We start from the raw sequence: 129,910 nt of genomic DNA on the forward strand, positions 1-129,910 counted from the left end.
TGCTGGCAGGGTTGCAAGGAGAAAGCCACTGCTCTCCAAAAAAAACATTGCTGCTCGTCTGCAGTTTGCTAAAGATCACGTGGACAAACCAGAAGGCTATTGGAAGATTTTGTGGACGGATGAGACCAAAATAAAACTTTATGGTTTAAATGAAAAGTGTTATGTTTGGAGAAAGGAAAACACTGCATTCCAGCATAAGAACCTCATCCTATCTGTGAAACATGGTGGTGGTGGTATCATGGTTTGGGCCTGTTTTGCTGCATCTGGGCCAGGATGGCTTGCCTTCATTGATGGAACAATGAATTCTGAATTATATCAGAGAATTCTAAAGGAAAATGTCAGGACATCAGTCCATGAACTGAATCTCAAGAGAAGGTGGGTCATGTAGTAAGACAACGACCCTAAGCACACAAGTCGTTCTACCTAAGAATGGTTAAAGAAGAATAAAGTTTATGTTTTGGAATGGCCAAGTCAAAGTCCTGACCTTAATCCAATAGACATGTTGTGGAAGGACCTGAAGTGAGCAGTTCATGTGAGGAAACCCACCAACATCCCAGAGATGAAGCTGTTCTGTACGGAGGAATGGGCTCAAATTCTCAAAATCAAAAGTTCTATGAGTTTGCTAAAAGACACCTGAAGGACTCTGAGATGGTGAGAAATAAGATTCTCTGGTCTGATGAGACCAAGATAGAACTTTTTGGCCTTAATTCTAAGCGGTATGTGTGGAGACAACCAGGCACTGCTCATCACTTGTCCAATACAGTCCCCACAGTGAAGCATGGCGGTGGCAGCATCATGCCGTGGGGGTGTTTTTCAGCTGCAGGGACAGGACGACTGGTTGCAATCGAGGGAAAGATGAATGCGGCCAAGTACAGGGATATCCTGGACCAAAACCTTCTCCAGAGTGCTAAGGACCTCAGACTGGGCCGAAGGTTTACCTTCCAACAAGACAAGGACCCTAAGCACACAGCTAAAATAACGAAGGAGTGGCTTCACAACAACTCTGTGACTGTTCTTGAATGGCCCAGCCAGAGCCCCGACTTAAACCCAATTGAGCATCTCTGGAGAGACCTAAAAACGGCTGTCCACCAACGTTTACCATCCAACCTGACAGAACTGGAGAGGATCTGCAAGGAGGAATGGCAGAGGATCCCCAAATCCAGGTGTGAAAAACTTGTTGCATCTTTCCCAAGAAAACTCCTGGCTGTATTAGCTCAAAAGGGGGCTTCTACTAAATACTGAGCAAAGGGTCTGAATACTTAGGACCAGGTGAGATTTCAGTTTTTCTTTTTTAATAAATCTGCAACAATTTCAAAACTTCTGTTTTTTGTCTTTCAATATGGGGTGCTGTGTGTACATTAATGAGGGAAAAAATTAATTTAAATGATTTTAGCAAATGGCTGCAATATAACAAAGAGTGAAAAATTGAAGGGGGTCTGAATACTTTCCGTACCCACTGTATATAGTGCATTTCGTCCATCTCTATCAATTATATAGCGCCCTTCACATATCTATCTATCTATCTATCAGCTATATAGTGCCTTTCGTCAGTCTATCAGTTATACAGCGCCCTCCACATATCTATCAGTTATATAGTGCCTTTCATCTATCTATCCATCTATCTAACACAAGAGGGTTCTAGAGGGGTTTTTTCGTGCTGGTATAAGAGTTGTTTGGTAGTAGTCAGCAAAGGCTCAATTAGAAGTAGCTCGTGTTTCTTTTAAATAAGTGATGAGAGAAGCGCCGTTAATGATTCAGTGACTTTATTAAACGGACGACTTTCTATTTGTCTTGTGAAATCCGACCTCCTTTGAAACTTGATGGCACAGAGAACTGAGATAGGAGGACAGCTTTATCCTCTCTGCTCTTTTTAGCAATTTATAACTCCACATAAAAAAGGATGCCGCCATTTAAATAGTGAGGAATCGAAGAAAAACATATTAAAACAAAAATGTTTAACCATAGGAACGTTTATGAGATATAATGTACTGTTTCCTACAGGAAGCGAAATTTAAAGGGTACGCTTGTCGCGGTGCATTTCGGGAGTTGTAGTGCGGAGATTGACGCACCAGGCAGTGACAAGGGGGCGGGCTCGCCGTCCGTCGCGGGAACGAGCCAGTCTGCAAAGTGAAACACACAAATAAAAACGCTTCATGGCATCGGCCGGTTTACCTCGGGATCACGAGCGGCCCCAGAAAAGGCCTTTTCTGATCGGAGTGAGCGGCGGAACCGCTAGCGGCAAGGTGAGTCGGTGACAGGGCAGCTGACCGGCCTGTAATCGTCGGGGGTGACGTCACGTTCGTTGGAGGCAAACAAACCGACTGGCGAGGCAACGAGCGCAGCCAGTGACGGGGTGAAGAAACGCGTCCAAATCGCGAGTCCGAAGTGCACACACCTATCCGAGGAAGAGGCCGATTCCGGACCGGGTCACGGAGGGGGGGCTGCCGTATACTTGGATTCAGGTTTAGGGTTTGTTTGGTCACAGGACAGGCCTGGAACGGTCGGGCAGAAGATAAGATAAATGTGTGTGAGGACATGGATGCATCTGAAGTGGGAAGAGCAGTGCGACGAGGGATGTATGAGTGTGGCGTAGTGGGACTGGCTGTGGGTTCAAACCCCACTACTGACCCTGAGCAAGTCACCTCACCTGCCTGTGGTCCAATTCGAAAATCAAAAGAAATGAAACTAGTTGCATGTCAAATGTTGTAGTGCTAATAATAATGATAACAATGTGTGTGCACCAGGAGGTGGATCTTAATGGTCCTGTAGCCTTATTGACATGAATAAGCAAAGCTATACAGAAGCACAGCATAACAGTCTCAAATTAGCTTCAGCTGATTTAGGGGCACCGCACACAGGGTGGGTACCAAAACTAGATATGGTGCCAGTTTCATCGCAGGGCCACTCACACACTCTCCCACACACACGGGTCCACCTCAGAAGCACCAGTTCATCAAACTCAAGGGAGAACATGCAAACCAACACAGACATCAACCAGATATGGAATTAGAGCCCAGAACGCTGGATCTGCAGGATGTCACGCCACCTGCACCTCACAGCAGGTGGATGGGAGACCATCTAGGAAACACTTGTGTTATACCTGGAAGAGGTGTTGGCGACCCCAGATGGCGGCGCTTACCCTGTGGTCTTTGTTCATCTTCCACTGGCTGGTTGGCTTACAGATCCATACTCTCCTGCCACTAACAGGCTTGTTGATTTAATAACAGAAATGCGGAGCAATTGCCAGGGACTCTAGGCTGAAAAAATGGTGTCGTCCTTTGCATGAGACGTAAAGCCAACTCCTGTAGTCATAATATATCATTGGGCATCTTCATGAAGAGAGTAGAGTGTACCCTGATGTTCTGGCTAAATTGCCAACCCTGCCCCTGTCCATTCCGTCTCCCTAATCATCCCCTAACTGCCACTGTCACACCTTCACCACCTAATAGCGAATGTGTGGTGAGCGTACTGGCACAAGAATGGCTGCCATCACATCACCCAGGTGGGTGCTGGTTGAATGGCTCTCCACTGTCTGTGTAAAGCGCTTTTCGGCAGTTAGGTCAGGTCATGGAGCCTGCACTGCTCCAGCACGTTGACACACAAACCACACGATGAAACAGGTGAGGATCCTGGTTGGCAACCCCCCGAGGCAGACATGCGGTCCAGTCCCACCCTCCGGAAATTACCCTCTATGTGACATAGCCAGGTCTTACGTGGGTGTCCCCTTGGTCTGGTCCAGCCACTCGAGTCCTCAACAACGAGGGTCTTGTGAGCCGGATCGCTCTCTGGGAATCGCACCACATGGCCGTAGTGTCATAACTGACACTCCCTCACAATGCAGGTCATGTGCCTCATTCGGGACTCCGTGAGCAACACAAAATCAAACCAGCGGCACCTAAGGATTCTCTGGAGAGACACCAAAGGAGTCCAGTCTTCATCTCAGGTCACTGGATAGCGTCCATGTCTCACAAACAAGGAGCACCAGCACTCTAAAGACTTGGACCTTCGTCCTTTTGCAGATATCAGGAGCGCCACACACCCCTTTCTAGCGACCTCATGACCCCCCAATGCTCTCCCACCAGAGTCATGAACGTCACTGCCGAGGTAAGTAAACTTCTCGACGAGGTCGACACTCTCTCCACAGACAGACACACTGCTGATGGCCGTGCCCAAGAGGTCATTAAAGGCCTGGCTCTTGGTTTTTATCAGGACCCTCGCAAGCCCAGACACTCAGACTCCAGAGAGCCCCCATTGACTCTGCGAAGATCACAGCATCGTCATCGTCTTGTAGTTAGAACAGCACTAAATAAATGAATGAATAAATTAATAAATGAATTAGCCACCGTGACATTGTGCACTCTAAAATACAGTGCAGGCACAGAACATGTGGGTGTCATTTTGTCCCGACACGAAGTGTGAATCGTGGGACCCTCTATACACAGGTTATACGTGGGCTTTCCAAACAAACATCAGCTCGATGTGCCACAGGTGGACTCCAGTCACGTTCTAGAAACATCTCAAGGACAATTAAAGCCAACAGGAGGTGCCTGAATACTTCTAGGAAGGATAGATTGCAGTTCTGGATTTTCAATACACATTTGCAAGCCTTTCAGAGCCCACATCTTTACTTTGTCATTATGGGTTACTGAGTGTGGACTGACGGGCAAAACCTTCACATTTATCCATTTAAAGTGATGTCTACAACACAATAAAGCATGCAGAAAGTGAGGGGGTCTGAAGCCTTTCAAATGCGCCATCGTATTTATACAATAAAACCAAATCCTGACAATGTATGTTGTTATGTGAGGCTTGGCCGATGGGCAGGGTGTGTGTGTGTGTGTTTACAGTCGTGCACGTTCATGTCCTTTAGTATGAAATGTGTGCCTGTGTGCCGAACTACACACGGGTGTAAAAGTACGTTCGGGACTCGCTTTTTTGTATGGACTCCAGTAAATCGAAACTCTTGTCAAACAGGCAAACACACTTCATTCATGGAGAACGTCAGCAATTTCAATTTTGGAAAAAGTATTAGATAGATAGATAGATAGATAGATACTTTATTAATCCCAAGGGGAAATTCACATAATTAAAAAAAAAAGTAGAGAGAAGGCCAGAAGGAGTTGCATTGTGTCTTTGTGGACTTGACGAAAGCACATGACAGGGGGTCTTGAGAGGAGTTGTTGTATCGTATGAGGAAGTCGGGAGTGGCAGAGAAGAATGTAAGAGTTGTACAGGATATGTAGGAGGGAAGTGTGACCGTGGTGAGGTCTGCGGTAGGAGTGACGGAGGTGGGATTACATCAGGGATCAACTCTGAGACCAATCTTATTTGTAATGGTGATGGACAGGCTGACAGATGAGATTAGACAGGAGACCCCGTGGACTGTGATGTTTGCTGATGACATTGTGATCTGTAGTGAGAGTAGGGAGGAGGTTGAGGAGACCCTGGAGAGGTGGAGAGAAATGAAGGTCAGTAGGACCACCAAGACAGAATACATGTGTGTGTGAATGAGAGGGAGGTCAGTGGAATGGTGAGGATGAGGGGAGTAGAGTTGGCGAAGGTGGAGGAGTTTAAATACTTGGGAGTAATGGGGAGTGTGGAAAAGAATTGAAGAAGAAAGTGCAGGCAGGGTGGAGAAGCGTGTCAGGAGTGATGTGTGACAGACGGGTACCAGCAAGAGTGAAAGGGAAGGTCTACAGGAATTTGTTTTTGAAATTCTTAAAAGTGCGGAAACTTTTTGAACATCCCTCGTTGATAGATCTTCTTATATAATACGCTACCGTGGCTGTCCGTATGTCTATCCAGGATATTAAATCACCTGTAGCTCGCAAACTGTTTGATGTATTGACCTGAAATTTGCTACCCATATACTATGTGACGTCTACTATCCGCTGTCGGGGTGTTGACTGACCTCCAAGGTTATTCCTCTTTTTATTTTATTGTAGAATCAACTCTCAGCCGCGGCCAGCAGGGCGTCCATGCGGCGCATGCGTACGGGCGCCGTTCTCATTCCCCACCACCTTCGCCGTCACTTCCCCTACCTCTTCATATCTTAAATCATTCTTGATTGAAGACTTAAGTGGCAGCTTAAGTGAAAAATGAAAGAAAACGTATAAAGTAATTGCAACACAAACACTTCATCAGTTTTAACACAAAAAGATGTAGACGAAAGAAGAGAAGAAGCGGGCCGCTAGGGTGGAGTAAAGAAGAGCTGCTCAGGAAGCGCATCAACCTCTGAGAAAACGAATGGTAAACGTACAGAGAAAGAAAGAGGATGAAGACTAGGAATACTCAAGTCAAGTGTATACCATGCAGTCTGCTGTTACTGGTGATATATAATCAAGAAAAGTGGAGCCCTTCAATAGAGATTTGGTTAGAAGACCAGCTAGATTTCTGAGATAATTACAAGATAGATCACTAATTACAGAAACAGAATCCTTAAATATAGAATTGATTTTTTGAAATCTCTACATGATTCCTGCCACCTTCTTCTATTTATTTGGGCCCTTTGACTGCTCCAGTGGGTTACTGATTAGCAGCCGGTGGGAAACCAAACATAGGAGATGAAGTCGAATCAGTAATGGTGAGAGTGCAGCAGGCCTCGGAGGATCAGTGGCATACGTGTTTCTCTTTTGTTAAATCGACATGGGTGTTAGCAGCGTGCGACTATGGGTCTCTGAGCTAACAGGGGCCATGTGAAGGAGTGGATTACATTTTTATCCGATTTTGCTGCTGTATATTTGAATTGGTTTTTTTTTTATCTATACTAATAAAAGGCAAAGCCCTCACTCACTCATCACTAATTCTCCAACTTCCCGTGTAGGTAGAAGGCTGAAATTTGGCAGGCTCATTCCTTACAGCTTACTTACATAAGTTAAGCAGGTTTTATTTCGAAATTCTATGCGTAACGGTCATAACGGTCGACAACGTCCACCATGTTGAACTTTCTTATTCATGGCCCCATCTTCACGAAATTTGGTAGGCGGCTTCCCTGCGCTAACCGAAACCAATGTACGTACTTATTTCGATGGTATGATGCCACTGTCGGCCGCCATATTTAACTTTTCCAACGTCACTAATTTTCCAACTTCCCGTGTAGGTAGAAGGCTGACCCCATCTTCACGAAATTTGGTAGGTGGCTTCCCTGTGCTAACCGAAACCGATGTACGTACTTATTTCGGTAGTATGATGCCACTGTCGGCCGCCATATTGAACTTTTCAACTGTCTTTGTTACTTATGGGCCCATCTTCAAGAAATTTGGTACGCGGGTTCCCAACGCTAACTGAATCCTACTTACGTACATATATCGCCCATAGCCTGCAGCTCAGTCACCGGTGAGGTGGCCTTGGGTCCCCCATCCCAATGCCTCCCACGTTGTTGGCTGCCTGCCTATATAAGACCGTCCGTCGCTCCAGTCTCTACATTCCCTTCCTTGCTTCGCCACGGGATTCACGTCTCCCTGCTGATAACTACAGCCTTTTTATTTAATCCACGGCTTCTCCACTGTTTTATTGTCTGTTTATTACGATTATAGTTATTGTGTAGGTATTTTAGACTTACTTTACATTGTTCAGGTACCCATTTCCTTTATCATTCCAACCGCATTCCCCATTAACATGTCTATCGAGGTGATCACCATCGATCAAAGAACTGTCACTTACCAAGTGGTTTCCATGCCCAGAGATGGCACCTGCCTTTTCCATTCTCTGTGTTACATATTGCACGGCCATATCAGGCTCACTCTTGATATCCATTGTGTCTTATGTATTGAATGACTGGGACAGGTTCAAGGTGTGGACTGATGACGGTACAGGAGATAATTAGACTACACAGGAGCACTAGAAGAGTGAAATGCTTAAGCCCTTCACCTCTGGGTCTGCATGTGAGTTGATGGCTGCCACTGAATTGTTCGGTTGTCTCTTTCAAGTGTACCGAAATGGCCAAATATTTTACACCTTTCGACAACCGCCAATGCCTCTTAAACATCTTAGACTGACAGGTGACGATTTCAGTAGTGGACACTTTGATGTTTATGAATGTTTAAACTCTCAAAAGCTGGATGTGAAGTTATCGATGAACCCGGTTGTATACTTACAACGCTTGACAGATGCCGAATGTCACTTCAACACAAGTCCTGCAAATACTGTCGTCATTGAAACAAACCATGAAACTCAAACCGATTATGACAGCAGCAATCCAAGCTGTGAGATTTGAAACAAGATTGCTGTTCACATGGCCAACTGTACGTTGCATGCTCAAGAGTAAGCTCAGCGCACAGCTTGGTCATGTTACAACCGGAGGGCCGAACTGACAATGTGGTATACAAAGAGATCCTTAACAAATAATTATTGGTATATTTTCCCTCAGTTTAAAAAGGTTTAATTTTCTTCGTAATAAAAATTTAAAGGCAGTACTTCACCGCTGCCAAGCGCGGGTATTTTGTTACTTCCAAATAAAAACAAAATTAAGTAATGGGAGAGATTTCACTGTTGTGCCCTGTGCTCTCAGTTTCTGGGTTTAGTCTATTATGGCCGTTTCTTGCCTCTTTGGGACCCTAAGTGGTGTAACACTTTAGAGCACAATCACTACAATGCTGACCCCCTTCATGGATTTGGTGCCCCCACCGCCACAGTTGCTTAGCTCACTTAAATCAGCCTGTCAGTATAGGAGAAGATAAGACCACCGGGGCATTTGCAGAAGCAGTGATAAATAAGTCAGGCAGACGCCAGCAGGGAGAGGCTCTCATGCAGCCCTGGAATTCATGACAAAGGTTAACAACGGAGAGAAAAATAAAATGGAAAGGCTTGCAAGTTTGGGGCATAGCAGTACTGAAACAAAGAAGAAAATGGAAGCTCCTGCTTAAAGTCTTTGACCCCTTCTGACAAGTAGTCTGTAGTACGAGGGTGTTGTACCGCGTTAGCCATTATGGATGTAGTGAGAAGTCAAGCAAAATGACACCTTTTATTGGCTAACTGAAAAGATTACAATATGCAGGCTTTCGAGGAAACTCCGGCCCCTTGGCATAATCGTCAGGATCAAAGCCAACATGCTGGGCCATTTATTTAGGAAATTAATACAAGAAGCTGATTGTTCGCCTGAAGAAGGGGCCCGAGTTGCCTCGAAAGCCTGCACATTGTAATCTTTTTAGTTAGCCAATAAAAGGTGTCATTTTGCTTGACTTCTCATGACACGTAGTCTGAAATAAAAATTAAATTATGCATCTTGTTTCTGTCATTTACTTTTTAACAAGACAACCAAATGATTTTTCATTTTCTTCTTTCTTGGCCCGAGTTACCTAAAAGTGACCAAAAGCAGACCACAGGAACAGGAAGCTGTGGCCAGTGATCTTATTTCTCGCTTTTTCCAAATTTCACAAAGAAATCGCACAGCGATAACAGCAGAACCTTCCTGGCACCACTTCATCCATTTAAGGGTCACGTGGGGTCTAAGCTGGCAGCGAGAGGAGCATGGCACAAAGCAGCCCTGATCAGAGTCCACCGCAGGGCCTACTCACACACACACACACACCCAACATTCACGCGGAGTCGCGGTTTAACTTAACCTGCGTGTCTTTAGGATGTGGGAAGGAAATTCTGTGTAGACATGGGAACAACATGCAAACTCCACGCAGACCGTGACCGAGTGTGAAATTCAGACCGGGGACCCTGAACCCACAAGGCAGCAAAAGTGTTGGATCTGAACTAAAATTCTGACTTTGGGATTGATATCAGCTGTTCAGACCTCAGTACCAAAGCAGCACCAACACAAATACCCACCTTGGAATCTCTATTATCTATATATATATATAAAAAATTGTTTTCGCGTTTGAAACGTAAATTACGTATGACCACAGAACATATTATAATACATGAACTAATCACTTTGTTTGTGGACGCCATTTTTATATCGTCTTTATGAATTGTTATTATTTGTGCGACAGTTATTTTACTGATATTGAAAAGAAGTAAACACAAACACGCCAATCTATCCCATAGAAGTGCGCTCCGCGTCGCCCTCTCCCAGCCCTCCTATCTGGACTCCAGTGCTGAGCCGTCTGCCACCCGGCGCGTTCTGACAGAGAAGTTTTATTTATTCGTAGAATAATCGCAGAACCTGCCACACTGTAACTTTGTTTTAATTGCCAGTACTTGATAGTAGAAGAGGTGAGGAAAACAGCTTTGCATCTTTCTACTTTTTAACTGCGCCGAGCTGTAGACAATATGAAGACGACACCGCCGCCTTCAGTGGCGGCGGATCGTGAGAACAAAGTGGATGCTGAAAAGCGTGGAAGGTCGGGTTCCTCCACCGGGTCAAGAGCTTTGCAGTTTCGGTGGCGTCCTCTGTTCTCGCACTGTTTGTGACACTTCGAGAGCCCCGTCGGCTCCTGGGAGAGAGGAAATCATTGCGAATGAGTGTAATCGGCGCCATCGAAGCGTGACTGTCTTTGTAAACTGTGCTGCACGGCTACTTACTGTCCCTTAAGGAGAGTTCAGGTCACTAAAACCCCGCAACATTCAAGGTTGCTTTTGTGATGAATTCTTTTAAGAAGATGTACCGACCTCTTCATGTAAAGTTTTGGACTTGGGAATTGTTTGGACCTTCTGCCCGTTAAGCACGGAACGGCAGCGTCCACATTTCTCAGAATAATTTTTCTCTTAAATCACAGGCACGTAGTGTAACGTTGTCAGGCAGAAATTTGGAGGATCGCATAGAAAATGTCATTTCTATACCACAGCGGTCATGTAGCGCCTTTCTCAAGGGATCTCCTACCGAGAGATGATCCAAATACATTTAAGCTGCTGTTAGTACTACTTACCTTTTTGTGTTATAGCGTCTTTAAAATGTACTTTACTCTAAAGCACTCCAGTAGTGCTCAATGTATCTTTACTTCTTAAATGTTAATGTTTTACTGTTTAATAATTTATATACTACATTTTATTTTTTTCCCTTGCACTCAGTGAGCGAAGCCACTAGGTAATCAGCTAGCGTTTATATAAAAATGTGCATTCAAATTGGACGTGTCACCCTAGGGATTTAAATCAGATGGCAAAGGTGGGCGAGCTGGAGTCATTGGGGGCGGATGATAGGTTGTTTCTCTCAATTGGAGTTTTAGTCACGATAATAAACGACTTGTCGAGTTAAAGTTACTCGAAAACATCCATTTACTTCCAGTACGAAATGCCAAAAGAACGACATGGATAGAATTTAAGGGTTTTCTGCTCATCCTAAATAACCTGTAGTTATAACCAGAGCTTAGGAGCACACGCTGATACAGCGCATTGCTGCACCCACCACATGACAAACCAACTCAGGATCCCAGATTAGGTCCAGAGTGCCAGCCATGCAACGGGTGACACCTCAGCACCACACCAGTTCAGGTGGAATGGAAACAGTGGGAGGTTTTTTTATGGTGGCTGGAGTGCCAATTCTGTTTTTCCCTGCAGGTCTGAGGGCCTACTTGCAAGGCGGGATGCAGTTTATTGTCATACCTGGGACGGAGCCATTGTAGGTTAGGGGCTTTGCTCAGGGACCCTTCCGATTGCCAGTGCAAATCCCTAACCTCAGAGCCACCACTTCGCCCAGGAGTTATACCCAGGCTTGTTGAAAATGTAACTATTTTTGCAAACAAAGAAGCCGTCCATTTTCTGTGACTTGTCAGGGTCGTGTGGTGGTAAGCAGTCTTACAAAGATGCCCTGATGTCCGTTTTCGCCACAACCTCCTTCAGATCCGCCAGGAGTGCACGGAGGAGCTCCCAGGCCAGCTGGGATATATACACTCTCAAGTGGGTCCTGGCTCTGCCCTGATTGGATGGGCCTGAAACCCGCCTTAATCAGAGGCCCAAACCTCGTCAACGGGCTCCTTTCCTTTCCTTTTTTTTTTTTTTTTTTTTTATTAATTTTATTGCAATCCGTACAAAGCAATAAAGATTTTACAAAAAGAAAAATTGAGTTAAGAACAGATCGATCCCCACCCCTGAGAGAGAGAGCAAGCCAAATAACGTTGAATTTAAGGCTTGTAAACATACCTAATTTAAAAAAAAATTCTCTGTGCTTTATGAACTTATTTTAAAATATTACTGATTAGATCCTGCCATGTTTTGTAAAAGGTCTGTACAGATCCTCTAACTGAGTATTTGATTTTTTCCAATTTCAAAATAATATAACACATCAGTTTCCCACTGACTTAAAAGAGGAGAGTTTGGGTTCTTCCAGTTTATCAGAATCAGTCTGGGTGCCAACAGTGTAGTGAATGCAATCACAGTTTGTTTGTCCTTCTCCACTTTAAGCCCCTCTGGAAGAAAACCAAACACAGCTGTTAATGGGTTAGGAGGGATTGTGAGTCCAAGGCTGTCTGACAGGTAATTAAAAATTTTTGTCCAGAATAATGTTAATTTGGTGCAGGCCCAGAACATGTTAGCCAGTGAGGCTGGGACTTGGTTGCAACGTTCGCAGGTTGGATCATGCCCTGGAAACATTTTGGAGAGTTTTAGTCGAGGCAGATGAGCTCGATATATAATTTTGAGTTGTATAATTGTATGCTTTGCGCATATGGAGCTCGAGTGAATTCTCTGCATTGCTACTTTCCACTCCTTTTCTGATATATTAATTGAGAGGTCTTTTTCCCAGTGTCCTCTTGGATCTTTGAAAGGGAGGGATTGTAAAATGATTTTATATATTGTAGAGATGGAGTCTAACTCCTTGAAATTGAGCAATAATTTTTCCAGCATGGTTGAGGGTGCAAGATGAGGAAAATCTGGAAGGTTCTGTTTAACAAAGTTCCTGATTTGAAGATAGTGAAAGAAATGTGTAGCTGGAATGTTAAATTTGGAATGTAATTGTTCATAGGATGCAAAGACGTTGTCTATATAAAGATCTCTAAGCAAGTTAATTCCAAATTTTTTCCAGATATTAAAAACTGCATATGTTTGTGAGGGTTGAAAGAGGTGGGTCTCTTGCAGAGGTGCCACAGATAGAAGCTTCTCCGTCTTAAAATGCTTTCTACATTGGTTCCAGATTCTAAGTGAGTGGAGCACAATTGGGTTATTAGTGTATTGCCGATAACGTGTGTTTATTGGAGCGCAGAGCAGGGAATACAAAGAAGTACTGCAGGATTTTACTTCAATTGCGGTCCAAGCCTGTATATGTTCTTCTATTTGTGTCCAGGTTCTTATCGACTGTATATTTGCTGCCCAGTAATAAAACTGGAAGTTAGGTAGAGCCATGCCACCTTCTGCCTTTTGTCTTTGTAGGGTCGCTCTTTTGATGCGTGGATGTTTTGAATTCCAAATAAATGAGGTTATTGTTGAATCTAACGGGCTCCTTTCAATGTGGAGGAGCAGCGGCTCAACTTCGAGCTTCCACCAAATGTCTGGACTCCTCACACTGTCTCTGAGGCCGAACCCAGACACCCTCTGAAGGAAACTCTTTTCTGACGCTTGTATCGACAGACTGTTCTTTTAGTCACAATCCACAGCTTGTGGTTATAGGTGAGGGTAGGAACGTAGATTGACCTATAAATTGAGCGCTTTGCCTTTCATCTCGGTATTCTTTTCACCACAGCTGACTAGTACAACGTCCACCTGAGGCTGCTCTGATCTTCTGCTCCCTTCTTCCATGTCGTGTGAACAAGACCTCAGGATGCTTAAAACTCCTGCGCTTGAGGAGCCTCTCACCCTGAACTTTAAGTCACTGCATAGGTGATAATCTTAAGTATTCCTCCTCTTTTACAGAGTTCCTAATCTTAAACTGGAGTTATTATAACCCTAATTTTGGAATTTTAAAACCCTAATATACAGTTGCATTTTAAAGGTTTCTCTAATAACCCTAAAATTTTATTTAGAATTTTGGGACTTTTTAAGACTTTAAGATTTTATCTGTCTATGATTGCTTTTAATACCTCACTATTAATTATTGTATAACTTATTATTAATCGTCTTATCTTTGCACTTTTTTATGATTTTATGGAGGCAACTTTTGTACAGATTTTAAAGGGTATTTTATATAAATGTATTTTTTTTTTTAGCATCATGTGGAGATATTTAGAGGTTTTAAAGGCTCCCACTTAATAGTGATAAGTTTTTAGGCAGGATACTCCTTTCATAGGTAGTGTGCCCGTGCGTTGCTCGTCCTCTAGGGGGCGAGCATCTCCACAAACCCTAACCTAATTTCAGCAGAGAAGGGGAAGGAACCCGAGCTCGCCTGGGAGGTGGAGGTCTAGATACAGAATGAACAAACCAGGCTGACTAAGTGCAGTAAATCCCATTGGTCTGGGCCTCTAAACCAAAGCAGGACTTCACACATTCACATTCAAACTTCCTCTCACGTGTTACTCTGTATAAACGACACTTCAGTCAAAATACAACCACTTTTATTTCATAATCCTTTTTTTTTTTCTCCCCTTACCCCTCCGGACCCTGACAAGATTATAAGCAAGTGTAGTGATGGACAGCCAGGGCCCTTTCCCGGCTGGGATGCTGCTCTAATGAAAGAACCAGGGGAGCAGACATATATAGGGCACTACCTCCCCCGTAGCACTAGATGGCAGTGCCATGGTTTCCTACAGGACATCATGGAAGTTGGAGTTCTGTAACTCAGCCCAGTTGGGTGCCATGGAGGCTGCCTGGGGTTTTAGCAGAGCCCTACCTTGTGACGGGCCACCTGCTTTTCATTTAGGGAGTCGGCAGGGAGAGGCCGATACTAGCCAGAGGAGGAGTGAAGGTGGAAGACGACAGAGAGAGAAAGGAATAGAAGAAATGTTGTGATTGGTGTTTGGTGGGAAACGGTTTGAGAAGCGTTTCCCACTGAATAAAAGCCTTTGCGTTGCAGAGACTTGTGCCTGGTATCTGTTTGTGTCGGATTTGGGGAGCTGGTGCGCTCCCTGGTGGCCTCAAATGATTAAAGCTGTTATTGCATTGTTGTTAACATTTTTCCCACTTTGTTAATTTATTTATTTATTTGTTTTTTTAAACAGTCAACAGTATGTGCAAAGATCATGGAACTTCTTGGCCAGAATGAAGTGGATAGTCACCAGCGCAAGGTGGTCATTTTGAGCCAGGACTGCTTCTATAGGGTGCTAACTCCAGACCAGAGAGCCAAGGCACTGAAGGGTCAATACAATTTTGATCACCCAGGTTGGTATTCATGTTATTCAGCATTTATTTATATAAAAAAAAAAAAAAAAAACAACATTAATGAAGAGCCCAGCCACACGTGGGCAGTCATGGGCACAGTAACCAGTCATTATGTCTGTGCTTAACTTACTGTATTTGACTCGGCAAGTTCAGAGTATGACTTTTAGCAAATGTGTACAGCTGGAGCCCTGGCAGGAGGTCAGGTGACGCGCTCAGTGCAGTCTTCACATCACCTTTAGAAGAAAACACCAACATTGTTTTATATAAGAGGCGTCAGGGTAGGATCCGGGCCTAGCATTTATTTTGCATGAGACTTCTACATATCAGCTCCAACTTACGTGAGTAAGCTGATTTATAAAGAAAAAAAAATCGGGAGTGGTCTCCCCTCGACTTTCTCGTATACTCAGATATGGGGATGGATATTTGAGGAGTAAACCACAAGATAATGATTATATTTTTATATTATGTACATTAAAGAACCATCAACAACAAATCAAATCAAATAAATAATATATTGAACAATTATTATAAAAGTTGAATAAATCAGACTCTGGAGCTGCATGAATAAAAGGTAAAGTACCACTTCCAGTTAGCGGAAATAGCCCAAAAGTTAATAGAAATCTATGTTTTGTACCTAATACTTGTATGCAACATTTGGTTGACCAAAGTGAAGGTGTACTCAAGTTATCATGTTTACACACACACAATTCTAAAAATAGTATTTACGGACTCAGGGAGGTCTAAAATGTCGGGATTAATCAAATTCTCGAAATGAAATTATTGGACGATTACAATACTTTCCCTGTACTTTGTATATAAGAAAGTCAGTCAGGTCTAACACGTCGAGATTCATCAAAGTCTTGACATCGAATTTTTGTAGGCTTGCAATACTATACTTATACTTCATATACGAAAACGTAGAAGTCCTAGCATTTTAGGCCTGGCCGATTTCTCAGTTTAAGAAGCGTTGAAGGCTTTTGTTCGATGAATTTGTGTAATTGATAATGGCTTTGATTGGTTCTTGCAACCAAGCCAGTGGAAAGCCTACGTCACATTAGATGACTTTTCCGATAATTTTCGGTCGTAAGCCTTCATTTACATAATTTTAGCCAGTTGGCAGTACGCTCCCGTGATGGCGATCAACTAAAATGACATATCTAATGACAGCGACTGGCTAGGAGTAAATCAAGTAGGTTTTGAAGTGCGAGACAACACCAATGAGTGTTGAGCCACAACTACGAGAATGTAGTGACGAGGAGGCCGAACGTACCATAGCTATTATGCCTTCACAAAGCACTGGTATTGTGCTGGCTCTGTCAAGCCAAATGGGGGCTGTGGACCACACAAACATAAGAGAAACTTGTCTGTTTGACGTCTCGTATTTTATGTACCATAACAGAATGGAAAAAGATAATAAAGGGCAGAGATCGCTACTGAACCCACGGCTGCCGTCAACGCTTTGTCGGGCAGCGTGATATTGGCTCTCAGGAAAAAGGGGACTAAGCGTGACTATGCTGGAAGATGGGTGTTCGAATAGTAAATGTGACCTTGGCTGCAATTTTCAGGTGTGTAATTTGACATGGTGCAGCAAATCGGCGACAAAAAGTTGTATAACGTGACCATCGGCTTAAAGCTCATGTCACATTAGGGGACTTCATCAGTGGTTTTCAGTGATACCCTTCATTTACATAATCTCAGCCAGTCAGAGGCAGTTGGCGGTGCACTCTCATGATGACAGTCACCTAATGTGACATCCCCAATGACTGAGACCAACTCGTCTGTGACTGGCTGAGGTAAATCAAAACAGGTTTGATATTCTCATTAGTAAGAGAGGAGAGTTCTTTTCATGTACGAGTTGGGAACCAATGAGCGTTCAGCTGATACTACAAAGCGTAAAATGTAGAGACGAGGAATAAGGAGCACACGTGTGTTTTGAACCTCACAAACAGAAGAGCAGCTTGTCTGTCTGATGTGTTGTGTCTTATGTACTAAGACAGAATGGGGCACGAGACAGCGGACGAGTGCGCCGCAGCTGTTAAACCATTGTGTGGCACTGACGACTCCTTCAGCCAGCAAGAACAAGGAGTGAGTACGACTGAGGTGGAAGATTGGTGCTTGGCCGCTAAAACTGAAGTGGGCTGCAACTTTCAGTTGTGGAATTGTGACATGGTGACCCAACAAGATTAGCAACTGCGGTCGTCAAATGTGACACAACCCACGATAAAAAGGTCACGAAATGTGACATCGGCTTAACCCGCTTGCTTTTTGTTCTGAGCTCTTGACTTGTGTCCCTTAACACTCATTCCCAAACAGTCCGCCAGACTGACGTTTACTTGATTATTTTAACTTTGGATAAAAGCGGCTGCTAAGCACATACATATAAATGGAAGGGATTGACACCAGCACTGCTGGTACCACATTTCGGGGTACCTCGGAGTAGGACGTGTAATCCCCGAAAAGCTCACGTGTGACGACAGAACTTGCTTCATTTGTACGTCCTGCATAAGATCAAAGTGACCAGCCTAGCTCCTCCTGTTAGAGAAGTACATCTTGAAGTTGTGTTTTCGTAAGATGCCATCGTTCTTCATGGCATAGATGCAACTAGGTGATGGAGACATTCCTCAGGGATTTTTGTCCATATTGACAGCATGGGAACAGTGCTATATAAATAAAGTGTAGTATTATTATTATTATAATAGGATCACGCAGTTGCTACAGATTTGTCAGCTGCACATCCATGATGCGAATCTCCCGTTCCACCACATTCCAAAGTTGCTCTACTGGATTGAGATCTGGGGACTGTGGAGGCCATCTGAGTCCGGTGAACAGGGCAGCTGTCAGTGACATCGCCGACTGGTTTGGATACAAAACTTTCAGTTTACCCTCTGTGGGGTTGCATCCGTTTCCTTTATTTGTACCAAAACATCCTTCGAGAGCAACTTCTCCCAGCCATCCAAGAACAGTTTGGTGACCAACAATGAACAATCCAGCATGATGGAGCACCTGGCCATAAGGCAAAAGTGAGGACTAAGTGGCTCTGGGAACAAAACATCAAAATTTGGGGTCCTTGGCCAGGAAACTACCCAGATCTTAATCCCATAGAGAACTTGGTGGTCAAGAGGCAGGTGGACAAAAACCCACCAATTCGGATAAACTCCAAGCATTGGTTATGCAAGAATGGGCTGCCATCAGTCAGGATTGGCCCAGAAGTTGATTAATAGCCTGTCAGGGCGAATTGCAGAGTTTTGAAAAAGAAAGAAGGGCCAACACTGCAAATATTGACTCTTTGCATCAACGTAATGTAATTAACAATAAAAGCCTTTGAAACTTATTAACTGCTTGTATTTCTGCTTCGGTCTATCATAGAAACATCTGACAAAAAGAACTAAAAACACTGAAGCTGCAAACTTTGTGAAAACCAATACTTGGGTTATTCTCAAAACTTTTGGCCACGACTGCACATTAATACGGGTGACGTATCTGCTTTACCGTGGTGAGCCAGAATTACTCTCCCGACGTTGTTTTGCTGCCATCTACTGGATAGAATAACATGATCCTGCCAAAAAAATAAAAATCATTCATATTTCTGTGTGTTCTGCCACATTATGGCAACTCATCAATATTCATGAGTGGGGTAGAGCTTTCCACCAAAACAAAACGGCATGAAAATGAGAAAGCGTAAAGCCAGTTTTAGAATAAATGAAAGTGAACCATTGCTTTGGCCACGACTGTAGCGTCCAGAGCCCAAGTCATGTACAGGGTTAATGCCTTTTTTTGCTGCTAATTAACTTTTTTTGCCTCAGTTTTAATTAACATAACTCAGACCTCTTAGTTGTTCCTTTTCCCTTAACTAGCAGCCAAACAATGTCGCACAATGAGCTGCCACATGACCAGCTAACCACAGTATCTGAAATAAAGTAAGGTGAAGGTCTCAGTAAGTTAAATCTGCTCAGGTCACAAAAACATTTTAAAGGTGTTCTTAGAAAAAACAGAAAATTAATTTCTGAAATGTCTGCTGTGGCAAATTGAGAGCAGCAACAAGCCATGGCATTAAATAATGGGTTTAACGAACAGCAAGAATTGGCTTCTCATTAAGAAACTGCTTGGAATGAAATAGGTTGGAGTTTGAAGCCCCAATTTAGCTGGTCATCTGTTGGCTCGTTTTATGTCTCATTTCTATTTGGCTGCCATTTAATGAAGAAAAGAATCAATTCAGAGGATTGAATCCTTAAAAACTGGGCTATATTAATAAAGTATCTATCTGTCTGTTAAAATTAAGGGAAAAGAAGTTAATTAGCAGTGAAAACTGGTCACTGATTAGGAAGAGGGGGAGAATGAAAACCTGCAGCCTACCAGGACCGGAGTTGAACACCTCTGCCTTAGAGAATGGTATTTCAATTTCATTTTGATTCTTTTATAGACCCTCTCAGCTGACAGCACTGTAGAGACATTCAAATTAAAAAAATTGGTTATTTTATGTTTAACTTTTAATGTTGTTTCCATTCCAGAATTTATCTGAAACTTCAGATTTGTTTTCCTCTAGATGCCTTTGATAATGAACTGATGTACAAAACTCTGAAGGACATCGTAGAGGGTAAAACTGTGGAAGTTCCCACCTACGATTTTGTGACCCATTCCAGGTGTGTCTTCACAGTTTGTAAAGTGAAATGTTTAGATTTTATTAAGCTGATGTCACTTTTCCATTTGCCAGCACGAGCCCTCCCAGGCAATTTTTGATATTTGACATCATGTCCAGGAAAGACTACGATGGAGATGCCACATCCACAATGATGATCTGGGCACCCATCTGTGCTTTAAACTCCATTTTATTTTGTGTGTTTTGCACTTGGCCGGGAGGTGACTTGCAGGTTGTTTGTCACTCTCATGGTGCCACCAAGACCTGGCTGCCAAAGCCAAGGGTAGCACAGTGGTTAGCCCTACTGCCTCAAACCTTCTGGAGGCATTCTTTGAATTTTCACTCTATGTAGATTTTCACATCGGCCCCCCGTGTCTGTGTGGCAAGTGAAATTAGGGTGGGTGCGTGTACATGAGAGGGGCACCACAACAAAGGTGGGTTTCTTGGGTCTCCCACACCTAGATGGTGGGTGAATGAATGCCATAGGCAGCGTTATTTAATTTCAGTGCAGCACTCCAGCCTGAATATTTGTGAACTTGCATTTTTTTTTTTTGTAGGTTGCAAGAAATGACCACAGTGTACCCTGGGGACGTAGTCCTCTTTGAAGGCATTCTGGTTTTTTATGGTCAAGAAATCAGAGACATGTTTCACCTGAAACTTTTTGTGGACACGGACTCAGATGTGAGGCTGTCACGCAGAGGTAAGAATACGTAATACATGGATAGTGAGAAAGTCACTGCTGTGTGGATTCAGCCATATAGGGATTGGGATACAAATACAATATCTAAAAAGTAAATGACAATTTTAAAAAAGAAAACTAGAGGTTTGTCTCTTAACTCCTTTAAGCAGGTTTAGTGGACACCTTATGTGAGAGCTACATACATCTTGCAGTTTTTAACTTTACATGACGATATGAGGGGGACCCAAAACTTTGCATAATGGGTCAACAGCGCAGGAGTAGGGTGTGTGTGTGTGCTAGGCATCTGTGGTTAACCAGTTTGGTGAAAGGCATTGTGACGAGCTGATTGAGCGCATTCTTCAAACGTTTATTGTGACTTGGCACATTTTCAAGACACAATGAGGGTCATGTTTTTTTGACATTGAACAGTGTGTTCATAAGTTTATTCCCTGCGGGCAGACTGTTCATCAGCAACATTATATTGAACTGGTGAAGTGTCTATGGGGGAAAAAAATCTGGGGAAGCAGTGTACCCAGAAATGCATTTTGCACTATGATAGTCCACCTACATTCATGACATGCCTTGTCAGTCCAAGAGCTTTTGATGGAAAAACAATATGGTTGTTGCTTTACACCCCCACCCCGGTATTTAGCAGATCCCCAAAATTAAAACTGACAGATGATATAAATGGACTTCTGTTAAAGTACATCTAGTGTGGCAGACAGCCGGGACACCCTGTGATGGAAGGACTGGGGGAAAGGGCATATTCAGGGTAATACTCCAACACTAGAGGGCAATCTCTCTGGGCTCACAGCAGGGCCATGGGTATGGAAAACAGAAGCTCACCCTGCTGGGGCCTGCGACGACTGGACAGTTGCTGAGCCCTGGGGGTTGCGGCACTGCTGGGTGCCCTATAAAAGGGGACACCTCACAGAGTCGGGAGGAGGTGGACAAAGCATGCTGGGATAGGAGTGGAGGGGGCAGACGTAAAGAGAAGAAAGGATTGCGACTGTACTATTGCTTGTGTACTGTGCTCTGTATTGGGGAGCAAAAGAAAAGTGCTGCCCCACTTGAAATAAAGGTGTGCACTGGACAGTATTTGTGTCGCCTGTCTGTGTTGGGGTTAAGGGGGCTGTGCACGCCCTGGGTTCCACACTGCACACAGTCAATATTAATGCCAAGAGTAAACAGGGCCTAAGTGCTTGGCTTGTGAGGTCCTCCCTTCTAGGCACATTGGAGCACTAGGGGGTTGAAATCAATGCTCATCATCACATAATGATTCTCACTGCCACCGACCCCCCCAAACAAACGACCGTCTAAAATGTACAGGTATGTCAGGTCATCAGACAGTACCATGAGCTCAATAACTAGGTTCTCCACATGCTGTGGTTTTCAGTCACAAGATGTGAAGTTTACCACCATATGAGAGATTCTCAAACTGAACGGTTTACCTTAATCAAGAAGGTGGCAGAGGTTGATTGACTTTCTCATGGCAGGATGGTACTGTGTCAGTCCTGCAAAACTCCAGATGTCACAACAGACAATAGCTGTTCTTGTGGCACACAGTGTGTTGGTGCCCCATAAAGCAAATTCATGATGGCGTTACTGGTACTGAGCCATACCCATTTTTGTTAAATAATGTTGTTCAAGAGGAGACTGGAAGTTGTCTATTTTTCAACCAACTCAGGGTCATAAGCACTGACATCTTAATGTTCACCATATTACAAGTGGTATTAATGGCATTACTTCAGTTATTTCAACTGAAATTTTTCAAAATGGTGGGCTTTACAATATGGTATGGAAAAGAAACACCTGTACAATTTTTAAGACTGCAAATCATCTTCATATCTCTATATCTCTACAGTATCTCTCTCTCTATATATATATATATATATATATATATATATATATATATATATATATATATATATATATATATTTTATTCCAATGTCTGTCTGTCTGCTTTTCACAAGAGAACTACTTAATGGATATTATATATATATATATATATATATATATATATATATATATTATATTAGGTATTTTTTCTAGAATTTGCTTAAACATTCCGGTTGATTTTACAACTTCCTTCACCGTGCTAAGTATCATAGTTCGCTTGCGGCCCCGATTTATTCACGCGAATACGAGACACAGGCTGCGGTCCAAGGGGAGGGGAGAAGGGAGCCGGGTGGGGCCGCCCTCACTCACGTGCCAGCCTCTGTTCGAGTTGGTCGACCTCTCGTCACATGTTGGAGCGCAGCTTCCCTCCACTTAGCTAGCAATACCTGTTTGTTCAGCAGACATTGTCATCTACAGATTATTAAGGAGTAACGGTTGACATTTTTCAGAGAGAGATCACAACTACATGTGTTTTAGAGGGTACCTGCTCTTTGGCAGAGAAATCACAGCCAAGTGCTCTTCTCCCCACGCGGGAAATGCTCTCCTGTCAATGCTGAACATGATCAGATGCAGTGCCAATGTTTGACATTATAGCATACCCACCTTCTACTTGGCCAGAGATACCTTTGTAACTTTTTACATTTTTGGCAAGGAGATCACAGCCATATTCTTGCCCCGATAGCAAAATCAAAAATATTATATATCAAGAGGCCCTCAGATATAAAAGCTATCAATATATAAATTAGATTTTTCTACAATTTTTTTTTATTGATTTTTAAAGTTTGTCCTGTTTTACTACTATGCGGGCGGAGCCGCACGAGACAGCTAGCGGAGTATAATGCCACTCTTTGGCAAAAATCTTTTGCTTAAAATAGCAGCTGGAGTAAATTTTGTAAAGCATGGAAGACCACGCTCAGGTGCAATTCTGCAGAGAGCCTGCCCACAAATGTCTCCCAAGTCTGTGATTTTCTAAAACCTGACTGTATCCCTACCCAAGGCTGAACACGTTTATTTGCTCCTTTCTTTTTCAGTTCTCCGAGACATGCAGAGAGGAAGAGAACTGGAACAGATTCTCTGTCAGTACACCACATTTGTGAAGCCTGCATTTGAAGAATTCTGCTTGCCGGTAACAGCACGCCATCAGTAGATGACTGTAGGGCAAATACCTTAAGATATGCCATGTTCAGGTGCTATGGGAGATATGAGCTTCCCACTGGGGACATTTCACACAAGTGTGCTTCCAATTGGTAGCTACCAGTGTGAGAATTCAGACATCCAAATGTTATTTGAATTCAACAACCGGTGACGTCACGCTGACCGCTCAACTTGTTTCAGTAGACGCTATACAAACAGGCTCGGCCTGAAGTGGCATTCGACCAAGTATGTTGGATTTGGAGCAAAGTGCTATTTGTATAATGTACTTCCTTTGCTCTATTTTTATGGAAAAAAAATTAGAACATTGCAGTTATCTCTTGTGATTCATGGGGACTAGGGAAGCAGGACACCTGCAAATGTAAAACTCCACGACTACATTTTGGGCCTCCAGCCTCACCTCCTAATGCCGTACTGTTAACAACAAACCTAACCAATAACATATAGTTGATCATTTAAGAAATTCTAGAGCGGGGGTGTTCACCTCCGGTCGTGGTGGACCGCAGTAATGGCTGCAGGTTTTCATTCTACCCCTTTTCCTAATCAGTGAGCAGTTTTCACTGCTAACGTACTTCTTTTCCCTTCATTTTAGTAGCCCTGTTTTTAAGAATTCTGTCCTCCAAATTGATTTGTTTCTTCATTAAATTGCAGCCAAACAGAAAGGAGATATGAAAGAGACATGACAGAGACCTTCACCTTTCTTTATTTTCAGGTTAGCTGGTCATGTGGAGGCTCGTTTTAGATCTCATTATTTTTTGGATGCTCATTAAGGAAAAAGAAACAAGTAAGGGGTTGAGTCACGTCAATAAAAACTAAGGTAAAACAAGTGAATCAGCAGCAAAAACGGCTCACTAATTAAAAAGATGGTTAGAATGAAAACCTGCAGCCACTGCAGCCCACCTGGACTGGAGCTGGCCACCCCTGTTCTAGAGCATACAATACAACTTATATATAATAACAAAAAACAGTAAAATGATATGCAATTACTGTACTGTATATTGTGCCATACTGCAGCAGTAACACACAGAGTCTTCACACAACTGTTCTCTTTTCTGATTGTCATCTTCTTAAAGGAATACTCCACCTAAATGCGATAACACACAGTACTGTGAGAATGACATCTTTCCGGTTAACTACTCACAAAACAGTTTCCATTTAATTACTGATGACAAACCCACGAATAGGAGGATCCGTGAAACGTTACATTTACTTTTGTGCGGATTATTTTTAGCTATTCAGCGACTTTGTGTCTCTTAGATCTCCAACTAGAGATGCATATAAATATAATAAGTGGGACATGAGACATCATAAATGGTGGCACCAAAAATTTGCATAACATGTGGATACAACATTATTTATATACTTAACCATACACTCGATAATTCCAGATGTAACTTCAGAGTGTACAGTATTTTAAAAACCTAATTAACTGCTGTTTTCACTGACATTCTTAATGTGTTACTGAGAGCAGAAATAATTAAAGATCTGGGGGGGAAAAGGGAACAAGAACTAAAAAGACTATACAAGAAAATCTATAAAGGTAGGAGAAGGGCCAGATATCTTGAGAGAAGGTGTGTTAATACAAATACCGAAAAAGACTGCTTCAAATATTTAGGAATTATGTTGTCAAGAGAAGGAAGAAGTGAAAGAGAAATAAAAATACATATAGCAATCTAAAAATCAGGGCTTCAATGCGAAATAAACATTGCTAATAAACAGAATGGACAAAACACTGAAGGAAAATCTAATAACAGTAATCTCGAGTGTTACATTATGTGATGCAGAGATATGGACAATGAGGAAAGGCAATATAAATAGACTGGAAGCATATGACGTGAGGTTATGGAGAAGGATAGAAAATATAATTTGGATGGATAAACTGGGTTAGAAAGGACTGGTGAAGAAAGGAGCTTGATGGAAACAAGTGAGAAGGTTAACAAACTGGGTGGAACATGTACTAAAAGGGAAGGGGTTACTGAAAATTGTGCTGGAGGGAAAGAAATCAAGAGGAAGGCCAAGGCAGGACATGTATTATCAGAAAGATGGAAAAAATCATACCAAGAAATGAAAAGACAAGCAGAAGAAAGAATAAAATGGAGGAACTGGTGATCAGAAGACCTGTCCTATGGCAGACAACTATAGATGAAAGACGACAGAGAGAGGTGTGTGAACCTTCTTCAACAAGATGACTAACATTCAAGTGAAAAAGAAGACTAAAGTAGACTAGTCAGTAATTACAGAGCAGTAATTCAATGCTCTGAGATTGGCAGCATTAAACCCTCCATTGTGTAGTGTGCGGAGCCCCCTGCTGTGACACAGCTCCAGCTCCATGATTAAATCTGATGACACCACCATCATCACAGACCTTATGGAACAGCCTACAGATAAAAGATCTTCCTTTTGATACAGTGGTAGGTAGAGGGAACAATCTCACCCTTAATGTTAGCAAAACCAACAAAGGCAGAGATTTCAGGAAATAGGAGGCAGATCACACTCTACTGATCAGCTTAGCAGCTTTAAGTGTCTTGGAGTCACCGTTACTGATGATCACAAATGACTACAGTGCTATTGTCAAGGAAGCTAACCAGTGATTTAAGTTTCTCAAATGTCTGCGGAAATGCTGTACGTGTCCATCTGTGCTCACAAATCTGTGTACTGTAGGCAAACAAAGGAATCCATGCTCAGTGTCTGCATTACGTCCTGGTATGGCACCTACTCACTGGTACAGAGAATGGTACAAGCAAAGCAAAACTATCTTCTGTTCATGACACACACACACGCAAAACACAAACTGCCCTTGACCAACATTATTAATAAAGGCCTCGGCCATGCCAGTCATTTTTCATTGCCACTAGCAATACTAAAGGTTGAGAGACAGTTTTACACTTAGTTCCTAAGACTACTTAAAACAGCGACTCACACCAACATCCGCTTGAGCATAACTGATGTATGTTCCTTATCTACTCTGTGTCCAGTCCCTCTGAGTAATAGGATTAGTCAGTTTGCCTTTGGCGACGCAACAAAAGAGGAACAGCAAAGTGTGATACACACAAGGAGGAATAAAGGCATGCTGTGAGAGTAGATGGCAAGTATAATACCAGACAGCAGGTGAGAAAATGCCTAGAAAATAATAAATAATAGTCTGTGAAGCACACTTTACGAGATCACACTCCAGAGAGAAGGGGGGAGTGACCGTTAAGGTGGCACATTCACACACGCAAATACTGAGGGAAAGGCGCTGAAGGTACACGCGGAACAGGAGATGGCACATATTTTTTTTAATTATTCTATTACCTTTCTTTGATAGGTACCGTGACTAGTGTTTAGTATTATTTAATTTCAGGTGATGAATTGTTTTTCTGCTTCTTGTCAGTCACTGATGCTGTATTATTGCCTTAGTCTTCTTAGAAGTAAGAATTTCAGTGTACTGCTTATATAACAACTAACTTTGGAAGCCTGTGCTGGCAAAACCCAGGGTCCTAGAAACTATTGAAATCATCTGGGGGAAAAAAAAAAACCTGAAATGTAGAGATGTCAGGTAATTGAAAGATGCCCAGAATAGTTCCTCTTGCCTAGGAGGATTTGTGTTGCCGACGTGCTTGCTTCGCCTGTGTATTAGCGGCGGGAGGAAAAGTAAAAGGGATACCATTTTGCCAATGTTAGCGGCTAAGCTACTTTGTCTTTCTTCGGAGGTTTAGTTTTGCTGATGTGCTGGCCTCGCTTGTGTTATTAGCGGCTAAGTGAGTTTTCTGTTTCTTCTGATGTGGAGCCCTTACCTCGACCCCACCTCTCACTTCCGGGCCGGACAGACACACACACTTTCACTCGTGGATGTTTATATATAAGATGAATTAGTACTCAACAACCATCAGCCTCACTAAGAAGCTGGTTACCAATTTTTTTTGTACTTTATCACAGGCCTGAGTTGAAAAGAACAAAACTGTACAACTACACTAGTATAGGAACATGCACAATGTAAAAGAGGTAAACGGGCCTGATGAAAATGGAAAAGCAGCACTGAAATGAGTTGTGTAGATGACATAGCATAGATAGCGTCTAACATTGTTAATGACTAAACAAACTCAAAAAATCCACATAAACCTAATGAGTACTGCAAGTGTAACTAACATCCTCATGTACCACTGCTTGAACTGGGTAACATTTTGCCAAACAAATACAGTGGCTTCTGTAATTCAGCTTCTCTTTTTTTGTTTATCTCAGACCAAGAAATATGCTGATGTGATTATACCCCGGGGTGTGGATAACATGGGTAAGTGCAAATTACAGTGACTGAGATAAACGTTAATGGCTGCATGGATCCATCCAGTCTGACTTAAGTGTAATATATATGCACAGTGACAGTGCCTAATCTGCTAAAATGATTGGCTGAGGATCTTATGATTAACTGTGATTCTTTGCAGAACTCTACTAAAGTCTAAGCCACATCTCAATTTATGCAATTTTTTTCCACAGTTGCCATCAACCTAATAGTCCAGCACATTCAGGATATCCTCAATGGAGATATTTGCAGGTGGCAACGTGGAATCACCAATGGACACAGTCGAGGCAACAAGAGGACACTGTCAGAGCAAGGGGATGTGGCCAGCGGTAACCTAAACCCAATAGGGAAACGGGTGCTCTTGGAGCCTTCAAGCCGGCCCCACTAGGACAGCCACATGCGTCAATCTTTTCAGTTACAGCATCTTGTGAAACAGCCATAATTAATTACAAGGCAGCAACACAAAGACCCACTTTGGTAGGACAATGTCATAACTAATGTGGGGAAAATTTGCTAAAATTATTTAGGGGAAAAAATGTGGAAGGATCCTGTAGGGGCTTCAATGCAAAGGGTTTTCATGCTGTGGGGTACCAAATACAAAGCCATGGAGCAGAGATCTTTTTATTTACTTCTTGAAGTGAAAAGTTCTAAGGAGGTTCTAATGGTTCAAAGGTTTTCATACCATTTTGAGATGCCAGACGTGTCTGTGTGAAGTGCGGCTTTTAAGCATCTTGCTGTGTCTAAATCCCTCTCCGGCTATATTTCATTTACAGTACGTCAAGTGCCAGGATGGTAGTGTTGGCGTTTACTCCGACAGAACACTTTGCAGTGCTGCTGCTCACGTCTCCAAATGTGAATTTTACTCTCATATACATGCTGATGCAAAATGGATAGTACTTGTTTAGTTAATAACTAGAATAATAAGCTGTCATGATAATCTGTACACCATAATACAGTGTTCACATAAAGTATTAATTTTAAGGAAAATAATTACTTGTAAGCATTTTTGTAATAAATATACCTAATTATTTCATGTCTTTTTATTTGGAGTGATGACTTTATTATAGCGTTCAGACCCAAATGGTAGAGTAGACAGATGACCAAGGGTTGGGGGGACTGGGGGGCAGTTTTGTACAAGATGTATGAACACATAGTACTTAAAAACAAAGTTAGGCATAAACATAGTTTTTGTTGTAAAACTTTTTTTTCTCAACAATGTAAAACAAAATTTGGTTTAATTTTCCATTATTTACAAGTATCAAGAGACTAGAAATGATCAAACTTTTTAAACCTCTCTGGATTTTGGGCCCAAGCTAATTCTGAATGATTCATTTGATTGTGAACCTAACTGCAATCATGTGTATGGACTTGACAGAAGTGACATCCAGCCAACCGTCATGTTTTGACAGCAAACATTGTGGCCTTCAGACTGAGCACCCAGCTCTCCTCTTACATCCTGTCAGGGCACCTTGTGAAAACATTGCTTTAAAGGCACTTCATGCCCTTAGCTTTTTCGAATAAGAATATCCCAGCTGTCCTTCCAACGTAATGCTCCAAGTTCTGCTGCAGATAGGGATGGCTGTCCATATGTTAGAGGACTGAATGTGACATACACCATATAGACTGACGAGAACCAAGCCAGGACAAGGGCACCAAATCCATGTCTGTATGCTGGAAGGCTAAAACAAGAAACACACTCTTTAGTGGGCAGAACGTCTATAATAAAGAACTCCTACCTATTCAATGTGGGGTAAAGAGAGGTTTGTCACAGAATATTAAGCTGTCAGGACAGTAAAAATAATTATGTTTATATAGTGCTTTTCATGCTACTCAAAATGCTTTACATAGACAGAAGGGAACCACTTCAACCACCAACAATATATAGCACCCAGCTGTATGATGCAACAGTAGCCATTATGGCGCCAGTACACTCGCCACACATTAGTTATTAGGCGGTGAAAGGGTGAGAAAGATAGCCATGGGGATGATTAGGGGGCCAGAATGGACAAGCCCATGATAAGCAATTTCGCCAGCACACCGGCAATGCAGTAAACCTGGATTTATCCATCAGACTGCCAGACAGTGTAGCATGATTCATCACTCCTGAGAGCACATGTTCATTGCTGCAATGTCCAATGTTGGCCAGCTTTACCAATGATTGGCACTGCACACTGGGATCCTAGGCTCAGTAATGAAAGCTTATTTCATGAAGCACCTGACATACAGTTCTCGTTGCTTGTAGAGGCAGTTTGAAACTCAGTTGCGAGTGATGTCACAGAGGAGAGGCGATTTTTCCGCATTTCAGCACTTGTCAGCAAGGCTCAGAAAGTCTGTGTGGTCTTCCACTTCATGGCTGACCTCTTGTGACTCCTCAGTGCTTCCACTTCACAATAATAGCACTGACAGTTTACCAGGGATGATTTAGCCAAGTAGAAATTTTACAAAGGGACTTGTGACAAGGGCAGCATTCCATGAAAGTGCCACATTTAAAGTCACCGAGTTCTTTAGTTTGACCAGTTCTGCTGCTAATGTTTGTACAAGGAGACTGCATGGCTATGTGCTTGATTTGATGCACCTTATAGAAGCAAAACACCTGAACTCAATCCTTTTGGGGGGAGGGGGGTGTCCACATGTGGCCATATTAAGTGCATCAAGGCAAGTTAGACTAGTGAAGTCATTTACAGAAAATAAATTAACCTCTGGGTGACCACTGGTCACAAACGTTCAGGTAAAATCCTGCAGATGCTCATCCCCTCAAATCATGCTGAGCTTCATGCCTTATCACTTTGACTAAGGGCTTCACAAAACCAAGCTATTACCTGATAATATGGTCGTAGGTATGCTGGAGCATGATGGGGAAGAGCAGGACTTTGAATGTCAGCGCTGGCAGATAGTGATAGAGGAAGAGGGTTTTCTCCATGGTGAAGAAAGGTAAGTAATTAATCGCCCAACCTCCTGCACAGATCACGCCGGCCTGGACCCACTGTGTCCAAGAATCTGCAAACAAGAGCAAGCAAGAGCATATCAGACAAGTGAGATCACAAGCAGATATCCACAGTGCCTGGATTGAACAAGTGGGACAGGACATATGTGACTACCATTTTGGGTTTCATTAGCTTACCTTCTGAAATATCTTTGATTTTACGGTGGCGCCTCACTAAATACCAAAGAAATAAGATCACATAGATGCATAAAGCAAGATTAGCTGAATACCAGGTCATTATATTCCCAATCAAATGTATTTGGGCCTACAAAAGAGAAAACAAATGAACACACCACCCTCATTAATTATAAACATTACAAACACATGGGATTATGGGACTTTCACTTTATGCATGATCTAAATCTATAAAACACATTTTATTGGTTTACTAGCCACAGTACTGGCATTACCTGGGTATATATTGGTATAATGAGTTAAGGTAAGAAAGCAAATATTACTAATTTTTAAATGTTGACCCTTTGTCAGTGCTGGCTGTCCACTTGTCATCTCCACCACCTATCGATCAAGGTTTCTGGTCTCCCAAGTTGTGAATTTGTTCTTTCTGTATTCATTATTGATGGTAACTACTTGCTGGGTTAATACCATGAATAATACTTATTTTGTATTCCCTGGTTTACCGTGGTATCACAATGTTTGAAGTTTAATAAACTGGATGGCTTGTTGAACAATTGAATCACTGATACAGCTATAGGTTGGAAAACCTACTGCTTTTTGTGTGGCTCCCTCTAGTCAGGAAGAAACTTTTGAAACTCCATAAACTCTGTTAACTGTAATATACATACACAATTTCACTAACATCCACTCAGCTGCTCTGGAGTAATGCACATTTGTATGGTGTTGGCCACAGCATTACTCCTCTCTAATAAAATTCTTGAAACTCCATGAAGTCTATATTTTAAATTGCATGAACAATAATGTAATAGCCAATTTTTATGAAAGTAGGCACAGCTGTTCTTGAGTGATGTGCAATTCTTGCGTTGGCTCCTCTCAATGTCACTTCCACTGAATCACTGACATGAAATGGAGCACTGTAAGTAGGGTGAAACCTAAGTAACATGACAAATATATTATCATCTGCTGAACCATATTTGTATGTCACAATATGCTGTAAATATATTTACATGTATTTTAAGCACGGAAATTTACAAAATGAATGAAAATTCTACCAGGACAGCAGATGTATGCGTAATTTTCTGAAAGTAAAGGTGATGTGTGGGACAGAGTATGATCTGGTGATTGCTCAAGCCAGGATGAGGAAGGAATAGAACTAATTCAAGCCAGGTAGCATAAATGGGCGTAAACTCTAACCTGAGATTGTTAAAATGGAATACACATGGTTTTGTGATAGCGCCCTAATCCCCATATACTCTGAATTAGGCAGACCTGAAAAAAATGTTTCAAATCCTACACTTTTTACACACTGTCAGAAATGGCTGCTACTGTAGTTCAAAATTTCCCTCTTTCTTTAACATCTGTAATCTCAGGCAATTGGACAAAGTAAAGAACAGGCGGGAGACAATGTTACACAAGCAGTCATACATTATAGATAATATTTCCAAAACAGCAGAGTACAACGGGAATAGGTACAACACAAACTGGTAATATGCTACCAGGTGGCTCTTTGTTTTATGTTGATTGGTCTCAGATTCGAGGTAATCCAGCATTGCCTTTGATCCACAGACCCACAGCCATCCTCTCCCTTGGTTGGGAAAATGGCTAAGACAGGCAGCATGGCCTTTCTGAATATGATCACTGAGAAAGTGAGAGTTTCTTTGTAACTCTGTCTTTCTGCTAGTCCAACTTCTTTGATGTGCCTCCTAGATCAATGGAATTTAATAGTGCAGACCGATATGCCCTACTTCATTCCAGCCCTGTTTAGGCAAGACTCGGGCCCCATTCCAGCCCATGGTTATATTTCTAAAAGCATACTCCCCACTTCCACAGGCTCAAACTCATCAAATCCCTTTCATAACAGGCTACTTTATGAAACCAATTACAAGTAGATCAATGCAAGGCCTTCAACCCCCAGTCTCAGCCCACCTGTATTCCACCAGGCTAGGAAATGAATCAAGAATGTATCACCTGCATACAGAATTCTTTTCAAATGAGCTAGCTTAAACATTATTAAAAGTATAACAACAATTTTACAAATAAAGACAATCTATAAAAATATGAGGGCGAGTCAAAAATTATCCGCACTCTGGTTATATGAAAAGTTCTGTTAGCAGCACTGCCTTTTCAGCGCTTTCCATACGAGGTTCCTGTCTCCCCAGTCAGTGCTGTGCAGGTGTGAACAAGTTATGTCAGATCATTTGTAACTGCGGTGTGAGAAACAATGGCTGCCCTGCTTGTGATTTGCACGAAAGAAGAGCAATGTGCAGTGACTAATTGTTTGCGGTCTGAGTGCTAATATTTACCAAAGACTTTTGGCACAGTATGGAGAAAGTGTTTTGTCGTGAAGAATTGCCTATGATAGAGAATATAATAGAGAAGTTCAAGGAAGTTCACACAAGTGTCAGCCATGAAGGAGGACCTGGATTTATTTTTTCTCCAGCCGTCTGGAGTTTTTTTTGTTTTTTCTGTCCCCCCTGGCCATTGAACCTTACTCTTATTCGATGTTAATTAATGTTGATTTATTTTGTTTTATAATTGTGTCTTTCATTTTTCTGTTCTTTAATATGTAAAGCACTTTGAGCTACTGTTTGTATGAAAATGTGCTAGAGAAATAAATGTTGTTGTTGTTGGATGCCGACTGATGACAACATTGAGCGTGTACGTGAAATGACTCTGTTGAATAGATGATGTGGCAAATTATTTGCAAATCAGCCATGGCTCTGCCTATGCAATAATCCACGACAGACTTGGGTTTTGAAAGAAGCCCTACGTGGATGAAGATTCACGTCTGATGAAGAGGTGAAGACAGCGGTAAATTTGTGGCTCGCATCTCAGACTAAAGCATTTTAATGAAGGAATATGAAAGCTTGTTGACAGTTGGACAAAGTGTATTGAAAAGCAGGGAGGTTATGTCGAAAAATGATATATTTGTCTTTTCTCAAAGATGATTAAAATAAATTCCACAGCCGGAGTGCAGATAATCTTTGACTCACCCTTGTATTTATCATACAAGATATTACCAACTATTTTCTCTCCACCTCTCACACTATGTGGATATTCTGTAGCACATGCATGGACAACAGATGCTATTTCTCCAGTTTTCTTAGAAGTTGAGACATGGATGTAGATGGGATACCACCTCCCCATTCCTCCATCAATTATTGACACGGTACTGTTCCAAGGACCCTTAGCTGCTATTTGGGAGTAAAAGGCGACCCTTTCTTTCTTCAGTAGCTAAGCCTGTGGTGTTAAGAGGATTTGTTGTTTTTTGCACTGTTTGTGATTTTTAAAGAAACATGCTCCCAAGTGAGTGGGGTTATAGGAGGAAAAAGAAATGGCACTCACATTGCTAGAGGGGTGGAGCCAGTAGGCGACGTTGGTATCCATGGTGATCCAGTCCAAGGGGGAGGAGCTATATTTGTGCTCTGTTTCTTCATTTTTAAAGGTCAACATTTTCCACTACATAAAAAGAAATGTATTTGCCAGATAACGTGAATAACATATTATTGAAAAGGGACAAAGTCCATAATGGACGTGATGAAAAAATAATCCTTAATAGTAAAAGCTCTCACAGCATTGTATCATCACATAATGTGTCTTAACTTTCTATGCCATACAACATGTTCAATGCAGTGAAAAAAATATGTACAGTATTTCTCTAGGATTGAACAATATATCAAAATATATGGTCAGCAACATTAAACTGTAGCAACGCTATATGCTCAGTGCATAAATGGACCATAATTGCAGCTTTCAAGTCCTCAATTTTTTCAGTAGACACCACAGAAGTAAGATAAAAGTTACATGGTATAAAGAAACAGGAAGAGCAGGAAGTTCAAGTCATGCTTCAGCTTTATAAACAACAGAGGCTGGCATCAAATGTAACTACTAAAGAATATCAAAAAGGTGAATGAATGTAGCCTCCATTTTGGAGTCACCATTCACAGTAATAAATGTATGAATTGCTCTCTTTACAACTATTCCCTGTGACAATTTTTAGACTAGGCAATAATAAGTATTTACCTCCAGTGGCACCACTTCAACATTCACATCCCATGTGATTGTAAACCAAAACTACTGCTGAACACTATCTATCTATCAGTGTCCACCACTAAACAGGTTTAAATTATCCAGACTCCTCTACACATACATACAGGCTGGACTGTTCTTTTACAAAAAAAAAGCATGCCTTAAACTGTCCAGTGTAAACAGACTGATCTGCTTAAGCAATTGGCTTAACAAGTAATGGAAAATCAATTGTTTTCTTTTTTGTCTTCATATTTTAAAGACAGCATTATTGATATAACTAAACCAAAGTGCTGGACATAATTAGCATTGTGATGTAAAAAGAAAGATAAAAAAAAATAAATTTACTCTGAGCAGTTGGCGGATTAGTGTTTCACTGTTTATTCATTTGTTTCTATTCAACAAATACCTGCAATAATTTAACATGCCTAGGCAAGTGGTTATTGAAACTGTTTTGTATTAGAAAGTAATCACGGAGTGTTTTCTTTTTTTATTTAAATATAATGATATGCTTGAATGCGTAATATTTTGATTAATATGCAGTTACAGTAACTTTAATTAAAAATTTTAATCATGTAATTAATTGCAATTTAAATTTCTAATCAAAAAGCTGCTGTCATTAGCATACATTAGTAATTCAAACAATCTTAAACTGTATGACCAAGGGTCACATTTGTATTAACTTGAATTAAAATCTTATTTTCTTAAAACAACTCAAATACTTAAGCACCCAGCAAATAAAATATCCAGCCTCTCAGCTCATTTCTTTTCTTTGTTTATCTTTCTGAAATTTCTATTCAAAGTTGTTAGTTTTGTATACAAGAATGTACAAGGTTGGCATGGTAGTGCTTTGGCTCAAATCCTATCATGGCTTGTGCCTCCACAGAGTTTGCATGTTCATTTTCCTAATACTACAGTTTCCTCCCATTTCACAAACAAATGCAGAACTGATGAATGGCAACTCTATTGTGACAAACTGTGGTGGATGAACCACTTTCATTCAGGACTGCATCCATCCAAATGCTGCCACCTTCTCATGAACCTGAACTGGGATAACTAAGCTCAAAGGTCTCCAGAAATAAAGGTTAATAATATTATTGGTACTACTACTAGAGTTCAGTCCTATTTAGCTGCAGACATTGCTGGGATGGGTTCTGGTATTGCTACTTTAAAAATCATAATGAAAAAGGTTTGGAAATGAATGAATTAATGTAAAGATTACTGTACTGATTACCAGGGTGTACTAGTCAAGGAATCATTTTTAAAAGCACTTCCACAAACAACAGGACAGATGTAAGGTAAGTTGTAAAGGGGGCATTGGAGTTTTCTTCAAACTCTTCTGATGCTTTAATTTAATCTGAGCTTTTCCATTCCTTTTTGCTTGATTGATTCTTCGGCATACTGAACCTCAAACATTCAACTGGGGGGCCATTGATCCCATTTGCTTTTATTTAGATCCAGAGAATTAACAATTTAGTTTTTATGGCTACATTGTTTAAATGGTACCATCTAATGACTAAAATATGAATTACTAGCATACAGTGGTGTGAAAGTTAAGCTTAATGTAAGAGAGATCTGAAGTTACAGTCTTTAATGATACTGCATCATTTTTTCTTGATGGTACACAAATGAACATGTCTCAGTCAATCCCTACCTATTGTACAGTTTAGAATTAAAAAGTTGTTAAAGGCAATCCGTAATGTGTAATTAAAAGAAAACAAGCAGAAGACATCAATCTTGGTGAGAATGAACAAACAGTTGGGACACATGCAGCAGGCCCATGCTATAATGAAAATGACTGATTGACAATGGTTAAAGACAAATGATAACTAATTGAACTACGAACTTGCTTATCGCTCAATATTAATCGTTAATACTTTGCAAAGACTCGCCTGTAGTTCTGAGAATTTTGCCAGAAAGCTCAGATTTTTGCTTATATCCATTTGTGTTGGTAGGTGCAGTTCAGCTTCTCTGTCCTTCTGCTCATGACCTTTAAAAAAAAAAAAAAGGATAATAAACCCACTGTATTAAAAAAAAAGAAAGCTGAACAATGGATCACACATTTTGACTATAGGGTATTAGCTTTGCTTACTTTTTCCATATCTGTGCTCCTCGACATTCCACTCCATGCTCTGGTGGTACCCTTTTGACACTTTATCTGCAACAGTCTCTAGCTGGCGGAAACCCCAGTCTGGCAAAGAAGCTCCACTCAACTACAAAAAATAGGAGAAAAATCTAATTACCAAAAAATGGCAGAGTTGGGAGAGGACCAAATAAATAAATACCATTCCAACCTGCTAACTAAAGCACAGAACTAGCCTTTGACCCACAAGCACATTGAATAATTTGTCCTTCACCTGGCTGCATGTCAGAAGCATCATCCCATAGCCACTCATGCTTGAATCTGACATTACAGAGATATGCGCATCTTATTTTTTTATACCCCACCACAGTAGCCTTTTAAAAATTTTACCTCACTCCTACATAGAACCAACCTTGCACACATCCACAGCAATATATTTAGGTTTCATTCTGCAATGGCTAAGTCTGCTAATCAATATCACAGTATGTAAAGACATCTGGGATACCTTCAAAACGGCAGAGGTGTTTACATTTATTAGCCGAACATTGGACAGAATTGCTTTCCATACTCCATGCTCCGTTTCCCTGTTCACAATTTCCTGTAAGCAAAAGAACATTAGTGGTCACGTTAAATAGTTATATAGCTAGTATATGAAAGGAGTATGCCACATTTGCTAGAAATGCAGTGCTGGTTTCCAAGAGCCTAGACAATGGCAGTGCAGTCACGCAATACAGACATTTAAGTCTGGAGACAACCACAAGTTAGTTTAACTTAAAACTGGGTGGGAACAATTAGACGGCTATGAGTGTCATGTTTCTGAACCAATCTAATACCTCATGAAGGCAATGCTCAAAGTAGGGGCAGTGCTTTTGAACTGCAAAAACCAGTGGTGCTTGTAAACCCTGGTTTGATAGACATCAAGCTTCCGATTACAATGAATCATCTACAGTAGAAAAGTTTCCAAAAAATAAAAAATAATAAAAAAAAAACATGTTGCACATTTCAAATAAACATAACCTGTCACAAAGGAAAAACCTTTCTGTAATATCAGATTATTGGCGTTCAAAGACATCCATGGATGAGTCATAAATGTGAATAGTTTGTTATTACAGGTGCTGTGGCATCCTCTGTTGTTCAGTGTTACAACATCAGTGCAGTAGTTGATGGAAGTTTGAATTAATTGGCAGCTATATTCATGAAAATATGAACTGTGAAATATGAATTTGAAGTAAACGATGTGTCACATACCATCAAAAGGACTGCTGTTAACAGCTGATAACGAAGAGCCACAGGAGATGCAGATTTCATGACTAAAAACACCTAAACCAACAAATCTTTCTAACACCACCAGTACAGCATGGATAAGGCTGTACAGCATCCACCTTCTGACTGCAAATCTAAGTGAATAGCTGAAGGGAGTTAACATTGCTGTCAGGTTGGAAATGCAAACATGCCATGCCAGAGTATAGGAGCAGCATTTTAACACGCAGTATATCCATAGACCACAATGCCTATCTAAACACTGTTTGCCTTTATTATGCCATATAGTGATGTAGTAGTCAAAATGACAAAAAGATATCCTAGCAGAAAGTAGCACATCTCAAACATGTAGAGTCCAGTAGTTGCATGTCTATAATGCCACCGTGCTAATTACAATTTAAATAATAATCATTAAACTTCAGTTACCTTGTGCTACTGAACTCCTGAAATAACAGTAACTTTAGCTTTTTTATTTTCTATCAGAATCAAGCATTTTGCTCAGTTTCTTTTGCCATCTTCCTAAAATTTCAGTGGTTTACACTTTAAGGTAGTGGAGGAATCGGGGGTGAGTATTTTAGGAAGAAGCCCTGTAGGCGGAGCCTTTGCAGTACAGGATTTTGCGTCTATTCTCTACAAATTTTTTAAAAGGTTGCCCCCAGACATGTACTATTATGTGAGAATCATCTCTGACCCCGCAAGACTACTGTCCATGTAGAGTCCACCTGTCGTTTCAATAAGTATTTTCTTTTTTTTCCCTTTAACACATCCCCTGGAAGTGAGTGTGTGTGTGTGTGTGTGTGTTTAGCATCTCCAAGCTGGCACGAGTACATGAATGAAAGTTAATGTATGCCTGACTGCACAGGAAAATGACAAACATCTCATCGACAATTGATTATTACCTCACTTCCAGTGCTGATTTGTTTGAAAATTAAAGAATGAAGCCTTCTCACTGATAAACAGAAGAATAAAAATTACAACATGTCACTCCAAGAACCCAGAAGTGCTGCCATTAATGATATCATTATGCAAATCAGTGCTAGGTGAGGAAGTAGCTTCTAATTATGAGCCTATATAAATAAAGTGGTAATAAGGACTGACTTACAAGTAAGATGTCTGAATGTTTAATGTGACTTCTGCTTTCTTCATAACATACTGAACATTCTGCTTTACTCCCAGGCCTAGCGTTAAAATTACTATTCTACTCACAAGAATTCCTGAAGCTCTGGTTAGGGCTCTGTGACAGACTTGAATTTGTAATAGCACTCCTAACTTCTTTACACAGGTTTCAGTACTGCTTCTACACACAAACTTTGCTTGCTCTAACAGCACACATGTTATGTGAAGTGTCACAGAGTATTATAATCATTTTTATTATTTTGTTGATCATTTTATCAAAGTGACTTACAATACCTGACATAAAATTGGTTGCATTTCCTTTTTCAATAGGAGCATAGATATGTGAAGTGACTTGCTCATGGTCACAGAGTATCAGTACTGGGATTTGACTCTCGAATTCTTAACCACTATGCCACACTGCCTGCCTAAGTAACAAATTGGGTCACATGGAAATGCATACCTCTGGTGCAAATTGTTCATAACACAAAAGGACACTATGGTCCATCCTGGGGGAAAAAAAGACAGAAGTGTATGTTAGACTGCAAACTTACCACCCTCCATAGGTTCTGTGCTGGCATGGAAATGTTATAGTCAATGTAACAGGACACTTCTTGTGAGTGAGGGCTCATGGGAGCTGCAACATCATGCCTGTTGGATGACATAACATAAGAAGATTAGATTTTAGGTTCACTGTCACTTTGTTAAATAGACTCGTGCATTGCTGAGAAATTTATCAACCTCTACTACTATTACTAGTGACAGCTTTAAAAAACAAATTAAAAAAATGCCATATACATACGTGTTCAGGAATCGCGATGTCATGCCATGAACTAGCTGAATGAGATCTCCATGGCGCACAGATCTGGGTGGGTTACTAACTACAAGATCCTGCCTGTAAAAAAAAAAAAAGACGCACACAGGACAACTTAAAAAAATGCAATAATTGAATTATTCCCTAAACCACTGAAATACACCATTTAGGTAAAGCATAACAAAACTATTAGAAGATAATTTTTAAACCCTCTATTATTATTCTTTCATTAACTCTAGCTGTAAGGGAAAGAGTTAGGAAAACAACTTGACCTAATAATCTGGATTATTTTAGAGCACACTGAGCTGCCAAAATATAGCGCACAAGTGGAGACCAATAGTTTTATATCAAGTATAAATTCTTTGACAGATAATACTCCATAAATATTTTTCAATCTTTTAAAAATAGTGCGATAAAAGGTCAAATAAGCTAACATAGTCAAAACTATATAATCACCTTCAGGGTCATGGTGGGCTGGACTGTCCCAGCAGCACTGGGTACAAGGCAAGTAATAGGTGACAGTACATCACAGGACCCACACCCCAAATTTGGAAATATTAAATTACCTAAAACAACGATCTTTGAGGAAGTAAGAGAAAAACTGAAAAACCCAGAGAAATACTCAGTGCAGACATGGGGAGAACATGTGAACTCCACACAGACAACGACAAAGCATGAGAATCGGCTCTTTGAGGCAGCAATGCTAACCAGTATGCTGTCATATTTAATATAAAAGGTGCAATACCAAAATAATAAAGCAAGAATCGGGTTTATGAAACGTTAGATGATGCCAGAAAACGAAGCTCTGGAAACATGTACAATTTTAGAAATTTAAACACCTACCTTGTTGGGTCCTTCACAATCCACCAATTATTAACATCCTTAAATGGGTAACACGTGACCTGTTGTTGGTGAGAACTTCCTCTGCCATTGTCATACCTTACAAAATGTAACAACATAAAAGTCAACCTAATTCTGGGTTATGGCAAGGCTGAGCGTATGCTAGTAATACTGGGCATAAAGGCAACAAACTGGTGTATAATTATCTACTGTACTACTACTGTGATGTTAAAGTAATAAGACAGGAACTACAAATTTTTTCATGTTGTCATGAATAACACAAAACTTAATTGATTGGATATTAAGATGGCCTTTCTCTTCTCACTAGTAAAGATGTTATAAAATCCAGAATAAGCATTAATTATCAGTCAGCATTAATGCAGTATAGAAAATAACCACCAAATGCAAATGCATAAAAAAATACAGCAGTCCTATCTGCTTCTGAACGAGAAAAAGTCACCTGATGGGATAGTTGCTCTTGTGGGAGTGTAGCCAGCAGGGCATGGGCTTTCCCAAGACATTCCGCATGGTGATCTGGGAGCCGTACGCCACCTCCAGAGGCTGTCCTTGAGTGATCCTGGCCAAACCACCCTAAAGTGTGGAAAGAACAGCACAGTGGGCCAACATACTGTAGGTCATTCAAAGATCATGCAATTCAGTACTGCTCAAAAAATTAAAGGAACACTTTGAAAACACATCAGATCTCAATGGGGAAAAATCATGCTAGATATCTCTAATTGTCTACAGACAATTCCTTTGACTTCATGCTTGGTTTGTGCTCTGACGTGAACTGTCAACTGTGGGACCTTCTATAGAGAGGTGTGTGCCTTTCCAGATCATGTCCAATCAACTGAATTTACCACAGGTGGTCTCCAATGAAGCTGCAGAAACATCTCAAGGATGATCAGGGGAAACAGGATGAGCTTCATGGCAAAAGCTGTGAATACTTATGTACATGTGCTTTCTCATTTTTTTATTTTTAATAAATTAACAAAAATCTCAAGTAAACTTTTTTCACGTTGTCATTATGGGGTGTTGTGTGTAGAATTCTGAGGAAAAAAATGAATTTAATCCAATTTGGAATAAGGCTGCAACATAACAAAATGTGGAAAAAGTGATGCGCTGTGAATACTTTCCGGATGCACTGTATATACATACACACACACTGTATATGTATGTATTCACACACACACAAAATTAAATGTCTCTGTTATCCAAATTAATGGACTACTGCAGTTGTCATGTGGGACTGCTATAGTTTATTTACAAAGAAAAAAACAAAATATATATCAAACTAAGCCAAAATATAGAAACCTTGGATAATACACTGAACTGTTGTATGCAGTTTTAAAAAGGCTAAATTACTCACCTCTAAACTTGCTTGAAATGCACTTGTCATTATCTGGTCATGAGGTCCAGAGCGGTACAACAAGTGAAGATGAGCATAGAAGAATCCCACATAAAGAAGAGCAGGCAAGAGAAGCAAAGCAAAAATTCTGGCCAGAACATGGCACAACACTGTAACCTGAGAAGTGAAAGCATCACATTAAAAATTATTGAAATATTTTAAGGTACTTGTTCTCAAATCTTTTTTTTTTTTTTAAATCATTCCAGTCAAATAAAATCTGTTCCGTTTTCCAAACTACAGAAAAGTGGGTGCCTGCTGATGACATGACACCTTTACATATGAATTGACTTGTATGACATCACTGGTAACCATATTAAAACAGTTACCAGTAATGTCACAGTAACAGTTATAAAAGAAAAAATAGTTATCTATAATACTATGGCACCGAACACAAGAAGTTTGACACTGAGAAAACCATTCTGACCATCAAGTTTGTATGTTAGCTAATTGCTAAGTTCTTTCAACATTCCATCCAGCTATTTTTAAATGTTGTCAAAGTTTGAGCTTCAACTCCATGATTCCATAGTTTGATCCAGATCCCCAAGACTCCTTAAATGAAGACATGGTTTCTGGCTATTATCTTAAATGCACTTCTCCTTCATTTTTAACAAGCACCCTTGAGTATGTTTAACTGAAAGAACAGTGCCAGTAGAATTTTACCAATGCCTTTTGAGAAAAATTGTACTTTGTTGCTGGTTCAAATCCCATTAATGCCAGAAGCGATCCTACCCTATTCGGCCCTTGAGTAGAGCTCTTAACCTGAAAATTGCTCTGCGGCATAGCCCCATAAGTTACAAATAGCCACAAAAAGCATGCATGCAGTAACTGCATAATAACAAAAACACAGCCATGTTATCTGCAGATTATAATGATTATTATTTTTAAAAGATCATGAAGTTGGGCTCTAATATTGGATGGTTGAATTCAAAATAAAATCCAATGCTGCTCATGAACCATCCAAACATGCAACATTGACAATAGATTTGTGAAGGAGGACTGTCAGTCTGCCAAGTGCCAATCTAATTGTTCGCTGTTGCTGCACATGCTCTGTAGCGAGGACTGACTAGTCAGGTGAAAGGATTACTAACTGCATACAAGGCAACAAAATGTGCTAACATCACGGTCTGCTGAGGTAGGACCTGAAGGAAAGGTAAAAGTGAATAGTAAGGCTTTGTTTTAAAATGTGCATCAATTACTTAAATAAAAAATACAACCCCACGCACAAAACCCTCTCTCTGCCCCAATCTTGCAAACTTCTTGTAAAAGTATAATGGTCTGGCAATAGGCAATTCAAAATTGTTGCAGTAGTTTTCAGACAGCTGTCCATTTTAGTTCTCTTCTTCACTTCATGACACTTGTTTTTTGACTTAATAAGGAGATGCCAGTATGCAGCCATTCTCATCTTACTAGACTTTACTTTCCATCTGTCTGAACCTCTGAAGGGTAAAAAAAAAAAAATAAATAAAATAAAAAAAAAAAGACCACACAAAACCTAATCACAAAATGTTAATAGAGTACCATTGACTTTACATAACTAGCAAGTATGTATGTGCTGTGCTCCAAGATAAACAATGCAAACAGTCTCCTGCCTAATCAAATTCAGAGATACAGTGCAGGCTACTGCCTACCCTGGGTGCAGTGGGTAGAAAGTAGGAAACAGCTGTGGATAAGGCACCAGTGCATCACAAGGCCCACACTTTCACATTCCCATATTTATATTGGGCCAAACTGGAATCTCCAATTTACTATCAAGGGATGTGAGAAGATAAGCATGAACAAATGCAAAATTCGAATCAAAGACAATGGATCCATAAAACAATAGAGCCAACGATTGTGTTAGCGTGACAAAATAAATAAATAAATTGTGAAAAACCCAAACAACAATGAAAACAATAAAAAAATACACATTTTACCAACATTTCCCCGGGCCTGTGAGCACAGAATCCTCTGCGACTCAGATAAAAGTTCTCTTATGGGAAATGAGCATAGTTTCCAGTGGATAAATCTCTCTATTATAAAAAAATTCTTGTGGAGGCAGACTAGGGAGACGAGATGTGATCTTCTCAGAAGACAATCTGAAGTCCCGGCGAGAGACACTTTAACTTGCTCCCAGCTCTTAAAACAATGACAAGTGACAAGCAAAACACGCAGCTCCCAGCAGATGATGCGTTCAGCCACCCTAACTCCCCCTCTTCACAATGCGAGCAGCAGAAACACGAAGTGGCAAAAAGGACAGCAGCTGTAAAGGCTTTAAAATGATCAATGGGCAGCGCGAGAGCAGCTGCCCCCCCTTCACAACGCGAGCAGTGTTATACATCCTGCGAGAAAGAGATTTAACCACGCCTGGGGCCGGAAATAAAGGACAAGTATTGTTTTTACAACGACACGCGAGACAAGGCAGTGAGCCATCATTTAAAACAAGTCCACGGACATCTAACCTAGCAGTTGTTGGATTGCTTTTGGCAGACACGCATCATGTGCTCCCAGCTCTTAAAACAACGACATGCGACAAGCAGAACAGGCAGCTCGCAAGCAGCAGAAAGACAGCAGATGATCCGACGGGCTTTTCCTTAGCGTGCATTCAGCCACCCTCCCTTCACAACGCGACCAGCATTATACATCCTGCGAGAAAGAGATGTAACCACGCCCGGGGCCGGAAATAAAGGACAAGTATTGTTTTTACAAAAGTTTTTAAAGTAAAAGTGAAAATAATGCATATGTAACAGTTCTCAAGAAAATAATCTCTTTAAATAAACCAAACACGGGGTGGGCGAGCGAAGCGAGCAGGGACAGAGCCCCCTAAGTGTATTATAATTATTAGTAGCTCAAGCTGAAATTTATGGTTTACATTAATGAGAAGACAACCAAACAAACTTTACGCACAGAACTGTCACTTTTTGTTGATAGAACTCTTAGCCCAGGCACTGTGGCTTTAATATGTTCTAAACATTTCTTGTATTTTTTTTCCCCCTAGGTGTTCCAGGTTTCCTTCCACATCCGAAAAACATTAAGTTCAAGATTTGTGGCCAATGTAATATGGATAAATACGAGTGTGAATGTTACTGGGGTGCTACTTTTCTGTTTCAAAAATTTGGAAACAGTGAAAAGCAAGCAAACATACATAATTTGAAGCTTCTTACAGATTTTACCAACATATGCCTTTAATGGAAAATATGAAATAAAAAACATTTACAGTAATTTAGCAAAACACTTCATAGTTGGTCATGCAATACTCACATGCCCAATGGAACGGTTGCCAATGATCTGCCATGTCTGTGTCCCTGCAATGCCCAGCAGAAGCATATAGGTGAACAAGCCCATGTATTTGACACTGAAAATTAAATTCATAATTATCAGTTAAAAAAGACTGTAATTCTGTTAGCCAGATGAAATAATCCTTCAATTGTGAAATGAAACATTTTCTTAGGAATAAAAATAAAAAAGATTAAAATGAATGTCACATTACATGACTTCTAGGCGTATAGTATGTCAGTCTTGCTATCTGCAAACAACGCAGGGGGTGGTTTGGGGAAATCACAGGGAAGTCAAATTACACAACTGTGTACCGACAGTTCTTTATATTTTTTTTCCATTCTGTCATGGGACGGAAAACACAAATCATGCTGGGTGTTTCTGGCTTATGGTTTGGACTAATTAGCCCTGCAGTGTTCTTTATACCCTTGGCTGTATGTGTGTGTACAACCTTTTCAGTTTACTGAAGGACCTTAAAAGGTCATCTACAACTAAAATGAAGTTTTCCAAATTAAGGTCATGCAACACAGAGAAATGCCAGTAGAGAAAGGCAACTTTGACGAAAAAGCAAAAATAAAAACAAACAAAAAAAAAACACAAAAACTCATTATGCTGCATCTTCATGTTTACATACTGTTGAGGAGGACTGCCCTAAATTTTAAAAGGCCACCAACAAAGCCCATGTTGCAGAAAAATTAGCCAGCAATCTGATGCTCCTGTTTGGAAGAGCCATACAGTTCTGGTATGTAAAGGATGGGAATGCATGTACAAAATAATTGTTTCAGTTGTTTGCTGGGACTTACAAGGACCAGCACATACCTGACCACCACAAAGCAGTACTTAGTGCTGCTGCTGGATGGGCAGGGTGCAGATTATGCATTGTTTGTATGTTCGGTCCATGTTGTACTTTGTCATTTCCCATCTCATCGCCATTTGATTTCTCAAATAAAAGTGTTACCATTTCCATTTAGACAGTTTACAGTCAGTAGATTTTTTCAGCAGTGGGTGACTGGAAGGCTCTCAATTCACTTAATGTTTAAATCTTTATTGTTTTATTCTGTCAAATGATGAGGATGTAAAAAAGTATCACAAAGACCCAAGGCCAATCAAGACTGACTAGGCATAGCATACAATTTTTTGACTTTTTTTTGTGAAAATTGTGTGAACTTGCATTACAGGGTAGTCTTTTCCATTGCATCTTTAAGTCGCACTTTCATTTTTATTCATTTGATGCTATATTTCTACTCAGATTAAGTGGGTAAGTCTCCGTGGTCCCTCTGTTTTAAGCTATCTGGCCAAATAATTTTGTATGTGATTGTGTAAGTTTAAATTAAGCCATGGGATATTATGCAGTGATTAGAAGAGTTACTATTAATTTAGCACTGCCAAAGATTTAAAAATACTTACCCCACAGCACAAGCACAGGCCAAGCCAGTCAGTAGAAGCCATGACCACCAACTCATAGAGAAAGCACCACTAGGGATAATAAAAGGAAAAGGACCCAATGTCCATTTAGTCTTTCAGCGCTCTAGCCTAACTTAACCAGGACAGCAAGACATTGGAGATGTCACAGAGCTGTGAATGAAAGTCATTTCCCCCCTCTTCCTCGTAGGTTTTGGAACTGGCAGAGAGCTTGAACTACCTGCAATGGAGATGACGTGAAGTCACAGAATTACAGGATTCACAGCATAAACTGTCAGCAGAAAATTGAAGCTGCTAGTACTAAATTGTGACAAAAATGTTTTGCAAAACAGCACACAATATGGGTCAAACGCTTAAATGCAAGAAGAGACATAAAATACAAAATAATAGCTTGAGGTAACTGAAGAATTAATACAGCATATTTTCCACAATACTTGCAATTTGGAATCTTATTAAGACAGCACATAGTTCCCCAAAATCAGACCAAAATAAATAAGAGATTCTAGTATGCCTTAAAAAATACACATAAGACAACGGGATTGTTTAAAAAAATTGTGTTTCTAATTCTGTAGTTTAGCAACTCTTTAAACATGCTACTACTGGCTGGTCCTGGATGCTTTAGGTGGTGCTTCAATATTAGAAGGCACTATAACCTTCCTACAGGACAATGACCCCATGCAAAAAGCAAAGACAACACTGGAGTGGCTTAGGCTCAACTCAACTGTGAATGTTTTTGAGTGGCCCAGTCACAGCTCAGACTTGAACCCGATCAAACACCTCTGGAGAGACCTGAAAATAGCTGTCCACCGATGGTCTCCATCCAAGCTGGCAGAGCTTGAGAGCATCAGCAGAGAAAAAGGGCAGAAAATTCCCAAATCCAAGTGTGTGAAGCTCATCACACCAAACTCAAGAAGGCTGCAGGCTTGAATTGTTGCCAAAGGTGCTTTAACGAAGTATGGAGTAAAAGGTCCGAATACTTGTGCCAATTATATTTATCAGGTTTTTAATTGTAATACATTTACAAAAAATTAGAAAATCATGTTTATGCATGGTCATTCTGGAGTACTACTGAGTGTTAGTTGATGAGGGAAAAAAAAAAAAGAATTTCAATGATTTCAGAACAAGGCTGCTACATAACAAAATGTGTAAAAAGTAAAGGGATCTGAATACTTTGTGAAGGAACTGTATGTTTTAGAAAATAAGAAAAAAGGAATTTTACTCTAGTAGGTTATATGTCCCACAAAGACAAGTGCGGCTTTCAAATCCTCACCTACCTGGACTTTTCACAAAGAGGTACCATTTCAGCTCTTGTGAACATGCGCCCAGCAAGCACACAATTCTGCACATTGCCCTTCCACAGCACACTACATATAAACAGGACATACTGCCCCCTATAGGCCCCTGTACTCACACACCTCTCTTTTGCATGCAGGTCTGTGATGTCTTCTGATGCCCTGTGTCTTTCAGGTGGTGTCAAACTCTTGCCAGTGCCCATTTGCTTTTAATTTTAACACTGTTATGCCAATTATAAAACATGCAAAGAGTTCTGAAAATGCATGTTTTAAAAAAAAAAAAAAACTCACCCACTTTTCTGTACATTGTTGAACTTTAGATAGGAAAGAACAGCCAGAAAGAGAAAAAATGTGAGCACAGACTCCAGCAGCATGAACCGTGATTGGCAAATCAGCGCATTCTCTACAAAATAAACAAGAAATAGTCGATTCAGAAGCTTCACAAGGAAATAAAAAAAACCTTTTGTCAAACAGGTCCACTGAAAGTTGACTTAGGTATTTTGAGTAGCAAATATTAAGGTTAACTATTATTTATAAAAAATAAAATACTGTATATACTTTTTTGTTTTAAGTAAAACAATTTTATTTACTTTAGTTATAAATACACTAAAAAGCAAAATAAAATTTTCTTTAACCACAATTTTCATGGTTATATGTGACTAAATAAAATCGAGAAAAAAAATCAGGATTAGTGGGTTTGGTGAGTCTTTTGGATGGAATGGCTTGTTCTCATTAAGAACTCAAAGATTAAGAACTCCAAGATTCAGTTCCCAGCCAGTATGGACTTTGTGTGCACATGTGACTTGCATGTTGTACTCCAGTCTCCTTCCACATTCGAAAAAAATTAAATGCTGGAAGCCTATTAATATGAAGTAAAATTACACCCGGGGGAGTAAATGCTAACATTACTCAGTTATTGTCTGCTTTTTTTTCATTTTTATTACTATTTAATTTAATATTGTTTCTTTGTATCAGTATACTGCTGCTGGATTATGTGAATTTCCCCTTGAGATTAATAAAGTATCTATCTATCTATCTAAAACAGCTCAAATTAACTTTATTCTGCAGTGATGATTATGTTTTTTCAGAGCACACTTGTGTGTAAACTGCAACATAATTTGTGAAAATAGAATATGATTTTATAAAGTAAGATTTTTCCATTTAATTGCATTCAATACAAATATTGGCCCAGAATATTTTACAGTTAAAAATCACAGCTTTATGTTGGGAAACAATCTGGGGACATCATTTTGAGAGCAGTGCTTCATATTGGTATTTTATTAAACCATCCTATTATTTAAAAAGAAAAACTAGAAATCAGTTTGTGTTTGTAAAAATCAATTACAGATAGCTTTTAAGAATAAGAATACAAAAGCAATATACCCATTAACAAGAGGAGTGCAGCTCCAAGGGCACTGACATGTGAGAATTGGAGCTCCACAAGGATCTGATAGGCCACTGGGATTAGGAGAGCACCTGAGAGGGCTGGGAAGAAACGCATACTCCAAATGGGAACGTTATTGGCGTACTCTGAAAAGAGATTTTTAATTTTTAATTAGAGTAGGCAACAGACCTCTAAACACACAAGATAATAACAAAAACTAGTACCTTCCTTAAAGCAGATGTCATATTATGTGACATATAGTCATAGGGTATCTAAGACTTGCCAACTGCAGTTGCAGATCTTGTCCCTGGACCATGTCAAGAAAAAACAACTGAAAATTGCTGGGCACATCAAGTTTAGCAACTGCATGAGAAATGTCTGTGTTAAATTATGTGACTGTGTGGCATTTTTCCAGCACATCCTTGCTTTCCCCTTTTTCTGACCAAGAATTGCTTGTTGCCTAATGGAAACAGAGCTGTAGGAAGGGTTAACAGGTATAGGAGTGTAAGGCTACCTTTTTCTTTTTTCCATTACGCTTTGGTACAGAAAACAAAAGACACCAGACAGACAAGCTTGTCTTCTGTTTGCAAGGTCCCAAACACCCACATTTCTTATTCCACGTGACTGCATTATAAGTACTATACTTTCAGATAAGCAATCATTGGTTTTCAGCTGTCATGCACACAGAGCTGCTCCAAAACCTGCATGATTTTGTCGGAACAAGTTGTGGACTAGTTGGAGCGAGTCTCTGGGTATTTCAGTCTACACAACTGTCATTCCTGGGGGAATGCCACCTTATATTGCCTTATTGTTTGCGTGGACTTCAACATTGCCCGCCACACAACTACAGCTCTTTCCTCTACAATTTGGTTGGCAGTATGATAGTAATAAAACAAAACACCAGCTTGTTTATTAAAAAAAAAAAAACCAACTCACACTTTTTACCCTGCTGTTGTATGTATTATGTGCAGTTGGGGCACAATATGTAATTCCAAACTATAAACACAAAGCCTGTCAAACACTGATCATTTTGGTACTCCAAAGTATTGCTTTATTCTGCTATGAAAAGTGTTGTTGCACACTGTACAAAACAGATTTGCCAATTATTGTGACATTTTTATTTGTGAGTGGGCACTGCAGTTTCACAGACCCAAAAAGATGGGTTCCAATTAGGACCCAGTCACTGTGTCCGTCTAAATTACACATTCTCCTTGTGTCCATTTGGGTTTTCTTCAGCTCCTTAAATTTCCACTCACACTCCAAAGCTATGCAGGTTAACTGTTCCAGTGTCAGTAAATGTGACTTTCTAAGTACAAGCATCCACCACTCTTTCCTACACTGCATCCAAAGCCAGTGGCATAGGTTCTGCCTCCTGCAGGTCTTATACTGGATAAAGCAGATTGAAAAATGAATAAAATTATCCATCCTCATTTATTATACATTTAAACTGAGCGATTTAGAATAGCCAATCAACTCAATATGACGGAGTGGGTGAAAGCAACCAAAGAACTTTAAACAAAACGTACAAAGGCAAGTAAGGGGTGAATAAAGTTTTATTGTTACCACCAAAAATAACAATTGCAATATACTAGTTACATGCGACAAAGTTTAACCATCCATTTATTCCCAGAGAAGCAATTATAACAGCATTTTCACGTTTGTCACCTAATCTTTATTTCATACTGATGACTTATTGTGATTAGAGTATACAAACCAATTTTAAGACACTGATGAACAGCTAACTATATTCATGCAGCTGGAGGCTCTTACCTGCTCCGATTCGGTTCCAAACAAAGTTTCCATCAAATCCTCCCATGTATGCTGAAAAAAAAAAAAAAAAAGAACATTTTAATGAAACCTGGTAAGAATTTAAGTAATGGCCAAATCTTACCTTGGGTTCTTTCTAACTTGTACAAATCTAATATAAAGTACTGCAGGTTTACAGTGCAATTATAGTCATGCATATGCAGTAAATTAAAATTCTCTCTTGAATGTACTAGTAAACATATCATGATTTGACAGTAAAACAACTTTACCTTGTGTAAAACACAAACAATATTGTCATTAATTGGGTACAATATGTGAAGAACAGTTTTTCATAGTTGGCAAAATTTCACTTGGTAAAAGTTCATTAATAAGTCAATGTTTTCTTAAATTAGACAGTCTAATGGACACTATGCATTTAAATGAAGCTGCAATATCTATATGGAGCGTACAGGAGAAGATTATATACTTCACCCCCAAAAGCATTCAACATATGACCCAGTGGTGGCCCACTGTCATCAATGAAAAACATCTGCTTCATGTAGAGAGAGACAAATTGCCCATAATAGACTTCATCAAACCTAAAACAAAAAGAAAAACTCACATTAATATCACACAAGAAAAATATCTTCTACAAAAGGCACAGATATCAAAATATTCCTCTTCTCTTGCCCATCACTTCTAGGTTTTAGTCGATTGGCTACTCTAGGTTTTAATTAGCAAGTGCCCTTCAGCAACAGGAAACTTCCAAAAGATAAAAGTGTTATCCTCCGAAAAACTCAGAATCCTTGGATGTGAGCCACAAATTTAAGATGGCCTGGTAACCCTCTCACGACAGGATATTCTCAGGAATATTCCCTTGTGACCATAGGTGTTTATCTCTCACTCTACTGTCACTTATTCAGTGACTTGATCTTGTCTTTTCTTTACTCACAATTTTCAAGCCTTAACTTCCACCTAGAGCAGGCCACTTAACCTTTTTTCCTCCAAAAAGCTTCTATCCACCTCCTGGACTCTGTTTTTCATTTCACCCACACAACTCTTCAGCTATGCTTTTTCGAAGCTGTGGATTAAGCTTTACCCACCACCACACTCAATTAACTAATGTTCAGGTAAACCCTGAAGCCACACCTCTTTAAAAGCATCTTGGGATTGCTTAGACCAGGGGTAACAAACTCAGATCCTGGAAGCTTGCCAGGTTTTAATTCTTTATCTATTCATAATTAGCAACCAATTACTGCTGCTAAAGAACATGTCACATTACACAACTTCTAGTTGCTGGGTATGTCAGACTTACTGACAACAGTTACTGATCTCATCTCCAGACCATGTCAATTTAAATAACTGTCCATCCATCCATCCTCTTCCGCTTATCTGAGATTGGGTCGCGGGGGCAGCAGCTTGAACAGAGATGCCCAGACTTCCCTCTCCTCTGCCACTTCTAGCTCTACCGGGGAAATCCCAAGCCGTTCCCAGGCCAGCCGAGAGACATAGTCCCTCCAGCGCGTCCTGGGTCTTCCCTGGGGCCTCCTCCTGGTTAGACATGCCCGGAACACCTCACCAGGGAGGCGTCCAGGAGTCATCCTGATCAGATGCCCGAGCCACCTCATCTGAACCCTCTCGATGCGTCAGAGCAGCGGCTCTACTCGGAGATCTTCCTGGATGACTGAGCTTCGTACCTTATCTATAAGGGAAAGCCCAGACACCCTGCGGAGGAAACTCATTTCAGCCGCTTGTATTCGTGATCTCGTTCTTTCGGTCACTACCCATAGCTCATGACCATAGGTGAGGGTAGGAATGTAGATTGACTGGTAAATTGACAGCTTACGGCTCAGCTCCTTTTTCACCACTACAGACCAATGCAGAGCCCGCGTCACTGCAGACGCCGCACTGATCCGCCTGTCGATCTCACCGTCCATTCTTCACTCACTCATGAACAAGACCCCGAGATACCTGAACTCCTCCACTTGGGGCAGGATCTCACCCCCAACCCTAAGAGGGCACTCCACCCTTTTCTGGCTGAGGACCATGGTCTCAGATTTGGAGGTGCCGATTCTCATCCCAGCCGCTTCACACTCAGCTGCGAACCGCTCCAGAAAGAGCTGAAGATCACGGCCTAATGAAGCAAACAAAGACAACATCATCTGCAAAAAGCAGTGACTCAATCCTGAGTCCACCAAACTGGACCCCCTCAACGCCTTGGCTGTGCCTAGAAATTCTGTCCATAAAAGTTATAAACAGAATCGGTGACAAAGGGCAGCCCTGGCAGAGTCCAACTCTCACTGGAAACGGATTTGACTTACTGCCGGCAATGCGGACCAAGCTCTGACACCAATTGTACACGGACTGAACAGCCCTTATCAGGGGGTCCGGTACCTCATACTCTCGGAGTACCCCCCACAAGATTCCCCGAGGGACACAGTTGAACGCCTTTTTCAAGTCCACAAAACACATGTAGACTGGTTGGGCAAACTCCCATGCACCCTCCAGGACCCTGCTAATGGTGTAGAGCTGGGCATGTTAAATAACTGGGCATGATAAATTACACAACTGTGTGGCAATTTTCCAGCACAGTCTTGCCCTTTTTCAGAATCAGAATTGGATTTATTGGTCAAGTATGCATGCATGCATATAAGGAATCGGACTCCAGTTTTGGTGACTCTCCAATTACAAGTTATATAATTGAAACACACACAACAGTTAATCAGATAGCCGAGACAGATAAAAAAAAAGGAATGTAAAAATATGCTGAAATAAACACAATAATAAAAAAATATTAACAATATGTCAACAGTACTGCAACACCCTGGGGAGGCCTGGGTTGACGAAACTAACCATTTGTGAGCTTGATGGCCTGTGGGGAAAAAAACTGCGGTTATATCTGATTGTTTTTTGTGTATGTTAATCTATAATGCCTGCCCAATTGAAGAAGTTCAAAAAGGTTGTGGCCTGTGTGTGAGGGGTCGGTAATGACTTTCCTAGCCTGTTTCATGACTCTGAAATAATACAGGTTCTGATATTTTCAGCAGACCTGATCATTCGATATTGCCTTTTTTTGTCATGTTTAGTCACTGATCCAAACCACACTGTTATGAATGAGCTCAGAACAAACTCAGTGACTGCTGTTTAAAACTGTATCAGCAGCTCCTGTGGAAGGTTAAACTTCCTCAGCTGTTGCCGGAAGTACATTTGCTGACAACCAATACCTTGCTGTCTGACGGAGCCAGTGCTGTATGAAAGGGTAACAGGTGTGGCATGTTCAGCCATAATCGCTGCCCTTTTGCTTTTTTTTCCTTATGTAGTAATACACAGAATACAAGACATCAGGCAGACGAGCTTCTCTTCAGTTTGCAAGGTCCAAAATTGCCAAGTTTCTAACTCCTCATGGCTGCACTATGATAATTCATTGGTTGTCAGCTCTCATGCTCACTGAGCCACCCCTATGCCTGAAGACGAAAACAAGTTTGTCTGTCAAAGAAAGCTGCTATTCTGAATGAATCAGTGGGGAGGTCACACTACACAACTAGTGATCACGGGAGTGCACTGCTGTCTGCCTCCGACGCTCTAAATTACTTAAATTAAGGCTACACCTGAAAACCGTTGGAAAAGTTGTTTAACCTGACATGGCCTTAACATGCCACACTTCTTTAGTCTTGCTTTTCTGAGATTTAGAGCACTTGTTTCTTTTTACTTGTACAGCAGCCAACTAATAATGACATGCAAAGAGTCAACAGATTTGATTCACTTAAACTTAAGTGTCCTTCATACAATATCTGATTTAATTAACTATTACAAAAGAAAAAACTGAAGGTCTGAATAATATTGATCTGTTTAGGTCAGGGGTTCTCAATCCCAGTCCTGGAGAGCCGCAGTGGCTGCAGGTTTTTGTTCTGACCTGGTTGCTTAATTAGAAAGCAATTCTTGCCAATAAAGCACTAACAAGCTATGAAATTAAATTCACTCTGCTATGTCAGCTCATTCTCATATCCTAGATTTTCTTTCCCTTTCTATCATGCAAATGATTTGAAGGCTAAAATGGACGAGTAATTCTCAGTCCTTCACTTTTTTCTCTTCATTTTTCTTCCAAGTATTTAATTAAACCCAACAGTGCAGATAAATACACACAGGTGTAAATGTAAATAAGCGAAATGGAGAAATGCTGCTCTCTCTTGTCATTTGCATGTTATTGATAATAAGGAGCAATTAAAATAGCTGTTTAAGACAAAATTAAGCAATAAGGGCTCAAAATCACTAAAGTGAAGCAGAAGTGTGACTTTAGCAATTAATGCTTTATATTAAGCAACTGGGTTGGAGCAAAAACCTGCAGCCACTGCGGCTCTCCAGGACCGTGATTGAGGACCCCTGGTTTAGGTCAACAAAACACTCAAGAGAAACAGAAAAAAGGTAAATCAACAGTTTTAAAAATGTCTGGTGTGGCAGAATAAAAAACCAGCATACATTTATATACAGCATGTTTCATGAACTGCAAGAATCGGCTTCTAATTAAGAAATTGATTGGAACGAAAATGGTGCTCACACAGAGAGTCAGTAATGGAGAACTGAGCCAACAGCCCTGTCAGTACCTGAGCCACTGCACCATACTTCTCCAACCAAAATATAACAATATCAAAAAAGAAGAAATCTGAAGAATTGAGAAACGACTTACACTACAGACTTTGGATAGTTTATGCCCCACAGCCGTGTGATCAGTCCTGCCACAGTAACTGCCACCAAAACCAGATCGATTTCGGCTTTGATTATTAAAGGCAGCTTTAGGAATTGTAGCATGTCTCAGCAGTTTACCTAAGATTCCTGGTACAGAATACACTGCAGGGGAAGGAAAAAAAAAAAAAAGGACAATTTTCAACATGGTTACCAAAAATAAAAAGTCAAAAATATTAAAATAAGTATCATCTTATCAGTGATGGGCAGCGCACACTACAAGATTTTAAATGAGGAACAGTGGCAGATTGATTAGCACCACTGGCACACAATTGAGGGAAAACAAGTTCACCTTAGCTATTAGCTTTAAAAAAAAAAAAAGGGCTGGATAGTCACTCGTTTGTCAAATTTATGTTTTTATGTCCTTATTTAGTGGTAACTGATGCAGAAAGACAACATGGAGAAATGCGGGGTAACAGTACAGAAGGGAAACTAAAGCCAATAAAAGAGTTTTAAAAATACTAGAGGAGACAGAAAAAGCTGAATAAAGAATTGGAAAAAATATGAAGTATTGGTGCAAACACCTGAACAAGGATACATGGGGTTAGCAGAAAGAAAAGATGAATCCAAAACAATGATGGGTGTGTATGTAAGACTAGCAAGAATACAGGGCTTAATTAGGAGTGGTCTTAAGAGGGAGAGCAAGCAATGGAAAAAGAACCCATACACGGCTAAAATGAAAAAAGCACATTAATGACAGAAGATGAAGAAAAAAACACAGGAAAACAAATGAAAGCACAGAGATTTTAGACTCCATGGAAAAAGATACTCTGAGTGTGTGTATATACACAGTTTCTCACAACAGTGAGTACACCCCTCACATTTTTGTAAATATTTTATTCTATCTTTTCATGGGACAACACTGAAGATACGACACTTTGACACAATGTAGAGTAGTCCGTGTACAGCTTGTATAACAGAGTAGATTTGCTGTCCCCTCAAAATAACTCAACACACAGCCATTAATGTCTAACAACAAAGGTGAGTACACCCCTCAGTGAAAAATGTCCAAATTGTGCCCAATTAGCCATCTTCCCTCCCCGGTGTCAAGCGACTCGCTAGTGTTACAAAGTCTCAGTTGTGTTAAATTTGCTGTTCTCGCTCTCACAGTCTCTCATACTGGTCACTGGAAGTTCAACATGGCACCTCATGGCAAAGAACTCTCTGAGGATCTGTAAAACAGAATTGCTGCTCTCCATGAAGATGGCCGAGGCTATAAGAAGATTGGCAACACCCTGAAACTGAGCTGCAGCACGGTGGCCAAGACCATACAGCGACAGGTTTAACAGGACAGGTTCCACTCAGAACAGGCCTCGCCGTGGTGCACGTGCTCAGTTTTATATCCAGACGTTGTCTTTTGAGTGCTGCCAGCATTGCTGCAGAGGTTGAAGGGGTGGAGGGTCAGCCTGTCGGTGCTCAGACCACACACTGCATCAAATTGGTCTGCATGGCTGTCGTCCCAGAAGGAAGCCTCTTCTAAAGATGATGCACAAGAAAGCCCGCAAAAGGTTTGTTGAAGACAAGCAGACTAAGGACATGAATTACTGGAACCACGTCATGTGGTCTGATGAGACCAAGATAAACTTATTTGGTTCAGATGGCGTCAAGCGTGTGTGGTGGCAACCAGGTGAGGAGTGCAAAGACAAGTGTGTCTTACCTACAGTCAAGCATGGTGGTGGAAGTGTCATGGTTTGGGGCTGCACTGGCACTGGGGAGCTACAGTTCACTGAAGGAACCATGAATGCCAACATGTACTGTGACATACTGAAGCAGAGCCTGATCCCCTCCCTTCGGAAACTGGGCCACAGGGCAGTATGCCAACATGATAACGACCCCAAACACACCTCCAAGACGACCACTGAGGGTAAAGGTGCTGGACTGGCCCAGCATGTCTCCAGACCTAAACCCTATTGAGCATCTGTGTGGCATCCTCAAACGGAAGGTGAAGGAGCGCAAGGTCTCTAACATCTACCAGCTCTGTGATGTCATCAGAGGAAGAGGATTCCAGTGGCAACCTGTGAAGCTCGTGTGAACTCCATGCCCAGGAGAGTTAAGGCAGTGCTGCAAAATAATGGTGGCCACACAAAATATTGACACTTTGGGCACAATTTGGACATTTTTCACTGAGGGGTGGACTCACTTTTGTTGTCAGCAGTTTAGACATCAATGGCTGTGTGTTGAGTTATTTTGAGGGGACAGCAAATTTACTCTGTTTATACGCGCTGTACACGGACTACTCTACATTATATCAAAGTGTCATATATATCTTCAGTGTTGTCCCATGAAAAGATATATAATAAAATATTTACAAAAATGTGAGGGGTGTACTCACTTGTGTGAGAGACTGTATATATAGATGTGAAAGGCACTATAGGATAGATTGATAGATATTTTTTTCTTACATAAATCAAAATAATCTGTAGACACCAGTAATAAAGAAAAGAATCACTTTCCTCTGAAAAGCTTAGCCAATAAAATGAAAAAACAAGAACTAGCAATCAAATGACGAGACCTAACATAACATTCTCAAACCTGGTTAATTCACTTCAAAGACACATGGGGCTGGAGTCCATCATAGCAGCACAGGGTGGAAAAGAGAAAATTGGGCCTGGTTGGGGCACCAGTCCTCTTGGAAGTCATGCACACTCCCACCTACGCAAGGCCAATTTAAAAATACCAATTTACTTAATCTTCACAGTTCTGGTGATATGGGAGGAAAACCAGGGTACCTGTAATACTGCAAAGGGAAACGGACAGAGCCCAAGATATATACATGGTAGAGCGGCAGAGGGGTTAGACCTGGTGCCTCACAGAACTATGGACCTTGCTTTAGCTGCTGACCTACTCCATGTGCAGTTGCACATTTTTTCTTGTGCACATATCTGAGAATCATGTTTGGGTAATCAGCTCCATGCTTGTTGGTTTATGCATAAATGGGTCCTTTGATGGCACTGGTCACGGTGCTGCCAGGATAAGCTTTGGTGACACTGAACTCAATTAAGTGGATTGGAGGATGTGATCTTGGGTAATGTTGATGAGGTGACAGGTTGATTATAAAAAAAAATAAGAATAAATGTCACTGAATGGATAATAGCAAGCAATAGCTTTCACTGAACTTACATTGCATTTTTATATCTGTTCACTGAATTATATGCTTGTATAAAATGTTGAAAACAAAAGTATAATAAGTTTGCGCAGCTTTACATACGGTAGTGCAATGGTTAAGAAACCATTATAGCAGCAGCTGAACCATTATTGTCAGGTGCCAATGGGAAACTTTGCAAAAGGTTTTTGCTTCTGGATGTTGGTGCTCAGGAAAGTCGCCATATGCAAGAGAACTTGAATTTGATATTACATACCATCAAAAAAGTGTAAAATGAAAAGATTGTTCACATAATGGATTATGTGAATTTCCCCTTGTGATTAATAAAGTATCTATCTATCATAATCCAGGCTTCCTTTGGAACAATCGATTCCCCATTTTTATCATCTTGTCCCAGTGCCACAATACATTTCTAGAAAAGTCCAGCATGTTCCAATTTTCAGCACATATAGCAAACAAAATCAATTGAAAGCCACTTTACAGTCCTTCTAGGACATCATTAAGAGGATGTACAGTAGTGCTGGGCGATATGGAAAAATCATATATCACGATATGGATTATTTTATATCACAATAACGATATATATCACGATATACCACCCACAATAAAGTACGTTTTCAGTTATTCTCTGAAAAGTTTGACAAAAATATCATTGCATACTTTTTTTGCAACTTTATTTTGAAGTGACATTTAACTGAACTGTCACAAATGAGAAAAATACATTTTAGTTTAGCAATATAAATGTATCAACTGACAACAGATGTGGTGGACGTAGAGCTACAGTAGCCTTCACATTTTTTTTATCCACATCATAGTTATTTAAATAGTATTATCAAAATAAGCTTTATTTAAAAAAAAAAATAAAGTGCACAACCATTTCAAGTTTCTGAGCAGAAAAGCACTCAATTATAAAAAATAAACACAAAACATTTTTCAACCTTGTAGTTCAAAGTTTGCAAACCAAAATAAAGTATCAAAAGTAAATATCAGAGTTGAACATAACACTGTTTAAGGCATTAGCCATGAATAAAATTGCAAACATAAAAGGCTACTTTGTAAAAGTAGAAAAAATGTCTCTGTCAAATTTTTATTCTTGATTATCACTTATATAAAGGGTAGAGTATGCATTGCATAGCGACAAGACATTATCATACATTTGTCATAGCCTATTTAATGCAATATTTTCTTTAGTAATTGATAAAATTAGGATAGAAATGATAGAAGAGAAATAGGACGATAGACACTTTTCTATCGTCCCCACGATATATATCGTCATATCGCCCAGCACCAATGTACAGCATAGGAAAAATTAATAATAATTCATTACATTTATATAGCACTTTTCTCAGTACTCAAAGCGCTATCCACACAGGGTGGAACCGGGAAGCGAACCCACAATCTTCCACAGTTTCCTTACTGCAAAGCAGCAGCACTACCAGTAATTAACAGTAGTATCTATCCATCCATCCATCTTCCTAACACACTTATCCATGGTACGGGTGCAGCAGTCCAATCCCTGTACCTTTTGCAGAATATCAGTCTGTCCCTGATGTTTTTCTTGGCTTCTTTGCTGCCCTTCTTGAGACCCACCAGGCCATCCTCCAAACGTCTTCACCTCACTCACACCTGCCTGCTGCCATTCCTGAGCAAGCTCTGCACTGGTGGTGCCCTGATCCCGATCGGTGAATAAAGAATGGGACCAATACATCCTCCGAGAGCAACTTCTCCCAGCCATCCCAGAACAGTTTGGTGACCAACAATGATGGAGCAAAGGGCCAAAAAGGCAAAAGTGAGAACTAAGTGGCTAGGGAAAACACATCAAAATTTTGGGTCCATGGTCAGGAAACTCCCGAACCCTTAATCCCATTGAGAACTTGTGGTCAACCCTCAAAAGGTGGGTGGACAAAACCCACCAATTCTGACAAACTCCAAGCATTGATTCTGCAAGAATGGGCTATCATCAGTCAGGATTTATTCCAGAAGTTGATTGACAGCCTGCCAGGGCGAATTGCAGAGGTCTTGAAAAAGAAAGAAGGGCCAACACTGCAAATGTTGACTCTTTGCATAAACGTAGTCTAATTGTCAATAGATGCCTTTGAAACTTATGAAATGCTTGTAATTCTACTTCAGTATACCACGGAAACAAACATCTGACAAAAAGATCTAAAAACACGGAAGCCGCAAACTTTGTGAAAACCAATACTGTACTTTCTCAAGACTTTTGGTCACGACTGTACAAGACATCAAAGACTTCTGTTTTGTGCACATATATAGAACCATTTCAAAGCCCAAAGAAGCCTGCACAAAAATAAACGATTCTTCGAAGAGCCAGACAACTCAGTCAAGTGCCATTAAGGAACCAGTACTTTTAGGATTGTAGATACCGCCATTGAGCCGGTTGGAAAAATGAATAAAGAAAACAAACACCAAAATGTGTGCACAATTAAGGCTCGAGAACAGTACAAAGTTAAACAAGTTCGCCCCCCGACTCTCAACCTCCAATTGGTATTTTATAATATCCGACCACTTCGAGGCTAGATTTCATTATCAGTGTCCATATCTTTCAATCCCATTTATTTGAACTACATTTTTATCCAGAACGCAATGTAACACACTGAAACAGACGCAGCCTTTTTAAGACGACATTCCTGAATAGCCGCCACTCGGGTGCAAGTGAATGACCTGCCCGCGCATTTCTCACCTGAATTAGCGTTTCCTCATCAACAAAACGCCACAGAAGAGCTTCCGAAACCAGAGGAAGGTTCGTCGGTTATTTCTTCCTGGGAAAAAAACTCATTCCCTTTTTGCGTCACATTAACATAAAAGGTACCTACCGGCCGCCACTGGGTCGAATAGTAAAAGCAAAACTGAAAAACGAGATCAGCAGAGGGGAAGCCCAAACAATTCTGAGCCCGGCACTCGATTGAACGCGACTGCTACGTCATCGCTGCCTGAGCACGCGCAAAGTGGCACTCATTCAGCAGGCGCGAGCACGGATTTCAAGGATGCGTATGTGGCGAAAGTTACCTCCTGTTTACGTTCGTCTGCCAACCGCTAGTAAAACCCCAGAATAACAAGAAGTAGAAAGTTTCCACCCTGTCTATACAGGATTTGTTTTTAGATAGTGAATGTAAAGCCGTGTAGAGCTCTACTGACTGCACTTGACATGTATTTGGTGGGATTTGTCTGTTGATCATGTCACCCAAGAGAGGCGTTTTGGGGTGGCAAGTGGGGCCACCGCGCCTAAGGGGGCCCCGCTTTTGAGGTCCGCGTGTCCCGTTCCAGCGGATTTGTCAAGTTAAACTCTCCAGTATATATATATGCTTCCTCTTTGAAGCATCTTATATATATATATATATATATATATATACAGTATATATATATATACAATATATATATATACAGTATATACATATATAAGATGCTTCAAAGAGGAACCCTTATCGCATATCGAGACTCAGAGTATGCTTGCAGTTTGGGTACTTTTCTAGAAGAGGCCCTGCTAATTTCCGCCTGACACCGCATCGCATTTCGCACTGTCGTGGTATTCTCATGAATTATGAATTGCACTTTTTAACTAGATTCGTTATATTTTGATAAAGTCAGCGTGTTATCTTGCAAAAAATTAGCTGAATACTGTAATGAGAAAATCCGGTGTATGTTAACATTATTTTTTATTAAATTCGTGCAAAAGTTTATACAGTCCACACACACCGGTAACAGCGTTTGACATAACTGGTCCCGCGTGGGGTTGGTTAGCCCTCAGAGGTGTGACCAGAACATCACGTGTGGGTGGGCATTTGGCTTGTCTGGGGGGGCCAAAAAATATCCATCCATCCATCCCCATTTTTGTAGGGGGGTCAAATAATAATAACATAGTTTCATATAACATATAAAAGCAAAAATTGTGGCATAAATCATAACCTATTGTTCAATAAAATTAACAGAGGCAATAGAACTTGTATTATTATTTTTTGTGAACAAATATAGAACTACATCTACAAGGTAAATATCAATAAAGTCAAATGTATACAACGTATGAGAGCAAGAACAGAAACGTGGCTCATTGTAGTCATTAGGAAGGCTATAGGATATCAGTTTCCAGTGTTTAACTTGGATATTATCTACAGGACCAGTCTGTGTTTACTCTTGGCAAATTCTGAAATAAATTCATTCATGTCTAGATGTTCTGTGATGTTTTTCTCATGTGCTAGAATGACTACATTTCTCTTCCTTGAATGCAGCCTTTTTCGGCGGAGTGGAGTGAGAATGCGGTTCAAAGTAGAGAAAGAGATTTCGCATGCAACCGAAGACACACCAATGATGAGTGCTGTGACACATAGCGAATGCAACATAGGGAAGGCCTCTTTGTACTGCTGCATGCATTTGCACACTTCACAGAGATTAGCATCGGCTGGCAGTTTATTGATCAACATTGGTTTTGCCACAGCCATTTCATTTTGCAAGCTCATGCTGTTTTGCTCTGTCCCTGCAAGTGCCTGAAGAGGTTTCAGGAGAGAATGATCAAGAAATAATTCTGATTTTGGCAGGAGAAGCGATGTGGCCCTCAATAATTCAACATTTCTCTGGGAGAATCTTGTCTCCATTTCCACAATAACTCTGTCAAGAATGCTGAACATAGCCCTTTTAAAAGTCTGATTAGGAGCAATTTGTTCATCAGAGTCACCATGCCCAAGCGTAGACACGACAATACTATCATCAAGCTGTGAGTTAACGTTCTGTTTCCTTTTGAGTGAATTGGTAGGCCTACTTTCACACTGAGAGAAATGCTCCTCCCAGAAATGAGTGGCTTCTCATCTCCGTCAGTGTGGCCAGTGAAGCTGTCACCACCTCCCCAGCCGTGCACAAATCCACTGCGTGTGCCTGTAGAATTGCATTGGCTGGTTTCAGCACACCGAGCACATGAAGGAGGAATTCTCCTGTATTGAAGACATTCTGCTTTTTTCATTGGGTCAAAAAACCACATGCCTCTATGCAAATGTCAAAAGGGGCAGTGCCAGCCTCTGCTACCTCTGAGAGAAGCCCCCTTATACACTATGTGCACAATTATTAGGCAAGTGAGTATTTTGACCATATCATCATTTTTAATGCGTATATTCCAAGCTGTATTAACTTGAATGCTTATTGGATTTAAGCACGTCAGGTGATGTGTATTTGTGTAATGAGGGAGGGTGTGGCCTAAGGAGATCAACACCCTATATCAAGGTGTGCAGAATTATTAGGCAGCTAGTTTTCCTCAGGCAAAATGGGCCAAAAAAGAGATTTAACTGACTCTGAAAAGTCAAAAATTGTAAAAAGTCTTTCAGAGGGATGCAGCACTTTTGGAATTGCTAAGATATTGGTGTGTGATCACAGAACCATCAAACATTTTGTTGCAAATAGTCAACAGGGTCACAAGAAACGTGTTGAGAACAAAAGACGCAAATTAGCTGCCAAAGATTTGAGAAGAATCAAACGTGAAGCTACCAGGAACCCATTATCCTCCAGTACTTTCATATTCCAGAGCTGCAACCTACCTGGAGTGCCCAGAAGTACAAGGTGTTCAGTGCTCAAAGACATGGCCAAGGTAAGGAGGGCTGAAACCCAACCACCACTGAACAAGAAACATAAGTTGAAACGTCAAAACTGGGCCAAGAAATATCTGAAGACAGATTTTTTCAAAGGTTTTATGGACCGATGAGATGAGAGTGACTCTTGATGGACCAGATGGATGGACCTGTGGATCAGTAATGGGCACAGAGCTCCACTCCAACGTGGAGGTGGGGTACTGGTATGAGCTGGTATTTTTAAAGATGAGCTAGTTGGACCTTTTTGCATTGAAGATGAACTCAAAATCAACTCCCAAACCTACTGCCAGTTTTTCGAAGACACTTTCTTCAAACAGTGATACAGGAAGAAGACCATGATTTTTATGCAGGCCAATGCTCCATCACTTGCATCGAAGTTCTCCACTGCGTGGCCAGCCAGTAAAGGCCTTAAAGATGAAGGAATAATGACATGGCCCCCCTTCCTCATCTGACCTAAACCCTATCGAGAACTTGTGGGCACTTCTTAAACGCTAGATTTACGGGGGAGAAAAACAATACACCTCTCTGAAGAGTGTCTGGGAGGCTGTAGTCACTGCTCCACAAAAAGCTGATCGTCAACAGATCAAGAAACTGACAGACTCCATGAATGGAAAGGCTTATGACTGTTATTGGAAAGAAGGGTGGCTATATTGGTCATTGATTGATTGATTGATTGATTTTGAAATGTCAGAGATGTTTATTTGTAAATTTTGAGGTGTTTGTTTATTATTCTCACTATAACAGATGAAAATAAACAAGTGAGATGGGAACATTTTCATTTTTCCTTTAGTTGCATAATAAATCTGCACACTAATAGTTGCCTAATAATTGTGCGCACATATGTATTCCCCTGATGATGTTCACACTCACATTTCCGTTGTAAAAACATTCAGGTTTCAGGTTTATTAACATTCTGGATTGACTGATAGCACTGTGTTTGTTCCATATTAAAATTAATCCTCAAAAATACAACTTGCCTAATAATTGTGCACACAGTGTAGCTTCCTCATTGTTGACAATGGACTTTGTGACATCATAATGACTGGTCCATCGTATTTCTAGAAGTCTTTTCAGTGTGGGTGTATTGTATGTGTGTGAAACATAATGTCTGTGACAAAATGTGTTCAATGAATTTGACCAGTCAAAGAACTTCTTAGCCAGAGGTTCTGATTCCATTGCATGTGTCACTGCTAAATGGACCTGGTGGTTGTAGCAGTGTACATATGGAATGTACTTACCAACTTTGTTTTGTAACAAAGCCTGGACACCCCACCTTGCCACAGACATGACATCAAAACACTGACACACAAAATTGTCTGGGCTGTGACCTAGCTCAGAAAGATGTGACTGAATTTGGTTACAAATATATTCAGCATCAAGCTGATTCAGTTCAATTGAGCCAATCAGGTGTTCTTCGGGGATGGAGATCTGGACAAATCTAATCACTACAGACAAATTCTCAATGTTACAGCGATCCCTGGCACCATCCCTTTTAATACAAAGTCCAGGAGAGTCAGCTTTTTCATATTTGGTCCTGATATCTTTTACCACCATTTTGGCAAGAGCCTCAATTATTTCATTTTGAACTACATTGGATGTGTATTTTGTGTTGTCTGGGATGTATTTTACAATTTCTGCAAGTTTGGGATCTTTTTTGATTGTGTGATCAAAGAACTTAAGGAAAAGTCCCTCCTCCCCACCTTCGTGATTGTGACCACGCAGAGCCAGTTCATTGACTGCAAGGAACTGAATGGCCTCCCCAGTGCTTTTCACATAATATCTATTCTTTTCTATCTGGGTTGGACCCAGAAGTTGAACTATGCTTTCACCCGTCTCTGCCCTGTGCCGATAGTCTTGCCATGCAGACATGGCTCTGACGTGCGGGATACTAGACGCGTGTTTGTGGAAGCCACCACCGTCTTTTTCTAGAGCTTTTTTCCAATTAGTGTAGCCGTGTTTGGTGAATATGTCCTCGCGGTCCGAATTGGAAATACTAAATTTGCGGCAGACAAAGCAAAAGCTGGCATCACGGACAAGCCATTGTTGAGACTGATACCAGCTTGCACTAAAACATCTGAGTGTCTTTCCGAATGTGCGCTTGGAATAATTAATTAAAGTGGGCTGGGACGGGCTATCCATATTTAAGTCAGGCAGACCGGACTGTATATTTTGTTGAAGGCAGAGGTTTGGAGTACCCGACACGGGCGCAGAGCTGGAGGATTGTGTAGGCTTATCTACGTCTTTTGGAGTTTCAGTTCCCGACGTGGGTGCGCTGTGCTCTGGGTTGGTAGCAGCGGTGCAGGGCTCAACCGTGGAGCCAGCAGCTTGCGGAGGGACAGAGGTTGAAGATCTCAATTTTTAAATAAGCCACCTATGCATAGACTTTGGTGTTACCAACCAGAAAATAAAAGAAGAATGGAACATATACACTGTTTTCATTAAGGAATGTGGTCAAAAGGTTCAAAACGTGCTGCAAAGTGAACTTTGAAAATAAAATGTTATTCTTCTCCAGAGTTTTCATTGGCCAGACAGATCATTTCGCAGGGTGGGCACGGCTTTTCTTGGGGGGCAGTGAACGCCCCAGCCCCCCCCGTGGTCACGCCTCCGTTAGCCCTATAGCCCCATAAACCCCTAAGGTCGCCTCTGATGTCACCCATCTGGCACCAAACTTGCTGTGACTGCACCCGAGCGTCGCCTATTCGGAGTGCCGTTTTAAGAAGGCTGTGTCAGTTCAGTTCATTTTATAGTCTCCTGGCGAAGAGTTAAGTTTAATTAAGGGAGTAGACAGACAGAGAGGTAGATAGATAGATCAATATGAAAGGCACTATATGATAGATAAATAGAAACTTTATTAAACTCGAAGGAAATGGCAGGGTTACAGAAGTAGCGAACATAAAAAGCATAAATAATAAGAACATAAGAAAGTCGACAGACGAGACCATTCTGTACATCATACGTGTTTGTTTAGCTAATAGCTAAGCTGTCCCAGTCTCTCATCCAGATCCTTTTTATAGGTTCTCAGGGTTTCTGCTTCAACTACATGTCCTCTTAGTTTGTTCCAGGTTCTTGCAACCCTTGTGTAAATAAATGCTTCCTGGCTTCGGTCCTAAATGCATTTCCCCTTCATTTCCACTGGTGTCCTCAGGTACGTGATTCATTGTGTAGTTGAGAGAATTCTGCTGGTTTTACTTTAGCCGTTAAAGACCTGGACGAGGTCACCACGCTGTCTCCTCTGTCTGAGACTAAACAGATTTTATTCTCTGGGTTTGTTACAGTAGGACGTGTCCTCAAGTCCAGGGGTTGCACTTGGTTGCTCTTCTCTGTACAGCCTCAAGTGCTGTTGTGCATTTCTTGTATCATGGTGGTGACCAGAACTGAGCACAACACTCCAACTGCAGTTTCACTAGTGCATTATAAAGCCTAATGCATCTTGGACTCTTCTTTAGAAATTCATCCATCCTCTTCCGCTTATCCGAGGTCGGGTCGCGGGGGCAGCAGCTTAAGCAGAGAAGCCCAGACTTCCCTCTCCCCGGCCACTTCTTCCAGCTCTTCCAGGAGAATCCCAAGACGTTCCCGGGCCAGCCGGGAGACATAGTCCCTCCAGCGCGTCCTGGGTCTTCCCCGGGGCCTCCTCCCGGTTGGACGTGCCCGGAACACCTCACCAGGGAGGCGTCCATGCAGAAGGCATCCTGATCAGATGCCCGAGCCACCTCATCTGACTCCTCTCGATGCGGAGGAGCAGCGGCTCTACTCTGAGCCCCTCCCGGATGACTGAGCTTCTCACCCTATCTTTAAGGGAAAGCCCAGACACCCTGCGGAGGAAACTCATTTCAGCCGCTTGTATTCGCGATCTCGTTCTTTCGGTCACTACCCATAGCTCATGACCATAGGTGTGGGTAGGAGCGTAGATCGACTGGTAAATTGAGAGCTTTGCCTTACGGCTCAGCTCCTTTTTCACCACGACAGACCGATGCCGCACCGATCCGCCTGTCGATCTCACGCTCCATTCTTTAGAAATTAAAAAAAAAAAAAAATTAAATCATATATATAGACTCTACTTCTCTATTAACTATATATAGATAGTATATATCTTAAGTGTTTTTTTTTCCTCTATGTTATTTATTCATTATTACTCCTATTGTAGTAGGGTGATGTAGCGTGTTAGCCATTATAGATGCAATGAGAAATGAAGAAAAATGACAACTTTTATTGGCTAACTAAACTGATTACAATCTGTAAGCTTTCAAAGCAACCGAGGCCCCTTCTTCAGGCAAGTTGTATTAATTATTATTACAACATTAAAATTACTTAAATGATTCTGAGAACATGAAGAAAAAGATTCTGTGGTCCAATTTAAAAAAAAAAACAAAAAAAAACGGAATTTTCTGAGCAGATCTTCAGGCACTATGTTTGGCCAAGCCCAGGCACTGTTCATCACCTGCCTAATACCACCCCTACAGTGAACCATATCAGTGACAGCATCATACTATAGAGGGAGAAGGACAGGAAGGCTGCTCATCATTGAGGGTGCCCCCAAATACAGAGCATACTACCTTCGACTGGGGTGATGGTTCACCTTTCAGAAGAATGTCAAGAAACATTCAGCCAAGACAACTCTGGAGTGGCTTCAGGACAAGTTTCCCCCCCAAAAAAGCCCAAACTGAAATCCCACAGAACATGTCTGGAGAAACCTGATGGAGGTTAACAAACGCTTCCCATTCTATCTTATGGAGCTGGAGAGAATCTGCTAGGATAAACGGCCCAAATCCAGGTGTGCAAAGCTTGTAGAGTCTACCCAAGAACTAAAGCTGGAATTTCTGCCAAAAAGGGGCTTCTGCAAATGACTGAATCAAGGGCCTAAATACTAATTGGAATGGGAAACTTCAGTTTTTGATTTGTTAACACATTTACCCTCCCCACCGATGCATCCCAATAAAAGAAACTTAAGTTATAAGCAAGGATTATTAAATTGAGAAAAAAATTTAATGAAAGGGAATATGATCATAAAACCCTGACCTCTCTTGAAGAAATACACCATTACCAAGCCCTCCACCCCTTAGGTTTTTGTAGCGACCAAAGGATGTCAGTGTTTAAGTTTCAAGGTTGTATCTGGGGACACCATGAAGGAGTGTCAGCCTCTGTGTATTGATGTTTCATACAGGAGCAGCTGTGTGCTGTTCACGCTGAAGCTAGCAAGTCCCTGTGTGGAGTGCAGAGGAATGACAGACTGATCTTATGTGTGTTAGGTTTACAACGTGAGAACAGACGAAGCCATAACAAATTTGGCGAGTCCCATTTACCCCACAATAACATGGAGAATGGCTAATGCAGGAAGCTGACAAATCTGGATAAAATCTTCCCTTCACTTGCCTCAAAAATTGAGCATATTTATTCCACTGCAGTAAAGAGGTTTCACTCAAAATAAATGGTCCATTTTATTAAGTGTTCAATAAAGAGATTGTTATTACAGCAACACTCTGAGTAACAATGAAACAGGTTTACACAAAACACACAGGACTTCTTAAAAGTATTTAGACCCTTTTCTGTTGCTGCAGCCTAGTGATAAAACCACTTATACTCATATGCATCAAGTAACACTCAATACCCAAGAATGATGAACCGCAAACAAGATTTTATAAAGTCGCGAAAATGTATTAAAAACAATATTGAAATTTTACACCAACACAACTATTCAGAACCCATTGCTATGCCATTTGAAATTTGGCTCAGGTGTATCACTGAAATGCGGCCTTAATGAAAACCTGCTCCAAGGAATTCTGCACCTCAGACTCACATTCCAACAGGACAAGACGAGGGACAACTCTGGGAATGTTCTGGAGTAGACCAAGCCAAAGCTTGGACTTGAGCCCAACAGTACATGTCTGGAAATAGCCATCCACCGAGTCCATCGGTCTCAGTGTGAAAGGATCTGCAGAGCAGAATGGTAGAAAATTCCCAAATCCATGTGTGAAATGACACCTTTTACTGGCCAATTGAAAAAAAGATTACAATATGCAAGCTTTCGAGGCAACTCGGGCAAGATGTGAAGAAAGGGCCGGAGTTGCCTCAAAAGCTTGCACATTGTAGTCTTTTCAGTTGGACAATAAAATGTGTCACTTTGCTTGACATCTCACTACATTCATAATGGCTAACATGGTACAACACCCTAGTACTACAAATCCATGTGTGTGAAGCTTGCATCGTGCCCAAGACGACTCTGTGCTGAAACTGCGGTTAATGGTCTCAAATCTATCCTGACAGAGTTTGAAAGGGTCTCCAGAGCAGAATGGTAGGAAATTCCCAAATCCAACTTTGTGACAGACCCAAGACGCCAGGGCTGGAGTTGCTTCAACTGAGTAAAGGGTTAAAATACATTTGTTAATGGGATGAGTCAGGTTTTTTGTTTATAATTTACAAAAACTTCATAAAATCACTTTGTCATTTTGGGTTTTCAAGTTTTCCATGATGATGGAAAATAATTTAAATGATTCTACCACAAGACTGCAATGTAACAAAATGTACAAAGTGATAGCAGCTGCACCTCTGAATCTATGCAAATCCACAGCATCCAACATCCGTTTCACAACAGGCATCATTATACGTTCAATACTTTTAAGATGGTACTCCCCATAAAAGGAGACTATCTACTATAGGGTGGTCCAGATCTAATTATGCAATTTTCATTACGCTATAACTTAATTACATAGAAAATCACCCGAAAAATCCCATACCATTGAGAAATGTGCAAACTGACGAAATGAAGAATTGTCTTTGCCCCGAACTGGAATCATCCCCGCATAAATCAAAGTCATCCACACGATCTGGATCTGCATAGTTAGATCTGGACCACCCTGTATATAATAAAACACTAAGGATGCGTGTGTACTGTATGTCCAGTAACTCAGAGCAATGTGATTGGTCAGTTTGCCTTTGGTTATGTGATTGAGAAGGGTAGACACACAAGGAGAATTTGCATAGGAGGCACCCAGAGTGTTCTTCAAAAACAGAAGTATAAAGTGGACAGGAGGTGAGAAAGGCGCCTCTGAAGAAATTGGGAGAATTGGACGAGCAGGCCTTACACACACCATCAGTTATGAGAGGTTCAGACACATGCAAGGATACAGATGAGAGATGCTGAAGGAAGCTGTACAGCAAGATACATATTTTTAATTCTATTATCTGTCTTGGACAGGAACCATAGCTAGTTAATGAATAAAACATTTTAAAGACAATATGATGAAAAGAAAGACGGCATGGGGAGCACAAAACTCCACGTTGAACATACAAGCAGGTGTGAGAGTTCAGCATGAATTAACTGCACTTGAAGGCAGCCCATACTGTGTCAGATACGAGGATGGCTTCAATGGAACGCTGGCTATTTCACCAGTTTCTTTGGTAAACTAGCTGTTCAACATGGGAGACTTAAGTTTTTGTAGAAAGGGGGACAATGTGGACCTTCCTCTTTTTAACCATAGCTGGCTGCAATGCACACTGACTAAGATTTAGAGAATGTCATTGCACAGAGAAGTCCTTTTAAGTGAAAGTCATGGATAGATTATGGTTAACAAAAAAAACCCAAGCAGGAGGCAGATACCAGAAAAAGCAAAATCTGCTTTATTTTTTTTATTTAAATAAGGAAAATTCTTTCATACGGAAAGAGCTAATACAATCACATATTTGAAAGGATAAACAACAGGTACCGGCAAAAAAAAGCGAGCTGCAAAGCTACAAGATCAGACCGACAAGAAAGACTAGTCCAACCGGAATTGGGGTTTGGGGGTCCGTGAGAGAGTGGAAATAACCAAAACTCAAAGGCCAAGCTAATAAAATAAAAAATGCCACAAAGACCCAAAAAGCTAATACAGCAAAATATCCATCGTCTGCCCTTTCAAATATCAGTCTACACAGACAGAAAGAAAACAAACAAAAAAAAAAAAAACAAAAAAGCTGAAGTGTGATATGGAGACATTTACAATCTCTGAATGCAATTTGAAATTGAGACGTAAAGGAGAAGTTATTTTAGGTCTGTTCATTCAGATAGCTCCAAGGCAATTTAAATTAGTAAAAATATGCCTCCAAGTTAACTTTGAAAAGAAGCACTGCATCTTGAAAACAACACAGGTTTCTGTATTAAACCTTTATAATTTAGATATACAATTAAAAACACAATACACAATATGGCTGCTGAACAATCAAGCATGTCAAGTTATTAAATATTAAAAAAAAAAAAGCCTAAACAAAGTTTTAAGTCTTTGTAAAACAGAAGAATCAAATAGAATACATTTATGAAAGTGAGACTTGCAATATTTTATTTATATATTATATATAGCGCTCAGTGAAACATGTTTAGGACAACACATCCAGCACATAAATAACTAGTGTTTAATTTGAATTTGTTGAAGAGTTTGGGAAAAGGAGAGAGAGATGTAAAAAGTGCAACAGCTGGTCCTTTGTGTCAATAGGTTAGCAATACGGTTTGCTATGTCCGGGGCTGGGTGTGGACATGAAACCACCCCCCACCAGATCTCTAGTCAAAGATGCAGTGTCCTTTTCCAAGCTATAGATAGCAAGCAACTGTAACTTCAGGAGGCTCATAGTCTGACATATAACCATGCTGTTGCTTGCATTTTACTTGATTCCCAGGTAGCATTCCATTTTCTCTTGACTCCAACTGTATTCGCTTAATATTCTGCAAGGTTTAAAGTCCAAAATGAATAAGCGATCGATCAAAAAACTGCAAGCAGTCTCCTCAGTCTGAAGAAAAGTCATTATGGTTTAAACAGAATGGGTTTAATAAAAAAAACAAATTGGATGCTGAAAGACGTTACAGGCATATTTCCCCCTTGACAACACATAAAGGGAAATCCTGCTGCCTTGGCTGAACAAGTGCTGCTATTAACCTCTTGGAAAGACAAAGAAAAATCTTTTACCACAATTTACTCCATTATGAAGGCAGCTGCCTCCTTCAGCCAATGGTATACAGAGCCAGCAATAATTATAATAAAAAGTGCGACAATTACCAGTTAAAAAGGCCTTACAATCTGCTTTTGTGGGCCTTGACCTTCAACACTTGAGAAACAGCACTTATGCTTATATATTTTACATACAAATACCAATATTAAAATCTGGTTATTAACCACAAGTCAAAAATGGGGGAAAAAACAAAACAAAGGCTCTTGAGGGGAAAACCTAAATAAAGTCAAACCTGTTCTTTAGCATCTATCCAAACATATCTGTGTTCTATCCAGCATCGCCACGAAGAAATCAAATGTGTTGACAAAGCAAAACAAGACTTATCACCTAGTGCTTGAAACATCACTGCAAAAACTGCCGGTCCCAGGTTCAATTACTTTGAAAAGCACCTCAAAAACAATGAAGTGCAGCCAAGAGAGAACAGTTCAAACCTAGGCTTCTCTGCAAACAAAATAATCCCACCATGCCCAACCTGCCCCCACAAAAATAAGCCCGCTAGGATTTCAGTTACAGAAATATTTGAATTTATCTAAGCACAGTCTGAATACATTTCACAAGCAGTGGAAAAAAAATCTACATTTGTAACAGGTTTAGTTGAATTTCTAGCTCCAATCATATTTATACAGTGTTTCCCCAAGTCACAATCTGATATGTTCTGCAATATAGCAATAAAGTGGACCTGTGAACAATGACCTCTTAACAAATGCAGAGTATTTAAAAAGTTCTTTAAAAGTAAATTCTAAAATTTGAGGAACACTGCATGATGGCAGCCAGAAAATTTTAAATAGGATAAGGATTGTTTTAAAAACAAAAAAATAGGTTACAGTTTAACTTTATTTTTAACGGTTCTCTTTGATATTAGATACATTTCTACTGCAGCTTATCCTCTTCACAAGCTTTGTGCTACAGTGGAACACTTTTGTTTTGAAAGGCTTTGAAAAGAATTACAAAATCCACATTTGAACGGATTTAGACTAATAAATAACATGAACCAAGTAGTCTGCTTTTTGTTTACACCATGTACATTAATACAATGTCTCAAGTTTAAATTTGGGTCAGTTCCCATGGATACCGTGCCCGCAGGCGAACAAATGCTGAACTGAATCTTGTGTGATTTGGTTCATGGAGGTTTTGCATTCAGCCATCTGAAAAAGCCATAAGCAGAGCTGCCTCCTGCAAGTTAAGCTTTGCCTTCCTCAACCTTGATAGCTTGCGGTTTGATTGCCCCTGTGCGGACTGGTTTCATTTGTCCCGAAGTTGGAGGTTCCTGTATTTTTGACATCCCAGATTGTCCTTTTCCTTCTCCTGAAGGTTGCAGAACCTCTCGTTGCTTCATCTTAAAAAGAATTAAAATACTTAAACACAATTTTTAACTGTATTTCATACACCAGAAATGAACACAAAATAATCAATTAGCTACTATACTGTATATGTAAATGACATTAGAAATTAATCTTGTAAAAATGTAAATAAGCAAAAGAAAATGTTGACTCAGAATTACAAGTTGTGATTTTTGGTATAGTACATCAACAACAAAAGAAAGGATTTTAATGGGACAAACTTCCTGTACCATTTCTGTGTTAAAGAGGAGTATTACCTGCCTGTATTTAGAATTGTTGGCAGCTCACCTTCATTGCCTCCTCTGACCCCTTAGCTGAGTCTGTGCTATTAGCTGGGGATATGGAAGCAGGTGGCTCACGGCATGGGTTCTGGTACTGAGGTGGCCGGATGATGACAGCAGGTGCAAGGGGTGCCTTGTTTATCTGCATCACTGGCCTTTGAATGGGGCTTGGAAAGGTACCAGAACTTGGGGGCCGCATATGCATCATCATGCCACTCTGAGGTGGTGCAACCTAGGAGCAACATGAAAGTAATTAAGTCAAGTACAGAGGGGCTCCTTCCAATCAGAGGAGCAATCTACTAACTGGACTTTTCTATATTATACATAATACCAAAAAGCGGCTCTAAAAAACATGACACTGATGCATATGTCCTAATAAACATTAACTGAGAATGAAAACACAAGAGTTTTGTAAGGACACGTACATTTTGTTTTTTTGTAATCAAGGGCAACCAAGAATAAAAATCTGTTATAAACAGTTGATTGTCACTGGAAAAAAATGGGGGACGGAAGAGTTTGAAATTAAAAAGATAAACAATAAATGTGAACCTCTGGAAACATGGTTGACAACTTTTTATGCAAAGCTATACAGTCATTGGTTTAAGAACTGGGTTGTATTTTATCTATTTGTAATTTCAAATATTACAACTATACCAGATATTTCACACAATTGTCTGATTCTTTCCATTAAATAGTTCAACATATTCTGTGGATATCTTTCTCCTCAATTTGTGTAAACACTAATAAGTAGGACTGGGTAGCAGCACTGATGTCTAGATTGGATTCAATACTGATTTTACCTTGACTGAATTAGCATGCACTTATATATTTGAAGTGGTGGCTTTTTTAGAAATTACTTAACCATGCACGGAGAATGTTAATATAATGTTGCAAATTTCAGTAACACTTTATTTGAAGAGTGTCTACATAGTGATTTCATAACATATGCAGAAGCATGGAATGACATTTCAGAAGAAATACTTCATTAGTAATGAATAGTTAACATCAATATTTAGAAAATGTAGAACAAAATAGCATTGCTTAAAAAAAACCAAAAACTTTCACAGCACTGCACTCATTCAAAATTCACCATGATTTAACTAACATATGTATACCATGTCAGAGTTCAGTCATTTTATGGAGGCTACTTCCTTTAATGTAATGCAATGGCTTCTGCTTTATAAAACATCAGTAACATCTTGCGATTATAAAATAACCAAATATTGCTTTTCAAATGTTACTCAAAAACATTTGTGTGTTATGAATCTCCATGTAAAACACCCCTCAACTAAACTGTTAGCCAATCTTTTTCCCCTATTGGACATTTAAAATAACCTTAAATTAGTGCTGATGCTTGTTGACAGCTGCATTAAATGAATGAAACATAAGAAAAAAGAACTGGCCATCATGATTGATAACGCCACTACTGTGGAGCTACTTCAAGTTGGCCGCTTTATGTCGCAGGCAGCTCTGAAAATTCCAACAATTGCCTGTGTGCTTTCCCAAGTTGCATTGCAAACTTTTTTCCATAGTAGTAGTACAGCTAGCCACGTGCTTAAAGAGAATCAAAGTTTATTGGACTTGTCACAACACAAATTTGTGACTGATGCAGTCACACATGCCATGCAGCATGCTTGTCAAAACACATCCGCCACAGGTACCCTGTTGTTTTTAAGTGTGCGACTGTTATACAGGAATCTGATGCCTTGGATGTTCAGCTGTCCACACATCAGATTTAAGTGTTGAAAAGGCTGATTTCCATTAACAGAGGACACACCGTTTTAAGCAAGATAGTAAAGTAGTGCTTCCATAGAAAGCCTTAACAGGCACATTAGTGACATCTACTGGATCGGAAGCCAAAAAACAAAGATAAGTAAAAATCTACATATAGTAATCAAGCAGGATAGAGATTCACAAGATTGATCTTGTGACTTTAAGAACTGATATTGAATTGTTTAAACAACAAATAGTGATTAATTAGAAAATCTGAATTTTTACCTAGGCCTACTCAGCCTGCATAAGCACCCATTCTTTGAAGTCGAACACTTTAGGACAGGTGACATTTTTTACTCAAATATTAAATTGTAACAATCTCTTTAAAGTCAATGGGAATACACAGTATAAGTACATTTTCAAAAAGGTGTATTGCTTTTCAACCCTCAAGAACCATTGAATCTTGGAAGATAATGCATTGAGATATAATAGTGGCACTTTTAAAAAAAAAAAAAAAAAAAAAAAAAGAAAGATGTTAATGTACACCAGAAATATTGCAAAACATCATGCTTTCAAAGTCCTACAGGTATATCTATGACGGCCTCTGAAAACTCCCCACAGGACAACTGTGAATGGTTATGGTGTTGTTCACTTGTTACAACAGAAAAAAAATATTTCTGCACTCGGGTATAAATATCATATACTGTATAAAAAAGTTCGTTTAAAATCTTTTCTAACCATTAATTGCCATTCAGAGAAAGGAACAGAGCTTTTAAAGAGAAGTAGTAATAGAAGGATCTTTGTACCAAGGCACCACTGGTACTGCAATTAATAAATTCTGCGCAGACGATATACTTCAACAATTAAATTTTTTTCAAAAAACAGATCTCTTCTCAAAAAAAAAAAAACCCACTGCTAAAAAAGAACTGTGATTAAAAATATAACATCTCTGTTGCTAAGTGAAGGATAGACCCGACACATTTAGTCTAATGTCAATACCCACTGAAGGCACAACTGACTGCTTGTTTGTAACTCCAATTAGGAGTCCAGGGGGGCAGTACAAGACTCGGCATTAACCATTATCTTTGTGTCGGAAACTGTACTAAACTATAATCTAACAAAATGCTTCTTTCTTGCAAAAGAGTTCAATATGCTTTTAGATTTATACTGCTCATGAAACCTTTGTAAACAGGGAAAAATGTTATATTTTAGAAAGATTTACATGAAATTAAAGTCAACTAGTATCCACTGTACTTTATACTAAACATCAGCTTTAATACAAGTTATCTATTGTTTAAAAAAAAAAAACAAACAAACTCAATGGGATATTTTTTTTTTTTACCTGTTGAGCATAGTGTCCAGGGAGGGAACCCACATTTGCTGCTCCTCCAGGTCCAGAAGGTTTTCCACTGGGACTAGCAGAACCAGGCCTAGGCAGAAAAAAAACGCTTGAGAAAAGAAAAAGGAAAAAGAAATTGGAAAAAAATCTTAATGCTTCTGAATACCGAAGGTAAAAAAAAAAAAAAAAAAACAACAAAAAACAACCAACCAACAAACAAACAAAAAAAAAAAAAAAAAACACAAGCTAGGTTTCAAAAGACCTAACTGTTTCATTTTGTGGAGAACTTTCCCAATCCCTGCAATGTAACAGAACATCAAGCTTACCTATACGAGTTGGGTGTTGGAGCAGATCCTGAAGAAATTCCAGGGGAATGGCTCTGCTTATCAGAAAACTGAAAACCTTTCATATCCATCTGAGATGTCTGCAAATTGAAAAGCATTTTTCAAAAAAGTATATATACACACACATTCCAAACTATAAAATATCAATTTCAAAGCAGTGACATATTTTAAGAACACCTCCTTTTTAAAATGAAAGTAAAAAATAAAAACAAACATTTTTTAAGTAACTAAGATCCAGCTCATGCCAGATAACCTTGCAAACATCTATACCACCAATCCATCCACACCAACATGTAATCCTAATTAAAAAGGTCCACAGTATTTACAGGATGAAAAACAATTCACATGTCATTTTATTTTAGTAAAAACAAAGATTAGTTGCTGCTTGTGGCACAATCTGAAATTTTCCAGGTTCAAACAGTAGTTTCTGCAAACTATGACTTTTCACAAACCATACCACGGTAACTCCCAAGAAAAACATTGCTGCATCAGCAGTCAAACTTCACTCATGACCTTCAGTTTCAATTTACAAGTTTATGGTAAAAATGAGTCAAATATTTAAAATAATGACTGCTTCGAGAGGCATTAACAATATACTTTAACAAATGCATTTTCTAACTACAACAGGTTTTCATTGACCTGAACCTGATGCGTAACAAACATTACAAGCTTAAAAAAAAACACTGCAACAGAGGCAACTGTTTTATGATATTAAAAAATATTTTTGAGAAGACTGCCCCGTCTCGTGTGTTTATATTCAGGAATTTTTTACAGTGGGTTAAAAAGCACATCTGCACAATCATCAGCTACACTTTATCTATGGAAAGAATGGTATGTTGTTGTGAATTGTTTTTTACAGGAACTACACTTAAATAAAGCCACTACAAGCAAAATTAGCACGGGCAGAATAAGGTGGTGTACAGATGCGACTCACCTCCCGGTTTCCTGGCAGGACTGCCGTTTGTGATGTTGGAGGTATGAGCCTACGAGGGGCACCAACAGGCAAATTTTGGCCCTGCTGGAGCTGAATGGACTGGGGTAAAATTAAATGTTGCTGTGCAGAACCATACCGTAGCTGTGATCCAGGCAGAGGCATTGTTACCTAAAACAAAACAGTCCATTATGAGCAGAGTGCTTCAGTTGTAGAATTTACTTTAATGACAACATATACTGCAGATTTTACAAAAAGTAAACTTTTCCTGAAAAAATGAAGATGTGCTCTTTATACAAGGTTTTGCACAATCTTCAAATAAAACTACTATATAAAAGGATAAAAAATACATGGTCTACACTTTATATCAATAACTTGCATTATTGCTTTATTTAAAAAAACCAAACACTACTACAGCTATGGGTAGTTTTCACTATTCTTGCATACTGCTGAAATCTAAAATTTTAACATTAGCTAGGTTCATGTAATAACTTGACACTTTTTTTTTTTTTAAAAAATGCTTTGGTAGCACAATGAAAGCAATGATTTGAGCAATTAACCAACCAAGATGGCAATAATATGTATGTAGCTGGTTTACACGAACAAGATATATTAGTTACACTGAAACTTCTACATCAGGTGCTGGAGTGTATGAAATCAAATGAATTAAGTCTAACTGGTACATAGCACACCAACCACGCTAGACACAGATTAAGTTGTTACACCAGTTCAAATTCAGTCATTCATTGAGTTTTAAAAGGCATACTCTATGCCTACATTAATAAACTCAGAATGATCAAAGCCTAACAACCTCTTTTCCTAACACAACAGAATTTTAACTACCTGAATTAGTTGTGAATCCATTAACTGTGATGTCCCCATTCCCGCAGCTTGGTTCATCTGCCCATCATACACTAGTGCCTGGCTGCCATTCATAGGCTGGTAGTGTGATCCGGATTGTGGTTTGACCATTTCTGAAGGCTGCATACCAGGGAATGCTGAAAAGTGACCTTTCAGAGGGGCTGTGCCTGGCAGAACCATGGGACTGGGCATAAAGACTTGGGATCTGAAGATTTACAAAAAAGATGAACATAGAAATGAGTTTTAATTAATTACCAAAACGTTAATGTTAAAAATACTTATATAGAAAGCTATTATTAATCTTGAGGTAATGCGGGGAGGGGGTACAAGAGGGAAAGCACTCATAACACTGTTTACAAATACTAAGCATACAAACCTGAAGGGTGGGATGGAGCTAAACATTTCTTGAGACTGAGAAACTGGAAGACCTCCCCTCAGTCCAAGCTGGGCCTGTGCTTGGATGGAAGTGTGAAGTGAAAGTGGGATTTGCTGAGCTGCTGCAGCCTGTAAAAATGTTTAGAACAAACAAGGTGAAAACATTTAGGACTCAAATCATGTGTGCACTAGATAGTTTAATATTTAACTAATTAAATTCAATTAATTAATTTAATATTTTCCAGCTCTGAGGCATTTCTTGTTTGCAATGGAGATAAACAGGTTGACAGAGGAGATTAGACAGGAGTCCCCATGGACTGTGATGTTTAAGGATGACACTGATCGGTAGCGAGTTGAGAAGACCCTGGAGAGACGGAGATATGCTCTAGACAGGAGAAGAATGAAGGTCAGTAGGAACAAGATAGAATACATGTGTATGAATGAGACAAGTCATAGGAATGGCGAGGATGCAGGGAGTAGAGCTGGCGAAGGTGGAGGAGTGTAAATACTTGGGTTCAACAGTACAGAGTATCAGGGAGGGTGGAAGAGAGGTGAAGAACAGAGCACAGGCAGGGTGGAGAAGAGTGTCAGAAGTGATTTGTGACAAACTGTTACTAGCTAGAATGAACGTCTACACAACGGTACTAAGACCAGTAATGTTTATATGGGTTGGAGACGAGGGCACTGACAAAAAGTCAGAGGACAAAGCTGGCGGTGATAGAATTAAAGACTTTAAGAATAGCACGTGGTGCGTCAAAGATGGACAGGATAAGGAACGTGTACATTACAGGGTCAGCTCAGGCTGGATAGTTTGGAGACAGAGGGATGTGACTGGCTTGGTTTGGACATGTACAGAGGATTGATGTTTGGGAGAAGGAGGCTAAGGACAGAACTGGCAGGAAAGAGGAAGTTTATGGATTTGGTTGGGGGGGGGAGAGAGAGAGAGAGAGAGAGATATAGAGACTGTAGTGACCCCTAACTGGAGCAGCCAAAAAAAAGATTTAAAGTTTGTGTATGAGAGCTTGATCAACAAGGCATTATGCAGTGAAAACATTAGTTTAAAAGAAGATTTGTTAGCTTTAAAAGTAAAAAAAAAAATTTTTAGATACTGTTTATGTTTTATTGTAAAATTCAAGGCTGATCAAATATCCATATGCATGGTAATATTCAATAAACAAATTCGACTAAACTACTATTTGGATACACAGGGAATGAACAGCACAAAAGCATAGCCCTGTTTCCCCAGATTCTTGAATTCCTCCCACAAAACATGCCAAGGGACAGTGTTGTGTTTTTCCAAATCTACAAAACAAATATATAGACTGGGTTATCATACTTCCACGTATGCTCCAGCAATATTGCTAGGTAGAAGAGTAGGTCTACTGTTTCATGGTCAGAATGGAATCCACATTGAGGTTGAGATACAAAAGAAACAACCACTGGATGAAGTCTCCCCACCAACACCCTGGCACAGATTTTACCTAAAAGGTAGAGGACGGTGATCCCTGTACAGCTGGAACACACGGATCAGCTTTCTTAAATATGGGGACCACCACAACAGTCTGCAATTCCAGTGTCATGTGATACTGAATGGGCTTTAGCCATGCAATCACAATAGCTAGTTTTTTTTCAATATCTGTTCAGATCTCCTCCATTTTTGCAGCCTTATCACCACCACAGTGACTCTGGCAACAGTGTGGTGATCACTGACCACCAGAGGAGTCCAGTGATTCCTCCAGATAAAACAGCATGCCCACCAAGCTAAGAAGTTCCTCAAAGTTTTCCTTCCATTGCTTGAGAATTAACCCAGAAAAGACCAGCACCTCTCCGTCCCTGTTTAACACAGTCTGGGCAAGGTCATGCCTTACCCTTTCCGGGGCTTTTGAACAGTTTGCCAGGACAGCCTCAAGGCCCTCTGATAGTCTTTCCATAGCCTCCCCAAACTCCTCTAATGCTCAAGCTTTTGCTTCAGACTTAAGAAGGTGGCCTTTAGGTAAAAGCTTACTCTCAACCTGACTTGGTTAAGAGGTACAGACAGGCTTAGAGAACTGCTTCCAGAAGTGTTTATGGAAGTAAGAGAATACTTATTTTGCAATAAAATGTACAAATATTTAAGTTATTAGAAGATGTAAAATGAAAAGGATTATTTATTTTGCAAAGCAGGGTATTCTGTATGATAACACAGTTGATTACAAAATTTAGCATGCTTAATGGAAGTTTGATGAAAATACTTTTCTAGAGGAATGTTACCTGTTGATAGTTCTGCTGCTGAGGCATTGTGGGAGGGACCAGGCGAGGTTGGCTTGGGTAGACATGACCATCCAGATAAAGAGGAGGAAGGTGACTGCCTGTAGTTTTTATAAAAAAAGAAATTGTTTGCAACCGGAAGTTCAATACAGAGCATAATCTGTAGCACCACCCAAAATGTTATAAAAATACAGGGCTAAACGAATTAACAGGTTTTTTTTTAACCCAAATTGAACATCAAATAAGTTGCTCAAAGTTACACCATTTCATTGCAGTGGTAGAAACCAGACCAGTGAGAGCACCTTAGACTATATGATATTGCTTAACTAAAGGACCTTAACATCCTGCCAAGATGTGCAGATTACCTGGAAGGCTTTTTCTTTTTTGCCAATGTAACAAAAATAACCGGTCTTGTATGAAAAGAAATTAACTAGGATGTACACTAAATTGTTGCATCATATACACAACCACTTCAAAAAACAGCAGCAAACTTTAACACACACATATACATATATATATTGATCTAATTCGATGATGATGATGTGTATGTCTGTGTGTGTCACTGTTGCGTGAGGATTGACTAGGGCTAACGCAGCTGGATGGAAAAATACCAAAATCGAAACTTAAGCCTATTATGAGTTGATGACAACTGATTAGTTTTTGAACTGGAAGCAGTCTTTTAAAACAAAGCCTGATGCCTTCTTTTTCTGGTGACTCCCCTGCTTCTCCCATCCAGGCTATGCACCAGGGGAGTCAACCTACATGCAGCCGAGCTTCTTTACTGTACTGGTCTGGTGACATTTCTGATCCCTGGCTCTGCCCACCCAGACAGAGACTTGGGCTCCCCAATGACCAGGACGCTCAAGCTGGGGCTTCCACTTCCCAAGTCCCCGACTCCCGCTGTGGCGAGCCAACCTTCTCCCAATCACTCTTGCACCAAACAAGTGCTCAGCAGGAGCGACCACTACCGTCGGCCCTCAGGTGCCCGCCAAAACACCCCACTCGGGCTTGCCTCTCCCAGCAAACTGCAATCAGCACGAGCCTTCGCTCGCTCGCACGCGCTCTCCTACACCGGCTTTTTTCTTCTTGCTTCATTCCACCTTCAGGTTTTTTTTTCCTGCCCCCTCGTGCTTCAATGATATGATCCGGGGATGTGGATCAGGTGTGGCAATCAGCAGCTCCCGGCAACAATTACGGATGAGGACGACTCCTCACCTGTGCACTTAAGCGAGGACCGCCCGCATCACGAATTCCCCCGGGAACCGCTTCCGGGCACACTACCACACCCCCTCTCTAAGCCGCGAAGGCGGTGATCATTTCAAAAGTGGCCATTTTGACTTGAGCTGTGGACCTGCCAACACCACAGTCGGATGTGGACTAAACAACTATTTACTGCAAATGCAGTTGAGCTAAAGTTGTTGCTGGAGGTGGCAACACGAATAATTTGCTGCACCATCTTAGTTCCATACATTCATGGTACTCCAAAACATGTCTCCAGCTAAGATTGGCACCCTCCACATCCTCAGGTAAAACTGAAAAAGCTAGAGGACACTCAAGTCAGACGTCACTTGTAAATGCATTTGCTGGAGGTACTGCCTACGACAAAAAAAAAAATCAAGCGGTGGGTTGAGATAACCAATGCCATTACAATCCATACAGCTAATGTGTAAGTGGACAGAGATTGTTAACATTAACAAAAAGTGTAGAAGGTTTACAAAAAATATTTACTATTTGACATGTTCAGTGCAATACAACTTTTGACAAGCACCTCTGGATATTTTGCTAAGTCTAAATGCCTCTTTGGATGGTTGAAAATATGTTGTCAAAATTATAGTTAAAAGGTTCTATATTTTGACTGCAACTGTCATGTAATGTGATTCCTTCTCTTCATTAGTGCCACCCCCTTGAAAACTATCACTTTATGGGGCCATGCAAACCTGCATTAATACTTTTGTGCACATTAAAATGTTTTTTTGTACAATGTACAATTCTCATGACAGTTGAATAGGTTATTTTTAGCCAGCCTAATGCAGTGGAAAATGTGATTAACATCATGCATGGGAAAAAAATACTGTTGAATACAACGAAACTGGTATAATTTTGAAAAATATCTTGATATAGAATTTTGATCATACCGCCCAGCACTACACAGCAGAGTCTAGCTCGTGCCACCACTTTAACCATCATGACATAAGTGGGTCACAGAAAAAAAAAAACTGACATTGGCTTTAAGCTACCTAATTAAGTATTTTAGCCTTTTCACAGGAGGTTAACTTGTAGTTTAGCCTCTATTCTGCCATATGCTCATAATAAAGTGTTTTACTTGGAGGTCTGGTAGTATTTTAATTACTTTGGTACTTGTACTCATCCCCAGTCATGTCTCAGATAAATACAAATGCACGTTTTCACCATAATATTTCTAGTTTTAATCTGTTTTGATTCATCCTGAAACAGAAAAGTTGATTTTGGTAAGCAGATAAATGATGCAAAGCCATTCAATCTAGCTGTTTAAAAAAAAAAAAAAAAAATTTACATAAGTGGCTAAAAGTACTTTCATGTAAAAGTCTTTTCAGTAAACAGAAACCCTTACCTTGCATCGACACAGATGGTGCAACAGATGCCACAGGCATAGGTGGCATAGTTACTCCTCCAAACGAACTGTAGCTGACACCACTGGAAGAGCCAACGCTACAAGCAGGCTGTACCCCAGGGCCGGCACCACCTGGGGAGCCTTGCTCTGGAATGCTCTGAGAGTTTTCCCAAGCTTTACGTGCAGACTCCATCTGTGAAATATTCCAAATTTTGGCTTAATAATTTGACTTGTAACACAACATTCTCTAACCCACATAATCTAATTCAGGGTAGCAGATGGCCTATGCCTGTCCAGCAAGCAGCTCTCGAATTCCCAGTCCAAGGGAGAATGCACCCATGCACACATACAAGGTGAATTTGGAATTGCCAATCAGCAACTGTTGGGATGGAGAAGGAAAAATCCTCCAGGAAAAGTACAGAATTCAAATCTAGGATGGTGAATCCATGAGGGAGTAGTACTAACTACTGCACCCAACACATGTATACAAATAGTATTTATGTCAAGGGGTTAAAAATCAATGTTTAAAGATAAAAATGACTAATACCACATGAATGTCCATGGTTTTACAGTATAAGAAAAAGGACACCACAACACACAAAAAAATCATCCATTGTTTAAATCATTAACTTGAGCATTTACCTTCAAGGTAAGATCCACATTGGGAAAAGAGATGGGGTTCAAATTAATTGCAGGCTGCAGATCTCTTCTAAGCATTGGAATTGCCTGTGTAAGAGCAGCCTACAAAATGAAGAATGAATGCAAACAAATGAGTGCAAAACTGAGCAATTCTGGTTAGAGTGCAAGTTTCAATTAATTAATAAGAGGACATACTGAGCCAAGCTTTACAAAGTACTGTACACATTTTATTCCCCCAAAATGTAAAAAGTTTAAAAGTTTAGTATTAATTTACAAAAAATATCACATGATGGATGTGCAACCAGCTTTTTGAATGAATCTCTCAAATTATGAAGACCCACAAAAGTTGCTTCAGTAGTTAAGTTTCAATTTGTCAGTTCCACTACACAACCTATGAAGAGCAAAGAAGTGAATTCAATTTTGACACCTTAAAACAAAAATCACAAAACTCTACAAAGTACTGCTGACAATGGGGGGCCTAAAATATAATAATTTGCACTGTTAACAATGCTACATGAATGCTTATTTTTTATACAGTTTTCTTACTTTTGAGTTTTTTTTTCTTTTGTTTTTAAAAATACCCCACTGTGCAACTGAAATTGAGTTATTTAGCATTGCTGTTTTAAGAGATAATGCGTCTTCATGATGCCTGCAGAGTCCCACAGAAGACTGCTGGATAACCTTTTATATTAGGCATTAATGCAGCATGAAGAAAGTCTGGAGGGACTTTTTATACATATGAACGCAACATTTGCAGAGTGGTGGAGTATGTACCTAAAGCTTTATTCAGTTTCACATTTATCACATTACATGTGTGCATTTAAAATGTCTTTATTCAAAATAAAGGGATTCTCCCTAAATATATTTAAACCTCTTAACAGCACTAATTTAAAATTAGTTACCAAGGTAGATAAAACCAAATATGACGGGGGGAAAAAAAAACAAAAAAAAAAAAAACAACCAAACAACTTACACTTCCAACCAAAGCATCCTGTAGTTTGGTGACTGGATTTGAAACAGGAACAGGAGCAGAACCTGGAGGCAAACTGAAGTCTGAATCCTGAAGAAAACATTTTGTTTTTAGAGATAACTTTTTCAAATGGTATCTAGTTAGGCTATTGGGATTAGAAACATTAGGGTGGTACTGAAAGGTTTTATATAGTCCAGATCAAATGTCCAAACAGAACAAAAAAAAAACCAAAAAAAAAACACCACCATGACGTATGTTTATCATGCTTTTTAAGATTTTAATATTCCTAATCTATAAACACTTACCAAAAACGGCCACTGCCAGTGATGTTAATTGTACCTTTACCTTATATAAAACTTTTGCATTAATTTTTGGATGTTTTACACTTTAGCTTCATACCATCAAAGCCCACCTTCTGAATAATAATACAAATAAATGCAATATGCTATTTATAAAAAGAGCATAATAATATTGAAATAAGCAGTTTGACTAGGGGTATACAAACATTTGCATTTAAAAGAATATACAGGTGCCTTCAGTGTAGCTTGAAGGTCCATGTTGAACAATCACATAACATGAGGTAACATGAGGCAGACGCTGTAGAAACAGTGTGTCTGAACATTTTTTGGTACTAAAAAACAGCTTATTTCTTTAATGTCATGGGTTTATCTATTTGCATATTCTAAAATAAACAAAAATCAATTACCTTTGCACTGACACCAAATTCTATGGGTGGAACAGGTAGGACAGATTCGCCATGAATGTCTACTCCATTTACAGCTGGCATACTCCCTTCAAGCCTCTCCATTCCCTCAGAACCCTTTCTGTTTTTCAATGATCTCTCATTCCCAATAGGACCAGGCTTATGTTCTTTGCTTTGTTCAGGATTAGCATCACATTCCTAAAATACAATAAATTGCAACTTTAAAAACACAGCCAATCAAGAATTAAGGAAAAAAAAAAAAAAAATAAAAAAAAAAAAAATAAAACACACACTAAAATGTCCTTAAAGGTCAATTTTTGAAAAGATTAATAAGCATGTCACCTTTTTATCAATTTGTTTGGGAGTCCGGTCTTTCAGACCATCTGTTTTTGGATCGGTTTGTGTGGGTCCATTAACTTCCTCTGGCTTCAGAGTACCATAAGGGGAGCTTCTTTGTGAAGAATTGGCAGAAGATCCCTGAGACTCTGCGCTCAAATCAATACCACTGTCAGTCTGACTTCCTTTAAAGACCTAAATAAAAGGAACAAATAAAAATGTAATTTGAAAATTTTTAACAAAGAGAAAATACTTAACAGATTATCTTAAATTGTTAATTGTAAAGTAACAAAAAAGACAAGCAATGCCTGTAGTCAAGCCAAGATAACACTTTTAGGACTTTGTCTTAAGATTTTCTATGCAAAGGATAGAATTTTTGCAAATCAAAGAGTAATATAACGGCTATAAAATTAAATATTATTACTACTACCGAAAGCTTGAGAGATCAAGATTTGAAAGAAGAATAAGATTTGAAAATTTTAGTAGAAAGTGCAATAAAACACAAACTAAACGACTGAAATGGAAAACCAAAATGAATGCAATCTTGGGGGGAAACCCCCCCCCAAAAAAACCCCAAAAAAGCAATACAAAAGGAGACACACAAAGCATAAATGGTAAGGGGGGAGGATGTATGTGACCTGAATGTTAAACAGGCGATGGGTGCAGCAATGCTGAGAGCACATCTATATAGGAAAGACGCGATACAAGTCAAGATAGACAGTTCTGTAGCTGGGTTAGGAAGATCTCCATCTTAGAGATGGAACTGGAAGCTTTTAATCCCAGGATGGGGATTATATTGTGGCAATGTCACCCTAAACGAATTTCTGACCAGTTACGAAATGTTTCAGAGGAACATGTAAATAACAAATCTTCCAGAAAAGAGCACAGAGATCAAAAGAAAAAAAACACAGACTCTCCCAAAACTAGTAATACCAATTTGAACAAAAAGAAATATGCAGTGGGTGAGGAATTAATGAATATAATAATCCTATGAGCAACACCATAGCTGATGAGAATAAATAAATATTCCCATGAACATTATAACTGGCACTGGGTGGAGAGTTCACAAAGCATGCCGGTGATAAAAACTGGAAAGTTGTTAAAAGGTACAGGTCTGATTTTGTATCTACAGTGATGAAGAGATAAATATGTAGCTTACACAGCAGCTATGCATCTAAAGCACTTGATTGAACTAATATTGGCAAGAGCACTGTGCAAATATTGTTACCTTTAGCTTTTTATGCGTCTAGAGCTGACATTTTATATAAATCTAAAAATGATTCAGTAAGCCAATTAATGCATGCAGTTCATAAAAAATGCAATTAATAGCTTATCTTTCAGACATACTGTATCAGTTGGGGGGAAAAAAACGTACAATTAAAATGTTATTAAAGAGATTATTATAGGGCCTTAGAAGTGATTTCAAGTAATTTATTTAATAAATAAAATACACGTAACGTGACCTAAAGAGAAACACATTCCCATTTCTCTGCATAAAATAGCCTACTTTAATCAGAGATACTAGAGAAAGTGAAATCAAAATCTTTAATTACTATGAAAATATTAGTAAAAACTTTGTGAAATTACAGTTCTAACCCTTCCTGAGAAGAGCCTAGGTCCAGCTCTCTGCCCCTTTCATACAATAGGTTCAATGATTGACACAAATTTGGAAAAGTTTGCTTTTACATATTATATTTCTTTACCAAAAATATTTCACAAAGCCCATGAATCATTTTATATGGTACACTTAAACTATAAGGACCAAAGAATAATGCTACCAATTCAAAGTCCAATGCCTTAGCCAACTATTTCACACTCCCTGTTAATCCGTCACACACTGAAAAGGTACGCCAAATTCAAATAATGCATAAATATCCAATTCCTACCATAAATCAACACTTGCCTCACTGGAGTTGGGTTCAGATCCAGAAAAAACTGTCACTGGCTTTGTCCAGGCATCTCCACTTGTAGACTGAACAGCAATAGCTAAAAACAAGTTTACAAAAATAAAAATGATAGATGTCGCACTTAAATCATTGTATTGCCATGTCTTGGAAGAATAAAGTAAAACAATGAACTTGACTGCTACAGTTCTACAGCTAAAAAGTCACAACTGAATTTTCATAGGAGTGGGTGAGAGAAGGGGGGAGGGACAGCAACACTTAAAAATAAACTATTATTACTTGAACACAGATGCTGCATGTGAGAGAAATTTTCACAGATAATGCATACTTGAGCTGCTACTCTCCCAGATCTCAGTCCCAAGGCTACTGGAAGATACTGCTTCATCAGCCTGCTCCATTGAAATGTTGCTCTGCTTCTTTGCAAAACGAGGTGGGATCTTAGAAACCATAACTCTACTTTTTACAGGTACCTGAAAACAAATGTTCACTATTAATGTTAATCTTGAGGGACTTTATACTTATCAAAAAATAGAAGTTACAAATACCTGTGTGCTTTGCTCTTTCTTCCTTCGTTCTTCTTCCTGCTGACGGCGCTGTTTCTTTGAAATTACTTCTGTGAAACCTTCTCCAGTAGTGATTGCTATATTCTCATCTGGGGGGGTTAAAAAAAAAGCGCAAAGGGCTATTACCTTCTAAAAGTTAATCTGGGTAACCACTATTAGCTTGTAAAAGTATTCATTATGAAGGTAGCAACCACATCAATCTTAAGTCACTTACTGGAATAACCAAGATCACAGGTAGACAATGAATCCTGTTTCTCAATTTTAGAAGTTGTACATTTCAGGCCTTTCTCCACCTTTTTATTTGATGATTCAGAAGAACAATTAATGGGGCTGTCAGAATCAGATTTGAGGGACTGGTCGACACTGTACACCAACCCAGAACTTAAATCTGACAGGGCATCATCCGAACACCTGGGCCATAAAAACAAAGCCACATGTGATCAGATACCAGTTTTTAAAATATACCATTAACAAAAAGGATTACAAGGATTACACAATAATGGGTGATTATACCCAGACTATTTAAAATACTTTACACTAATATTCCCTTACATACAAATAATTCAAAGGTAAACAATCAAACAAAACCTTTGCCCTAGATGGTACAATAAAGGGGTACATATTTTTCCACACATTAATCTATGCTATGATGTTACATAAATAAATATACATATCTTCTGTTTTAAAGCAGAAAATCATTAAGGCTGGTGAATCAGTAGTCATTTGTCCTCATTCACATCCTTGGCCACAAGGCCTTAGGAGATTCAGAAGGATCCATTGAAACATCATGTTAGTTGTCACCAGTGTGAAACACATTAGTACACTCTTATGTAATAAATTGGTCTCCTTAATAACTTACCTTTTATTCTGCCAGCTATCTGTTCTGCAAGTTGGATCACCAGATCGGACAACTTTATCCCCTAGGCTTGTTAGGTCCCCCTTACGATTTTGGCGCTCCATTAAAGGTCTCTGACTTGAAAAGCTGCGTTTAGACAACTCTCTCTTTTCTCCTGACACATCAAAGCTGTGATTGAGGTCAGAAGGTAGCTCAGCCTGAGAAAGTCCTATTCTTTTTTCTCGCCTCTCATTCAAATCACTGCTCTCTGAGGCTGTTTCCCAGTCTTCTGCTGCATGCTCTGAGGGACCATGGTAGATGCCATCCCTGCTTCTTACAGAGTGATGGGCCTCTTTTTCATCCATATGTGATCTGGAAGGCCAACTACTAGAGAAATCTGTATTATGATCCTCATTACTCCAGTGTGAGCCAGTTTCTCTTTCTTGTCTCAATCGTCTAAATCTTGGAGGTTTGTCTTGACGAGGAGGGCGACGACGCCTCATGGGTCTGTTTTCAAGATTGTCACCATCCAAGTTGTAGTCATCACCCCCTCTGTCTTCAAAGCCATTCTCAACATTAGACCCAGAATATTTGTGTGTGTATTTTAGTGAGTCTCGTTCTTGAGGCCTTCTAGAAGAAAAGGATTCATTCCCACCACCATATCCATTTTCTTGAATTGCTCCAGAAAAGGTTCCACCTCTACCTCTCCAAGTTGAATTTTCTCTTATACCAAAACCTCTACCGTAACCAGTGTTAGTCAGTCTTGGAGGAAGGCTTCTTCCAAATGTCCGGTTAACTTTGGACCTTTCTCGTGTTTCACTCCCACTACCTTGCTCATCTATGTAGACTTTGTTGGATCTCCAGGAGTCCTTGGTGTCTACCTTCCTTAAATTTGAAGTTTCAGAGTGAATGGATTCACTGGCATTTTCAGTCCCCTTTTGTTTCCGACGTTTGGGTAACTCTTCATATTCAGATGTTTCACTCAGAGTTTCACTGACATTGCGCCGACGAGGTTTTCCTCGAGATACTTCCTCAACTTTGGAGAAATCTCGTATGTTACGACCTCTTCCAACTCTTTGCCCATTGAAACCTCCACGACTGGAGTCTCCACGACCTCTGCCTCTTGAATTGAAGTCTCTAAATCCTCTCCCTTTTCCTCTTCCAGGACCCCTGGAACCGCCAAATGCCTGTTCTTCATCAATGAAAATCCAATTGTTCCGACGAGAAACAGAAGGATCACTGGAATCTTTTGAATAAATTTTATTCTCCCATCTACTCTCCTTCTGCTCTGGCTCATTACTACCTTCAGCAGACTTCTCAGATTTAAGAGAGGGGAAATATTTATCTTCAGAAGCAGAGAGGGAGGGGGGAACATAATACTTTCCACCTATAGGTAAACTTAATTCCTTTTTAGAATCACAAAGTGGTGGAACTTCTTTCTCCTTTATTTTGTAAGGGACTGGTTTATCCTCTGGCTCTGTTTTAGGTTTCTCATTCTCTTTATCTTCAACTTTCAAAGCTTTAAGCACTGGCTTCTTAATTGGACCAGTTCTCCTTGTGTGCACTCTTCCGGCAGATTCTTGGGGCAAATTAGTTCCAATATTTGAAATGGATTCTTGCCATTGTGATTGTGGTTCTATTTCTTTCTTCAGAAGACCATCATTGCTCCAAAGATCAGGTGTTGTGGCCTTCTCTCGCACTGAATACTCAACCACTACTTCCCTAGAGCCGGGAGTGTCACTGCAATTAGTAGCTGGCAGATCTTTTGCCTCAGTCTGCCTATCACTTTTTGTATAATCTGTATCTACAGAAAGCGAATGGCTTTGGTTTGCTGACATAAAAGTTTCTTTTTGGCAGATTTCTTGGTCATGTGCAGATTTTTTCTGGGAAACATTTAAAGCTATCTCCTGCCTGTTGTCCATATGATAACCAAGGCTGGTGACATCGTCTGCTGGCAGGTCTCGATAGTCCTCCCCTCTTTCTTTATAGTGGTCTTGCACAGCTCGTTCATTTCTACATATAGCAAAAAATAAATAAAAAACAAAACAAAAAAACCCGGAACATCAGGATAAAATTGGACATACTCCTGTCTAGGAAAACTTAAAAAAATAAATGAGAATAGAAAAATTGGCAAATACATAATTGTACACTAGTACTTCATGAATATTTCACAAATACGAATCAAATGTATCCAAGACTTCTTGCTACCCATCCCAGACAAACTGATTTAATATGAATTTCAAAACATAGACTCACTTTTGAGAATGACTATAGAGAGTTTTTTTGCCAACAGAAAACAATTATTTCTTATTTACTCTTTTACAAGAGTGGCTAATTAGCAAACACTATATAGCTTTTTTTTTTTTTTTTTAACTGTGCTTTTGCATTATTGTTTGCTTAAATTCTTTAACACCAATTTCCCCATCCAGGTGTATTGAACTGAATAATGCTTTAATAATTTTACGCTATATTAAAACATTGAGACACCAAATTTGAGGTGAACCTCTAACATTTAAAATCATGGACTGTTAAAAGAAGATAGTTCATTACCATTTGCTGAAGTTTATCATTTTTGTTTTTCTTTTTCCAACTTAAAAACTTAAATCAATTATGATTCTTCTGAAATAAGAATTGTTCGGCAACATTAAGAAAACTCGAAATTTATAACTGAAATTCACCTCTGATAATCCCTGTGCAGACGAAAAATGTTGTGATTCTATACAGTACATGGATAAAGCAATAAAGCAAGAATGCTGCAATTTTCAATGTGAAGGCAAAACAATAGCTAACCTGTCAACAGCTTTCACTACTTCCTTCTCATGTCGCTGATATGGGGGAGTAAAGCTCCTGGTATGTGTAAAGGAATAGCTATCCTGCCCCCAGACAGGGTAGGGCTCAGTTGAAGGCACTCTTCTCTCTTGTGTTACTGATGAGTGACAGTTTTCTTCAGGAACAGACCCTGGGCTGCTTAGATGGTCTGGTTGAACTACTTGTTTCAACATGCCTTTATATATATATATAAAAAAAAAAAAACACGAAACATAATCCTCAAAAGATCCATACTAAAATCATTAGAAAAACAGAATGCATACATACACGTACAAGCATATTACAAAAAAGTCAGAGATGCCAATGAAAAAAACGTAACAGACAACACAGGTAATGTGATTTAGCTTATACAGGACAATGAATAAACCACTGACAAGACAGTAATTCATAGCATGCCCAAAAGTGATGCAACGGTGGGTTTCTTTGGAGACTACTGCTACTACAACTACTGTGAAATGAGATAGGAAGGCAATGTATAATGGAATTTGGAATCGCACATTTAGCACTGTAACAGCATATTACAGCAAAAAGGTGTGCTGCTTAAAACTGTTCTTGTACACAACAAAAGACATCACCTCACCCCAATAAGTAACTGCCTATTCACTATACACAAGAGTTTGTTTATAGCACAATGTAAATGTTACTAGCTTTATAGTTGTCTAAACCACAGTTGCACACTGAAATATTTAACCCCTCAAAGATTGTAAGCATTTACTAAGAGATTTTTCAAAGAGCTAGATTGTTTTGGATGATTTCTTTATCAGTTAACTAAGATATGCAGAAAATAAAATGCAGAATTCATAACAGGATATTTTATTAATATAGCCATGTCACAATTACTCAATCCCTATATAATATTACCTTTGTTAAAACCTTCAGCTAGTGTTAATTGCCTACGCTGGAACTAAAACATAATTAATCCTTTGGGAATTCAATAATGATCCTAATTGGCTTCAACTGTGATGAAAATATAAACCCCACCCATGAATGTCATCAAGATGAGTAGCGATCATATGCAAAACTAAGGAGCTTTCACAAAAGCTGAAAGAGGAAATTTAATTGCACCTGAAGGACACTGGGTATAAGATCTTCCAAAAATTGAACATTTCAAGAGGCAGCAATGGGAGCATTAAAAGGAAGCTTAAAACTTAGGGCACATCTGCAAACCTGCGTGGCTGATGAAGAAAGCCCAAAATTTCATCAAGAGCCCTTAACAACTTGGTCAGGATACCAAAGAAAGATACCCCTGTATTACTGCAAAACACCTACAAGATGACCTGATGAAGGCTGGGACAAGTGCTTCAGAAGCAACTTTAAGAAACATCAAATAAACAAAGACTTCACTGGCCACACTCCTCTCTAGACCACAAAGAACATCAGAGGTCAACTAGAATATGCCAGGACAAATTTAGACAGGCCTGTAGAGTTTTAGGAAAAGAATTCTATGGACTGGTGAAATTAAATTTAAGCTGTTTGGACACATGGACCAGCATATTGTCCGACGTGAGAAATGCCAGGCTTATAACTAAAAGAACACATTCCCCACAATCAAGGAGGTGGTCACTGATGGTGTGGGGGATGTTCTTCATCTGCAGGCACTGGCACTTGTCCATTTAAAAAAAAAAACAAACAAAAAAAAAAAACACAATGCCTTCTGTTCAGAAATTGAATCTTGGTGATCACTGGACAGGACACTGAGCAAAGCAATGATCCTAAACACATCTCCAAGCTAACCAAAGCTTGGTTGAGAAACAGATACTGGAATGTCCTGGAGTGGCCAGATTTAAATCACACTGAAAATCTCTGGTAGAATTTAAAGAAGGCAGTTGCAGCATGGAAACCATCCAAACATCCATGTCTGTAGGCATTTGCATGTGAAGAATGGTCAAAGATTCCCATAAACAAGTAGGAACTTTGTCCGCACTTGCCAAAAACAGGTTAATATAAGTTATAAATGCTAAAGAATGCTCCACAAATTACTAAAGCTGGGGGCTGAATAACAGTGCGCATGCACATTTATGAAAAGAGTTGCATTTTTCATTTGAATTCAAACTTAAAGTCAATTTATGCACACAAATTCTAAAGCCATGTCAGTAAATTTCTGGTTGTTTAACGAGGCTGTGTGTTATATTTTCATTAACCTCATTCATATCACTGTAATGTCTTCTGAGGTGAGGGGGTTGAATATTGCACCTGTTTTATGCTTTTATAAAAAGTTTAAAAAACAGTACAAGCAGGAATTAAAGAAAATCTGCAGATAAACGAGTATTAAGTCAATTTTTCTTAAATGAATTTCAGTTAAACGTCATGTCTTTCGTTATTTTACTAACCAATGAAGTAATGATTACATGTCAGCCTTTCCTAATTTCAAGCCAGAGTATAATATAATACAGAATGTACGTTGTCCCCATTTTCAATCATTTTGTGGTTTTGTTTGCATGCATCATGAATTGCAAATGGCAGTCTGTGCAGACATGCAAAATGCTCCTTCAAATGTAAGCCAGCAGATTGGCAGCTGAAAGTTTAGCTGAACTGAACATTTGGCTTGCAATTCCCATCAAACTAAGCACATGTCCCAGACATTATGTCTAAGAAAGTATAGCTGCTATGGGGGGCATAAATGGACCAAGGGGATGTACAGTTAGTTTATATTTAAGTATGGTAATGTGCATCAGTGAAGTTTTAATAATTCTGAAACTTTCTGTGAAACCAGTGACAAATTATATATTTCTGCAGATTTATATTTAACTGACATTTTTCTGTGCAAATTCTATCATAAAAAAATCATGTTAGGAACATCCACTGGAAGTGAACTCCTTCATAACACGAGACCAGCCTACATGCTGCATCTGAAAGCTTACAGCTGACTACTACTTTTATAGATCATAAAACTTTTACATAGATCCTAAATTTAATTTGGAATTAGCCCGAAAGTGAATGAGCAAGTGTACCCCGCTATCAGCTACAGTTCACCCAACAGGATCAGATTTTAAAGTTCTGCTGGCTGCTCCAAATCTTTAAAGTGACATATACCCAAATGCACACATACATCCAAACAGAGTTTATGCTTCAGCAAACACTGCGCAATTTCTCAAAAAAAAGAAAGCTTAGACACCATTACCTGAGTAATCAGACAAATAGTAACAGTATGGCCTACAAATTATACAAAGTGTCTCAGTATGAAACAGTATACTGTACAGTTCCTTACCAGGAGAATGGACAGGAGCTGAATAGTAATCTGCAGGACTGCGACCCTGGCCTATGCAGGATTCCATGTAAGTGGGCATCATCATCCATCGGGGGTCAAAACCAAGAACGTGAGGAGGGTAATAGGAGTGCTGAGGAGGTGGAGCAGCCCCAGATGATGGATGTCCCTGCTGCTGCCAATGCATCTTGTATACTTCCTAAAGAGCAGCATTGGTAAAAACAAGAATGCTTCACTTTATGTAGCATAATAAACAACAATTTTTCCGTCTCAGGCACACATTTTCATTTCTTTTAGTAAGTCCATGATAAACACCAAAAAACCAGTACACTTCATGATTCCCCAAAACATTCCAAAGGCGTTAAACAATGAAAACGGCACTGCAAATACAACAAATTAGCTATATGACACATGCATTTTAAAAGTAATTCCTAGAATGAGATATGTTGGGTAAAAAGATTAAGGCAGCAGCAAAATGTTTATAATAATAATAATAATAAAAAAAAAATTCAATTTACCTGTTGCTTTTGGAAGCGTGGGGGGAGGGACTTTGGGTATTTACCACTGTCTGGACTAGGAGATGTTGGCTCTGTGACATGATCTTCACTCTGAAAGTTTGTAGCCGACGTCTCCTCTGAAGGGAGTTCTTGGTTTTTAACATAATGCTCAGCAGAAATTTCAGCTTCTTTATTTGGAGTTTTGGAAAAGAATAAAAGCGAGTTAGGAAATTACATATCAACATTACCTATGCCATTTAGAACCTGACATTAATTATACTTCTGTGGCATTAGGATAATCAGCATAACTTTCCCTGTTAAATGTTTAAATAATAGGTCTTTTACATACATCTCTCATTAAATGCAGTTAAACTAGAAGAAAACAAGAAACTCATAACTAGTTTAGAGAACTTTATGTGAGGTTGTGGTGTAGGGAAGGACATTCAAACAAATAAAGAATTTCACCAAAATATTTAAGGAAATATTTAAATAAAGATTATCTGACATAGTAACAGACTTTTTATCCAAGGGGAAACAAAGTTTCTATTAATACATAACTTCAAAAGAGGTTACACAAGCAGTGTTCTTAAATTTACAAGAGTTAACCAGAGAGCAACAAATACTCTTGGAATAGCTCTCCAATGCACTCCTGCAAAACATAAATCGTAATACAATTTTGCCATAAACCCATTTGTAAAATATACAGGGAACCCACATTTGCTACATTAAAACGCTTCTGCTGCTAAAAATGTGTTACGTTTGCATGCAACCTATTAGCCATTAGTTTTGAATGCTCTACACATTTTTTTGATCCTCCACCCCCAATGGAGGGTCACTAAAATTTTAAATCTGGGTTTCATTGTTAAGGTACTGAGAAACCCAACTGAACAAATATTCAATATCATATACAACAGAACCAAAGCTGGCTGTTAAAAGTAAAGTAGATATTCTATGCGGCTAAAAGCTCATGTTGGTTTGTGCAGTTACACTGCTCTGAAGCCACTATAATCAAGAGTAAACAACTGCAGCACTTGTTTCACTCCTTTCCAATAAATGACCCAGGTCAACCGAACCACTGAAAATAGCTGATATACAGTGCATCCAGAAAGTATTCACAGCACATAACTTTTTCCACATTTTGTTATGTTCCAGCCATATTCCAAAATGGATTAAATTCATTTTTTCCCTCAAAATTCTACACACAACACCCCATAACAACGTGAAAAAAGTTTGATGTTTTTGCAAATTTATTAATAACTAGCAAAATACCCGTGCTTCGCAGCGCAGTAGTGTGTTAAAGAAGTTATGAAAAAGAAAACATTTTAAAAATAACATAACATGATTGTCAATGTAATTGTTTGACTGTTATGAGTGTTGCGGTCATCAAGGATTTGACTATCATTATTTCTTTCAATCAGGTTCGCATTTGGAGGATGTGTTGTGTTCAAGTTACATTCCGTGTTTGTCTAGTCTATCCCTGACCATCTCATCTTCGTTGTCAACCGTTGTAAAGATAACAGGTTTCATTCATCGAAGTGATCACTACACAAATACGGTACTCATGAATCTAAGATGTTTAACAGGCATTCCCGGTATTAAGTTGTGGATTTGCCTGCGAATATTTAGCAGCAGCGTGTCTATGAACGTAATTTAAACTTAAGCTTTACACCTTGCTTTCCTATTGACATGTCTAGAAAGGCTTGTTCCGCGTCAGAGGGTTGTTCCTTTCCTACTGCATCAATAAGCAGCTTGTCTTCCTCTTTATCTGAGACATCACACACTGCATGCACGGGTTTACCTTTCCCAGTCCTGCAAAGTCAGTTCATGTGACACGCTCGGAGTACATGCATCGAAGGTTCTCGGCTGTGCTTGTGCCATCTCGGGCGATCTTGCACTGTCCACGGCTTTATTTAATGTTGGCTAAGACCCGCCACCTAAAAGTTTCTCTCGCGCTTTCGCCGAGTTTGTGCCAAACACTAGTCTATCCCTGACCATCTAATCTTTCGTTTGCATAAGCACAGTCCTTCACCCGCGAATATTTAGCGGCAGCGTGTCTATTGGATTGCTGCTGACAGAAGGCCTTATATGGGCAGGCACTCGATTACGTGGGAGGCGTGATGATGAGGGACCCAACTCCGCCTCACACGGCGACCGAGCTGCAGGCTATGGCCGTATATATGTACGTAAGTAGGTTCCAGTTATGACCGTTACGTAAAATTTCGAAATGAAACCTGCTTAACTTTTGTAAGTAAGCTGTAAGGAATGAACCTGCCAAATTTCAGCCTTCTACCTACACGAGAAGTTGAAGAATTAGTGATGAGTCAGTGAGGGCATTGCCTTTAATTAGTACAGATAAAACTGAGAAATCACATGTACATAAGTATTCACAGCCTTTGCTCAATACTTTGTCAATGCATCTTTGGCAGCAATTACAGCCTCAAGTCTTTTTGAATATGATGCCACAAGCTTGGCACACCTATCCTTGGCCAGTTTTGCCCATTCCTTTTTGCAGCACCTCTCAAGCTCAGGTTGGATGGCAAGAGTCGGTGCACAGCCATTTTAAAGATCTCTCTAAAGATGTTCAATTGGATTCAAGTCTGGGCTCTGGCTGGGCCACTCAAGGACATTCACAGAGTTGTCCTGAAGCCACTCCTTTGATATCTTGGCTGTGTGCTTAGGGCCGGTGTCCTGCTGAAAGATGAACTGTCACCCCAGTCTGAGGTCAAGAGCGCTCTGGAGCAGGTTTTCATCCAGGATGTCTCTGTACATTGCAGTAGTCATCTTCCCTTTATCCTGACTAGTCTCCCAGTTCCTGCTGCTGAAAACATCCCCACAGCATGATGCTGCCACCACAATGCTTCACTGTAGGGATGGCATTGGCCTGGTTTCCTCCAAACGTGACGCCTGGCATTCACACCAAAGAGATCAATCTTTGTCTCATCAGACCAGAAAATTTTGTTTCTCATGGTCTGAGAGTCCTTCAGGTGCCTTTTGGCAAACTCCAGGCGGGCTGCCATGTGCCTTTTACTAAGGAGTGGCTACCGTCTGGCCACTCTACCATACAGGCCTGATTGGTGGATTTCTGCAGAGATGGCTGTCCTTCTGGAAGGTTCTCCTCTCTCTAAAGAGGACCTCTGGAGCTCTGACAGAGTGACCATCGGGTTCTTGGTCACCTCCCTGACTAAGGCCCTTCTCCCCCGATTGCTCAGTTTAGATGGCCGGCCAGCTCTAGGATGAGTCCTGGTGGTTTCAAACTTCTTCCACTTACGGATGATGGAGACCACTGTGCTCATTGGGACCTTCAAAGCAGCAGAAATTTTTCTGTAACCTTCCCCAGATTTGTGCCTTGAGACAATCCTGTCTCGTTGGTCTACAGACAATTCCTTTGACTTCATGCTTGGTTTGTGCTCTGACATGAACTGTCAACTGTGGGACCTTCTATAGACAGGTGTGTGCCTTTCCAAATCATGTCACATCAACTGAATTTACCACAGGTGGACTCCAACTAAGCTGCAGAAACATCTCACAGATGATCAGGGGAAACAGGATGCACCTGAGCTCAATTTTGAGCTTTATGGCAAAGGCTGTGAATACTTATGTACATGTACTTTCTTAGTGTTTTTTATTTTTAATAAATGTGTAAAAACCACAAGTAAACTTTTTTCACATTGTCATTATGGGGCGTTGTGTGTAGAATTCCGAGGAAAAAAATGAATTTAACCCATTTTGGAATAAGACTGTAACATAACAATGTGGAAAAAGTGATGCACTGTGAATACTTTCCGGATGCACTGTACTTGGGAGCTTGTTACTTTATCTCCAGTCTGTAGTAAAAGCTCATTATGTGATGAGCTTTACTCTTTGCAAAATGTTTCTACTTAAATAAAACAGAAGTATCACTATATTCCTGGTATTTGGAGGTATCTGAAATGACTAAATACACAAAAACTCCACTTACACAAATTCAACAAATACTATTTTACATATTACTTGCATAGCTTACCTAATAGTAACACACAAAAATGGTATAAACATCGATAATTGAAGTAATAACTATTAGGGCTAATCACCTTGAGCATAGGACAGGAGCTACATACATAAAATGTATTATGTACCAAGACTTTTTTTTTTTTTTAAAAACGCAAAAACAGGAACACAACAGTGTACTAGCTTACCTTTACCACTACATTGCCAGCAATCTTGGCTTAATTTGGTGTCTTTGCTTGGAGACAAAGGCTCCTCAGAGCCCTTGCTGTCCATCTCTTTCAGGGTGGTTTCTGTTTTCTGAATTTTGCCAGCCTTACCCAATTTTTCATCAAGTTTCTTCAGTTTTTCAGCACAGGCTGCAAGTCTTTCAGCCCTTGCACGGCGCTCCTCCTCTTCTCGTCTGCGCCGAGCACGTTCTACTGCTTCGGAAAGCTCAGCAGACATGAACTTTGTCCTGGGTGCTTGTCTCTCTTCTTTGTCTTCCACGGACTCCCTTCTGCGGATGCTTACTGGTGGCTTTGAATTAGCCTTGAGCAGAAACATGAAAAATAAAAGGCATAAATTGGATCAGTCTACAGGTAGCCCATTTTATACACATACTAAAAAAACAAAAAACAAAACAGTACTAAACATTTGTAAACCAAAAAATGGAATTCAAACTGCAAATATTGATTTAGTATATATTCAAAAGGTTGTTTCTAGGCAGAGGGCAGGCTAAACATACTTTACATGGGAATACAGATGTATAAACTTGTGTGTACAGACTACTATCACAAGTACAGAGTACATTGAAACTTACTTGCATGTGCTAATTGACTGACGACATGGTTACAGATATAACTACATTAACACAAATATTTGAAGCATTAAGCAGCTCTCCTTGGGAGAATTATACAAACCAATTTGACAGACAAAAAAAAGTTAAGCAGGTATGGTGAAACAAGATTTTATGATCATTCACTTTGCCTGCATACTAAATTTTCCACTCTGTCTTCAAGATGTATTTAGCACAGCCGTTAAAACCATATTTTGCAATCTACTGCAAAGAATTCAGATTTTAGCTTACACACTTAATTCTGGTGGTAGCTTTTTTGTGTTAGCAGTGAAAAAAGAAAAAAAAAAACACAATACAACATAAAGATTTGCCCAATGACTGCATTCATAGTACACTGTATATATATATATATATATATATATATATATATATATATATATATATATATATATATATATATATATATATATATATATATATATATATATATATATATATATATAATTAAATAAATAGTGTGAGATATTATATAATTATACACACACAGAAAATATTAAAGTCATAGGGACTTGTGAAAAAAATGCTGTGTATCAGAAAACTTTCAAAAATACAATGAATAGTTCTGATTAATAAATTCCTAGAATATGTATAATAAAAAATAAACCTACGAAATTAATATTTAAGACCACCCTTTGTTTTTATGGTTGGTCCACTGGCAGGCAGTTTCTGAAGTTAGTTGTGTGGATAGGTTGTTCCAAACCTCTTGGAGTGCTTGTCCCAGTTAGTTACAAGGCAGACACTGACAGTCTTACTTGCTTTGGGGCTTTTGGAAGTAAACCCTAGGCTGGCTTGATCATGTTGAGATCATGGCTCTGTAGGGGCCACACCAGGATTTGCACAATTTCTGGCTCTCATTTTGCTGCGGAGAGGTTGATTTTGGTCACGTGTTTGGGGTCATTGTCAACAGCCTCAAGACGGCACTGACACACAAGAATCTACCTGTACTTCTGAGCAGGGAGATGTCCATCAAGTTTGATTAAAATTTCATTTCCAACTTTATTTGCTAAAATAAAGCACAAAACTGCAAGGAATCTTCAATGTACTTAACTGTTGCCTGCAGACATTCATCCACATACCACTCTCCAGCCCTTCAGTGGACAAACTGCTTTGTTAGGAGCTAAAAGTTTTTAATTTTGACTCATTGATCTAGAGTATCTGCTGCCATTATTCTACACTCCAGTCCTTGTTTTAATGCTGGCGTTTATTTCCTCCTCAAATGAGTGGCTTTTTGGCCCCAACTCTTCCATGAGGACTACTTCTAACAAAACTTTCCTGAACTGTAGACCAGTGTCTCAGTGGTTTCTGCCAGCTCCGTATAGAGTGGGTTGCTAGAAAATTTTTGAAGAGGAGGAGGACAAGCACCGATACAGCACATTGCCAACCCATCACACGACAAATCATCTAAGAAGGTCTGATATATTCCTTGTTTGCTGCACTCCGGTTTCTGTGGCCAACCACTGCATTTCTGAATCTTAATATGGCCAGTTTGTGCTTCTGCAGAAGAGCTTGGACAGTACTTCTAGAAATACCCACCTGCTATGAAATTTCTGCTTAGGAAAGGCCTTGGTGATGCGCAAATAGGACATTGCTTCTTGCATTTTGATCACTACTCCTTAATGCATTAACGCTCAACTCTCAGGTCTAGAAATGATATTTTGATTATTTACTTTATAGTGATGTAATATATGTTCCTGTTGATCAATTATGCACAACACTGGCACACAGGGATTTCAAATTGTGTGTTTCATTTACGCATTATTTTAATCATCATAAATTTACAAGAAAACTCACAATTAAAACAAGAGATCTGCTGTACCCTAACTAGACAATAGTACTATCACTGGCACTTACAGGTTTAAAGTTATCCTAAACAGTGAATGTAGACCAAGCAAATGAACTGTTAATACCTAATGTGCTTGAAGGGTGAAAGACTAAACTGCCTTGGCTCCAACACAATTTTTTCTCCTTGATTATTGGGAACTTTCCTGCCAAATGTAGACAAATGACCTTTCTGCCAATGGGACTTTGAAAAGGATAAAAGGTCAGCAGATTCCTCTCTAATAAAACCTCAATGACACTCCAGTTAAAGGAAAAAAAAACCCCACCCTTTTGGAGGCTTCAAAATCCCTTACCCACCTACCTGAGGCTCTGGAGAAACCCAGCTTCCATTTTTCCGTTGCTGCTGTGCCTCTTGATATCGTTGAGGTGCTCTGTTTACACACTGGTCATTCCAAACAGGATCATCTTCAGACATATCCCTACAGGATGCTCCTTCAGCAGAACTCTGTGAAGTCTGTCGAACTCGACGATATTCCCAGTCATTCCTTTTTATGAAGTGAAAGGAGTAAACTTTTAAAAATGTATCTAATATACCTCAAACACACAAGTTTATATAGCAAAGATGCCTTGCACTAATTCAGTTTTCAGTGGCATACAAGGCCATCTGTGGCAAAAAAAAAAAAAAGGCACCACTGACAAGAGAGATTGATAGCTATAATTTAGCCTTAACAAATTTGAAGGTCTAAATCTTCCAAAAATGACCAACCAAGAGAATGGGCCCCTTATGAATCCAAGCAATTACTCTCTCCACTTTGCTCTGCTTCTATCCCATAGCAGATAAACATTATGCCTAGGGTAAGGATGTTACAAAAGGCAGGAAGTTTACCCATTTCTCCTTTCACAAGGATGCTATCACAATTCTTTTAAATAACCCAAGTGGGGTTTAAAAGATCTGAGCTCCACTCCTCTAAGCTTAAATTCTATGCCAATGATTAAGCCCAGTCTTGGAAGTCTGATATGCTGCGCTAGTTTAAGAAAGTAACTTCAGTGCCTAAACTTGTACTAGAAAGTTTCTTTCCTTTATGTGATCACAGAAGAAAGCAAAGTGTCTTGCTGCAAGATGAGGTACACACAACCATTAAGGAGCATGGGGTAATGACAACAATGACACTCCACCATAAGCAAAGTCATTCACTCAAGCCTAGGGCAACATAACCTGCAGCATTGAACATCATCCTTAAAGTCTTATTATAAAACTGCTCATTCATGCCATGATAAATTTTGGCTCTAATTACCTAATAAACTCAGCAAAGGCCTTGGTTTATCATGCATAATTGCCACTGCGTAAGAAGACAATGATTTAACTTCATCAGGTAAACTTCTACTGTAGCTTTAATTTGAAGTAGGGACAACCCGAGTCACAAAATAACAGCTCTATCACACAGAGTTGTGCATTTGAGTTAAGCGTGAGCAATCAAACATAAGGATAAAATTCAAAAGACAGACACTACACAAAACAGCTTTTACAAAAATCAAGAAAATCCTAAATATCAGAATGAACAAACAGCAGCAGATTCTTGCTTGTTTTTCTCCAATGCCTGCCTGTCTATCTTCATACACAAGCATTTATATTTCTATTATCTAGTTTCTTAAAACGTGCCACAGTAACCCGGATACATGTCTAACAAATGGGGACTCCCCAATTACAGAGAAAGGAAAGAAACATAAAGTGGAAATCTCACCTAGAAACTTAATTATGGGCATTGTCAAAATCAATAATTAACATTGACCAATCAATTTCCCTTTATTCCCACAACACACATCCATACAACACACATCGGCATGTGGAGAAATCAACAAACAGTAACATCTGCACACATTTAAGCCTTGTAAAAACTAGATTTTTCAGCAGTAGTTTGATAATTCACTTTTGGTTTAGAGGAAGTGTTTATTATGCATAAGAAGATGAAGCATGAACAGGTTAAGTTTTTGAACTAATAACATGGCTACAGGGTTACTCTAAGCTATCAGGCAGATTTGTCTTTATTTGCCGACAGAACCATGCCTAGCTGTGTACTGGAAAACAAACTTAATACAAAAAAGCCATTCTGAAGGATTCATAGGTTATTCTGGATTTCATGCTATTTTAGAAGGTATTCTTACAAAGAAATGTGACAGTGGTAGTTTCACCTGCAACAATGCATGCATCATTAATAAACCCTGGGGAAGAGGCACTACTTTAATACCAATAATAAAATGGTGAAAGCAGGGAAACATCTAGCAAGCAGACTTTAAAATGTGTTAATCCAATATAGAGTTGTGGAGATGTATTTCACATTAAAGTCATTTGATTATACTGTTATCCTTTCAGTTTACTCTAATAGACTACTTTAAAAATTCAAGAGGAAACACAGATTTTCAAAAACTAAAGTATTAACATGCTCAATGAAAAACTAACCATTTCTTTTCTGCCAAACTGTGATCTTCCTCATCATCACTGAATTTCAGTTTTTCACTATAGTCCACTTCTTCATGTAGACCTAGGGGGAAAACAAACAGTGAAATGGCAGCAGATAAACCAAAACACTTACAACACATGCTTTACTCTTAAGTTGAAAGACAAGCTCACATAAAATTTACAATAGGAGACAATAAAAATAGGGTTTTAGGGGTAATCTGATACAGTGATCTATGCTGCGGCATAGCACCAATGACCGTTTGAAATGCCAAAATGCTTCACCAAAAATAGTACGTATGCCCAAGCTGAGCAAATGAAAGATTGATGCTACAATATAAAGAATTTACATACAACAATGGCTTACTGGATATTGAGCAAAACATTTACTCTATTGTATCTATTACTGATGGGGGCTGTAATGGAATGCAATCATAGAACACAATATTTTGAAGCCTACTCAAGCAACATTAGGTAGAAGGCAGTTGCCAACACTAGGGCAGGAATGTTCATCATTATTTAACCAAGCATGTACTTGGGATGCGATACTGAAACCAGACGTAAAACAGAGTCCTCAAGATATTAAAATAGCATTTAACTATTTATGTGCTGCTCAAAGTAAAAAGACATAGAAGAACATGAAGCTTGAACATTACAGAGAATCAGTAGCAAGCACATATCCTACCAGCCCAGCCATCATCACAGTCATTATCCAACTCATCCAAGTCTTTCAGATCTTCAGGGTTAATGATTGCAGGTCTTGGTGTGCGGTCCCCAAGACGACGAACTGGCCGGGCAGTTCTGGGAGGAGGGCCTCGAGAAATCCTATTTTCCCTTCTTAGCTCGCCACTTTTGAAAAAGACAGAAAAAAAAAATTCACTATTTATTAATATCAGGGAAATGTGCATTACTCTAATGGGCATTTTTAAAAAATTATTTCCTTACTTGACAGGCTCAGATGTATACTGCACTCTGAAAGCTGACCGAGGTTCAAACCGTGCAGGGATAGGTGCAGACTGAGTTCCACGTTCAGAAGACTGTGGTGTTTCAGGAGAATCTTTTGGACACATCTTAATAAAAAGCAAAAACACACTTTGTAACATGCTCTTGTACACTATTATCACCAAATTTAAATTCCTTAGATTGCAGAGGTATTCAAAAGGTGCACATCCACTGAAAAGCTTCAATTTAAGTTTGTCTGCTTACAACTACAGTCCCGCTACTTCACCAACAAGTACAAACCATGTTGCTAATAAAGTATTTCATGATTATACTGTGCTTGAGCGGGATTCTAAGAAAAAGCTTTAAAAGATCACTACCGTTTATTCTGAAGTGTAGGTAAATTGCAAAGAAAACACCACCTTAGGCAGCAGTCTTGTCCTATGTCATGTCTAGTGGCAATGAGCTTAATAATGAATGGAGCCCAGTTAACTTGAATGTTAGAAGGCAAAAATGCATTTCACCACATGGCAGCATGCCCCCTTAAATCTATTAACTTATAATATTCTTTATGCTTGGCTTTTCTTCAGTAATGCTATATTTAACATGTAAAGATCTCAGCACAGTAACTACAACATGAGCTTGCCTACTGACCCTTTTCATCACAGTAATTTTAATTAACACAAAGAAAAACCAGGAGTAAACAATTACAAAAACACTAAGCATGAACACCTGACCAGCACATCGCATCCCAAGAAAGCATAGATAGTAAAACATGCAAAAAAAAAAAAAAAAAAATAGAAAAGCTAAAATGAAAAGCTACATTATACTCTTACAAAACCAGTACACATTTATACATTTGTAAATCAAAACGCACTTTCACAGCCTCCCATTAGGAAGCCTGATCAAGATGACGCATCCCACTGCTCATCCTGAGACAGCAAACAACTTCCTCGGTTTTATTGACATTTAGTCATCACTATGACCCTTTCTTCTATAAAGTAGTTAAAAATCTAATATGCAATTTATATTAATTCTAATTTTTGGCTGCACAAATCTGAACATGAATAGTGCTTCTGAGTGCATTTGCACACCATCTGGCATTACTGGTGTTAGGTCCAAAAAAGTGATTTTTGCAGCATTTGTATATCAGAGTTAGGGCTCATTTATACTTCATGCTCAGAACGTGTATGCGCCCGCATCATGGCTGTCACACGTTCCCAGCGTTCATTTCACACATCCTCTGAGCCAGGTCCTCAGAAATTAGCGTGACGCGTGCACGAGTTGCAATACAAGCAAAAAGTTGGGGGGCGCAGTGTGCTAAAAGTCGGAACGTGACCGTCAGTGTCTCAGTTTACTATCTACATGTGACGGAAAGCCTCTATGCAGATCCTACGGGATTAAGGCTTCAATGATGTGAAGCAAAATGCCGACATATAGATGCATTCGTGTTGCTTTTATATTCAGGCATCGCATATTCCCGATTATAATGACACGATACATTTTAAAAGTCTCATATACCATCTTTTGTGTTTTTTTTTGCAACAGCAACATAATGTATAGCGCTGTATTTGAGCCACTGAGAGGAGAAAAAGAAAAAAAAAAGAGGCCACGGTGAAAACGTGTATTTTGTGATTAAAGTGGAAATTTCAAACTTTCATATGTCTATGGTTAGACTGATGGTGGACAACACAACATGCCTATAATCATTTAACTGAAATGGAAAATATATGGATAGATCTACAAATTGAATGAAGCTTGTAAAACTTATGTACATTTTCCTGCACAAGACAATCTTGAACATGTTACACACTTCTCACCACAATGAAGTTCACATACACAAATAAAAAATACTTACAAAAGCAGGCAGCATGTCATGGTAAGTGGCAGGTGCATGATGCTGCTGTCCCAGGTACTGCGCAGTTATGGGTGTGTTTCTCCGGATAGGCTGTGCTGGACGGAGGGAGGGATCCTTTGTCTCAGCAGCAAAGGAGGAAGCAGAAGTAGTGGAGGAGGAGGAGAAAGCAGCAGCAATTGAGGATGAGGTGGCATTGGGAGTAGCAGAGGATGTAGAGGAGGAAGAGGAGGAGGAGGAGGAGGTGGTAGAGGAGGAGGAAGGGGGGCCTCCCTCACCTGAGCTGTTGGTCTTGCCCTCACCCTCACTGGAAAGACCAACTGCTGAAACCATAGGATGAAGGTTCCTCCTCCCTCCCCCCTCCCTCCAACTGGTGACATCTATGGATAAAACAAATGAACATTTTCAGACTAGTTATGGACCTCATGACTAGCATTTAGGTTCAAAGCAATGTAACTGATTAAAAAAAAAACAAAAAAAAAGAAAAAAAAAAACAGTGGATTACCAAAATTGCTGGACTAATTCCAGAATAAACTCTACTAGTTACAAAAGGCTGTCTCTGCCCCCATATTCACACAGGGAACAGCAGAAGACAAATGCTCTAACGAAACGGACACCTGGTGGAGTATACCAGCAGTATCAAATACTTCTTAGCCAAAAAGACAAAGAGGTTAATTGCTCAATTCCAATAGTTGTGAAAATCGAACATTCAAGCTTTTTTTTTTTTTTGGCTTAAATGTGTGTCTTTATAATGCTACAAAGATTTCAGCTTTCATATTATCTTTTTTCAAAAGACTAAAAGACATCAACGTGAGGGGGTTTAAGTGGTGAATCAGAACAATTTACATCCTCATTTCCAGCCCTAGAGTTTAGGGATTTTCAGAAGGATCCATTGGAACATCATGTCACCAGATGTGAGCCATTCTATGGCTGAAAAACCACACATGAGAATGGAGTCAAGAAGTATTTTGAGATGCAAGCTTAACAAATTAGAAGTAATATGACAAAAATTTTGCGAAGTGTTTTGCATGCAAAACAGACTTTGGAAGGGGAGAGAAGATTGATAGAAAAGACAAGGAAGACAAATTGATTACTTTGTGGGCGGAGGCTTGGTCCGGGCCCATACGACAGATCGAAGACGCTTCTTTCCTTGCCAGCTTTGTCCTGTTCTCCAGCTGCTTTCAGCGTTGGAAATTCCTCGTGAGAGAAGGGCTGCAGTCGGCTTGAGACCTTTAAACCTAAAAGAGGTATATTCAATAGAAAACTCTAAACCCAAAAAGTGAGAAAACTGACAAGTAAACGATATAATGCTTATTATTTAAATTATGATAGTATTTAACAAACCTAATACTGTAAAGTATTAATTCAGACAACTTAAATATAAACATTCTTAATCTAGCAGTGTCTACAGTTGCAAAAACTGACAAAAAAATTGGTGGTGATATTCAAAGCTTAGAAAATTAATCTCTCTTGCTGGGGGGCAGCAATAAAATTGGGTACAGATTGTTATGTTTGCTACTGACCAGCTTATTTCCTACTACCATTCTAAGATCAACCAAAACAATTTTTTTTTCTGAACATATATTGCTATGAGTTAGTCTTTTTCAACTAGAAAATTAACAAAAACAAACAAAAAGGAACAAAACAAAACTTTTAGATTTAATTGCAATAACATTTGAATGATCGCTGCAAAGAAGTTGCCAGCTGTTATGTTTTTTCCCTACAACAGCTATCTGGATAACAAAAATAGACTAAAATTTTGATAAAGGTCTCTCAAGAATGGAGGGGTTCAAAGAAACAGTGGCTTGACAAAAACCAATTCCAAAATCTCTTAGAGCAGAGCTGAAGAAAGCCAGAACCCATCACTGGGCATACAGAAACAAACGTGACTTAAGGGAATTTAATTTACTAATAGGTTCAAAAGATGGAGTGCCTTCCTTTATTCTTGCCTTTAAATGAATATGGGTATAAACAAAAAAACTTCTCTCCTGAAGGTCCTCACTTTTGGTCTATAACAAGCCAATACATACAGACTGCTTAACCTGCCCTTGAAGGATGTTGCCATTTATAGAAATGTCACCACCTGCTAGACACACTATAAGTGCACAAATACTGATGATACTTTAATGAAACTTTACCATCTTGACCGACTGGCTTTCCATTGAGCTGGGCCCATTGCTTTGGTCCACCTATACTTGTGTTCTAGAAAATCAAAATAAAATATCTTACAATTAAAGGCAAGAACAACTAGTGACTTTTTAAATTCAAATGGTTACAAACTGTCCTTTGGAGGGCAAAAATCTGTAAAATCATAAATGGAGACATACATACCTCCTGGCTTACTGCTTGCACCTGTTTCTGTAGATTGGATACAGATTTCTGCAAAGCCTGCTGTGGCTGCGATTCCGGCAGCTGTGCTGTTGATGCAGAAGAACTATAAAAAGAGGAGCAGGATTTTAGACTGATTGGGAGAGCAAAGGCTGTCTTGTCCAAGAGTTGAATGTCTAGGATATCCACACATTCAAAGTTGGACAATAAACAATACAACAAAAGCTACAAAGTGTGACAGACTACATTTACTTACTTCTTTTGGTCTGCTTGTTCCTGCTTGTTCGCCCATCCCGTTCCGTCTTTGGGCACAATAATTATATTGGGATCGTTTCCTTTGTTTTCAGATTTTAGGCTCGGCAAATGAGCGGGAGGGGGCATTCGCCGGGCAGCGGCCACTTTACCAAGACTCTGTAAGCCATGTCGTGTAACAACTGGAAAGGCAGGAAGATGTTTTCAAATTTGACATAAGTACAAAAATCACATGACTACAACAGGAATGTTATTTTATGTATCTCATCAAATACTAATGCTATCGAAAAATCTCTACAAACTAAAAAAAAAATTTTAAAAGACATTATTTGTATTAGGAATTACAATGAAAACCTTAAGTGAGCTAAATCATGGTCTGATGTCTCTTACTATGTTAAATCAGATAAACTGAGGATGCTAGTTTTATGACAGGAACCTCAAAAAAATCTGCTGGGAAGTGGGTCTGGAATCAAGATGTCAAGGACCTTTCATGAATGAAAAATAAGAATCTGAACTTGTGAGAAAGATACCAATTAGAGAGTGCTCATACTGTACCTATAAATACAGTGTTGTAAACAAAAGATTAGCAGATATTTTAGTCACAGAAAGAATAAGTCAAAGGTAAATCAACTGTCAGCCTTAGCATGGTGGATAGGTTATTTCTTTAAACTGTCATTACAAACTTCAACAGGGTGGACATGGGTTAGTCATGAACAATCTATAACATAAATCAGACTGAAGGCTGTAAAATATGTGGTACAAAAGCTGCATCAAGCAAAGATCAATGATAGACAATGTAGGTGTATTGTTTGATGAGGAGCAGCCTTTTCTGAATAGTAGACAGGAATATTGAGCTCTAAGGTGATCAGTACTAGGTGGAGCGGCAACTAAGATGGCTGAGGTACTAACTGGTTTGACCTAAAAGACCCAAACTGTTTGCCCTGCAAAGACCAATGGTAGCAATGTAGTTTGGTCAGATTTCAATTCTCCTTTCACAGGAAGAAGGAGGGTTTGATACACCAAGGCTAAATAAACCATATGTCTGTCATGGTGTCACCTTTAACCCAGGATGCTGGAAACACACTGTGACCAACAGTAGGACATTTGGCTGTACAAATTGTTTTTAATGTATACGTAAGGTGATGTGAGAGATTGCCAATTCTATCTATATGCTTTATAATTATAGATATCAGCTACAATTAATTCTTAAAGGAATGCATTTCAAGAGCACAGGTTTCTGATGTGCTTTTTACATTTCATTCAATTCCAGAGTTTGTATGGGCAGAGATCTTTGCACATTTGCAACATGAAACCAGTTTAAAATAGTTTTTCTAGACTGTGGCTCAGACAACTCTGCTATTAATGCTCTTAAAGAATTTGTGGACTTCTAAGAATCAAGAACTGCGTGTTATTTGCAGATGTTCCTTTAGACTCCAAGTAACCCCCAGTGGATTTGTATTTTCACAATAAACTATGAAATGGTCACAGTGAAATTCAGCAGCAGCAAATATTGTTTACACATGAAAAAAGTGATAAAATTGTCTAATTGAATTGTAAAGTGTCATCAGTACTACAACCTTTGCACTAAAAATGCTGATGAAATGAGATACAAATACCATGACGAACTGCTGGACATCCTGCACATCTAAGGCACTCTGAAGTTAGAAATTCTCAATAAGATATAAAGACAGTTGCTGAGGTGATCTGACCATTTTTCATTTTCCACAAACGAAAAAAAGCAGATGTACAGAGATGGCTGTGGGGTTTATGCTTTCTTCAATCTAGTATTCTATACTAAAAGAAATGTGCATCTGACTTGTTAAAGATTTTTGATGGATATGTGCATTCCTGTAATAAGACAAAATGTGCCTTAGGGTAAAAGTAAAAGCTCAAAATGACGATTGAAAATGCAGTGGTTTCAATAAATCCAATAAGACTGTAATCCTACCTGTAGTTTTCTGAGTTTCTATTGACTTTCCCTTGTATTTATCAAACAGGCTGAGTGACGAGTACTTGCTTTTCCCATCCTTTGCCTTGGTTATTTGCCCCAAACGATCGGACATTGCGATGTAATGTCATCGAGTATGAAAATTTTTCTTGGCTCCTCTCCCTATACCTTTATTTCTATTAAACAGAAAGGAAAAAAAAAGAATTAGTTTTTTTTTCCCCAAATGCACAAACTGCCATTTTGAGGATAAAAAAATCTTGGTAATTTTAATTACAGTGCATTTAAAGAGTATATAGTCTATAAAAAAGATATGCCAGATTATACCTGAAAAAGCACTCATGATGCAGTGAGATGACTAATAAAAGTAAGGAAGCAAGCACATAGAAGTTAACATGGCAATCACGTAATGATACATTTTCACATGAAGTCAGCATAAGCCCAGTATGCACACATATGCCAATGTGAAACACACTTAAAGGAGCGATTCTCAAAAGTATGGCCTGCTGACCACCTGTCTTAAACATGAGGAAAGTGGTTTGCATGTTGACAGTCTTCATTACTAAGCAAAGGATTGTTAAAAATTGCTCTGATATGTTAGTCTGTTATGTATTTTCATGACTTTAAATTTTAAACATGGAGTCTCACAAAATGTTTGCTTACCAACCTGTGTCATAAGAAGAGCATTTTATTATCAGACCACCATATAAATGCCAACCTTTTTGCACTGTAAACAAATTAGTATACAGCAAGATCATGAAAATCAAGAGCATGCTCATATAGCCATATAAAAAGAAAACACTGAAACAATAAAGTATTATAAAGATCACTGGATCTTGTATACACAATACAGAAACAAAACAGAGAGCAAGAGCCTGAATTAAATAGGAATAAACTGACAGCTCAATGATAAATTGCCAGTGGAGGAGTTTCATTAAATCTTTACATGTATTTGTATCTTTTACCAAATCTCAGCATGTTCTATTAAAGCTTAAATTAAATACTAAGAAAGAGACTGTGTTAATAGCAATTGATTATTACTTTTAATTATATGCTATATTTTAAAATAAAAATGTTGATTTTTACAATCCTGTACTGAAATTTAACTCCTGTTCAGTATGCAATGTGCCAGAGTCTTAAATGTTCCACAGCCTTCAAGAAGCATCAGGACACAAATGCTTTCCAAAACATTTCTTCCTGTGTGACATTGGCAGACTGTTCTTACAAACTCTGAGCATACATTGCAAGTTACCACTTGTAAACAGGCACGTAAAGATGGACTTTAATATGATCCTCCCCCTCTTTGTTGCCTGCATATTAAATGGCTTTTTAAGCTACCTAAATTAAAGTAAAGCCACTGGAGAAAAACTTCAAAGAAAACAAAAACTGATGAGCAAACAAAAACCGAGCAGCAGCCTTAAAAATAGATTCTGAACATTAGGGTAACAATTTAATATGTCTAGCAAAAATCAATTAAAGCTATTTCAATTACGTACCCATAGCTCAGGGTACCTCATAATATATGCAGCTTCCTTTTTCGCTTAATCCTTCTATTTAACAAACACGCTTAATCCAAACAAGGTGCACAGACCATCCCAGCAGCAACCGGGGTGATGAAAGTTAACCGCATGCCACGCGTCTCCCTTACCCTAAAAATCACACTTAATCAGTAAATTGGTGTCTGTTAATCAATCCAATATCCATGTTAAATCTCTGTAATTTGATGTACAACTTTTTATAACCTTCGTTAAATAATAATTTGCCATAAACAAAGTTATAAAGCGGAGCAGAGAGTTGTGAAGTTCCAATCCCATTGAAGCATGTACTTTTGCTTCATGAAGTCTATACTTTATATATATAAAAAAAAAAAAAAAAAGTGTGTTGAGAAACAGATGAGGGGGGTTGAAAGGAAAGCTAACGTATACTTCTGATACCTCTAGGGATTAAAAATTTTGGTTTCAGTGCTTTTCCGGTATACTATGTAACCCATATTTTTTATATACACACTCACATATACAGAAGTAAAAGTCCACTCCACTTTAACAAGATAGCGTTTTTCTCTTTTCTAAACACTTACTGACTGCTTTCATTTTACAAGCCACTTTTAGATGGGCAAGCACACACCCATTTCATGAAGGATCATAATATAAGGCCTAGAAGTGCATTATAACTTTATAAACAGAATACATAAAAAAAATGCAAACGTTTGATATTAGCTATTTTGTCAGTCTTCAGTAGTCATTTCTGGATGACAATAGGTTAATTTCAATCAGAGCATCGCTACTTAAAATGTAAAAAAGGAATTGCAATTCATTCATACCATATCTTAAACTAAAAATGTTCAGCTCTTTTATTTTTTGCTCACAGCTCAAACCTCACAGCCCTGAATCAGCCTAGTCACTCTTTTCCATACCTCTCTCCCATTTCCGTAATGTGAACAGTAAAACCGCATTTAATACTGCACGCGAGAATTTATTTGTGCATTATAAAGATTATGCACAATTCCCTCAAACTTGTACTCGACAGATTAGGCCACTACATAGCACCAACCATTTACATGACTAAACACTGCTGAATGCTGCTCAAGGATTATTGACAGATCTAACATGTCAGAAGCTTGATTCATGATACACTTATTTCTTCACTATAATTTAAGCATTTTAATGTTTCCCAATTACATTTTTGTACTGGGCAAACCTCCACTCCAAAAAAGTAAGTAAAAAATAACTGTTCTACAAAGGCAGTACTCAATTACAATTCACATTCCATCTGAATAAAAAAATGTCAAAATGTAGCCTGATGAGCATAATTATAAGCCCAGAAAGAACATGTGTTTAAACATGGACACAAAGCAAATTAGTCTCAGATGTGAAGTTCCTGTCTGTGAGTTATCAGCTATAGTACAGGCATCAACAACAGCCAGTAGGCAATTGATGTTACAATGGTGTGGGTTTTGGAACAGAGTTAAAGTAAATGGACCTGATGAATTCAAAAGAAAATTTAAAATACTATCAAAAAGAAGTCTGCACAGACTGAGGAGTGTGACATGAAAACGCACAGCTGTGTGTATGACTTTTTCAATCCTATTCCCACAGGTACTCTCAGGTAATGAGGCTATTTATTTTACTGAGAAGTACAAGTTTATACCAGATGCTAAGACTCTAAACTGCTTAAAGGAATAAAAGAAGAAAAAAAAAAAAAAGCCAAGACAACAGGCAGTTTTAGATACCTAGATAGAAAAATGGCAAGGAATGTGGCTTTTGTATACTTCAGGACACAATAACCGTTTACACTTTACCTGGGGTAAACCATGCAAAGATTAAGATTTGTAATGTGGGTCTCTTGTATGTTGACATCTACATTTAGCAGCTGCTTGGAATTACATAAAAGCAAAATACACCTGGTTATACCTTGGTGTGAATTACACCTCCGAGTAATTTGCAGTATTAATTCTCCCTTTATTTCACAACTGTGCCAACAAAGTCATAAGCTGAACAAATCCATTTACAGGTAAAAATCATACTTCACAAAACAAGTGCAACATAATTTTCCATTTAATTTTTGCTAGCAGAACAACATCTTACTGCTCTCTGAAATACATACATATACACACATACTTTAGGAGTCGATACATTAACCAACTTCATATTTCGTTATTTCCTTTATTTAGCTCAATTGTAACACGAGTGTCCTCTTCGCTTTATTACTCAGTACCAACTTTCTTAAGCACCACATTTAAATTACTTTCAAAAGGGGACCCCCCTCCCAAAAAAAGGGGAAAAAATTACACATCCACAGTGAACAAACAGCACATCTTTACAACAGGACAGCTGTGGCTTAGTCAGGAATATACAGCATATGTAGGCCTGTGTGGCTTTGTCTTGGCTCCTCACAGCCTTGATACACACAAGTTTTAGCAGGACATTCATGTTGAGTTTTTGTTAAATGTTGTGAAAAAAAATATGTTCTGAAGTTCTACTGTATGTATGGTAAATGCTACAGTTAGGAACTTGGCATATTCTACAGCTGGAGATGGAGTCACCATTTTTAACTATTCTGGAGACAGGAGTTCCCAACTGAAAAGCCCCAAAAGAATTCCACCATGCTGGTTTCAACATTCATTTAATTTATTTATACAAATTTTTACAGTTTTTGTATACAGCACTGAGAAGTGAACTTTATTGAACTGAAATGACATATAATAAATCTTGTAAATGAATCTTAAAATGTATAACTTCCCAAAAATAAAGTTCACAACCAATATGCTGTGATACTTTTAAATTAAAACCTTGCACATACACAAATTCAGATAACCAATCAAAAGCACAAAAAACTATAACCTTTAAAACGCAGTCAAAGAGTACAAGAATATATACAAGAGTGAAGGTGGGAAGGGTTACGCAATATTTAAAATGTGGTCTGCTGCACAAATGTCCACTCTAACTCATGAATCACTATTATAAAGATCACATAGATTGAGCTATTTTATGTGTCATAACTTCACAATTAAAACCTCAACTATTGATTTTTTCAGGCTTAAGGCAGCTTTGGTCAATAAATATTAATGTGTTCCAAACTTAACACTGGCAGTATGAATATTACATTGTACCACATGCAAATAAACACTGATGACAATGACCCTACAAACCAATACAACTACTATCTGTTGCAAAAATGATAGATTATCCCAACTATGTACAACATCTGAAACATGGAAAGACATATTTAAAAAAAAACAAAAAAAAAAAAACAAAACTACGTTAGATTTACCATTTCTTAGGCTGCATTCTAAATTAGTATCCATGGCCAAAACATCTTTTTTATGATGTTAGAGCATGGAACAAGTACCTTTGATTAGCGACACTGAAACACAAGTACACTGGACTGAGATTACACAAGTGTTTTAAACAAAAAGTAAACACGAGAATGAGAGAAAAAAAGCAGAACTCTGCTAAAATAAGGAATGAGAGATAAGCAGGACAAATGCCTTGTGACCCAGACAATGGGTAGTATAACAAGTAAATGTCCCTTTGGCCTTAGTGTTTTCACAGGGTTACTGTTTTACAACACTAAAATCACATCATGTTTAATTATACTTCTTTGATAGGGACCATCACCTTAAATGTCAATGTAAATGCAAATCTCTAGAAATGTATCTAAATTTGTTACAGTGGAGTTCATTTATTAAAAAAAAACAAAACACCACTACCACCACAAGAAGCATCAGTAAGTAGCAGACTTATAAAGTCCCTAAAGAAGCTTCACATTAAAACATCCAAGGCAAACAAGCCATCAAAAAGGGAGAAATATCTAAAAATTAGTAAATATTCACTTTAGCACTAGAGCACACTAAAACGGATACATTTCAAATCCTCTGTAGCCCCTCCCCCCAATTCATTTTGGCAAACAGTGCACACTGAAATAAGATCTCCAATCACCAGAAACAGTGTGTAAATTTGAAAAAGCTGGGGCTTTGTGATGTATAATTGTCATGTGATTAGGTCCTTGTGATCTCTTATCTTCATTCATTCACTGACCTTTCCTGGCTTATTTGCACCAGCTTATAGATGTTGTACCTTGAATCATTCATTGCTGTATTAATTTTAAAAGAAGTCCTAGTGTACATTTTCCAAGGCTTTGGCAACCTTACACTCTATCCTAGCCTTTAAAAGCAATAACATCACATTGTTTGTCTTCATGAAGAGTAAATTTTCTCCCCCCTCCCTCATTCTTTCTGCATTTTGCTTTACTTCAGATTTGCCAGGATCCTTGAATGAAACACTGCACAGGACCAAAAGAGAGACTTCCATATTTTTTGGTGTTTTAATGGGGTGATAAAACTTTTAGAAGGCGATGCGAGTGTGTCTTGTAACATGTTGCATGCAGGATTGACTGATTCAGCACACAATGCTCCTGGCATAGACCATTGCCTCTTGTTCATCTGAACTACACTTAGTGGGAAAATGGACAGGATGGATAAATAACACAATAATTAGCCTAAAACGTTTCATTTTTCTGGAAAACAAAGACTTAATCCACTTTTAATATTATTGGGGGAACAAAATGTGGAACCCACCACCAAACTGACTATTTATGAACCAACTAGTGTCCATTAACACTAGAATTACCAGAGCCTACGAAAAAACTCGTAGATCTGTCCCAACTTAAAATCACTTTGCACCTCTCAGTCAGTGTCTTTTGTCCTGTAAATGTGTCGATAAGCAGCAAGCAGCCTATCACATCCCCCCATCCCGCACAGTTTTCTCAAATCAAGTCTGTTTATCTGCGTGTCAGTTGCTTAGAGCTGTATATAGTGAAAAGTCAAGCGAAATGACACCTTTTATAAATATTATATCATTATTTGGAACACATGCATTTCATGTGTGTTCCGTGTCTACAATGATCTATGTAAACAGATTGTTAAAACAGAAACATTTTTAATGTTTTAGTAACAATTGACAAAATGTAGAAATGAATGTATAATGTGTGAAGCCTGAAGTCCAAGTATCAAACACTATGTAACACTAAGAATAGAACTGCAGAAAAAGAACCCGCGTTAGGGTACGACATTGACACGCATTTCCTACGACCGCTTCGGTGGCAGAACAATATCAACTGTTGGCTGGTAATCAAAACTTCACAGGTACGACCCCGGACGAGTCCGTTTTGAGAAGTGAGCTACTCTCATTCTTACTATTTTAGAATAAAAACATACATTTGATTCCAGTCTGTAACAGCCGGTATAAATTTATGTTTTTTTTTTTTTTAATTCAGTTTTATTCTCTCAGTCACGTTTACGATAACACCCCCCTCTCCCATTTGACACTGTTTTCACATAGACACGCTATAACAAAGGTGAACTCCGATCATGACGACGGCTCTACATCGGAGCAAGAATGCATGCCGCACTTTTGCCATCGCTTTACTTTGTATATGTACATTGGAAGCTCTGCACTCTATTTGTGACTTTACGCTGTAGGAAGTAAATAAAGGTAAATAGGTAAATAACATTCGATCTGGCTCTTATATACACACAAAGTACAGTGACGGCAGCTTCCACCTGCAGCTATAGACTCTGCAGCACGCGAGCAGCTCTCCACACAAGTGTTCCAAATAACGATATGGTATTTATAAAAGGTGTCATTTTGCTTGACTTCTCACTCTATACAACTCGAAGCAACTTAGGTAAACAGACTTGAGCTGAGAAAACTGCAGGGTGGGGGATGTGATAGCACGCTGCTTGCCACTTGTCTAGACACATTTACAGGACAAAAGACGCTGACAGAGAGGTGCTAAGCGATTTAAGGTGGGACGGATCTACGAGTTTTTGCGTAGGGTCTGGTAATTCTAGTGTTACAAAAATTATTCTGTTTGGAACTATATACTTCAAGCTAATATGCTTAAAAGGGGAAATCATCAGATACACTGTATGCACACAACCACTTTTGACATTCAGTCTGTACGTATCCAACAAAGAGTGTCCATTGAACTACCACAGGCTGTAATTACAATTTTATCATGCCTTCTACAAGCGTTTAGAAACTACTAAGAGGGACAGGATGCCATTTTTACCATTAGAAATTGAATTTAGCAGTTTTCTTCAGAGAAGACAAATCATTTAATCCAGTACAACCGTCCCTTAACACCACATCCCTTAACAACCACACACTGAGGTTGGAATTGTATTTTGTTTGCCTACAAGAATCCCCTTTCACCTGAGCAGTTAATATTGTGCATGTATCACTGACAATCTTCACATTACCAATTTATATTAGAAAACATTTCTGGGTAGGAGTATGTCATGTGAAAAATTTCCATTGTACCCATTTCTGAAGTATTGAACCTAACATTTTCTGTACATTCCCAACCCCCAATAACTTCCAAGGGCCTCACAGGGACTAGGGCTGCACTTTACTGTTAGAACTGCTTTAGTCCTTCTGGAAATGCGGTCAGAACATGTTTTGAAAAGTGTATAATGGGATAGTGCACAATTGTTTAGCTGCAGTAACCACCAGCACTTTAAGGGATAAAGGAGGTAGAAATCTTCTCCACACTCTGTACTCCTGAACTTTCCATAAAGCACTTGATGTTCAGATGTGGTAAGGGTGTTGACAGCAGTGGTGATCATCATCATGTTCATCGTAGTGTTCATGAAACCACTCTTAAATTGGCTTAGTGTGTATAGGGGGCAATATTTTTCTGGAATAGAACAACATTATGAGGGAACAGTGTGTGCATCATAGTGGCTCTTCAAAAGGACCTACCACTTGTTGGCAATTTTACAACCCATGCCGAGAAAAACCACGTCTTAATGACACTCATGAGGCGGCTGCACATACCAGTTTAGGAAAACAGGACTCCCAGCCAGACATTTTATAACAGCCTGCAACATAAATTACTTTCTCCAAAAGTAAAAATGTGCAGAAAATTAGGAAATATGGTGGTCTTGGACTATATTACTTTGTTCGCTCTTTTTTCGAAGTAGCAACATCAAACAAGACACTATACTGTCTGGCCAATGCACGAGTTGTAAGGTGAGGAGTTATACAAAGTACCTTATTTCACCATTACTGCTGTCTAGTTACTGATGCAGTGTCATTCTGAACATTGTCTTTATTATTGCCAACAACATTACTAGCTAATTAAGGCTACAAATTATTATAAATTACACATTCCCAGTACAAGCTACAGGTGCTGGTCATAAAATTAGAATATCATGACAGTTGATTTCATTCCAGTAATTCCATTCAAAAAGTGAAACTTGTATATTAGATTCATTCATTACACGCAGACTGATGTATTTCAAATGTTTATTTTTTTCATTTTGATGATTATAACTGACAACTAATGAAAGTCCTAAATTCAGTATCTCAGAATATTGAAGACACCTGGTGCCACACTCTAATCAGCTAATTAACTCAAAACACCTGCAAAAGCCTTTAAATGGTCTCTCAGTCGAGTTCTGTAGGCTACACAATCATGGGGAAGACTGCCGACTTGACAGTTGTCCAAAAGACGACCATTGACACCTTGCACAAGGAGGGCAAGACAAAAGGTCATTGCTAAAGAGGCTGGCTGTTCACAGAGCTCTGTGTCCAAGCACATTAATAGAGAGGCGAAGGGAAGAACAAGATGTGGTAGGAAAAAAAGTGTACAAGCAATAGGGATAACCGCTTGTACCCTGGAGAGGATTGTGAAACAAAACCCATTTAAAACTGTGGGGGAGATTCACAAAGAGTGGACTGCAGCTGGAGTCAGTGCTTCAAGAACCACCACGCACAGACGTATGCAAGACATGGGTTTCAGCTGTCACATTCCTTGTGTCAAGCCACTCTTGAACAAGAGACAGCGTCAGAATTGTCTTGCCTGGGCTAAAGACAAAAAGGACTGGACTGCTGCTGAGTGGTCCAAAGTTATGTTCTCTGATGAAAGTAAATTTTGCATTTCCTTTGGAAATCAAGGTCCCAGAGTCTGGAGGAAGAGAGGAGAGGCACAGAATCCACGTTGCTTGAGGTCCAGGGTAAAGTTTCCACAGTCAGTGATGGTTTGGGGTGCCATGTCATCTGCTGGTGTTGGTCCATTGTGTTTTCTGAGGTCCAAGGTCAACGCAGCTGTCTACCAGGAAGTTTTAGAGCACTTCATGCTTCCTGCTGCTGACGAACTTTATGGAGATGCAGATTTCATTTTCCAACAGGACCTGGCACCTGCACACAGTGCCAAAGCTACCAGTACCTGGTTTAAGGACCATGGTATCCCTGTTCTTGATTGGCCAGCAAACTCGCCTGACCTTAACCCCATAGAAAATCTATAGTGTATTGTGAAGAGGAAGATGCAATACACCAGACCCAACAAATCAGAAGAGCTGAAGGCCACTATCAGAGCAACATGGGCTCTCATAACACCTGAGCAGTGCCACAGACTGATCGACTCCATGCCACGCCGCATTGCTGCAGTAATCCAGGCCAAAGGAGCCCCAACTAAATACTGAGTGCTGTACATGCTCATACTTTTCATGTTCATTCCTTTCGGTTGGCCAACACTTCTAAAAATCCTTTTTTTGCATTGGTCTTAATTGATATTCTAATTTTCCGAAATACTGAATTTGGGACTTTCATTAGTTGTCAGTGATAATCATCAAAATTAAAAGAAATAAAGATTTGAAATGCAATATGTGTAATGAATGAATCTAAAATACAAGTTTCACTTTTTGAATGGAATTACTGAAATAAATCAACTTTGTCATGATATTCTAATTTTATGACCAGCACCTGTAAAGCACTTTTCCATGAGCTACAAAACATGGCCTTCATCAGCTGTAAATATCCAAAGAGAAATTAGAAAATTTCTGCTGCATGTATTAGAGACTGGATTGGAAATGCATACACTGAAAGTATAATTTATAGGGTGTATGATAAAAAATATCTAAATGAATTAAGGTAGTAAAAGGTGCAAAGTGATATGCACTGTTGCTGCTACTCTCTATTATTTGTTGCTGGGTTAATATCTAACTTTTTTTCTTGAAAGCCATTATACCAGACAGCCTTTGGAGCTTTACTCCAAATCACATCACCTGGCCTTGTTCCTGCTCTAGCAGAGACTCTTGTTTAATGACGTGGTGCTTTTACAGCGATTCATTTAGAAAAGGGAAACTAGGATTAAAATATATGCCCCTACCCACCCTGAAAACTCCCTCATTCATCCAAGATACTGAAAGTTAAAATAAGTAACTCAAACAGCCAAGTGATCATACCGCACTTCTGAAGCAGGCAAGGAAACATGCATAAAATACCTCTGAAGTCACTAACTGCATAAAATTAGAACAGTAGCTAATAATTTCTATTTTTTAGATAAGCCAAAGACAGACTCATAGAGGGTACACCTGGATAACTACCTGGAAGGAAGCTTATGATTCTGAGATTAGGAAAACTAATCAACCATAATTTATAAATAAAGCCTATTATCTGTGTGGTGCATGATACCGTATCACCAATTACGCAAGTAATCAATGTCTGCTACGGTCCTACAAACTGTTTTAAACTCTTGCACGCCTAAGTTGAAGCATGTCCAATTACTGTTTTCCTCTAGCAAAATCAAATGCAGACACAGAAATTGGGTAGGCCAATATCAAACACCCAATCAACTAGGAAACATGGAACTGAATATTGGAGCAGACTATACCTTTTTGTAACAAAAATGTAAAGAGCTACACATTTTGTAAAAAAAAAAACCCTACACTATGAGTACTAGTACATAAACAAAAGCGATACTACCAATAGCCTACAATAGTAAAGCTATGCCATATACAAAGCTACAAGAAATGGATGGCACTAATCTGCATAATTTTAGGATTGATCACGGAAAGATATGGGTGTCAGCAGAGGTGGAGGAACTTGCATTGCTACCACTTGCAGGTTAAAAGAATTTATCGTGGAACTGTAGGTACAGCTAGGTGTGCTACACACAACTGGTAAGTTAGACAGATAGGTTTAGGGACTATTCCACTGATATGCTGCTGGTAGTAGTGGCTTACAGTGCATCCAGAAAGTATTCACAGCGCATCACTTTTTCCACATTTTGTTATGTTACAGCCTTATTCCAAAATGGATTAAATTCATTTTTTTCTTCAGAATTCTACACACAACACTCCATAATGACAATGTGAAAAAAGTTTGAGATTTTTCCAAATTTATTAAAAATAAAAAAAACTGAGAAATCACACGTACATAAGTATTCACAGCCTTTGTCATGAAGCTCAAAACTGAGCTCAGGTGCATCCTGTTTCCACGATCATCCTTGAGATGTTTCTGCAGCTTAATTGGAGTCCACCTGTGATAAATTCAGTTGATTGGACATGATTTGGAAAGGCACACACCTCTCTATATAAGGTCCCACAGTTGACAGTTCATGTCAGAGCACAAACCAAGCATGAAGTCAAAGGAATTGTCTGTAGACCTCGGGGACAGGATTGTCTCGAGGCACAAACCTGAGGAAGGTTACTGAAAAATTTCTGCTGCTTTGAAAGTCCCAATGAGCACAGTGGCCTCCATCATCCGTAAGTGGAAGAAGCTCGAAACCACCAGGACTCTTCCTACAGCTGGCCAGCCATCTAAACTGAGCGATCAGAAGAGAAAAGCCTTAGTCAGGGAGGTGACCAAGAACCCAACTGTCACTCTGTCAGAGCTCCAGAGGTCCTCTGGAGAGATGAGAACCTTCCAGAAGGACAACCATCTCTGCAGCAATCCACCAATCAGGCCTGTATGGTAGGGTGGCCAGACGGAAGCCACTCCTTAGTAAAAGGCACATGGCAGCCCACCTGGAGTTTGCCAAAAGGCACCTGAAGGACTCTCAGATCATGAGAAACAAAATTATCTGGTCTGATGAGACAAAGATTGAACTCTTTGGTTTGAATGCCAGGCGTCACGTTTGGAGGAAACCAGGCACTGCTCATCACAAGGCCAATACCACCGCTACAGTGGAGCATGGTGGTGGCAGCATCATGCTGTGGGGATGTTTTTCAGTGGCAGGAACTGGGAGACTAGTCAGGATAAAGGGAAATATGACTGCAGCAATGTGCAGAGACATCATGGATGAAAACAAGCTCCAGTGCGCTCTTGACCTCAGACTAGGGCGACGGTTCATCTTTCAGTAGGACAACGACCCTAAGCACACAGCCAAGATATCAAAGGAGTGGCTTCAGGACAACTCTGTGAATGTCCTTGAGTGGCCCAGCCAGAGCCCAGACTTGAATCTGATTGAACATCTCTGGAGAGATCTTAAAATGACTGTGCACCAACACTTCCCATCCAACCTGATGGAGCTTGAGAGGTGCTGCAAAGAGGAATGGGCGAAACTGGCCAAGGATAGGTGAGCCAAGCTTGTGGCATCATATTCAAAAAGACTTGAGGCTGTAATTGCTGCCAAAGGTGCATCGATAAAGTATTGAGCAAAGGCTGTGAATACTTATGTAAATGTGAGTTCTCCGTTTTTTTATTTTTAATAAATTTGCAAAACTTTTTTCACGTTGTCATTATGGGATGTTGTGTGTAGAATTCTGAGGAAAAAAATGAATTTAATCTACAAAATGTGGAAAATGTGATGCGCTGTGAACACTTTTCAGATGCACTGTATGTACTTTCACAGTCGCTTCCACAAAATTCAGTCACAGCATCTATACTCTGTTCCTTAAAATCGGAGAAGTTACATTAATTTTAAAAAAGGCAAGCAACTCATATTTAAGTAGCACACAAGCCATAAATGAACATCCATCCATGAACTGAGAATTTCCAATACACTAAAATAAACTCACAGCTGCTTTATCTACAATTTCTTTGCCACTATTCTATAAAGCGCCACAATGACCTGCCATTCACCAGCAGGACAATGACCCTAAGCACACAGCCATATCATCAAATAAGTGGCTTCAGGACAACTCTGTGAATGTCCTTGAGTGGCCCAGCCAGAGCCCAGACTTGAATCTGATTGAACATTTCTGGAGAGATCTTAAAATGGTTGTGCACCAATGCTTCCCATCCAACAAAAGTTTAACTTGAAATTTTGGGGAGTTTTAAAATACACTATGGTACACTTTAAAAAGGTTTATATTTAAGGAACCAGAAGCAGAATTAGCAATTGGGGTTTTCAGGAGTACTACAGCTGTGCTGGGATCCAAATGGAGGTAATCTTCTATAAGCACCAAATAATGTGTATAAAATAATTCTGGCCTGTTGTGTTTTGCACAGGTCCTCACACTACCCAAGACAATCAATGCTGACAATTAATGGAGTGATTTTAATGAAGTACGACCACACAAAATATTGAACAATAATGAAATGTTAATTTATTTCTTAAGTACAAGATATGTTATTACTTTGTATATGTTCTGCTTATTACGCATATTTTCAACATTTGTTTCAGGGTGGAAAACTTCCCCTGCTTCTGAAAAGTTTTATTTCTGTCTTTCTCTTCTTCCATATTGTTGTAGACCTTTAAAATTACCTCTTTAAAGTCACGTGAAAAACTTAATACACCTAATTAAATATTTTTTCTCTCAACATATTTGGTTATATAAAGATTTTCAATTAAACAGTATCATACAGATATTACAAATCTTACTCCACATTTATACTTTATAGTCCACTATATAATGTACACATAAGTGCCAATTTCAAGTGTGGAAAAAATTACTACCTCAAACAACCAAAATTAGAATCACCAGCAAATGACTGAAACATCATTAGGTAGAATCTTACCTAAATCAGTCTAATTTAAAGGTCACATATTCAGTTTGGTTTGGTCAATGCTGTTAAAGTGTGTGCAATCATCATACCAAGATCAAAAGAGCTCTACAGTATGTGGCCTTCAGGAAGGTGGTTATAGATGACTAAGAGCCTGTGAAAGGATCTAAAAAGATCTCCAAACAACTGAAAGTCACACAAGTCCAGAAGATCGTCTAAAAGTGGAGAAGACTTTAAACAATTACCAATTTGTCCAGGCTAGGCCACTCCAGCAAGTACAGCCTGAGTGTTGAACATAATGTGCTGGGGACCTCCAGGTAGCTATTGCCACAGTTGTTGTCAAAGTGTATAAGACTACCATTAGAGGATGCACAATTAGATCTACATGGGAGGAGCACCAGGAGGAAACAAAGAACATCAGGGCAAAACTAAAGTTTGCCAATGAACACATAAGACCAGGGGCCCCATGAATAAAGCCGTGCATAGAATTCACAATACAATATTGGCATACAGACAAAAATGGAAATGTGCATATGCAAAAAAACTGAATTAATCTGTGCATACACCAAGTTCTACACACTTGACCTTTACAAATCCTAACGAACGTAAAATGTAATGCACGTGCACATGCCTACAACCTCACCAACTCCTCCCAGAATTGCACATATTTTAATATGCAAATCAATATAAATATTACCTTCTGTTCAGTGTTTGGTTAAAAAAAAAAACAATGGAAAAGGTAAGTGAAAAAATGTCAGCGATTGCGAAGCGGAGTCAAGGAAAAATTTGTTTGCCGACGCAGTGGTATAAGCAACAAAAGCATGGCGGAGACAATAGAAAGCTCAAGTTGAGAAAGTCG

General features: G+C 39.4%; 3 protein-coding genes across 12 annotated transcripts in view; 1 reads left to right on the top strand and 2 right to left on the bottom strand.

The window, feature by feature from the left end:
- The first annotated feature begins 2,037 nt into the window (after positions 1-2,037).
- On the top strand, positions 2,038-28,806 carry uck1 (uridine-cytidine kinase 1). Of its 2 annotated transcripts, none has more exons than XM_039764376.1 (7): positions 2,038-2,243; positions 14,973-15,132; positions 19,676-19,772; positions 20,326-20,468; positions 23,379-23,473; positions 27,721-27,769; positions 27,973-28,806. In XM_039764376.1, exons 1-7 carry the CDS (start codon positions 2,154-2,156, stop codon positions 28,164-28,166), a joined length of 828 nt encoding a protein of 275 aa, XP_039620310.1. In that variant the 5' UTR covers positions 2,038-2,153; the 3' UTR covers positions 28,167-28,806. The 2 variants fall into 2 exon arrangements, with proteins under 2 accessions (XP_039620310.1, XP_039620312.1); XM_039764378.1 differs by lacking the exon at positions 2,038-2,243 and adding an exon at positions 13,600-13,698.
- A 7-nt stretch (positions 28,807-28,813) lies between these two features.
- Positions 28,814-62,335, bottom strand: pomt1 (protein-O-mannosyltransferase 1). Of its 3 annotated transcripts, none has more exons than XM_039764374.1 (20): positions 62,214-62,335; positions 56,221-56,381; positions 52,029-52,135; positions 51,561-51,611; positions 49,790-49,936; positions 48,698-48,809; positions 47,100-47,168; positions 45,678-45,771; positions 42,402-42,557; positions 41,493-41,623; positions 41,036-41,131; positions 40,181-40,273; positions 39,933-40,029; positions 37,511-37,603; positions 37,015-37,135; positions 36,815-36,912; positions 34,242-34,355; positions 30,900-31,026; positions 30,598-30,775; positions 28,814-29,457 (listed from the first exon to the last, which is right to left on the bottom strand). In XM_039764374.1, the coding sequence occupies exons 2-20, from the start codon at positions 56,340-56,342 to the stop codon at positions 29,283-29,285; spliced, it is 2,181 nt and encodes a 726-aa protein (XP_039620308.1). In that variant the 5' UTR covers positions 56,343-56,381; positions 62,214-62,335; the 3' UTR covers positions 28,814-29,282. The 3 variants fall into 3 exon arrangements, with proteins under 3 accessions (XP_039620308.1, XP_039620307.1, XP_039620309.1); XM_039764373.1 differs by having other exon boundaries at positions 62,081-62,335; XM_039764375.1 differs by lacking the exons at positions 56,221-56,381; positions 62,214-62,335 and adding an exon at positions 53,508-53,526.
- A 10,223-nt stretch (positions 62,336-72,558) lies between these two features.
- The window catches only part of prrc2b (proline-rich coiled-coil 2B), a 72,304-nt gene continuing 14,952 nt past the window's right edge, over positions 72,559-129,910 (bottom strand). For 2 of the 7 annotated variants that reach the window (XM_039764379.1, XM_039764380.1), the window contains exons 2-33: positions 114,821-114,996; positions 112,877-113,054; positions 112,624-112,726; positions 112,431-112,494; positions 111,387-111,530; positions 110,296-110,672; positions 108,444-108,568; positions 108,184-108,347; positions 107,502-107,583; positions 105,405-105,588; positions 102,618-102,957; positions 98,464-98,630; positions 97,949-98,144; positions 94,702-94,915; positions 91,936-93,924; positions 91,291-91,487; positions 91,059-91,165; positions 90,842-90,983; positions 90,513-90,595; positions 88,616-88,804; positions 88,277-88,471; positions 87,574-87,660; positions 86,604-86,702; positions 85,962-86,154; positions 83,375-83,472; positions 81,126-81,253; positions 80,732-80,954; positions 79,892-80,059; positions 78,940-79,037; positions 78,617-78,722; positions 75,569-75,793; positions 72,559-75,276 (exon numbers count right to left, since the gene is read on the bottom strand). In XM_039764379.1, coding sequence (XP_039620313.1) covers positions 75,121-75,276; positions 75,569-75,793; positions 78,617-78,722; positions 78,940-79,037; positions 79,892-80,059; positions 80,732-80,954; positions 81,126-81,253; positions 83,375-83,472; positions 85,962-86,154; positions 86,604-86,702; positions 87,574-87,660; positions 88,277-88,471; positions 88,616-88,804; positions 90,513-90,595; positions 90,842-90,983; positions 91,059-91,165; positions 91,291-91,487; positions 91,936-93,924; positions 94,702-94,915; positions 97,949-98,144; positions 98,464-98,630; positions 102,618-102,957; positions 105,405-105,588; positions 107,502-107,583; positions 108,184-108,347; positions 108,444-108,568; positions 110,296-110,672; positions 111,387-111,530; positions 112,431-112,494; positions 112,624-112,726; positions 112,877-113,054; positions 114,821-114,935 — 6,936 coding nt within the window. In that variant the 5' untranslated portion in view covers positions 114,936-114,996 and the 3' untranslated portion in view covers positions 72,559-75,120. Of the gene's footprint in view, positions 75,277-75,537; positions 75,794-78,616; positions 78,723-78,939; positions 79,038-79,891; positions 80,060-80,731; positions 80,955-81,125; positions 81,254-83,374; positions 83,473-85,961; positions 86,155-86,603; positions 86,703-87,573; positions 87,661-88,276; positions 88,472-88,615; positions 88,805-90,512; positions 90,596-90,841; positions 90,984-91,058; positions 91,166-91,290; positions 91,488-91,935; positions 93,925-94,701; positions 94,916-97,948; positions 98,145-98,463; positions 98,631-102,617; positions 102,958-105,404; positions 105,589-107,501; positions 107,584-108,183; positions 108,348-108,443; positions 108,569-110,295; positions 110,673-111,386; positions 111,531-112,430; positions 112,495-112,623; positions 112,727-112,876; positions 113,055-114,820; positions 114,997-129,910 lie in introns of all 7 variants that reach the window. The other 5 variants (XM_039764381.1, XM_039764383.1, XM_039764382.1 and 2 more) reach the window with 5 other exon arrangements.

This window comes from Polypterus senegalus, chromosome 9 (genome assembly GCF_016835505.1).
Source record: "Polypterus senegalus isolate Bchr_013 chromosome 9, ASM1683550v1, whole genome shotgun sequence".
Lineage (NCBI taxonomy): Eukaryota > Metazoa > Chordata > Cladistia > Polypteriformes > Polypteridae > Polypterus > Polypterus senegalus.

What these genes read in the sequence shown, in the direction of transcription:
- pomt1 (XM_039764374.1), bottom strand. Translation starts at nt 56,342, where the DNA reads ATGCTACAATTCCTAAAGCTGCCTTTAATAATCAAAGCCGAAATCGAT. An exon ending in CATTTCAAGCAAGTTTAGAG is followed by an intron (nt 41,624 to 42,401) that starts GTGAGTAATTTA and finishes TCCACACTTTAG; the next exon opens with GGTGGTTTGGCCAGGATCAC. An exon ending in CACAGAACCTATGGAGGGTG is followed by an intron (nt 37,604 to 39,932) that starts GTAAGTTTGCAG and finishes TTTTGCTTACAG; the next exon opens with GAAATTGTGAACAGGGAAAC.
- uck1 (XM_039764376.1), top strand. Translation starts at nt 2,154, where the DNA reads ATGGCATCGGCCGGTTTACCTCGGGATCACGAGCGGCCCCAGAAAAGG. An exon ending in TGTGAGGCTGTCACGCAGAG is followed by an intron (nt 20,469 to 23,378) that starts GTAAGAATACGT and finishes TTTCTTTTTCAG; the next exon opens with TTCTCCGAGACATGCAGAGA. An exon ending in TTGAAGAATTCTGCTTGCCG is followed by an intron (nt 23,474 to 27,720) that starts GTAACAGCACGC and finishes TGTTTATCTCAG; the next exon opens with ACCAAGAAATATGCTGATGT.